General features: G+C 43.2%; 5 protein-coding genes across 8 annotated transcripts; 2 read left to right on the top strand and 3 right to left on the bottom strand.

Moving 5' to 3' along the window:
- The first annotated feature begins 24935 nt into the window (after window positions 1–24935).
- Window positions 24936–27362, top strand: rfc3 (replication factor C (activator 1) 3). The gene is made up of 9 exons (XM_080508394.1): window positions 24936–25064; window positions 25192–25329; window positions 25808–25875; window positions 25979–26076; window positions 26245–26426; window positions 26509–26645; window positions 26729–26827; window positions 26898–26967; window positions 27049–27362. Exons 1-9 carry the CDS (start codon window positions 24978–24980, stop codon window positions 27238–27240), a joined length of 1071 nt encoding a protein of 356 aa, XP_080364520.1. The 5' UTR covers window positions 24936–24977; the 3' UTR covers window positions 27241–27362.
- Window positions 27363–28995: 1633 nt separating this feature from the next.
- Window positions 28996–37554, bottom strand: kl (klotho; the record flags this gene model as incomplete). Its single annotated transcript, XM_080509440.1, has 13 exons — window positions 28996–29330; window positions 30254–30380; window positions 30473–30578; window positions 30734–30841; window positions 31086–31264; window positions 31367–31562; window positions 32071–32306; window positions 33882–34031; window positions 34620–34725; window positions 34920–35082; window positions 35222–35301; window positions 35385–35815; window positions 36838–37554. 13 exons carry the CDS (start codon window positions 37552–37554, stop codon window positions 28996–28998), a joined length of 2934 nt encoding a protein of 977 aa, XP_080365566.1.
- Window positions 37555–40140: 2586 nt separating this feature from the next.
- Window positions 40141–68814, bottom strand: pds5b (PDS5 cohesin associated factor B). 2 transcript variants are annotated; one of them, XM_080509516.1, is made up of 35 exons: window positions 68745–68814; window positions 61019–61146; window positions 60218–60421; window positions 59794–59880; window positions 57255–57352; window positions 55948–56074; window positions 55432–55512; window positions 54848–54988; window positions 53853–53968; window positions 52739–52833; window positions 52372–52517; window positions 50783–50934; window positions 49644–49757; window positions 49464–49545; window positions 49321–49369; window positions 49059–49198; window positions 47284–47399; window positions 47088–47193; window positions 46628–46788; window positions 46382–46505; window positions 46097–46255; window positions 45501–45569; window positions 45245–45381; window positions 44945–45068; window positions 44649–44853; window positions 44107–44221; window positions 43650–43782; window positions 43440–43559; window positions 43300–43362; window positions 43036–43181; window positions 42719–42791; window positions 41107–41537; window positions 40939–41019; window positions 40599–40701; window positions 40141–40519 (listed from the first exon to the last, which is right to left on the bottom strand). In XM_080509516.1, the coding sequence occupies exons 2-35, from the start codon at window positions 61124–61126 to the stop codon at window positions 40487–40489; spliced, it is 4239 nt and encodes a 1412-aa protein (XP_080365642.1). In that variant the 5' UTR covers window positions 61127–61146; window positions 68745–68814; the 3' UTR covers window positions 40141–40486. The 2 variants fall into 2 exon arrangements, with proteins under 2 accessions (XP_080365642.1, XP_080365643.1); XM_080509517.1 differs by lacking the exon at window positions 68745–68814 and adding an exon at window positions 65243–65341.
- Window positions 68815–70608: 1794 nt separating this feature from the next.
- zar1l (zygote arrest 1-like) lies at window positions 70609–72367 on the top strand (the record flags this gene model as incomplete). Its single annotated transcript, XM_080508972.1, has 5 exons — window positions 70609–71067; window positions 71197–71220; window positions 71892–71984; window positions 72076–72150; window positions 72224–72367. 5 exons carry the CDS (start codon window positions 70609–70611, stop codon window positions 72365–72367), a joined length of 795 nt encoding a protein of 264 aa, XP_080365098.1.
- Window positions 72368–72886: 519 nt separating this feature from the next.
- fryb (furry homolog b) lies at window positions 72887–108949 on the bottom strand. 3 transcript variants are annotated; one of them, XM_080508790.1, is made up of 65 exons: window positions 108034–108949; window positions 106564–106757; window positions 106025–106078; window positions 105731–105870; window positions 105095–105185; window positions 104682–104761; window positions 104508–104588; window positions 102756–102924; window positions 102291–102383; window positions 101342–101440; window positions 99226–99327; window positions 98744–98847; window positions 98480–98588; window positions 97943–98029; window positions 97130–97301; window positions 96918–97050; window positions 96622–96729; window positions 96321–96447; window positions 95715–95828; window positions 95346–95510; window positions 95075–95161; window positions 94721–94980; window positions 94412–94601; window positions 93561–93685; window positions 92786–92843; window positions 92325–92416; window positions 91831–92003; window positions 91506–91666; window positions 91203–91313; window positions 90947–91101; window positions 90536–90635; window positions 90280–90451; window positions 89731–89981; window positions 89482–89628; window positions 89133–89301; window positions 88903–88993; window positions 88660–88733; window positions 87766–87916; window positions 86449–86552; window positions 85630–85721; window positions 85385–85478; window positions 84980–85199; window positions 84616–84737; window positions 84299–84486; window positions 84120–84214; window positions 83807–84005; window positions 83492–83713; window positions 83082–83280; window positions 82841–82938; window positions 82486–82656; window positions 82232–82372; window positions 81928–82113; window positions 81493–81657; window positions 81233–81307; window positions 80912–81082; window positions 80134–80328; window positions 79858–79992; window positions 79558–79772; window positions 78589–78793; window positions 78282–78431; window positions 78031–78129; window positions 77808–77891; window positions 77199–77309; window positions 76392–76627; window positions 72887–76203 (listed from the first exon to the last, which is right to left on the bottom strand). In XM_080508790.1, the coding sequence occupies exons 1-65, from the start codon at window positions 108089–108091 to the stop codon at window positions 75945–75947; spliced, it is 9078 nt and encodes a 3025-aa protein (XP_080364916.1). In that variant the 5' UTR covers window positions 108092–108949; the 3' UTR covers window positions 72887–75944. The 3 variants fall into 3 exon arrangements, with proteins under 3 accessions (XP_080364916.1, XP_080364914.1, XP_080364915.1); XM_080508788.1 differs by lacking the exons at window positions 72887–76203; window positions 76392–76627; window positions 77199–77309; ... (4 more) ...; window positions 79558–79772; window positions 79858–79992 and having other exon boundaries at window positions 80195–80704; window positions 84616–84767; XM_080508789.1 differs by lacking the exons at window positions 72887–76203; window positions 76392–76627; window positions 77199–77309; ... (4 more) ...; window positions 79558–79772; window positions 79858–79992 and having other exon boundaries at window positions 80195–80704.
- Between the last annotated feature and the right edge of the window lie 11006 nt (window positions 108950–119955).

The following is a 119955-nucleotide window of genomic DNA, read 5'->3' as shown; positions in this document are numbered from 1 at the left end:
AACTTCACTAATGTTACTGCTGGTTTGTGTCCTTAAAAAGAGAAATGTATCTATTAAAAATCTAAATGAGATATAGCATCAGACGTTGCGATGGATGAATAACGTGTAAGTACAGATGAGGTTGGGAAACAGAATTACTGTGAATGAAAATGAAATATTACTGTGGGATAAGCCTTGGACCTGCAACCACTTTGATTTGCAGTCAGTTTTGTATTTCTCCCTCGTGATGTAAGCTAATGATACATGAATTGCTAAGCTGGCCCTTGATGTCAACCTCTCATTCGGGCAGAGGGAGAGCGCCACAGGAAGACTGTTTCACGGCATCAGCCAATCAAAACATCACGGTAACACATTCCAGCGCTCAAACAGCCAATCAAAGCAGCACAATGGACATGTTCTGGACAGCCCGGGATCTGATTTTTCTGAACAAATACACAGTGGAGCATGGGCGTCTCCACCGAGGGAGCAATCAGATCCTGAAGTGGTTACAGAAATGGACATAGCCGGTTTGGGGAAGGTTGACGTCCCCTAGGAGGAGAATGAGGAGGAGGATGAAAAAGGTGGTTTCTTCTTCTTCTTCTTCTTCTAGTTAGGTCATTGGAGGTCGTAAAAGCCACAGTGAGCCAGTGTCGGAATGTAAAAAAAAAAAAAACAACTGTATGTAATAGTCACAGAGATGCTCAGAGCTTATTTATGGCCAATGGATTAGTGCAGAAATCCTGTTGCATGGTCATCCTCCCAACCCCCAACATGATTGTGAATCAGAAGTGTTTCTACATATATTTCAAGAGAAAAACAGTTCCAGCATGAGGGTGTAGTGGTTAGCACCGTCACCCTCTATAAGCAAGAAGGTGTGAATGTGAGGGATTGTGTCTAGATTTTCCCTGTGATGCACTTTTGCAGGGTTTACAGTACCGTCATCCATACAGTCAACTCAGATCAGCTTAAGACTCCGAGTTGGATAAAGATGCGCCGATGCAAAACATTTAGTTTTTTTTTCTTCAACCTTTCTGCAGAGTCTGTCTTTATTTTCCCCTTTTGAAAAGCTTTGAGTTTCCAGCTCTGTCTGACACTGATTTCCTCTTGCACGGGAGCAATCCTATGATAAGTCAGGAGCTGCACATGCACAGACTGGGTTAGTCAGTTCAGTGTAAATCAATAATTCACCAGATCACATGATCAGACTGTGACAAATCCATCTTGCACTAAGTACTCCCATCGTCGAGTATCCTTAAATTTACATGTCTCCTCAAGCTATCATGTCCCCTTTTCCTTCCTCCCCCCTCTTCTTTGCCACTCTTCCTTGTCTGTCTTCTATTTTCAGGAGCACTCAGTCAGGACTAGTAGCTCAGCTATCTGAACATGGTTTAAGACTGACATCCTACCCACAGGTATGCATGAGCACCTCAACAGCTGTCATGTGTTTACAGTACGTTCACCAACAACAAACAAATAGTGAAAAACGACAGACACTCGGCCTCGAAAGAAACGTCACCGACAGACTAAATGAAACCTATAAAGGGACGCCACCAAATGACCTTGACCTAAATTCCTATCTCCACGCTTTAGTTATCCATCAGCGGGCATGTACACACACGCACACGCACACATCCAATCATCTCGCTGTGAATCCCGCAGTAATTCCACTTGTAGCTCACATCCTCAAAAACCATCTGGAAGAGTATGAAAACCCGTGAGGATTCAGAGAACAACATCTGTTTATGTGCTCAGCTGTGATTGTGTTCTTTACCTTCAGCAGTCTAACATGAGATGTAAACTCTACATTTATGTGTACGGGCGGCTTTGTCAGTAAATTCAGCTGCTTTTTGGACTTCTAAATATTTACCTTGAGGTGAATGAAACCAAATAAATGAGGGAGCAAAAAGTGGATATTTTCAAAGATTTTTTTCATTTTGCTCAGAGCTATTTTTATCGTTATGGATTTAAGCTTCCCACACAGATTTTTTTTTTTTTTTTAAATCACATCACTCAGTATTCAGAGCTCATATTGTTCTGACCTCTGACTTGAATTCAAGAGAGACATGTGATTGGCAGGTGCTCTCAGCAAAAGCAAACGCAGTGAAACCTCAGCACGAGTGCAAATGAGGCAGAGGAACCAGGCAACAGCGAAGAGGAGATCAGAACAGACACAAGCCACATTGAGCCAAAAAGTACAAAACAGCAACAAAAATGTAAAATCAATTGGCTTAAAAGCTTCCAGACATTTTCTTTTCTTTTCTGCAGAAAGAAGTGAAATGCCTGAGTGGGAATGATTTAGACTTTGCTGCCTGACATTTGAGTTTGAACAGCAGTTTTGACTAAGGTACAGTGGGGATAGATATAAAGCATTATTGTTTTTGTTATTTCAGGATCCATATGCTTATCACATGTAATAACAAAATGATCTAAACTTGAACAGCATGGTGAGAGCTAACATTAGACACCATCTGTTCGTTTTGGCTTATATCAACAGTATCAGTGTGTCTCTGTCAATATTTCTGCACCAGTCTTTGAGGAATGCTGCTCTGGTCAGTTCCTCCAGAAAAAAAATGGGCCAGAGGGAAAGTGGGTCAGGAGCTAATTTGGAGTGTCTATCCAGACACTCTCCACTAACAACAACAAACAACTTCACTTGTCTAGCCTGTGACGATGGATCCGCAGATATCGTCAACCTCCCCATCTCAAGGCTGAGTCACCCACAGCAAGAGATGGTTATCGGTGTGGCCCTCCTCAGGCTAGGGACCCATGATGGGGTGATAGAGATGGGAAATTTGAGAAACAGTGACAAATATATAGGAAGTCGACCCAGATGTGAGGTTATGTGGAGGGCTAGAGAATAACTAAATTGCTTTATGACAAACCCATTGGCCCTCTCTGATTTGACAAAACATTTCATTGAGGCCAAACACTGGAGGATTCATCCACAGATCAATCTCAGAGCTGACAAAGCCACTGCTTTGCGTTGGAGGAAGCATTGTTTTGGGGAGAGAAGAGGCTTTTACAGCTGAGTGCCGGAGACCAAATGGTGCAGATTTGTGGTATGGAAGTATCAGGACCCGACGCCGGAACCAGGAGGGGAAACAATAGCTAATGGACACATAGGAAACTCCACCGGGTCATGAAGTGCAGATCACATACTGATAGCAGTGCCTTGTTGCTTAAAGTTTCATTTTGAAGCCACTTGAGGTTCATGCGTGGACGGTGAGGTTCTCAGCTGTCAAAATAAGCTTTTTACCTGAAAAATCCTCAAGGAACTGCTTCCTTCCTCTATCTAGTATCGGATTGCAGGACCACACACAAGCACAAGTGTTGATAGGAAATACACAAGTGTGTATACCTGTTGCCAAACACGCATACCAAAACATACGCAGAGAAATACACAAACGGTGGAGTGTAGTGGTTACATTTGTGATGCCCAAGAGCTGCCAAATACAATAACATTTTCTCTCTAATCAAACCATCAATATTATGCACACCGTCACTGAATAACTAAACACCTCACTCTAACATTGTGAGAATGGGATCACAGCGAGTAGGTCGGCCTCGGTTTATTATGGATCCGATGGTGGAGCCTCACAGCTGTTCAAATCAGTAATTTGCTTGCTACGGGAAGCACCTTGATTTCTGGTTAAAAAAAAAAATAAAATCTACATGTGTGCCTCACATGCATAATCACATAATCACAACGGATGGAGGTATTTGTCCATAGAAAGTGTATGTCAAAGTTGGATGCTTCTTATTAAACCATCAAATGAATATACAACAGGTAAAATAACCATTCATCACAATATTTCTCAGTCAAGGTATTTGTAAAGGTGTTATTGACGTAAAATTTTCACCAGATGTTCAATTCAACCCTTGCAAATCACACATGCAATGAAAGAGTAACAGACGTGTAGTAATGTGAAATGACACAGGGGGAAAAGTGTTAAAGACGTCTTAACTAAAACATGTTCACTACTTTTTGTTGGTAATATCAGACCGCAGACATCTCCTGTATTGAGAAGTTCATGTTTTTCACACCAAATCTTAACTGTAATTCAAGTCAGGTGGTTGTCTGGACCCTCATAGTGGCTTTACAGTCAGCTTGGCTCCTTTTTTGGGATCGTTGTCTTGCTGAAACGTCCACCCTCATTTCATCGTCATCATCCTGACAGATGGCAGCACATGTTTGATCAAGAATGTGTCAGAACATTTTCCCATCCATCCTTCTTTCAACTACATCAGGTTTGACAAAAAACATATGCAAACAAAAGATCCAACCGCATCAGGTTCCCGCCTCTAAGATTTACGTTTAGTATAGTTCCCTTTTTCCTCCAAAAATCTGAGTACTCCACATTCTACCAGCATTTTCATAGGTTTCTACCTGCTTCTTCCTCAGCAGTGGAGTCTTCCTGGTTGTATTCATTTCACAAGTTTTAAAATCTTGCTGTAACCTGTTTTACAACAGTGAGGTTGATGAGACAAGCAAGTAACACTAAATTTCACTTACAAGGTGTGGCATTGCTATCTAATTTGTCATTTTGCCTCTTTCATTATTTCATTATATCATTTTTACTCATGAGTTAATTTATGGACATCTATGGTTTGATTACATTGCATTATGGATTGTACGAGGCGTTACCAACATGAGCTTTATATTTCCTGTCCATAACACATTTACAAATATATTGTTTGTACTGAGAAACATGGTTAACACTAGTGCACAACCTAATGTATAACAGGGGACAGTTGTGCTTCTAAAAAAAAAAAAGGACTTTAAAGTATAAAAATCAGGAAAAGTGAAATGAAGAACAAAGTGACTTCAAGTGACTTGGTAAACTAAGGGAATATTGCCTCATTTGCTGTAATTCAAGTTACCTTTTTGTTCATAAAAGCCAAAAAAAACCCAATAGAAATAGGGGGAACATTTTGGATTATACCAAGAATTGAGTGTTACTTTCATTATGAGTGTGAAGGTCTTCACTTATTTCACTTGGCGGTTTATGGTCTTAGGACTTTTCAGAGACTAAAGGAAAGTAGATGAACATAATTTCAACAGCTCACTTTCCATAAAACTGTATCCAACTTCAGTTCACAGGATGCTGGAGCCAACTCCGGCTCATTATGGGTAAAGGCACAGAGAGAAACAGACAATCACACATATTCACATTTAATGCAATTTTACCAGTTAACGTCAAAAGTTTTGGACTGTGAGTGGAAACCAAGAGAAAACCTGCACACACACGGGGAGAACTTGCAAACTGTTTCTCGATACACTGCTGTATTGAATATAAATGTTTGTGATCATTATAGTATGATTGATCATAAGGTGTGTTGCAGGTGTGCTACAACACAGGACTCACAGTGGGTAAATGACTAGACGGAGGGAAAAGAGCACTGTCCAATAAAGCAGACAGTAAACAAAGCAAAACAAGCTAATGACACAGACAAGAGTAAAAAAAAAAAACACTGTTGGGGCTCAATATATAGTTTGAATGATCAGAGATGACAGCGATCAGATGGAAAAGAGATAGAGAGGAATAATGAAAAGGAAGAAACGGAAAGAGGTACTGGGACTACGGCCAAATCCACTTCCAGACTCGTTAAAGCACCACACACACACACACACACACACACACACACACACACACACACACACACACACACACACACACACACACACACACACACACACACACACACACACACACACACAACTTAATAAGGGACCTCCTACTACTACAAACCCTTTATAATAACCACCACCATTAACTGAGAAAGGTTTACTGCAAATTAATTGCTGAGCTGACTGCTTTCGTGTGTGTGTGTGTGTGTGTGGGGGGGGGGGGGGGGGGGGGGGGGGATAGCACTTTGGGATAGCACATTGTAACATTTTATTTAACTTTTTCTGTCACGTTTTTGAGACAGACCGTAACTTGTTTTATATGAACCGAAAGAGGAAATTTGTGATTTTCCGAGTGACTGAAATAAAAAGAAACATTTGCGTTAAGTATCAGCACAACCGAAGGAAAAAGTGTGTCAGAGATCCTGCTGGAGCTGTAGTTCAGCTGAATCCCTCCAGTCAGACATATTAAAACATACTGAAGCAGCAGACGCACTGAAAAGATTCTCAGGCCATAGCGTGAGATTACTCACAGCCTCCCAGAGCGTGTTCCAATAATACGTGAATTCTGATGGATTATATATTTTTTATAATCCTCGACTGCAGTAAAATTGTGGTGGGAATATGTCATTGTGTGCTTCTCAGGCCAAGGTCATTTGAAACTTAGCAGCGGCTTGAAAGAAGCATAGCTGCATATTTTTTGCTCGTCTTATTTGATTTGAAGCCTGAAGTCAAAAATCAATGAGGAATCTTTGTCAAGAAGTTTAACGTGACCAGATTCACACCTCAAACTTATTTTATAGTGGCTAACAATAAATATGTTTAACACAAACTCAGTCATAAAGTTGTATTATTTGCATATATGTAAGTTTTGGTCCAGCTTACAATAAACACGTTGTGACTGCTCTGTTGCTGTGGTTTAAAGTTGTAGCTGTTAAATCCAAACTATCTCTGGTGAAGTTTGAGTTCAGTTCCAATGCGGTGCTGGCTGAAGACAAACTAAACACAGGAAGTGACTGTCGTCAGAGGCATCTTTGCGTCAGATCTTTGTTGGTTTGGGTGTTTGGAAAAGAGGAATTCCTGTCACTGTTCTGACTCCTTCCAAGAATTTTTTAACTTAATTAAACTCAACTTCATAATTCAACATGTTGGTTCTCAACTGAAATAACCTTTGGTTTCAAAACCATAAAGTTGTAGTCTGTATATGTAGGACTATCAGGATAAAAATAAAATCCTATAACTAGCATGACAAGAGTTATACTTTTAATTGCCTATATTACCCGTTATATCTTATAATGGGAAAGAGATTAGGAAATCTGGGATTCAACAAAGAATTACTCCTTGCAACGAGACAAAACCTGCATCCTCCCACACATTGTGAACCCATGATCTGCCTGGTCTTCACAAACTAATCCTCTTTGACAACATGTTATTATTATTGAGTTATTATTTCTCATAATAATTCAACAACTACTGCTCCCTCGGTAGCTTGAGTTCGGATTAAGCATGAATCCCATAAATTGTGCAACAAATTTCCTTTATAAAATCAATAAAACTGTCACATTAAGTATAAATCTTCAAGATACACACAGTGGATAATTACAATAATCTGCATCCAGCAGTGGTTTAACACCAGTAGTTCTGGTTGAAGCTCCTGGGAGGAATTCCCTGTTTATCTGACAGAGCAGAGTGAATGTCAGCTATGTGAGCTGAGATATGACCATATCATATCCTGCTGCAGACCACACAAGCCGACAAACACTGATTGATTAGACAGGATTTTTTGTCAAAGAGCCAGAGAACAAATAAACACTTTGGAGTGAGAAAATAAACCTCAAGCAGGAGAGTTCAAACAATGAACCCGAATCGACGCTCTTCCCTCGTGCTCTGCCGTGTTCGTATGAGATGTTTCTTGCTCTTGACAAATATACAAACACACGTACACGCTCCCTCCCGCCCACTCCACATGCCACCTAGAGCATCATCGCTCCTCACCTCCCCGCCGCCTCTGGGGCCTCATTACCCACGCAAACCTCTCCTCTGTAGACTATCGGTGACAGTAATGTGACCCCGACTGGTGGCAGCGCCACATCTGAGACACCCCAACTGTTTTACACACACACACACACACACACACACACACACACACACACACACACACACACACACACACACACACACACACACACACACACACACACACACACACACACACACACACACAGACACACAGACAAAACACACAAAAGCAAACAATCCCACAGCGCAGCGAATGTGACCCTGTCGCCAAGACATCTCCCTGGGTTGTACTTAACTGTGACGCCTGTGCACGTCAGTCAAAAGAGACACACTCTGAGGATAAGAGATACGGACGGGGTCAGAGTTAGCCTCGTTCATCATCTTCATCTCGTCTCGTTGTTTCTGGAAACATGAGTCCCGGAGATAAAAGAGGCAGTGGCAAACCCAAATGAAAAGAATAAATTACCGCCACAGACGTTTTTGATTAATAGAACCTGTTTTTTTGTTCAGTGAAACGGTTTCTGTGAATGAAGTCCTGATGCAAACATCTGTACGCGTACGCGCACAAGCAAGAAAGCGTGTGCCTATGCTCGCGTATCGGCAAAGAAGTGATGTATTATTATTACTTTTAAGTGGCTGAGGTTCAACAGTCTTAGGAATTTTGCGGGACACATTCCCAGAAGTCCTTTTATCCCAAAAGCGGGAATACAAACAGTCCAACGGGAAGGACATTGACAGCACACGAGCCTCACACACTCATTAAAACACACAGTCTCATATACACACACACAGACACATGCACACACGCACACACGCACACACTCACACGCGCACACAGACACATACACACCTACCTGCTGAGCCCATGTTCATCTTTGCAGCAGCCTGAAATGTGAAAACAGAAAAGAAATGGAAAATAATTAGCAAAACATTAAAAAAACAAATATTGCATGAACTATGTAATATCTGATTGCAACTCGGCTTTGCTGGGGAAATGACCCAAATTCCAAATCTGGTTCAACCAAAAGACACAGATTTATTTATGCCGTAAGATCATATAAAAACCTTCCAAGTAGCAGCAGCTTATTTGTGAATATTAAAAAGAGATTTAGTGGAATTAAAGGTTGAGGGGGAAAAAATTGCACATGAGGAAAACCCCGTTTAAATGCTGACATCAGTTTTGATAAACGAGGCTGCCGCAAGCCCCTTTTGAGGAAGAGCTCCTTCAATCATATTAAATGATGCAATTAAAGTGGAGGAAATTGGAAAGGATATTGCACATGTGTGTCTGTGTTGACTTTAGAGTTTGGAAAGAAGAAGGGAAGAAAGGACATGACAAAAAAAAAAGGTCATCAAAATAAATGATGCTATGCTATGTAAACAAGGAGAGAAAGAAAAACAAGGGTTCATTGAAAGAAACAGTAACAAACCACAAAGCCTCGACGCTGATTTTTGAGACAAGCATCACACATGTTCACACATGTTTCTGTACCCACGGGGGAACCACAGATCAGAGATTCTATTGACCTGGATTCATTTCCGGTGTGTGGAAACAATATCCCCAAACAGACAGTGAATAATGAATGCTGCCACTGTCACAGGAACTGCCATCAACACTCCATAAAAAGAGGCCGGGAGTCGCCACATAGAGCACCTGCAGTTTCATGATTACACAAGAAATTTTGGGGGGTTTTCCCGGAGATCATACTGTTGACTGGAAATCGCTTCACCCCCAACCACCAGTTCAAGTTTTAAAAATAAAAGCCAAGTCGAAATTAAGACTGACATGAGAACAGAGAGCAAGATTTAGTATCGTGCAAGAAGTGAGTCAATCAGTTTAAAGGGATCTATAAACTCAAATGCTCCTGAAACAATTAGATGGATCAGTGTTGTTTTATTTTCTTCATACTCCTCCTCCTTTTCGTTCAGACAAATGTAGATGAAGTTGTTTTATTCATTTAAACGTTTCTTTCTATCTTTTTTGATTTGTATGTTTGTAATATAGATTCATTCATTCATTCATTCATAGTTTATATTTATCACTCAAAGAAATTTGAGAACAAAATTAACAACAAAAAAAAGAATTGCTTGAATTTGCACAAATGTTTGTTTGGTTTGTTTTTGTTTTTTCTCCAAATACTCAAGTTACCTGGATGGATGGATGGATGGATGGATGGATGGATGGATGGATGGATGGATGGATGGATGGGTCTTTATGCTAGATGTCTTGTAAATATGCATTATTAATCTTTAAATTAGATATGCTGTTTTGAAGTGACCGACAGAAATCCCCCAATGATGTCATTGGATTGTACCGATCTTTGCACTTCATGCTAAAGTGTGACAATCCTTCTAAAAATAACTTTGAAGCAAAGACATGCTCTCTTCCTGTGGAGTGAACGGGAATGTTGCATCCGTGTGTGTGTGTGTGTGTGTGTGTGTGTGTGTGTGTGTGTGTGTGTGTGTGTGTGTGTGTGTGTGTGTGTGTGTGTGTGTGTGTGTGTGTGTGTGTGTGTGTGTGTGTGTGTGTGTGTGTGTGTGTGAGTTTGGACAGCTGTACTTTATCAGTCACGGTTAGGGGAAAATAAACCCACTCCTTACCATCAGTCTGATCCCACGGCCCCTGCTGCTCCCTTTACTTACCGACACACACACACACACACACACACACACACACTCCTAATATTTCTGACACTTCAAGGTGGACGGCACATCGACCAAATGTTGTACACAATCTCTATTGTACACAATGCGCAATATAAGTGTTTTTAACTGAACTAACACAATAGTTCCATGATTATTAAATACAGTAATGATGTCCTTGTGACATAATGATCTCTAACTCTAATGATCTGCAGGGTATTTCTGGTAGTTTGTGTTGCCATCGCAGGACTGACAGAGAAATAAAGGTGACCTTGTGTGCTGCTGGATGGAAGCAGAGCTGTCTGATCCTTTTACTTTCGTCTTGTTTACTCAAACAACAGCAGGGGACTTGCAGATTGGAGGGAATAAGTTGTAACTCTTAAAACAAATACCCAAAATGAGGAATATGATAACTTTCCAAGAAAAACAAAATCTGGATACTGAGTTATCAATGTCAGTATTTTCAGCATAACTAGAAGTCAATCAATCCTTGAGCTACTTAGTTAAGAGGGGGATGAAGCAGATCTGAGCTGACAACGTTTGAAAGGCAGTTTACAACCTGAACAGGTCATCACACACTCACATGCACTTATACAGGCTGTTTCCTGTAGATTGACCATACTAAGTTAAACACAGATCTCTGGATTGCTAGAGGAAACTGGTTCATGTAAAGAAAGAACATGGGAACTCCACAGAGAAAGGTCCAGAGCCCAGAATCTACTGGAACCTGGTCAATCTGAGGCAAGACTTCTATAGCACTATACCAACATATCTCCAACTTTTATTATCTAAGTGTGAATTAGAACGACCCAATGAGGCACTTTCTATTGACGTGTGTTTGAGTCCAAACTGATGAACCTTCGCTTAGAATTAAATGACACAACGCCAAACTTTCAAGATTCCCCAGGACCGGACAGTTTATAGCAGTCAGACATTGTGTTCAGATCGGGTGAGAGAGGAGATAGAGATGCTAACTGCAGGAAAGTCTGCAGGTCTATAATGTGATCGCCATCCCAGCATGTGAGAGGTAATCTGATGTAATAATCAGTAGGAAAAAGTAGGCCTCAGTGGGGCTCTCATCAGTGAAGCAGCAGTCCAGTGCAGCTCAGCCAATTTGAGATTTAATGTAGAAATCTGTGACAAAGACGTTTCCCTTCATCGGCAGCGGAACAAATCACTGCCGTTGAGACGTTGACAAAGAAAAACGCTTGACTGACACTCGCTTCCATGTCACAAACACACAGTCACACTCACCCTGGCCCTCCGAGCCTGAAGATGTGCCGGGGATGAGAGGGATGAGCGGGTCAGTGGTCTGCTGCGGGTCAGAGGTCTGGAGCGGCGTCTGGTCAGCGGCTCAGGTTTGTCTGAGACTCTGGAGGTCTCCTGATCCTGACTGGCTCGGCTCGCCATCCTGCCAGTGACCACAGCGCCCTGTGAAAAGAGCGAGAGGAGATGAGGGAGTCACATGGAGACGTGCTTTAGCACATCAGCACAAAACTACGACTCAAACCAAAACTGAAAGTCTCTCAATCTATGTCAATTCAAGTTCATTGGCTTTTTGAGATGTTTTGATCACATCACAGGATCTTCAGTAGATAAAGATTCCCTGTGGTCCTAAAAATGTTTTTCTAGCTTCTGAAAGACTTTTCATCACTGTTCTCTTAAATATTTAAACTGAATTTTGACTCTTGATCACGGAACTTCTCCCATCATGTGAACTTATTTATTTGGCTTTTATTTTTGCAATCATATCTCAATCCTGCGTGATTTTTGAGGCTCAAATGATCTGATGAGTGGATGATATTAACAACCAGTTTTGTCAAATTTCATTAAACAAATGTTACATTGATATTTCTGAATTTAGACACACCTACAAGACTAGTTTTTATCTATCAGATGAAATATCATTTATAAAGCGAGCACACTATTATTTCATGCAAAAGCTTCATTAAATTCACAATATGTATATTCACTGTATGTATCAGTTCCTTATTTGGTATTTCTTTATTTTCTTTTTTCCACAGTAACAGTCTTCACGTTATCCAATGCTTCAGTTTTCTGTATCTCTGGGTTTATAGGAAACAGATTGAGGATATAAGACCCTGCTGATGATTAATCTGACCTTCCACTATTCAGAAAATTCCCCAGAGTCCTCTTCACCCTCATATTTTACATATCGCTGCTGAGTGACAACACTGGAAAGTTCATCCCTGCTTGACCCGATGACTCAACTACCGTACCCGCTTCAGCACTCCAGCTCTTCCCGCCTGGAAAAGCCCTGAGTTCATCAAATGGATGTGTGTGCGTGGATGCAAGTCTGCGTGTGTAACTGAAATTGAAGGGGGGGATGACATTGGTTTTTCCAAACAGCACGCTTATTTCTTTAACCAGGGGATCCAACGCATGTTCACACGGAGAGACACATTTTCTCCTCGTTACAACACACAATGCTCGTCTGTGTGGAAATTTCCCTTTTTGAGCGTTTCCATCATAGAGCTGCCACAATGCTGTTGCTAATTTTCTGTCGTCGTCGCGGTTACGTAATAACATGAAAGACACTGTGTCCTCAAAACAAAGTACCATCAAACTGCAAGTCATTAACATTTGCATGTACTCTTTAGCTTTGTAACTGTTAGTTCGTGGAGTTTTATTGACGATGTGTTGTTTTATGTTGGTTTGGCATTTTGGAGCAGAGAAACAAAACACAAGTGACACACACACACAAAGACACACACTGTTTTTATTAACAGACGAATCACAGTCATATGTGTTTCAAGACATCAGGCAAAGATTCATTCAGGTATGTGGGAGTCGGGAAAAGAGATAATTGGACAATGAATGATAAAAAAAATGTTTTATGTATTTGAGAAACAGTTCAGTAATTCCCAGAATGCCACGGAATTTTTGAACAGAAATGATAGTAAATACGTTTTCAGCATGTGCGAGATAGCTGCCCTTTTAAAAAGAGCATCAATGTGTTTTCAAGGTTTCATCGCAATTCATTAAACTACTCCTATTACTACTACTGCAGTCATTATTTTCACAAAAAAGCAATAGACCTTATCGCCTTTTACTTCTTTATCAGCATCAACGTGCTTCGTGTAATCCGTCACACTCACACGCTCTCACACGGACGACAGCCATGCAAGGTGTTCGCAGTGGAACCGCCAACCCATGGGGCTGGAAGACGTCCCACTCTAACAACTGAGCCACAGCCACCTCATAAAAGAAAGTCCTAAATGTGAAGGTCGTGACAAACTGGGAAAATAACGTCGGAGTTTATTATCTGGGAGCTTTCAGTGGCAAAACATGACATCAGTGCACTCAGGTTTGTTTGTTTTTTTCTTTCAGTTGTTGAAGTGATTAACAAATTGGGTAATAATGCAATCACACAAAGGTATTCTTTAAAAATATAAGAAATTATGAGTTTGTAGAACTGCTTCATATTTATACTGCTAAACAAAAAGGATGCCTTTACAGTCATGCGCTGAGGTAATCTCCATTGCGACACTGACCATTCCCATTCATTCTTTCATTATGGGCCATTATACAGTGTTGGATTCATGTCTTTTACCCCATGTTGCATCCTTATTGGGAAAAAAAGTGTACTTTATCAGTCCGTACAAAATACTTGACAGAGAATGAGACACAGAAAGCTAAAAATGTCTCATCATAAATGCGTTTAACTGCCTTTTCCAGACGGCTTGAATGAGATTAGTTTGATTAAATGCAGCCATTTTATAGGCATTCCTGACGTTCTGTGCTGTTGGTTTAAGAGCTATTTGAGGTTACCAGATTTACACTTGGTAAGCATAATGAGGCCGCTGGAATGCCCTGAGAGAGGAGAGCAGTCGGGCACTGCACAGGAGCCATCCGCACACTGTGTTCCCCCTCCAAAACCACGTTAAATGCACCTTTAAAATAACAGTCGGTCGTGATGAGCTCAGCTTCTATTATCTGAGGTTTCTGGTTAAAGGATGACGATCTTTCCAGATGGATGTCATACCAGTCAGAAACTGCTTGATTTATAGAAGGAAGAGAACAAGAGGCTTGGAGGTCGGCCAAACAATAATTCCAAAGTATTCTCTTCAAAACCCGCTCACCTGTGTGTGTGCGTGCGGCCATGAATGAGGTAATGTGTGCAAAATATGGCATGAGCTATAAGCTTAGAAATACCAACTTAGGCTTAAATGTAAGGAGCAACTGCTTCAATTAAACGATTAAATAAAAAGAACAATGCCCAAACCTTGGCAGCAATATTTTAATCAAAATATGTTATTTTTAATGTTCTGTGCTTCATCAGTCTACTCATTCGGAGACTCCAGGTTTTGAATATTAAAGTGATAATTAAAACAAGGATGAGTAATGAAAGCACCTAATAGCAAGTCACAAGTTTAAAGAGGTGCAAAATTATATATATATATATATATATATATATATATATATATATTTATATACATATACACTAGATTCTAGTATGATTTAATGATTAAAGAATCATCAAGCCACACTGAAAAATCCCTTCTTTTGCATATCTAAGCGGAACGACGACGTCAAACAACTCGTAATATAAACAACCCATCAATGCCGTTCCGAGTATGAAATATAGAGAAGTTGAGATTCTATTCTGCCAGCTGAACACCAGAGGCTTTTATTTTGACATGACCACACACAATCAGAACTTCATAACAGGATGGCACTCCACACAACACATTTCTCACTCATGGATGCACACCAACATCCAACAAACCAAACCAAACTAGACAAAATAATTAACTACAACTTGTAATATAAACAACCCAACAATGCCTGTCGAGAAAATAAAAACTCTTTTTTTTTTTCCATTCCTGAAAAATTACCAGTTAGCTCAGTTAGTTAGAGCGTTGTGCTAATGAGGTCAAGGTTGCAGGTTCGAGCCCTGTATGGGCCACATAGTTTTTTGCCCCCAATAGAGAAATTCATTTTTTTTTTTAACGCTTTAACCTGCTTTCGTACCACGTTCTTGCGTAATGACGAAGGTGCAAAACCCAATTTTTACTCAAACTAGTCCAGAAGAAGTCAGGTTTTTGATGAAACCTTCCATTGCTAGCGCAACATAGCACGTCTGTTCGATTCTCGCACGTGGCGCTGAATGTTTCCAAGCTCTGTAGTTAAACTGAGTCAATGCGGCTTCAATAAACATGAGTTAAGCGATATGTGCAGCTAAAAAGCGTTGCCTTCTTTAAACATAACCAAAACTTGAATGAAATACATGAATCATCCTCGTGACTAGAAGATGGCTGAATTAATTACTAAGCATTTATTGTAAAAAAAAAATTTTAATTATTATTTGTGAAGCTTTTAAAGCTACATATTTTCAGAATTTTCAGTTTTTTGTTATTGGTGATTGAAAAAACTCGTCCTTTTTTAAATCAGCATGAAATAAGAAATACAGTTTCTTTTTTTCTTGTGTCACTGTACTTGTATTTCAGTTATCATCTCTTGATCCGTGTCAGTTGTTATTATTATTATTATTCACACCAATTTCCTGTCTTTGGTCTTCCTGTAAAGGATTGTCAAATTTCTGACACGACCTGCACCCGTAGTGTCGACGAATTCTGTATCCAGTGGAAAAGCAGAGTCGCTTAACAAATGTCTCCACTGTGGAAACTACAGTGGAGACTGCAGGTTAAAGTTCAATTGACAGGGATGTGTTATACAGTGTGTGTCTATGGAAAATGTCAATTAAATCTGGAACACGCCTCCTGTGCTTTGAGGCATTTTGACCAGAATAATGTATCAGATTCTATTTTATCAAGACCCCCTTAATACATACATATAAATAATAAAGTCTTTTTTGGGGGGTTAATTTATGCACAATTAATCAACATGTAAATGAAAGTGTGTGAAATGAACTGAACGTGACTTACCATGGCGCTCTGCGGCTCCCGGTCAGCAGAAGCAGCACATGAGTCGGAGGAATTGGCGCTTTGGACTTCTTGGATTCCCTCACTGAGGTGATCGAGCCGCTTCATCAGCAGGATCATGGAGTCGCACGCAGCAGCCTGAACATAAAGGTCAGAAAAATACATACGTAAGGGAAGTCTGGCTCAAGGTCAAAGCCAGAAGTTAACCTTGCACCGAGGCCTTTGCATTTGTGCTGGTAATGAGCAAAGGCTCCTCGACTTAACCAGCACCCGCTCCTGTTCCTTCTCCTCCACCCACTCCATCCTTCATTACTTCCCAGCTCCTCAGAGATGAACAGAGGGCTGTTTTCGGTCTGCGACAGGTACACACTGTACCCTTACAAAGTCGAAAAGGTGACACCTTGTCAAAGACATTGGCGATAATAACCAAAGCCTTTCCAGCATACTAAAGCCACAGATAAAGGTAGTTGATGGTGGAGAATGACACGGATATAAGAGAAATAAAAGCCACAATGTCACCAGTGCACATTATGTAATTGTGTGTTGCATCTGTCCATGCAGATAGTTATGCACATATCTGAACTCTTACTTTCCCTCTCCACCCAGTGGTCATAAACTCTGACTGAGACACTTGTTCACTGGCCTTTCAGGAAATGAACAAACTGCTTTGTTTCTGGGCTCGGCTGCCAATCCCAGAGTCCCAGAGGCTGATAGCAGCACATAGGGCCCCTTTGAGGAGCTTGAAGTCCAAAAACAGCCCCCTCACTCACACACATACGCGCATACACACAGGCATGCCCTCACCCACCCACCTACCCTCTCTCACACACACACACACACACACACACACACACACACACACACACACACACACACACACACACACACACACACACACACACACACACACACACACACACACACACACACACACACACACACACACACACACACACACACACACACACACACACACACACACACACACCCTTCTGTCCACTCCCATTCCCAGACTCATCATGTTGACCAGCTTAAAAAATATCTGCAGAAACGGCTTTGGCAGTAAAGCCATTTCCTGTGTGTTGCAGCCCCCACATCTCCAGATTCCTACACACATGAACACAGAGGGCTGTCTATGTGCACCAGGGTGCTATTTTTACCCTCACTGTGGGGGACAGAGCCGGGGCGAGGGGAGAACACAGCCAGCGGACGGTTCTCAGTGCCATGAGCCACTGTAAACACAAGCAGACAGAGGGGCACACAAATGCTGCTAATGTGAACACAAATGCAAAACCACAGCATACGTATAGACACCCGCCCGCACACACTCGCTCTCACAGCAGAGTGCTCTCAAAGATCATGAAATGTTAATATGTTTCTGCTTGAAGGAGTCACAGAGGATAGAGCGTCGAATGCATCATGGTTTCTCTGTTAAAAGGCCCTTTCATTAATGGTCTGCCAGCCTTGGAAAGGTTAAGACATCTATTATCTTGATATATCTGAGCAAGAAGATGTAAAGAAGTGTACCATTGGTATAATAAAACTGCCTGGCTGCTCCCCACTGAAGCTCAATAGTTATGGGGACAACTTGCTCGACACAGGAGAATGGAAGCATGAATTCTTAACAGACACACCGCGTCGTCCTTCCTTCAAGAGTGACCACTGACAAACATCAGCTCATTATCCTCGCCCAAGCTGGAAGTGCCGTTTAACTGGCTCCAATTATACCATGGTATGTTATCTGCTTCCACAATCCTAAACACAGCAGTCCGCTGGACTTCAGCTCGCATCAAACACAGGAAATCTCCGATGGTGATGTCTGGTCTGAAGGAGGCGGCCTTTTTTTTTTTTAGATTCGCTACAGTGAGATTTCCCAAATCACATTTCCATACAGTGGTATTGAGAATGGTTGGATGGATGGATGGATGGATGGATGGGTAGATGTTGAGTGTCTTTCCACACTAAAGTTCCTGAAATATTTAATTTAATAAAGTCGTCAACCACGCCGAGAAGTGTGACAAAACCGCCTGCGCCAAGATATTCCAAGAATGTGGACGCACAACAGGGCCTCTTTGACTAAACAGGTATTCAAATGAGCGCTGGCCCGAAGCCTGTCAATAAGTGACTTTAAAAGCTACATGGTCAAACTCCGAGAACATCCACAAAAGAAACACGGGCTGAAATACTCCTTTCATGTCAGGCCAAGAGGGGAGAGCAGCGGCGTGCAGTGTGCCAGAGGGCCGGCGTGAGGAAGTGCCAGGGGACGGAGGGCCGCTCTGACAGGTGTGAGAACGCAGTGAGGGGTCTGCTCACACTGAAAGGAAACCTGCTGCTTCGGTGCATGCTGGGAGATAAAAGATGCCAGGCCAGGCTTGGAGAAATATGAGAGGAATTTGTAAGAAGAGGTTTACCTGCCAGGAATATTTCTTTTTATGCTGAGTTTCTTTGGTGTGACTTTCAGTTCAAAGGTTTAGTGATTTTGAAAGCGAGGGAGTTGCGGCAGCTGGAAAAGTCTCGGGGTCAGGGGGGGACGCTGTTTCCCACCTGGAATACCCCCCCCCCTTCTTTTTTTTTTTTTTTGCTTTTAAAACCATGATGCAAAGAAATTATTAGAGCGTATCAATTAAAACTATAATAGTGACAACTATTGTAGTTCTGCTATTTATTGCTTATCCAAACAGTGTCATATAAGAGACATGGGGTTTGATATTCAACCAAAAACTGATGTGAGACAAGGCATGATTAGATCTGTGATCCTGCAACACTTTGAGAACCTCTTGCACGAACCAAAACGAATTCAAAAGGAATCCTTTAATTCATAGCCTTAGATTCTTTCTCATCATTTTTGAGAATTAAAAGTATCCTTTAAGTGCATTAATCTATTGTTAAGTTCAAAAGGCATGCACAAATTACGGGTCATTTCTTTGAAAGTCCTGCTTCAATTGAATGTAATAAGAAAAACTGACTCCCGCCCAATTTGTAAGAGTTGGACATTGCTGCTCTCTAGTGGTTCAAATAGGTTTCACAGTTAAAGCTCCTTCATTGCAGACATTTTGACAGGTTGTGTTACGTAACCACAGGTGTGCATGATATGATTAAGTACAGGTTGACACGTCGGTTGTTTTTTCTTTTTTTCCTTGGCTTGGCATGCGCTCAATCTTTTCTTTTTATCTTAAATACAACAGTTAAACCTGCGTGTGTTTCGCACAATGACGAGACAAACGTCTGCTATTAAAGAAACGAGCTTATCGACACAATGTCACAGAAACATGAAGCAACTGCATTATTTGAAGCACTTCTTTGTGCTTGTTTTTTTTTTGTTTTTGTTCTGCCCGTGTTTCCCTCACCTCTCCTCCATTGTTTTGCAGCGCGGCCTCTTCCTCCTGACCACCTGTGAACTCAGGTTGGCCCTTGTTGCTTCTCCTCATCCAATCAGACGCCACACCGCTAGGTTTGGCATCCTGTCTCCTCCTCGTGCACTTCCTGTTCCTGCTCAGCTTTCGCCGCCGACGGCTGACCAGGAACTCCTTGAACTGCGACCTCTCGGGGAAATCGTCGTCATGGTCGCAACTCGTTCCGTCCACGGAGGCGGACGAGGAGTAATCCGTCCCGTCAGAGCTGCCGTTGGCGAGGCTCACCTGGCTGCCACCGACGCCTCCGTGGCCGCTGAACGCGATGGTGCTGGGCTTGTGTTTCACGATCCTCAGCACATCCTGGGAGTTGTCCTCCGAAGCCTTCACGGACAAACGTTCCTCTCGCCGCTGAAGCGAAGGAGCTTCACCGTGTTTCACATCCTCCAGCGGGGAATCAGTGTGAGCATCAGCTCTGCGATCGCGGCCCGACACCTCCATGTCCTGACCTGTTCCTGCAGACATGCCTGAACAGCCACAGTGTCCATTCTGTTCAGAGTCACACTGAGTGTTATCGCAAGGGGAGCTCTTGTCGGGCCTCATCTCTTTCCATCTTTTGGCACGACTGGCCACGTGATCCGGAGCCCAGTGCAGCGGAGGGACGGGTTCAGACACGACTAATGACTGGCTGCTGAGGCTTTCAGTCATGTGACCTTGCGGGTCACCCAAAGGGACAGCTCGGTGGTAATTACGCCTGCTGGACTCCTCCTGAGTCGCAGGCGGAGTAGCTAATGGGTTTTCGTGCATTACAATCATACCAGTCCTCATCTGTGAGCGTCTTCAGTGGACGCTGGCTCATTCAGGTGAAGCTCTTAATTTAAGGAGAGGAGGAAGAGAACAGCTCGGCCCACATGTCCTGAATGTCTTAGATACCTGAGGAGATTAGACGGGGAAACAGAAGAAATAAACAATGTAAAATTTGGCAAATTCATCTTCAAACTTGTGTACACACAGACAGACAGACAGACAGACAGACAGACAGACAGACAGACGAAAATATGGATTTACTTTAAAGACTGAGGACTTTAAATACTAAATAGATGCTCAGATCATATCAGTCTCGTCAATCAATTAGGTGTCTGACATTTTTTATATGATTTGTGTCGTTCACCTTCCTGAAATATGTTTAGTTTTATTTACATAACAGTATTTCAGTTAAATAGAGAAAATAATTTCGCAAAATGAGTTACATTTCATTCATTGTCGTAAAGCAACAGCCAATATAATTGTGTCAAGCCGGCAATCATTGTTTTTACAGCAGAAAACTGGAGCACTCAAACATTTTTGTTCTTCTTTTCAGACAAATGCATTGTTTGTTCCTGGTAGTTTGCTATTTTTGGCCACGGCCAACACGCCCTTCCCTTGCCTCGTGTGTTTTTCTTTGTCTTTCTGACACACAGTGGGAAACTGAGAAATCTTGAATATTATTTCACTGAACAACACCAACAGTGTGCATCTTTAAAACTTAAAACTTGTCACCAAGCAAACTGTTTTATATCAAACAAAGACAATTATCTTCCTATGTGTCCACTGAAATTGAAGAAAGATATGTAGTATGTCAATAATGTTATCAATGGGAGCATTTAAAAAAAAAAAGTATTACACAATAAAACCAAGGCTGCATTACATAGAATAACAAACTTTTACTTTACCAGACATTTTTGACCACGAGCTGCATCATCCAAACAGCAGTCTGAGGAAACAGGACAGCAGATGCAGCCAAGGAAACTCCAATGCTGCATGACAGCGGTCATAGAGAGAGAGAGTGAGTTCATGTCTTTAAAGATGTGAAGCTCTGTGAGGGGAGGAGGGGAAACCAGAAGGGCTGAGGAATGCTCTGCCCTCCTCCATTACCTCAGCAAGGAGACTGGGAGCTCCACCGGCAGGTGTGTGTGTGTGTGTGTGTGTGTGTGTGTGTGTGTGTGTGTGTGTGTGTGTGTGTGTGTGTGTGTGTGTGTGTGTGTGTGTGTGTGTGTGTGTGTGTGTGTGTGTGTGTGTGTGTGTGTGTGTGTGTAAGAGGAAAGAGGAAACACGTTGAATTATACACTGAACTCGTATAAAAAAAAAATATATATATTTTATTTAGGTAGAAATGATCGACCAGATAAACGGCAGCACTTATATTTGTCAAAGACAAACCAGCTTGGGGCCTTCTCCCTCTCCACGCTCCTCCTTTTCACTCGGTGCTGTACGATGTTGCTCAGGGCGAAGGATTTTTCACCTTTGAAGCACATTCCTCGACAACACATGAGGTAATGCTTCAAACTGTTTTTTGCTCTCGCCCCATGCACATGTTGTACCTGCCCGTGTCCACGGAATCACCTATGATCTCTGCAGGCCCGTCGATGGACCGTGGAATTCCTCGCGTTTGCTAGAAAACAATAAATTTCACTTTTCACATGTATTCAGGAATGAAATCCTGCTCAATAATCTTGGACTTGAGAGTCTCCTCATCGAGGCCGGTTCCTTCAAAAAATGTAAAAATAAATGTGGCCATGGCCATCATGATTTAAAAAAAAGTCTCTCAACATCCACAACATATGACTATAAACAAATGTTAACTGTCCACATCCAATCACCATAGTGTGTATATGAAACTAAATTAATGATTTTGAATGAATTAGTCATTTTGCCTGAAGGAAATTGAAAAACATGCTCTCGATGTTGCAATGTCCTAGCACTGGTGTGATGATTTATCTACAGTACATTAATATAACCCAGGTATGTGTTTCATTACACGCTCATGTAACTTGCTGGGACTTGCTTCACATATAACATTCCTGTCATGGAGAGGTATAGTTACCTGTATCAAGCTTTATAAACTAAAAAAGGTGGGCAGACAATGAAAGACATATGATGTAAAGGTGGTGCAGCGTTATTATGAATGTTGTGTCTATATCACATCAGACCCGTGTGAGCAGTGTTGTCTTGTGTAAAGTCGCTACGGCTTGAAGAATGAGGGACATCAAGTACTAGTTTAGACTACAAATATTCACACGTTCATCAGATAAGCACAGAAGGATGTTCCTAACATCGCACTCACTGCGGGCCACAAGGCATTCGGTTTAAATCATTTCTGTTTTTGTGGAAGCATGAGCCATTATAGTCAAACTCGTATTTATTAGTGACTCTGCTGTATGTGCACCTGTATAGAAGTTTGACGACGAACCATGGAAGGTGATCATTATCATGGACATGTTATTTGACACTGAAAGAACGGCCGCACAAGCATCACCTCTCCCTGAGCTACAAGCTCACACGTTTGTCTGCGTGACATGACATAACCGCATGGCTTACATGAAACACTTCTGTTTATTTTGAATGAGATTACACCGTCTGGCATTCCTGTGTGGTATCTTTCATGGTAAAGACGCTTCGCTTCGTCCCTCACCGGAGCTGTCGGTCAACAAAACAGGGGTCTTTTCCAGACACACGGATGTCTATGACATGATATAATCAAACTCGTACAGAAGCGACACAAACAGCTTGCAGGAGACATATTTCTACATATAAGATATTGACACAGCTGGCGTCCAAGACACCCGTTTGTTTTTTTCTTTTTGTTTGTTCTCTCACTGAAATGACAACTGAAACACACAATGCTGCCATCCAGCAAACAGGAAGAGCAACAGCATAAATATTGTACCTGCGTAAAATAGACATTAATCCATGTAAATTCATGCTTCCGTCACTTCCATCCTCTTCTCTTTACAGAAGCCTTTACTTGAGCATTTATGTGAATCATAGTGGATTTTATTGATCATAAGTCTTAAAAATCATCATCAAGAAGCTCTGGAGGAAAAAAAATATTCATGCTTAAGATATAACAGAGACGGTAAGTAGTCTGGGATTACACTGACAAACAAAAAATATGGTAAGATTTGATGACTGAAAACACATAAACAGAATATGTGGAAGGAGTGAAGTCCTTCAAAATGTTTAGTATTCATCTTTGGGAGAATTTCCCAGGTTTCTCAGGTTACTATGCAGGCTTTGAAAATCCCTGCAGACTGCAGATGGTGGTTTAAAAAAAAAAAAAAAAAAAAAACTGTCTGCCTGCTGCTGTCACTGGAGGATATTGCAGCAACACACAACTTCCCAAGAGCCATACAAGACCGCTCCCACCCCGGCCACCACCTGATACAGATCAGTCGGCTGATACAGATCAATGAAAACACACACATCCTGGTTTAGAGAGTTGTCATCCAATGGCCGTCTGTGCTCTGGGCAGAAAGTGTTAATGCTGCCATAATCTGGTCAGAATTGTATATATTTTATATTTTAGCCATGTGCTTTCAGTTTAGCCCAGGAATGCCAAATTTAGATTACTTATTTGTCACTAATGTAAGACTTGGTTCAATTAAATACAGTATTTGTATTGTGCAGTGTGTTTTTCTTTTCTTTTCTTTTCTTTTTTGTAGTTAACACCAGCTATGGAATCATTTTCAGTATTTGGACAACTTACATTGGCAACAAAGCCATTAAATTGAATTGAATGGAACTGAACTGAATTTAATTTAATTGATCTGATCATATTGATTTTGTCTGCTAATCTACCTTCATATTTGTTTTGTCACTGAGCTAAAGATATATATCCGATCAGTTGCATTTGCCTTTGAATGTAAATGAAAAACATACAGACAGAATTTAATTTGTTTCAGTTTAATTATTTTAAACATACTGGAAATAACTAAATGTTTCCAATTATAAGCACGTATCACTTAAAAATCACTCGTTTTAAAGGTGGCAGCCAAATCAAATGTATGTTTTTTTTTTCTTCTTGCAGATCATTTATGGAAAATAGTCCTATTTCTAAATTAATTTACAGTTTTGAGTGATATTTTAACTCGTTCATAAACGTTTTAAAGTGTTTCATCCTTGAATTCTCATTTGCGTTGTTAAAAAAGGAAGTTGATTTGCCATAATTATTTTTTCCTGGCTTAAACTTAGAAGATCAAATGAGAGTAGAATAAATGAATCAGATTTGAAATGAGCCATTGATGAGTTTTTGTGTAGTTCGAGATTTATGCCTGTAGGGGGCAGAGTTGTGCTACTGAAACACAGCGAAAAACAAAGGCATTACATCATTCCGTCCCCATATTTAGAAACGGATTGAAATTGACAGATAAAAGACGGCAAGTTATGTTGCTACCTAAACTTACAAAGCACACTTTTACTCGACAATTCCGAAGTTTCTTGATTTACAGATTTGCTTTTAAAAACGTTTGATTTACCAATCGCGTGTGTCGCATTTTTAGGACCCTCTTGGTCTTCCGTAGCAGCGGCGGAAATACGTCACAGCGCGGGTTGTTGTTATTTGGCGGGAGAGCAGCGAGTAGAGGCTGGCTGTGTGCTGTCAACACACACTTTAACGTTCAATAAACTTATAACGTAATGAGTCTGTGGGTGGACAAATACCGGCCGACATTGCTCGGGAAGCTGGACTACCATAAAGAGCAAGCGGCGCAGCTGAAAAACCTGGTAAGAGCAGCTTCCTGCATGCTAGCAGGTTAGCATCAGACACGTCTGTTTGTTTACAGTCTGTTACAAATGTCACGCTTTATTGTCTCAACTGTCAGAAGGTGAGCGTTTCGATGTGTGTGTTCAGGTTCAAGGTGGAGACTTCCCACACTTGTTGGTGTACGGACCTTCCGGTGCGGGGAAGAAGACCCGCATCATGTGTCTGCTGAGGGAACTGTACGGAGCCGGAGTGGAGAAGCTTCGCATTGAGCATCAAACCATCGTGGTAAGAAAGAAAGAAAAAAGGTCATATGTTCGCTCCAGTGACAAGCGTCGACCAGGAGAGAACTGATGTCACTTACTTAGTAACCTGAAGGTGAATCCAGACACAGCCAAAAATAACTTTCACCAAAACTTATGAGTCAAACGTTTATTTGTATGAAAATGCATGCTTTGTGTAGTTAGCAGACACGGTGAAAGAGGATCTTATGAGATCACAAAGACTCTTATTTTTTTGAAGATATCGTGAGCCTGTGTAAGGTTCGGTAAGGGTGTTGTAATATTTTCTCTTATGAGTTTTAGAACTTGAATTAGTGCGTGAAACCATCAACACTGTCAGAAATTCTGCAAGCAATAATTGATGATAAAACTGGGACGCTAGATATCATATCAATGCAGTGTTTGATGTCCAGAGTGAATACCATTAGACCCTCACAGGCTATGCGTTTAGAGGTAAAGTATTTGTTTCTGCTGTTTTCAACCAGGCTCCGTCAAAGAAGAAAATTGAAATCAACACAATAGCCAGCAATTACCACTTGGAAGTGAACCCAAGGTATGCTTAAAGAGAAGTACATTGACTCATCAGTTACACTCGTTACATGAATGCTGTTATAGTTATGTCAAGATTGGAACAACTTCTGTTGTGTGTTGTACAGCGATGCAGGAAACCAGGACCGTGTGGTGGTACAGGAGCTGATCAAAACTGTTGCTCAGTCCCAGCAAATCCAGTCGAGCACTCAAAGAGAGTTTAAAGGTAGTTTGACAGTCTGAATAGTAGCTCATCAAGGTTTTTGAGTAGTAATTAAAGATCTCAATCACAGTAGAACAATCATACAATCAGAAATATTCCCTGATTCTGATAGAGCAAAGAAATAACTTTAGATTTTTACTCCCAAGTGTTCACTTATGCTTTTCTTTGCAGTGGTGTTGCTTACAGATGTGGACAGACTCACGAAGGATGCCCAGCATGCTCTGCGTCGCACAATGGAAAAGTACATGTCCACCTGCCGTCTCATCCTCTGCTCGACCTCCACCTCCAAGGTCATCGGACCGATTCGGAGCCGTTGTCTGGCCATCAGAGTTCCTCTGCCGAGCACAGAGGAGGTGAGAGAGGAGACACTGCAATGAGGAATCAAATGACTTCTCAATAACGGGCAGATAACTTCACCTCCCGTCTGTCGTGCAGGTCTGCAGCGTCCTCACGTCGGTCTGTAAGAAGGAGGGTCTTCTCCTCCCGTCGGAGCTCGCCAAGCATATCAGCGAGAAATCCGGTCGCAACCTGCGAAAAGCTCTTCTAATGTGCGAAGCCTGCAGAGTGCAACAGTGAGTTGTGATCCGTTATCGTGGTTTCACAGCACGGTCTGGAGAATCACGTTGACTATAAGCCCGTCGTCTGACTTCTTCAGGTATCCTTTCTCGGTGGACCAGGACATTCCCGAGACAGACTGGGAGGTTTATCTCAGAGAAACGGCGAATGCCATCGTCAGCCAGCAGACCCCGCAGAGGTACAGTGACGGATCAAATCATCTCGCTGGTGGTTGTGGTCCGACGACTAATTCTCCCTCGTCTCTGCAGGCTGCTGGAGGTGCGAGCCCGACTCTACGAGCTGCTGACTCACTGCATCCCCCCCGACATCATCATGAAGGTGCGACTCACCACAGCCCGTCCATCAAAGCGGTGAAACATCTGCTCTTTTTGAAGCTGTTCTTATTTGATCATCAAACAGGGTCTGGTCAAAGAATTGTTGAACAACTGCGACGGCCAGCTAAAGACCGAGGTGGCCCACATGGCCGCTTACTACGAACACAGGCTGCAGCTGGGAAACAAAGCCATCTACCACCTGGAGGCCTTCACCGCCAAGTTCATGGCCATCTTCAAGAAGTTCATGGAAGACGGCCTGGATGCCATGATGTTTTGAGAAATGGCAACGTCCTCGTCGTCTTTTCACCCCCGACATCACTTCAGACTGTTCTATACAAACCATTGTTTTGTTTTGCGTTTAAACTCTTGGCAATGCACACAAGTTGGAACTCTAATGAAGTCAAACATGATCTAAATATCAAACAGAACAGTTTGTATTGGAAATATTTCCAAGTTTGGAGATACTTTCCAGATGGATATTAGTGTATGAATAAATAATTTTGTTTACATATGCGTTTCTGACCACAATCAGACTTAACATTGGTTATCCAGCCGACATCAGACTGACATGTTAGGGATGTACATTTCTGAAGAATGAAAGAATCAGGTTTGATGTGGTTAAAGCCGACTGGTGTGTTTGCTGCGGTTTGATTCCTTTCATGTATTTGAACAGGATAGTGCATATTAATGTACTCCATGAGGTTTTTTGTAAATGCTGGATTTAGCACAAGGATCATTTCTATCCATTTGAAGTCTAAATGCAGATCAAAGACCATCCGAGCAAGTTATTGAAACCTGTGCACCACAGAGGAATTCCTGCATGCAATTAGTGCAGCACACGGCTCTTATGGCTTTAGTGTAGAACATAACTCATTGTCTGACGTGATGAATGTCACTGTGAAGCAAACTTAAGAATTTACTGATCAGGTTGTCATTTTCCTGAAATATTTCACTTAAAAGTGATTTTACTGGTCTTATCACATCAAATCTTAATTTAAAAAACGTTAATCCTGGTGTGCACTGTTAATATTCATTATTTACTATATTTTTCCAGTGATTATTGCTGGTTGCCATCTTAGTACTATCCATCATAAAGACGGATGGGGTGTCAAACTTTAGGCCCAACATGATCCAGTTCAGCTGGCAGAAAGACTGCAAAGTGTAAACGTTATAAAGAAGACAAAGGCAAGAAAAGTAACTGCTGTTTCTAATGTATTAATTTAGGTTTGGACTATTTTTCTAGAATTAACAGACATTACAGATCTGAACCATTAGATGGATCGGTGAGGTGGCATTAGCGTCAAGTTAATTCTGTGTATAACACACGTGTTCGTTTTTTAGCATTTGACATGTCTCAGTTCTCGACACCGTTATGTTCCATCCATTTCTTTCCACTTCAATCTGGAAGCCTTCGTTAATAAATCAAAGTCTGCAACCGGACGTGTGCCAGAGCAAATCGGATTTGGCACCACGAGGCAATTCAGACGCGTCTCACTGAAGAGCTGAGCCCACCAGACACGACACATTAGATTAGGATAAACAATGTGGGAGAGACGCTTTCAGATCTTTCAACAGATTTTCAAATGAAGACTTCAAAGTCAAAGCATATGTCGTATTACTGGAACACAATTCAAAGAAACAAATATGGAATTAAAAAGTTGGATGTGGTTTTTGGAAAATTCACTATTTAATTCCAGGTGGCTTCATTCCAAATGACACAACATTGAAATTAACTTAACTTGTTCAGGTTTTGTACAAATATATATTAATATTTAGATTTAATAATACACCTCTCTGCACCAAGACAGAGAGGAAACATTTTAAGGTAGTTTTGCTGGTCAAGATCAATTTGGACATTTTCTTGTTTTTAAACACTAGTTTTTACACAGGATGTAATAACGGTTACAACAACTAAAGTGCGAGGATGACCCAGTCAGACACGGTTCAACATAAAATCCACAAAATAACTAAAACAACAACTGAGTGCAGCTCCTGCTGAGAGTCATTGATTTAAAAAAAAAAAAAAGACACATCAGTAACACTCTTTGTGTCTTTTGGCTGTATAGTAAATAATGAGGCCCAGGGTGATCACCACCCCGGAACCCACCAGGGTGAGGAAGCCCACGACGGGCCTCTTCACCAGGATGTGGCAGCCGGGGCAGGGCTGCAGCAGGACGGGGCACTGCTGCGCCGCGGCTCCCTGGATGGGGAAGCCGTTGTGCTGGATGATGTTTCGGTAGTTGGACAGCGAGGCCTTGACGATGACCTCCTCGTGGACCTGGCCGTACATGCCGAACTCCGGGTCCCTTTGGTCGCTCAGCGCGTAGGCAAAGTAGCCTTTCAGGTTCACGCCGTCCAGGGTGTATGCTTCGCAGGGAGGACAGGAAACGCGTTAGGGAGGAGCACATTGGATTTAGAGCGTTACCTGATGGATTAAACAATATGCTGATCAATAACCGTCAGTTTCTACAGGTGGTGTTCTCACTGTGAAAAAGCATCCTGATAAATCTTGCCCACTTGTTCATGGTAGTAAACAACAAATCAACCCAAATAAAGAATAATCATTACTTTAAGTAGTGTATAAAATTTGAATAATGACCTGAGGTGAGATAAGAGGTGCACAGAAAGAAAAAGAAAAAAAAACACCAGGCAAAAATAGAGGTCAATCGTATAATTTCATTTAAGAAGAGCTGACAATGTTTAATGATTGAGGCGACACCGAGAGAATAGAAACAACAAAATCAACAGAAACAGTGGGAAAGTTGATTCCCACAATTAAACCGGTTTATTCCGTATTATTTTAGCTCATAAGAAAACAAAAAAACTAATCTATTTGAACTTTTCATGAATCAAATGTTCTCTTTAGCAGAGTTCACAGTTTTCACAATAGAACAGAATTTTTTTTTTTTAAAGTTCAGTATTTGAAGTGTTTGCACTGAGTAACACGGAAAAAAAAAATGAAATAAACACAACTGGTGCCACTGAGGACACGCCATATAGTACGACACTGCAACACGGCAGGTCTCTAACCCACTAAACTTTACAATCACAGGGACGTAGTGGCAAGTAACCTTGACTCAGTCATTTGTTGTTGATCTCAGCAGATATGTGGGCTCTCAGTCAGCTGTCCATTCGGAGGTCAGGGACCAAAATACTTGTCTAATAATTAAGCTGTGAAGAGGCCGTGGCGGGGGAGAACTCTAATCCCCACGTGAAGGGCTGAGCACTCAAACTCACCGATGACGGTATCTATCTGTATTCATTTCCTGTATGTACGTGTGTGCGTTCACCTTTAAATGCCTCGTTGATGTAGTTGTACAGGTAGTAAACCCTCAGGCTGTCTTTAAAGCGGGCGGGGTCCTCCTGCACGCCGTTCGCCATCACGTATACGGGCACATCGGAATAATGTTCCTTTACCTTTCACGCGCAAGAATAACTTCAGTTCCCATCCATCACGTTTTTATAGCAAAAAAAATAAATCCCTCTGACTTGGATCTCTCTGTTCTTACCCAGTTGAGGGCTTTCCTCAGACCCCAGGGCACCACAGGCCTCGGGGACAGGATCCACGTCGTGTCCACCATGTGCTGGACCTCCAGCAGGGCCGTGTAGGTGTACCTGCAGACACGGAAGAGGATGAATAGTGATGCGTGTCAATATGGCGACTTTGAGCAAAAAACCCCTGGAACATTGTGAAATCTGTGGGTATTTTTGAGGAATTGAATTTTTGGTTCCCCGTCTCCGTGTCGCCACAAAAATGAGTTTGATCTTACGAGTCCTCTTTGGCGTGGGTCACCAGCTTGGTGCTGAAGTGGCTGATGGCGAAGAAGTCGTACGTCCCTTTAACCAGCTGCTTGTCCTCCTCGTTGAAAACTGGCAGTCTGCAGAAACGCATGTTTTTTGGTTGGGTTTTTTTGCCATAATAAATAAATATGTAAATATAGTGGAGCTGGCTATATTTTGTGCTGCGCTGTAAAAATTAAATGATGCCAATTCAGAATGAACACAGTCTATGTAGACTGTTGCCAGTTGATCAGGGCTTTAAAAGAGAAGGGATTTTATTGTCCAACACAGAGACAGTACCGATGTGTGTGAATTCGTGGGAAAAGAAAAGAGAATTTGTACTCAAGCGAGTTGAGCTGCCGCAGCCAGCTCCTCATCCCCAGAGGATAATCCCCGCTGCCAAAGATGGGCTCGGCAAACCAGCCAACACTGAAGTCCAAAACCCTCTTCGCCGGCTCCACGTCCTCGCGGCTGAATGAGAACGCCGGCTCCACCCAGTCCATGTGTAGCCCCAGAGACACCTGAGGCGACACTCTCACCGTTTTACCGAGTCCATTTGTGCAGAAAGAAGCTTTAAATTTGGGGGGGAAAAAAATGACTTCTTCATGGCCACATGCACTAACCTGTCCGCCCTGTAAGCGTCTGAACTCGCGGTCGTAAGCCCGCCAGGCCAGGGCGTGCGCCCGCAACATCTGGTGGCCCTCCTGGTAGCTCACCATCTCGTCGTTGGGCTCGTTCAGGGTGATCCACATCTTCACGTGAGCGCCGAGTTCTCTGTAGCAGAGTCTGGCGTAGTCCGCAAAGGCCTCTGGAGTTCCCCTGAGAAACAGACGCTCACGTTTATGAAGATTTGCACCACTGCAGTTCAGTGTAATGGTTTATTACAGGTCAAGCCTGGGCAAGGGGGACTTCCTGTTCTGAGGTTTGTGTGTTTTTCCTGTGTGTGTGTGTGTGTGTGGCAGTTTTATTTCCCACGGTCCAAACACGTCTGTAAAGATCACCCTGAATTTGATGGACAGGCGACCCTCTATTTCACACGGTGAGCTGGCCGGATGAAGCCGTACAGTAGGTCGGACGTGGTCACTGGGTTTAGAATGAACCTCTAATCTAGCAACATGGCTGCGAGTGACAACGACTCGCTCCCGGCACATAAGAAGGACGAACCGTTCCTCGAACATGTTTGCTGCTACATCAGACCGATCTGTCAGCCATCATAAATTATGATAACCCGGACTGCTTTTAGATGAATATTTATTTGTTCTGTGCCCAGGGTTGACTTCCAAACCTGGGATGTCATTAAGCCCGACGGCATCCCCGGGTCGCTGACCTGTTCAGCCACTTGTTGTCGGTGTCCAGCGGCGGCGGCAGGCTGCTGTGCTGCCGCATGCGATGCCACAGCGTGACCACGGGTTTGACGTTGGCGCGCTGCAGCTGGCGGGTGAAGCAGCGGTAGTAACCCAGCAGGGTGGTGTTCGGGTGAGCCACGTCACCGGTGGGCACCAGGGCCGACCAGTTGAGGGAGAAGTGGAAGTGGTTCACGCCCACATGCCGGATCTCGTTCACCTTGGAAGGAGAAACAGAAAGTTGAGATTTTGTGGCGTGGGGAACCTCTTGTGAGGAGTTTGTGTGTTCTCCTTGCGGGTCAGTATTCTGAACAGGTAGTCCTGATCAATAACTGTGTTTTACCTCTTATTATATAATCAATAAAACAAGAAGGCCGTTGCTCGGCTAATCCCCCGCCGGAGGGCTTTATATTTTCTCACAAAGCAGCTCCAAGGCAGCACACTTGGTACACTAGAGGGTGTTCCATGGGTCCTAGTAGATAATTATGTAGAATCTGAAAGGTCTTCTTCATAAGCTATGTCAAAATACGTCTCCAGAGCCCAAAAGGTGTTTTTATGCACTTAGTGACCCTGTGACCTGATATGCAAATTAGGTCATGGTCACCATGGTGCCCCTTCTCCCCAGGTGGAGTGTCCATGTGTGAAGTTTGGTGACTGTGGGCCCAGGAACTGCTGAGAAATGAGGAGAAATGTTTATATGAAAATACATGTATTGTGCAACCATGACGAGCAAACTTCAGACCCTACCAATCTTCAAGGTCAAGGTCAGGTCACTTGGTGTATTGGAGGTTATCCCTGGAGTGTGTATCATGTGTGTATAAAATTTCAGAGCCCTAGCTCAAAAACCTAGGCCTCCAGAGCCCAAAATGTGTTTTTAAGCACTTCGTGACCCTGTGACCTACTGAATATGCAAATTAGGTCAAGGTCACCATAGTATCCCTTCCCCCTCTGAGATGTATCCACATGTGAAGTTTGGTCACTGTGAGCCCAGGGGTTGCCGAGATATAGGTAGAAACATTCGAACGGACGGACGTACGGATGTACGGACATACGGAGACTGTTTCAAGATCCCCCTTCGGGGCCTATCAGCCAGGGCGGGGGATAAATAAAATATACATTAAAAAAAAAAAGCCAGTTGATATCTCTTCTTAGCTCTATGTCTGATATGTTGTGCATGAAGAAACATTTGTGTGTGTGACACTTTAAAGCAGGGGTGTCAAACTCATTTCAGTTGAGGGGCCACATCAACCTAATCTGACCTCTGGAGGGCCGAACAAGTCAAACGTAACATGTTAAACTGCAGAGATGGACAAATGTCAAAGTCTTTCCTTCTTTTGATTCTTTTGTAACTGCAAGAATTTGCCAGTCTAATCTGAAATATACATGTTAAAGGAAATTAGATGATATTATATTTGCAAAAAAAAACCTCAGTCACCTGTGTCTGGATATCGTATTCGGGATTAAAACAAGTTGTCATCATCTGGAAATTGTTTTGAGTTTACGTGTCTAAAGTATCATTTCACATAAATTGGACTCATTGTTTTATTGTGAAAGGTGTTGCGTCATGTGACCTCCACAGATGCATCAATTGTCGGGGGTCAAATTCTGACCAATGTCATTTTTGCCAATCTAGTGTTTTTAGACCAGCCTCTGTCGGTTTTCATATTTAAACCTTAAAATTATTATTATTTTTTTTAAATCACATGGCGGGCCAGATTAGATCCTCTGGCGAGCCGGTTCTGGCCCCCGGGCCGCATGTTTGACACCCCTGCTTTAAAGCATCAGAAGAACAGACCTGCTGTTGGATGGTGGCGTAGTCAGCGCAGTGGGGGCTTCGGCGTAGAGGAGGAGCACTGAAGCCCTCCAGCCTCGTCAGCTCTCCGTTGTGGGAGATGTTCCACAGGTAAACACTGGGGTCTGCAAACTGGCTGGGAGTGGTCTCCACCTGTGACACGAGCGGTGGCGGCGGCGGCAAACCGAGAGGAAAAATAAATGAAAACACACACGCGTAAACATGCACTTGTGCACCCGGGAGGTACTACGCTTACAACTGCAGGTATAAAGGCCAAATGGGGCAAATCGATCCCAGCGGTCGACCCTGCGCTTGTTTAGCTAGAAGCACGTCGACTGTGAGTTTATTTGGTTTATGATTAAAAGAAGAGCCAGTGCGGAGCCTGGTTCTTAGCTGGACTTTCACCATTAAAACTGCACGTGTTAAATAATGGGACAATCATCTGAGAAGATATGAAGGATTTGACCTCAAAATAGCAACAAATGGAATTAACTTTGTTTTTTTTTAAGTGTTGTTGATAGAAAACATCGATTAAATAGAGAAAATGTCACACTACAATAAATATTAGGAGGTTTTCTATGGAATCTCCACCAAAAAATAATTAGATTAATATTTACTTGAGATTCTGAGAAAGCATTGTGTAACTTATATATTCCATCTATATTCAACCTACGCTCCCCTCGCACCATAAATAAACATGAATTCTATTTACCAGAATTATCCACCCCAACGTGGACAAACCTGTATGGAGTTGGCCGACACCCCCCAAGCAAAATCGCAGGGGAAGACCCCCTGTGCCGGTCTGTTCTCCGGAAGCTCAGGGAAGCCGTTCTTATGGATGACATTTCTGTGTGTAATGATGAGAAAAGAGAAAGGGAAAGAGAGAGAGAGAGAGAGAGAGAGAGAGAGAGAGAGAGAGAGAGAGAGAGAGAGAGAGAGAAAGGCCTCCAGTCAGGAGAAGCTGTGAAGTAGTTATTGGCCAATTTTAACCCGGGGTAAAGGGTTCAGCAGTTTGTGTGACTTGAACTCAATCCGATGTACTTGTAAAAGGTGGCGGACGTCTTTGGCTCCCTCTTCATGTCCGGAGTGTTGAAGTCGATGTAATAAAGCCCTCGCCGTATCCCATACTCCCGGTGCCACTCGAAGCCGTCTATCAGCGACCAGGCTGTGTACCCGATCACATTCACCCCATCTATGACGATTGCTGGTTCACACACATGGGACGACAGAGGAGTCAGCCGAGAAACGCACAAGTAACATGGAGGGAATAAACGATCCCCATATTGCCACTGAGAACCCGTGAGGATGGAGCCGGTAGGAAGGGGGTCTGTGGTGGACTTTACATTTCAGTGCTCCTGCGATGAACCTCTTGAGGTAGTACATGTGCTTTGGATCTTCTGTTTTGGTGGTTCCCAGGACATACCTGAACAGATTAAAGAATGGAACGTTAAAACACGGTAAGGCCGTGATCGAGCATCGCAGACGTGCGCGCCAACCGAAACATACCAGCCGCTCTGCACCACAAAGATGGGCGGCCTGTCGTACTCCGCGTTGACCCAGTAGAGCAGCATCCTCAGGTCCAGCTCCTCCTGCTGCCCAAACTTCAGGCTGTCGTTGACGAACTGAAAGCTCAGCGTCGCTCCGTGGGAAAGGGCGAAGAAGTCGGCCGTCCCCCTCACCTGCTCCCTTTCCTCCTCGGTGAAGGAGGGCAGCCGCGAGCCCAGCCTGGCCTTCATGCACGGAGGGTAGTCTCCGTCCGTGAACAGCGGCCGAGCGAACCAGCCCAGGACGTGGTCCAGGGAGCACTGGCACTCCCTCAGGCTCTCCGGGCGAGTGCGGCTGGGCTTGATCCAGTGAGAGGCCAGCGCCATGGACAGCTTGCCCTGCTGCCGGGGCCGGTAGCGTCGGTCGTAGAGGTGCCAGGCAGCAGCGTGAGCCTGCAGGGGACGAGAGACTCAGGCAGCTGATGTATAAAGTAAGCATTGAAAAGTTAGTTAACAATAACATCAGTACTCTGTGTAGAGAGTTTCACAAATGACTTAATCTTTATAATGGTGTAGCTTATTAAGAGATAAAACAATTCGAAGTTTTGAAAAGGCTTAAAAAGGGTTAAAAAAAATGAACAGATAATAACAGTAGAAGTCATGGATTTACTTTATTGTTGTGTGTGTTGATTTGTGCTTGTGTTGTGTTTTTGTTCCTCGGTTCAGATGGTTAATTATTTCGTCCAGTTTGGTTTGGTTTGTTGGACGTTGGTGTGCAACCATTAGTGAGAAATGTGTTGTGTGAAGTCTCATCCTGTTATGAAGTTCCAGTTGCGTATGTTCATGTCAAAATAAAAGCCTCTGGTGTTCAGCTGGTAGAACAGAATTTCGACTCAGAGCAATTGTTACGTGGTGCTCGCCACAGTATTTATACACGCTTGCTCTCAAGGCTGAAAGCGGCTGTGGGAGTAAATGTTTTCTTAGAGAAAATGTGAAATTGGATCATTTCCCACGGCACATCTGACTATATCTCGCGGAACACCAGTGTGCCGCGGCACAGTGGTTGAAAAACACTGGTCCAGATGTTAGAGAAGCAGACTTGTGAACGGGTTTTGAGTCCCACAGCTGATGTGGCTCCCTGATCCCTTCTCCCCCCCATTGGCACCCTGGAGGGCCTCAATGTGCTGCACCTCCACATTCTAGAAACAGGGTGAGTCAATGTGGGGGAAAGGAATTTCTCCAAGAGGATAAAGTATAATTGATTAGTAATAATATCATATTCTACTATTTGGTAAAGCAGGTTTTGAATCACTTTGTAACTTTGATCAATGAAATTACAGATAATAATTCAACTTTAACAAGATGAATTCATTTCAGAATTAAACCGTAAAAGTAGAACAAATCAATTTATATCAAATCTAAACTCCTACAACGGGACGAATGAAAAGGGAGACGGTGCGTAACATTCCACGCACCTTGATCAAGTTGTGTCCCACCCTTAACGGGAGGTCAGGGTCACTCTTGATTCCCGGGGCCACCAAACCGGTGCCGTAGCCGTGGCGCGCCACCACGAACGGATTGTCGATGGTGATCCAGAACTTCACGTCATCCCCGAACGTCTGGAAGCAGAAATCCGCGTAATCCCTGAAGATGGCCACCAGCTCGGGGTTGCTCCAGCCGCCCAGGGTCTGCTGCAGGTGGTCGGGCAGGTCCCAGTGGTACAGGGTGACCACTGGCTGGACGCCGACCTCCTTCAGCCGCCTGATGAGCGTCCGGTAGTAGTTGGTGCCGATCTCGTTGCAGCTGCCGCGGGTCCCGTTGGGAAAGATCCTGGACCAGGACAGGGAGAACCGGTAGTGAGTGACCTTAAGTTGCTGGATGGCTCGGATGTCGGCGCGGAAGTTGTGGTAGCTGTCGCTGCCCACGTCCCCTTTGGCCATCCGGTTCCCGCCGCGCGTAAAAGTGTCCCAAATGGAGAGCCCCTTGCCGTCCTTCTCAAACGCGCCCTCCACCTGGTACGCCGCCGTGCCCACGGCCCAGATGAAGTCCTTGGGGAAGGTATCGTAGAGGAAAGCCTCGTCTCCGGGGTAGGGAAGCTTGCTGAAGCGCCTCCACGTCTTCAGACCCGCGTTGGGCTTCGCTGCAGCGGAGCTGAGGGCGAGGAAGGTCAGGAGGGCGCGCACGCCGATCATGATGCCGGTTTGTCTAGTTTTCTTTAAGCTTGACCATGCTTGTTGGTTTCCAGTGTCTGAATAAGAGGACCGAGGAGTGCAGCCAGCCAGCCAGCCAGCCAGCCAGCTGTGAAGCCACCACCTCTCCAAACCTGTCAATTATTACCAAAGCACCTGACGCACGAGGGCACAGCAGGATGGCGAGAGCCCCAATGACCCACCTATTGCTCAGCGAGGGCGCATTAATGACTAATTACACCAAGTCGAATCAAGACAGTTTCGTTTTTAAAATGTGTGTTGTTCTTCAACCTAAACAAATTATGTAAAAATGAAAAGGACACAGGTGCAAACAATCTTAATCTGATCTCAGTACCAGCACCATTACCATACATCCTCAGCTGTCAGATAATCTCATAACAGACAACTCATGGACATTTCTCTTTGGATTCAGAATCAGGTGCAGGCAGGGGGTGGTGGTGTTGGGGGGGGGGGGGGGGGGGGGGGGGGGGGGGGGGGGGTTGCAGATGCAAACAGAAGGCTCAGTCCATCCTGCTTAAAGCCAAATCACACCGCTTCCATATCTTCCTGCTCGGTTGCTAGGAAACTCATTGCTGGTTATCACCATAAGTGCAGAATCTGAACGAGTATCAGGGGAAGTGTGTGTGTGTGTGTGTGTGCATCATCAGCCGTGTCATTTGAGCTTTTTACTTCACAATACTTCAGTTATGTGGCCTGTTGTGTTGGCCTATCACTTTAAAATCCCAATAATACACTTTTACATTTGTTTCAATGTGACAAAATGTGAAAAAGTTCAAGAGTAAGGAACAGGCTACTTTTGCAAGCCACCGTAAAGACAAAACCTCTGAGCACAAAGGGAGAACATGCAAACTCCACACATCGCAGAAACACTGACTCAAATCAGATATAGTCAAGTGCCGACAGCATTAACAGCTTTTGAAAAATAGTTTGAAGTCGAGCAGTTTAGAAACAGATAAAGTTCTCATCTTTGAAAGAGGAAATGTCAGACCATCATACAGCTCATTAAAATAAGCTTTTTTTAATTTTTTATTATTTATTCTGATCTAATGTGTGCAGATCTTTTAAAGAGAGCTGCACACTTAGTTCAGAAATCACAACTAAATAAATGCGCCCGTTTAGGGAGTCTCAGTGGAAAAGGCATTGACTTGCATCTTAACAGCAATCGGGTTGTGGTCACGGTTCAGCAGAGCTGGAAAGTTCAAACCTGAAGTGAATGTGTGCGTGAGCAGTGTAGAGTCCAGCGAGAGTCACCCACAGCAGGAAGAACTCCATCTATTGATGCGTGGCAAGCCTGGGAGCACAAACAGTGACCAGACTGTATGTGTGTGTGTGTGTGTGTGTGTGTGTGTGAATGTGCACAATGCGACACACAACATGGTATCCTCCTGACAAATACTGGACAAGCTGTTGATAGCCAGTGTGTATTAGCAGGGTTCTGGACTCTCTGTGGTCTGCTGCAGAGTAACGAGACAAATCGAAGTAGATAATGGATCATAATGATTCATCTGTCTTCTATACGACAAGTCCTGAACACATTATAGAACTAACAAAGACACACACAATGCACACAAAAAAAACCCTTAGCTATTCAGCCTTTCAGGTGAAACGTCAAAATTCACAGCAGGTGTTTGAATCGACCAATAAATGGTCGATGGCCTCAGACAGAAGTGACCAGTGGTTTTAGAGAGTCATCAGAAGGTTGAACAGAAACAGAGAACAGACGCCCCCCCCCCCCCCCGCCCTTCATTTGACTCCACCACAATTATTCAATTATTTTAATTAAAACGTTTAAGATTTCTTATTATAATGCAACATAGCTCTGCAGTGAAAACCTGCACCCTTACCAGTGAGGAGGCGTGTTGCATTAACATAAGAAACATGTCAGTTTTCTTTCACCAAGACGACTTTTTGGTGTTAGCTTTTGCACATTTTCTGTTTAATTCGAACAGTGACTCCTTTATTTGCATAAATACGATTTCATTTAAGCATCACAGCTTCGCATGTTGGAAGCAAAAAAAATTCCCCCCAAAAAACTCCCAACGAACCACTTCTTCCCAGACTTTGGAGCAAAATGAAGAGGAATCGAGTATTTCAGGTTTTATAGAGAATTATATTGATACAACGGAGGATCTGAGTGGGTGGATGTGAAGCGACACCACTTCCTTCTACCAGTACGTACAAACCCCCAAAAAACTGAAGAAACACCAACTACAATCACTTCCTGCAGTAACTCTACATTTGAACAGGTTTCTGACATCGTGTGGGTTTTTTTTTTTTCTTTTTAAAGGTTTTTCAATACATGGTGTAAAAAAAAAAAAAAAAAAAAGAAAAAGAAAAATATACAGAACTGTAAACATAAAACATGGTTTCTTTAATGTAAAAACAACACGTCGTCACAAAAAGTCGTGGTTAATCTCTTTCTTTAAAAGTAGGACACAGAGTGAGATTTGATAAGCAATATTGCTTTATGGGAGCACTTTAATAATATCAGTGGGTAAAGGCTTCACAGCACCACCCCCCCCCTCCTCCCCCCCCCCCCCCAATCAAACACAACAACAGAACATGGAACAGACGGGAGAGACTATTTACAAGAGGAACCGTTTTTTTTTTCTTCTCTTCTTCTCATTTTCTTTTAAAATCCTTTTCTACTTAATGTGGCAAACATCATCACAATGCAACACAAAGCAACAAGCCACAGTGGAGGATGTACTGACGTAGTGCGCACCTGGTCAATGTGTGTGTGGAGGTTGATGTAACAGTAGGAGCGTCGGCATATGAAAAATTTAAAAAGTTCAATGTCCACGTTTCATATTTTCTTTCCTGCGTCATTCCTCCATCGCTTCAGAGGAGACGTGCGTCTTTTTATTTTATTTTTTTTAAATCCTCCTCTTTTTAAAAATTCTTTTCATTTAGCTCATCTTCTTCGCCCTCCAGCCTTCTTGCGACCCTACGAGCGGGGAAAAAGAAACTTAAAAGGAAAGCTTCGATTTATTCAAAGTCGTTAGGATTGGCACTGGGCTTTTTACCTTCGGTGTGGGCTCCTCTTCCTGCTCCTCCTCCTCCTCCTCCTCTTCACCCTCGTCCTCGGAGTCCTCTTTGGCGGCGGCCGCCTTTGTTCGCCCGCCGCGCCTGGAAAACGGAGCCGAGACACACTGGATGTCACGACGTCAAAACACAAGAGGGAGCGGATCCACTCCTCCGGAGGCCGAACGCCACATCCTGGTTTCACACGCTTTTATTTTTTTTAAATTAGGTTCATTTCCTTCGCGATGTGCTGGAGCGAGTCGTGAACAAAGTGTGTGATCGCACATTCACTTTAGAAAGATAATCGGCCATTGATAGCCTGGAAATGTTTGAGGATCTTACGCTGGTTTCTTGGCGGCCGGCTGAGCTGATTTGGGTGGACGTCCTCTCCTCTTCTGCGGCGTGGATTCCGCTGACTCGGCGCTGTGGAGCAAAGCACAAACGGTTTCGGGCTCGATCCTCGCTGACAGAAACCATGGCCGACTCCGTGCTGGGTATCGTTTCTCTCACCCCTGTGATCGCCGTGGCGCCCTGGCTTGCCGCCCTCCTTTGGGCTTCACCTCCAGGTTTTCACTGCTCCTGTCGTCCTCCTCCTCTTCGTCCTCCGCTGCTTCCTCCTCGGCCCGCTCCTCTTCCTCCTCCTCCTCCTCCTCCTCGTCCTCCGGCGGGGGAGCCGCCTTCTTGCGCCCTCTCCTGCCCTTGGCGGGGGTTTCCTGGCTGGCGGCGGTGGCGGCGGCGGCCTTGGGGGGCCTGCCTCGGCGTCCTTTCTTGGGAGGGCTGTTCTGCTCGTCCTCCGGCCGGGTGTCCTCGTCCCATTGGTCCTCCGGCTCGGCCGCGGCGGTCGCGTTGGCCGCCGCCTTCTTGCGGCCGCGCTTCGGCTTGCTCTCCTGGTCGTCGGTGGAGGCCACGCCTCGTTTGCGCCCGCGCGGCTTTTCAATCTCCTGTACGGCGGGAAATGCAGATGAAAACGAGAAGCGGACGTTCGGCAGTGTCAAATATCTGGAGATCAACCAAACTTCAGCCATTTTTATAAAATTGCTTAAATCAGCCCCACTATGAACACGACTGTCAAAACTTTACAAATCTTATGCACAAAAGATGTGATGTGACTTTTTTTTTCTTTTAAAGATACCCACCGATGAAAAACCAAGCCTGAAACCCAAAGTAGTTTAAATACTTTATATCCCCAAAATCCAAAACAAACACAAACGTCATCCGCAGTTTCAGAAATTGTAACGCAAGTTAGAAGCTGTTATTCACGTTTCATTCATGCATTTTTACCTTCTGAGTATAAGGTGCATTTCTAATTGATTTCTGAAAGGAGCCAAGTTTAAACCACTTTGTGGCATTTATTTTATTTTGAAAAAAAATTCTTATTTGTTAATCTTTTGATATTTTCCTTAAGGTTTGAGCTGTTTTGTGGACTAACTTTGAGCTGCATGACGGACCCCAGAATATTAATGTAGAGCATCATTGAAGCCTCAATCCTCAAATATTGAATATAAAATAACTCTCCTATTTCAAAGACGTCCGACAGACAAACCCTGACTGTGACTAAAAGCAGCCGTTGACGTTGTTACCTGTGTAATTCCCATTCAACAAAACAGACTTTCCTATATGTGCCCCAAGCCGCCATTTATTGTAGTTTACACAGCTTGTGCTTGCACACAGTGTCTTGACTGAAATCCAGCAGGTTGTTTGCACAGTCGAATCCAAACACAGAGACTCTGATATTTATTACAGGCGGCACTCGACTGGATCGCAGCAACGCGGCGTTTTCGACGTGTTCGCGGCTTCTGTGTCATCTCAGGTATTGTCGCAGTTTATTTGCGCAACGATGCTTCAGAAGAGATGAAAGCAAGTTCTCCAAACTATGAAGCCATTATAAATTGCAACGTTCGGTGTATATATCCACGCTGAGGAATGACATTACTTTCAAATACTACTGAAGTTTAGACTACATTGATTCACAAAGGAGACAAGAGGAAATTTCCAGTGAAAAACGGATACGATGAAGACTTTATTGCCCACAAGGGGGCCGCTTTACGAGGGTCGGGACGCTGCAGAGAAGCTCCAACAGTCACAGATATCAGTTTGATCAGCCCGGAGGACGATTTGTTACCTTGTCGACGCTGTCCGCGATCTTGAAGCTGATGTCCTCGTTCTCGCTGTGATCCATTTCCGTGCTGTCGAGCCTGATATTGTGAATATTTTAGACACGAACAGAATAAACATTCAAGGTGCAGCAGGTGACGAGAAAATAGAAGAAAAAAAAACAACAACAAAAAAACATTCATTCTGGATGAGTAAATATCAATAAACATCTTAGTTTAATGTGCTTTGAGGCTCTGTGGGTTCACTGATAAGAGAACAGCAGCGTCTGGGGCTGGAGGAAGTGGACTCGCCGTACAAAAAGGCGTTTTCTTTATTCTCCAATACCTGGTCTTGCTGCGTTGCGGAGAGCCTGGGTTGGAGTTGGAGTCGTCGTTACTGGCCGTCTCCATCCGAGAAGCTTTACTCTGGAGCTGTTTGCCCGCCGTCGACAGCGGCTTGTTCACTGCACCCAGCACGTTGGCGGATTTCGGCTGGCGGAGGAGGAGGAGGAGGAGGACGGAGTGACCAGGTCAGTTTTGTGTTTCTCCAGTCAGAGCATAAGACACTTAAGACGGCCCATGCAACTTGGGAGTTTTAAGTTAAATTCACCTTTCCTGGCGTGAAGAAAACCTTCATCTCTGGAGGGAGGTAATTTTTCGTGTTGCTGAAATTCTGAAAACAGACGGTGATCCATCGTCAGAGAGCTTCGTCGCGCCGAATACAATGCCCTCAACGATTCACACACTGACCTTGTCTGGTTTGGTGAAGAAGCGTGACGGCACTACGGGGTCTTTCGGGGACTCCAGGCTGTAGGTGGTGCTCTTCGACATGATAATGTTCATGGCTACGTCACACACCGTGTAGAGTTTCTGCACGGGACCAAAACAAAACACGCGGGAAAACTGTCAATGTCAGTTAAGAGGTGGTGAATTAATTCCGCCTGGTCGCGTGTCGGGCACCTCGTTAGTTTTGGAGTCACTGGGAGCCTGGGCGTCTTTTGTCTGTTTGATGTTTTCCACCATTTTTCTAATGAAGGCGTGGCTGTTGTTCTCGTTCTTGGCCATGATGATCTCAAGGACGAACCACAGAGCCCTGGCGAAGACAAACAGGCTCGGTATCAACACAGGACCTTCCATTAGAGACATTTTCTAACGGCTTCTTTTTATGTTCCTGGAGATTGTCCCTTAAATTCTTTGGAGGGTGCAGATGTCGTTTAGGAGTAACGGGACTAATAAAACTGTACAAACACTGAGCGCTCTCAAACCAAAAAAAAAAAAGGCCAATATTATTCTAGGTTTAGTTTTTATAGCCAACAAAACCAACTGACCCTTCTTGAAAGTCAGAAAACACATCAGGGTGTACTTTCCCAACATAGACTGAATTTTAAGCATGATTTGCCACCCCCCCATTACTTACTCTTTAATTTCTTTGAGCTGCTCAATATCCTGAACTTTCACATAGTCTGGGTCATGAGCCAGAAGGTGGATGGCGTAGGGCACCACGTACTCCGGCAGCAGAGAGAAGAGCTTGTCTGTTGGCATTGACAGAAGGATAGAAGGATGCAGAGGTCGGTCACAAAAACAGAAAAGCTTTTGATTTCAGTGTTGCGTCAAACAATTCAACTTAACTCATGTGGCACATTTTACAGGCTGATTAGTGTCTGTGATAAATAACAATCGTCCATCAATAGTAACGGCAGCCATGCGAGATGTTTGGGGCGAGACGAGGCCCTAATCAGAAAACCCTGGGATTTTAACTCTCCTAACGACACACCAAGCCTTCACACTGGCCTTGTGGCTTTAAATTAATATTGCTGAACGGTCTTGAGTAATCCCAATAGGCTTTACATGGTCTGTCATTCAGCATTTTGCCAAAAACCACATTGGCAGTTGTTCAGGAAGCCCTTCTGAATTATAACAGAGAAAAAAACCAAACAGAAAAACTATCAGGCTCTTTACCGCTGATGGCTGCATGCTGTTTGAGGTACTCTCTGCGTATGTTGACGTTTTTCACCAGACACTGGCGAGCGTGAGCCCTCCTCTCCTTCACGGGGTCCTTGGCACACAAAGCAAACACGGCCATGTATTCCAGCGGCAGGCGGAGGCGGCACAGGCCTCGGTGGAGCTTCTGGGAAAAGCACTGGCGCACCTGATAGCACTCGTCCTACATGGAGCAGCAGAGAGGCAGAAACGATGACGACGGGAGGAAAACAGTGAGAGCAGGAGACCGGACGAAGACTTGTCGTGCTTCCTACATTGATGACGAGCGCACACAGCTGATATTGCTCCAATGTGATGATTTCGTGGTAGCAGGGCTCCTGAGCCAGCTTCAGCAGAGCGCACGCTGCCGCCAGCCGCAGCCTCGACATGTCAGGTTTACTGGAAGACGGGAGTAAACAAACAGACTCGTTAATTATCGAGAAATACGCTCATTGTTGGAGCTCGACCTCCCCCCCCCCCCCCCCCCGAGATGCCCATTAAAATTCAGCGCTTCAGTGAAAATCGCAAGACGAGAGTCTGAAAACAGGACTTTTCTCGGGTGTTTTTGAACTTACCCCATCCTGCCCTGTTCCGTTAAGTCGCCGTCGCTGTGTAGGATCGCCGTCAGCATCCTCAAGGTGGAGTTACCCGACTTGCTCTGGTTGTTCTTCACTCCTAACAACCACCGCACCATCAGCTTAATTCCCTGGATCTGAAGGGAGAAGAAAGCAAGCGTGAAAAAGTCTGATCTTACTTTGATGTGCGCAGAATGTACCTGAACACTTTGTATATTAAAAAAAATGCTACTACTACTATGAGTAATAATAATACCTTGGCTTGAGTCTCTGGGGACACTTCCTCATCGGGAACCCAGAGTTTAGTCGTCTTCTTGCCGGGAATCTGAAAAGATCAATGACTCAATGAGGCAACTTCATTTCAAACATACCTTCATACTATACCAATTATTACATTTCACATTGTTGCCATTTCAAAAACAAAAATGTCGGAGCAGAACTGTTGCAGACATCAGTGTCCGCACCCCCTTTATCACTTGAATGATGAAGCTTCTGTGGCTGGAATCGACAAAGTCAAGTGTGTATCGTAGCAGCTGCATAATAGACAGAGTACGGCAGGGCAAATGTAGTGTTCTACTACACAATTACCACACAAAGCATTGGTTACAATGTTTTTATAGTTAGTGACCTGATGGACATTTGATTCTGCTGTAGAATGATATATAAGTTTCTGCTGGCTGAGCTTCATTTCCTTCCTTTTTTGATATTTGGCATTATGTACACTCATAATCTGACGCTGCATGAACAAAGAGTCCAGCCGCTCTTTGTCTCTCATCTCATTAGAGAAGGTAAACATGTTCTGAACATGAACCCCCCCCCCCCCAACGCTCCATTCACTGTGTGCATGCGCACCCTGTCGTTCATGAGCAGGTCCTTCACGATAAAGTTGGCGACGAGAGATTTGAGCGGCGCTGCGAACTGTTCTGGGGCCAGCTGGGCGAGATGACCCAGGGTGGTCAAAGGAGTGATGAGCTGCTCCAGGTTTGCAGGGTCCAGGCCTTTGTGCAGGGGCTTGGGAACAAACAAAAACAAAACATTTCAATGCTTTTAATCCAGAAATCTGACAAATTGACTGGGAACTGCTGTTTGGAGAATGGTTTCCGCCCGTAGGAGTTCAGAAAGACTGGACTGACTGACCTCAAAGATCTGGGCAAAGTGTGTGTCCCTGTTGCTGAACATGGCGTTGATGCAGTGGATGGCGTACTTCGCCTGGCGAGGAGGGCCTCTCTTGGCTTTGGCCTGCAGGACCGGCAGTAAAACACTGGCGAGGGAAACCAAGAGGAGAAAAATCATCAACCGGCGGCAGAAAGCCTCATGTTTTTAATCCCGGTACGTGTTCCAGACAATACAATGATCCACACGGGACCGAGAAGGGAGACGTACGATTTGATGTGTGGGAAACTCTCCTCCAACTTGCTGCCGGTGTTCTTGAAGATCTGCAGCGCCGCCTCGGCCACCTTCTCGTCGTCCATCTTCAGACAGCCCAGCAGAGACTCGAATGTCTCTGCGGAGTGGAACGACACCGGGTGTGTGAACGACAGCACCTGGTGGGGGGGAGGGGGACAAACAAAACAAAAAACCCAACTTAAAATAATCACCGAAGCACAAAATCAGTGAAGATTTGAGAGATCTGTCAAACGTATTTACAGAAGCTGCGATAACAGCAGCGTACTGGGACAAAACAGCAGGAGAGACATTGTCGGCAACCAAATATTAATATCTGCCATTCTTAAAATTCACTCCGCCAGAACAAAAACATAGTTAATCAACTGATTACAGCAGTGTTTAGAAGCTGTCACATGTCATTTCCTGCTGCTGTTCACTCTGAATTTTTATTTTTTACCTTCAGTAATTCCAGTCCGGCTCTGATGGCCTCTTCAGTGGGAACGCCCTCCTCCTCATCGTCAGCGGTTCCATCGATAGATTTGTTCACCTGCTTTATCAAAGCACTGATTGAGAGTGGAAAAAGAAGTGTTAAATCATGGCAGAATTGTGTGTTTGTAAAACATTACTGGCGCTTGTATTTTAAACGCACGGACCTGATGGACTCGGTGTCGATGTGCACCGGAGCGATCCGCTCCAGCAGGAACTTCACCATCTCCAGGAAGGGATTGCTGGGCTGTTTGGGGCTGCCCAGTTTCTTAGTGATGTCTCGCTGAGAAGGTGATGAGCACAGAACGTACACCGACATAAATAACAGAATAAAAGCGCCATCATCTCGCAGGATTAATTACGAGTTAACAATACAGAGCGTATCTATTAAGACACTTTTAGTGATCCTTAGACTCCACTGTGGAGATTATTTATTCAGCGGCTTTATAATGGATTGAGTGTAATTTACTACAACCTTAGTATATGATGCATGAAGAAGCAGGTCATTGGGAAGATAAATTAATCTATAGATTTGCATGCGTAGAGAAGTTTTTTTTAAATTTTATTTTATAACTCAGCGTTTCACGCATCACAGGGCAAATTACAGCTTATTCTGAGGCTATGTTGCATAGCACACATTTCAGGTTTTTTTTTAACTTCTATTTTAACGTCGAGTTGCACTCTTTTTCTTGCTCATATATTCTCAATTTTCTTATTTTTAACCTATTTTAAGAAATATATTTGAGCTACTATTTCCTATATTTCATTTGCGGTGCCGTATGGGCAAGCGAGACAGAAATTGGATTCCACTGTCTTGCATGTACAGCAGAATTGACATTAAAGCACTTTGACATTCGTTAAGTCTGCTGCTGTTCATCAAAGCATTCCACATTTCACTGTTGTCACTGCTGCTGTTGTTTTTGTCCTTTATACGCTTCTTGTCCCTTTCTTTCCGCAGCAGTCCGGTGGCCTGGCCAATAAATCAATAGGAAAAAAAATCAATTAGGTCCACAACAGGAAGCGTCTGTCTGACCCTTCCTTTGAAAAATGCAAAGTGTTTTGGTACTCTGATCCGTCTCACTGAAGACTTTAAGCCTGCCGGACAGGACACACAAAAAAAAAAAACCCTGAAGCTTTCCACGTGGCTGTTTGTTGTGTGATCAGGATGTGGAGAATCGAAAGGAACGTTCCCAGAGACTCTAAGACTCTAAGTCCGATGTTGGAGTGTAAGAGTAAAGCACAGTTAAATACACCGACTTTTGGAAACAGCTATTAAAAGTTACATCCCAAGTTTAGACACTGTCACTTGGTGAAATTTTATATTGAGTTTTATGCAGCGAGGTGAGCAGCAGGACCCTGAAATAAAATGAACTGCATAATAGTTGTGAATAAATATGATTTTGAGTTGAACCACATTTTGTTTTGAGATAAAAATGTGTCAATCTTGTGACAGCTTACTCAAAGAGAAAATACAAACTGCCTGATGACTGTGATGTGAAATCTTACACATAAGATTTTAAATCTTTGATTTATTTGCTCAGTGTTAATTGAAGCCACAATAAGCCTAATTTTTTATTTTTTAAGTATGAAGGCCTTTTTTCTTTGACTCAGAAGCAGCTCAACTGCAGTCTTTTTTAAATGTTCACATAAATGGTTCATAGCCCCTCGGAGCTGCTTTGAATACACTGATCTGGTCCACTAATATTACATCAGTAAATCTCGCTGCTACAACTAAACACGACTGGTTCTAAACAGCTCCAGACAACAATAAATAAAAAGCCACGATTTGTAAACAAACCAACGTTGTACCAATTTGTTTCCCTGCGACTAATATAAAGATAAGCCCAGTTTTTCCTCGAGTTGAACTCGACATATCGGTCCAGCTCTGACTGAGACAACACGACGGCACCGATTAGAGGACACTCCACGTCTCGGCACTCACCACGCAGACTTCCGCCTGCTTGCAGGAACATGACGGGCTGACCAACGTTTCCAGCTGATCTCTGATCCGCTCGTCGTCGTCGAGGACCTGAGACAGCTTCTTCACAAAGTCCTGAGCCTTGCCCGGGTCTGGCAGGTTCTCTACACAAGCACACATCAATATTAGATAGCACTGGCATGCGGATATGGCGTATGTCTTAATTCTATTTACTAATATTAAATTCCACCAACTGCTTCTTTAAGAGAGGGGGGGGGGGTCTTACTTGTGATCACCATAACTTTGGCAAACACAGCCTTGGTTGATGCTTCAGACTGTGAGAAACACAAAGCAGATGAGTGGGATTAAAAAAAAGAAGAAGCAATTTTTCAGTAATTCATCCATCTGCTGGAAGCTTTCATGGCCAACCTTGGGTTTCTTGACCAGGTCCAGCAGATCTTTTACGTGATGCCTCAACAGATTCTGGCACTTCCACATCTCGTTTAAAGCCCTGTGAGAAAGAGACGTCGCGATTAAAGGACATCTTAGCGGTAAAATAAGAGAGACAAGCTGCAACTTACTGCTAAAGACCACATGAAAAACACTTACTTGACAGCATTTGTGTCCAGGGTGGCGTACAGGTAGTAAAGACACTTCATCCTCTCGGTGGTCTCCAGGTTGTGAGGAACCATGTACTGAGCAAAAACACGCTCGACCAGCAACCTGAAAGTATAGTGTAAACATTTAAATTGTGTTTGCTTTTCATTTAATTGGCGATTTGAAATTGATGTGACTGTCTGCAGGCCAAAGAATGAACACTACTTTTATAACAGGATGATTTGCGTTCAGTGCGGACATGACATCAAATGTCATTCAAATCAAAACACGACATTTGTGCATGTAACAGGAGTGGAAATGTCAAGAGATTTGAGTTTGTTGTGCAAGCAGAATTTACAGTCTGGCCATGTTTAACATACACGCAAATAACACACATTCACAGTTTGCTATAATAGAGATTTTCCAGTTGGCAACAAGCAGCTCCACTGCAGCAGAGTGATTTAAAGACGAGGTGCTCCCACAGACACTGCGTGTCACATTTTGATCCTTCAATGTTTTTGCCCAATGATACGCAACATTTCCCCGACAACAGTTAGAAAGATGACTTTACAACAACCTCCCAGAGAGCCAGTGGCGGCTCCTCGTGTTGACAAACAGTAACAAACCACATTTTTGGGGCTCCGAGCGACGCAATGCTGCAGCGGGCCGCCTGGCTGCTCAACCAACAAGTCCCAAGTACACCTTTCGTCTGAAACGGTTGCAACTGCTCTACATTCTGATGCCCCGAGGCGACTGCAGGCAATCAGGCTGGCATCTATTCGTCCATTACTCTGGAGAAACGTCTCTGCACTTTGGATTCTGACTCAGAAAACTGATTTGACTGCTGGTGTGTGAGGCAGGTGACGCGGCTGGCTGCCTGGCTGCCTGCGAAATAAATCTGCGTTTAGCCGCTCGTCCAACAGCGCAAGACAAATCCATCAAACAAAATGAAGTGCTCAAATCTCCGTTCCATTACCGGCAGCAGTGTTTTGCTCGATGCTTGCAGACACGCTGCAGGCAAAGCTCATCAGTATCTTTGTGGATTCAGGTTGAAATACTTTACACCGACACCCCGGTTTTAAAAGCTTCATTCAAATTCATCAGGGTCTTTTGAGTTTCCCCCCCAAAAGAAACATCCCATGTACACAAACCTGTCATCAATGCTGTTCTGGTAGTAGATATGGAGCAGCTTGTCTTTGATCCAGGAAATCTGTTTAGAGGCCTCCCTCCCTCCTTCGCCCTGCAGCGAGTACTTCCTGTAGATCGATGCCAGACCCATCATAGCCTCCTTACGTACACGCCACTGACAAGAAAGGGAAAAATTTGTTTCAAAGGAAAAGAAAGCGGATATTTTCAGACACAACAACAATGCACAGGAATATATATATATATATATATATATATATATACATGTTTAAATTATGCTTATATGTCAATTTACATTTGTTAACGTCAGGATTTCTTCCCTCCTTTCATTATTTACGTAGGCCATGGTTGTCAGTGTTATTACAAATATAATAGGAAAACTATAGTTTCAACAACTTGTCTAAAACTGAACTGATAGCATATCATATAATAAAGCACAATATAATTAAGCATAATATAATAAAGTCTTTCAAAGGGACACACATTTTACACTTTAACATGGCACCAAACAAAGTGTCGTAAAATTGTGTCATCTAAACCGTTCATCACATGGTTTCAGCATTAAAACAAAAACAACGATCATTTTGTTGTGAAGATAAACTGTCGCTTGTTCAGATCAGTTTTCAAAGTTCAATCCTTTGAAAAGACCTTTCATTTCGATTTGCACAAACCTTTTGCCAAGCCAAGACAGGAAATACTGTTGAATAACTATTTCAACTGCTTTACTTTTTAGGCTTCTTATACTAAAGTCACAACACTGTCAAATAACGTCAAATCACACATTATTCATTGTGCTTATATTCAGTGCAAAGCAAGCGCGCTCCATAACATATTGGCAGTCGACCCTCCAAATGATTAAACACGACGATTACGGTCTTCATTTAGGTTTTTGTTTACCATCGTCCACCTTTATAATGAGCTTTGTGCAATGTTGTGAAGAACTTTAGTGAAAAACAGACATTTATCTGTCAAGAAGAGTAGCGGAAACCCAGCAACTGGAAATCAGCCTTTTTTTTTGGGGGGGGGGGGGGGGGGGGTGTTAAAAAGTACATAAACTGTAAAGAACAATAATAAAAACCAGCAATACAAACAAAGCTACAAATTCAGTCAAGTGCTTCAGTTTTAGATCGTCTTGCATTGAATAATACAAATATGGTTTCATTAGTAAAGAGACTACATGTTTTGGTTAAAAAAAACTAAACGAACAAAAAAAAAAACCCATCCCAGACAAATAAAAGAATCATCCATCAGCTATAATAATATTAATAATGATGATGATGCAACTCCTCAGTGGAGTTTCAATAGTTTGGATGTGTGGCCATATTACTTGCAGTCTAAAATTAAAACAGGTGTATCCAATTTTGTCGTGAAGGCAAACTGCGCTCGCCTGCTTCCCTGAAGAGAGCCGTGATCTGTGTTATCAAATTAAGACCATCAGCATTATTTTACGTGTGTAAAATTCAAAACGCACTGAAATTAGACCTATATTGACGCAGGAAAAATGTTTTTTTTTTCTTCTTCACACATTAGTACAGCACATTGCGACAGTGTCTGGGCGGGCGCATGTTGACACGCAATACATTAGCCCACTTACTCTCTTGTCCAGAGTCCTTTCCTTTACGAAGTTCAGCAGTGCATCATTGACTAGAGACAAGTCTTTCTTGGCAGCAGTTACAATGGAGACAATGACATCATGGCGAATGGCCTCCTCGGGGTCATGTGATCTGACCCTCAAGTACTCTGGGAAAGAAAAGAGTGAATGTGGGGGGGGTTTGTGACAGGATGAGTCCACCGACTTGTACTACAGACAACTGCTTCCCAGTTCAAGAAGTTCTCCATATTGTTGTGGTGTCATCTCTGCATGGAGGCAAATCATCTCCACACTACCAACAATGGCCGACATGCAGATACATTTATCAGTATGAACACATTCCCCCAGTAAATCAGTGCAGCCTGTTTACCTGTGAGGTCTTTGGCCAGGTCTGGGTGGTTCATGAGACAATGACTGGCAAACTTAACACACTCGAGTCGAATAGGCACGTGGATGTCATTAAACCTGTGTGTAAAAAAAAAAAAAAAGAAGAAGTGAGGAAAACAAACAAGCCCCATGGCACAAAGAATCCACATTTTACATGCAAAGTCACAAATAACAGGTCCCTTCAGACAAAATCCACTATTATTTCAGTGAGCGAGACTGTTCAGCTGAAGCTTTGTTAAACCAAGTGGAGTTTCTGAAATGACACACTAAACGGGAGAGTTTTGGATCTTTCTGTGATATCCTTGCTTAATCCCTCTCTTGGCCAAAGGTTCAAAAGAGTAGAAATTGTAAGCAATTGTACCGAACAGATATTCACATTTTACACTTTGGAAAAAAATGCAAAAGCAGTAAGAATATAATGTAGTTTTATTTAGGAAATATATAACTTCAGGGTGTCCTAATGGTTTTAGGAGCACATTTCAGTTCCCTAGACTTTAAAAACACCACCAAATGCTAATTTAGCCCTGTAAATCTAAAAAAGTGGGCTTACAGCATATGATGTCAATTATTAAATTGATATCATATGTAAACTCCTAAATAAATAGTGAAATGTTTATCCTGTTGATCATCTGATGGAATCATTTCTTCAATTCCACACAATCTCATTAAGAAAAAGCATAAACCTTTAATTAGATACACGTTTCTCAACCCTCAACAGATGTGAAAGAGAAACAAGGCAATTTAACATGTAACTTTAAGGTCACTTGATGCAAAATAGTGTAATTGACCAAAGATACATCTTCCATTTCGATGCATCTTTTTACAGTAAAGCTTTGATGTTAATGTTTCCTGAATCCCTGACCTCTCCCATCATGGAATCAGTTGTTTTTTGGCCACTAACCTATTTAAGATTAAAAAAAAAAAAAAAATGTATGACCTCTAGTAAACAAATCATCCCTTTTATTGAAAGAAATGGTTGTGTCGGACGCAGTTGTATATTTGACATTCCCGTCTTAGCCCCCATGAAAGTATCACACTGAGTAAAAAGCTAATTTTTCAAAGTTTGCAGATGCCAGGGCTCCGACACAAACACCCACCTGCCCAGGTAACACTGCCAGAGCGGTTTGTTCTGCGCGGCCAACTCCGAGTCCTTGGCTCCGAACATCTTCGCCAGAAGCTTCACCACCTGCAGCCTCTCATCATTATCATTACTCTGCAGACGGAAAGGAGAGTAGAAGAAGAAGAAGAAGAAGAAGAAGAAGAAGAAGAAGAAGAGAGAAATGACACACTGAAACTGGCCGAGTCGAACTGACGGAGGAGCCAAAGTCATTTCCATTAACTACACTGGAAACATTACCATCTTCATAACACTCTATGGTAGCAGTTTTCTTTTAGCATTAATCTTGTTTCAGACCGAGGCAACGAGAAGCGAGGGACAAAAGGAGCCGGAGTAAGAAGAAAGAGGGCGTGGGGATGAAAGGAGAAAAGCGGGGTTAGGGAAGAAACAAGGAAAAGGAACAGATGAAAGTGTGAGATGGAGAAAGAGCGTGTGTGTATGCGTGCGTTTGGAGTCTGTGGTGGGGAGATTTTATCGGCGCTATTATTTTGAGGAGACAGCAGTGATCTACACTCCCTAGGAACAGTTAATGAGCGTTATCCATCAGCGGGATGCCTTTATGAGACACTGCAGAGGCAACATTATGCTGACTGGCTCACTGCTTTATCATTCTAATATGAATCAACAAACCTGCAGAGAGAGTAAAAATGTGGGTAATGGGTCAGACAATTCAGGGTTTTTTTTTCCCCCCGTGTATGTAGGAAATGTATCGCATCATTATTAACATTGCAGCTGCATCCTTAACTACAACTGCTCCCAATTACACAATAAATAAAAGAAAAGATCTGATTGCCATTGTGTCAAATGTCCTGATGAAATGCAGTAAAGGGAGCGCTGCAAAACCGCCACACAAACGACGTGGCAGTTGTAAGACACTTAACGGCTCATTTACTTGCGCTCGGTAAACATCTCATCTGAAAAACACACAGAAGTCGATTGAACGTTTTAATTAAAGCAGACGCCGCTTTCCGATACCTTGAGCTTAAACTCCAGCTGTGGCAACACGGAGAGCAGCAGGTGGCTGTCGATGTTATAAAGCTCCAGGATGAGATCAAAAACGTGTTCAGACAGATCGCTGACAGACGTCTTTCCCAACATCAGCACCTGGTTGAAAAACTGTCGAAGACGGTGGAAAAGGAGAAAGGTTACAGATACATTTATAGAAACAACTACATTTCTCCTTTTTGTTTTCTCAGGAAAAAAAAAAATTGGTGCTGCAGCCTTTGTGAAGTACTTATATTCAACACCCTCTCTGAGGTGAAAGGTGAAGGCATAGGGTGACTTCAGTGGAGCCGAGAGGAATTTATTTTCATTCAAGGATGCCTCTGCTCAGTATGGAACCCTCTGGCAGAACAGTCTATGCATGTTTTTCAGCCATACAGTATCTTCACAATCGCATAAGGTCGGCTGCAATCCGCCTCCGAGAGCCTCGCCATAAAACCAATATTCAGTGCGCAACGCCAGGGTTTGCTTCAGTCGATAAAATGTGAATATTACACTGCAGATCATAAACGCGAAGACAAACTTCTATTCAAGTGGGATCAAAGATTCCGCCTTACGTTGGTGATATAAGGTTCAATAGCCTGCGCTGTCCTCTTCAGCAGGGCTTTGGCCAGGTCGTACGCTTGCTTGTTCAAATTCTAAACAGAAAGAGAGAGTACGCTTTATTAAAAAGAGCAGATTCAACTAAACGAGACACAAGTTGAGGTGACAAAAGCAGCACAGATTGCAAAAACCCCCCCCCCCCAAAAAAAACCAAGGGTGTTGTTCATCATTTCTTCTTCTTTACCCTGGAGGTCCATTAGCAGACACAGATGTTCACACATTCTTTTTGCACCAAGCTTTTACTTGCTTTCTCCCGTGCCGCCTGCAGGGGTCTCACTGAATTACAGGATATGGATCTCAACTCTCCCGAATGACCCACTCAGTTCAAGTTGTCCCTTAACTATGCAGACTATTGTTCATCCCCCCTCATGCTTGACCTTGTGTGTAAAACGCTTTCTTCTCACTAAACCGACACAGACATTTTGCTTGGTTCCGTCCTTCATGAGAATGGACTCGTGCGCCGTACAGACCTTGTGTGCGGGCACCAGGTTGACGAGAACCGTGTCCAACAGCTCCTGCGACACAGTGTCTCCCTCGCAGATAATGGAGCTCATCAGGTCCACCATATGCATGTGCACTTTCTGGTTGTGGCCGTTGCTAGGGAAACAAGGCACAAAAGAGAAAAGATGCAACTACACATACAAGATCAAGCACCCAATTGACAGTGGAGCAGTCACAGGCCATGAGTGATCGGTCGGATTAAAATTGCATGTAAACACAATAAAACAAGAGTTTGTAAGAATCCCAAATCAAAAGGTTTCAGACTGTCAAGAGATTATTTGCATGTCTTTTATGCAACATCACATCACGTAGTTATGATGCTTCACACTTTTTATTGTATTAGAATTTTTAGTGCATATTGAGCTTTAATTGAATCCATAAATTAGATTGATAAACAGAATAAATGATTGTGTTAATACCAATTGCTTTAACATCTATTCCCATTCCCGTGTGCACAAATCAAACAGAAAACATCACAGTGAAAAGCCTGAGCAGATAGTTTTTTGCACATATGAATCCACAAATCAAACTTATTAGAGTTCATGTCAACAAGACAACAAATCAGTAGCTGCATTTTTATACGGAAAAACAAAGAACTTTGTAGTCTATACAGTTTGTAGTGCACGCCTTCACCACAAAAAACAGCTTTACTGCATTAATGCAGTTTGACTGGATGACGGAATGTTTAGAACTTGCTGTATCTCTCAAAAACCGTGCGACTTTGAAAATGCACGAGAGGTGGGTGTATTCATTCAAAATGTTCTGCATTACAGCAAGATGTAAAGCTTATTACCTAGATTTGTATCTCAGGCATTACCAGTCTCATTGTCTCCCATTCACTGAAAGAGTCGCTTAGAAAAATTTAAAAAAACACAACTCACCCACACATAAACATTACAGCTGCATTCACCTACACCTCCACAAACTGAGTCCTTTAGATTCTCTCCATGCAATAAAAAGCACTGCGTTGGCACAATCTTGACACACACACACACACACAACCAGTGGCAAAGAGCCAAATTCTGTACTGCAGAATTCAGCCCTCAAGGTTGTGTTCAGCTGAGTGAAATTGAGAGGACGGTTTGTAGTTAAAGTGAGAGAGAGAGGGGGGGGGGGAGAAACCCTGACTGCTACCGTGCCATTTCCCGATGTAGCAGCAAAGAGATAGAGACAGCTCTGTCGCTCAAGACTGCTGCAGCCCCATACAAGATGAGGAGGAACCTGAGTGTAGTGTGGACGGGCATTTTAATGGAAAAAAAAAAAAAACATGACTTACTTGATGACCTGGAAGAGCGTTCTGTAAAGCTGGGTGAAGATCTCATTGCTGTCTTCGAGCTCAAAGCAAATATTGTAGGACTTCACCCAGGCGATGTTCTAATCAAACAGAGAAGAGGGATGTCAGAGAAACATATGATAAACCTAACAGATTTGTTTTGCAGCAAAGTGTATCGATTTCAGTGTCCAGCCACTTTGCTCATGTTGAAGTTGAAGCATTTCCATGCAGCACAGGGAAACCTGGTCATTCATGATCAATGGGAGCGTCTTAGTTCCTGGTGTATGTCGCCTGTTTGCGTCGGTGGCAGGACACCAACAACCACCTTCAAATCTTTCCAACTCATTTATTGAAAAATGTGACTTCTTCTGGTGCTCAATAATGCTAAACTAGTTATAAATAAACAGGATGTTGTAGATACTGTTTGCCATCCTATTGGGATAAATAGGCCTGCTTCACTTTGACTTTGACAGGATCGGAGGATGAAGAGTTATGGCGGAGTTACAAAAGAACAAAACAACAAAAAAAACACCCAGAAGAAGAACAACGTTCACCGCTGGTTTGTCACATCTCACACGGAAACCAAAGTGTTACAAACTGGGCTGCAGTGGAGATCGTCACCTGGTCCAAAGGTTTTTTCGAAAAGTTAAACTCTCATTGCCATTACCCTTTGTGTTTGTGTGCATTTTGAACTACTGCACTCCCGTGTCATCGTTTCTCAAATACAGTCTGCACTATGATCCAGATTGCTCACAAGTTTAATTCTTACCTGCGCACACCTAAAAACTCCTGACAAGGACACTCAATCTTGAGGGCAACAGGGAGAACCTGTTCTTAATGGTTCCCTGCGAGTCGGACTGTCACAGACAAAAGGAGTAAATAGGCGCAGATGGAAGCTTCTCATTATTCTGACATTTGTCGCAATTGTACAACGAGCCACATCTCATTCATCTGGGACAATCTGCTGAATATTCATGCTGGTTTTATGCCCCACAAAGCCCGAAACTGAATTTCCACGTCCTTATCTGTAGAAATGTTTCATATTTTCACCCTGGAGTTGTGACACATGTCCATCTACATTGTGTGGTGTGGATAGAGTAAGCTACTGAAATCTGCCGACACCAAAAAGCATGCCATGAGAACTGAAAGGGAGTCAAAACAGTGTTGTCAAAGATCACGACATGGTGAAACTCACAACAAATGATCCACACGGCAGAGCCAGCCCATGATTCTTCATAAGTTTATCAATACGGACAGTGCTTCTCTCACGTCATTTAATAGACTCGCATTGTGAAACTGTGTTCTAATCTGCGATGAACAAACTAAATTAAGCAGTTTTAATTCGGTTGTGTCTGTTCTTTAAATGGCACAAAACAGCCTTGATTTGTTTAAGCTCACTTTAAATAAAAAACACAATGTATATCTCGTTCTTATATGGCTTCAGGAGATAAGAATGTGAATGTAACTGCAGGCATGTGGAGTGCGGCGCCATATCGTGAGATATCACACTGTCTATTAACCACACATCACTATCTTAGTCAAAGTAAACCGGCGAACAAAAGAAGCTTCCTTCCAACAAGGGTTAATTCTGTTCCCTTCATATCATGAGGAAAAAGCTTCTTGCTGCAAACTGGCATAAATTAATCACAAGCACTTTGAAAAGCAAATTGGAACACACAAACTGAACCACTGATGAATAACAGAGTGAAATGCTTCGAAATGCTTTCTAAAAATACAGCAACTACCTAATTATTCACTTTGAATTGCTTTCTAAACACCGTTCGGAGGCTGCTGGAGCCTGAAGATGAAAAATTGCCAGATTGCGACAGATGTAAACAAGTTTCTTATGAGCTCGGCTCTCCGTCACCGCCGCCACTTATCGAACACGACACAGTTACATGAGCATAGGTTCGGGAATTAATAAATGCTGAAAGGAGGAGAGGTCAAATGCGATTGAATATTCAGCAACACACAACAATGCTAATAAGCTCCGCATGAGCCCTGGTCATGAATACGTAGGTATTCTACACAAGGCTGAGCCACTCACGTCGACCTTGTGAGTGTGTATCCCCGTTTCTGCTCACAAACTATTCAAACTAATCATACAAAGAAAAAGAGCAGAAAAAAAAAACAAACAAACAAACACCACCACAGGTCAAGTTTTACAGAGATGTATTTAAAGTGGGTAAGTATTAGTGGAGTGAAGGCTGCAACAAATCATCAATATTGGTTTAAAAACGCCTCCAAACATCTGTATATCATTGGAAAGTGAATTGATTTGTTATTTCTCCATGCAAAATGTTTAAACTTTAAAATATCTTCAACTTATTTGTTTTAAACATGGGATTGTTCACTATGTCTCTATTGATTGCTGCATGAATTAAACAATATACAGTTAATGACAAAAAAAACAACAACAGGTTAATTGATACACATACAAATATTTAGATGGAGCCAAGAAAAAGACATTGGTTACTAATGTGCATCTTAAGGGAAGATCTGTGGCAATTTAATAGTAATACCCCCCCAGAGTCACACACACCTCCAGCAGGTAGAAGTATCTGTTGAACTGCGCACTTTTAGTGTCCTCCAGTCCTTTGAGCTGCCTTGTGATGAACATGAAGATGTCCTAGAGACAGGAAACAAAGACACAAGAGCACAGATCTGATAAAAAAAAAAAAATACAGCGAGGGTTCAGAATGACAAATGAGATAAACCTCCTCTCGCATCTCAAACACACTAAAATGTCTTGCTGCTGAATCCTGGCTCTGCGACTGCATGCAGGTGTGAGTAGAGCTTCCAGTCTCAAGCTCAAGCACACTTGGCAAGAGAAATACTCAATTTATGAGGTTTATTTAAGCGAATACTCCACAGTCGTCGCAGCGGGAGTTGTCCCGGGATTAAAACAGTCATTGTGACGGAGCACAGAGATACAGCATCGAGTAAAGAAATGCTCCTGGTGCTACCTTCAGCTTGTCGGGGGAGGTGTAGGGCGCCTCGGGAGCGTATATCCTGAATATGTCTGCCAAGCAGCAGGCCACCAGCAGACGGACGTCCTTGTCTGGGTGTTTGAGGAAGAAGTCCGAGGCCAGGTGGAGGGCCAGGTTCAGGTAGAGCTCCTTCTCTTCTTCGGAGTCCTGGTCCATGTCCATGAAGGTCTTCACAACCATCTGGAGAGAGAAGACGGAGCGGGCGTCAGGGAATGACAGATACTCAGAGTTTGGCTTGTCACAGTAAGGTTTAATGATTTGTTTCGCTTGTGTTTGGAAGGTTAACTGGAGATTTGATGTGTTCGGGCAGGAGATGGCGGCTGCTGTTATTGAGGTGAACTGAACCATTTCGCAGCCAAAGTGAGTGTTTGACGCCAGCTCCACTCCTCAGGTGTTTATCCCCAAGAGGAAAAGTAAAGTCTGTGTGTCATCTGCACCGCAGTTAAAAAAAAAAAAAAAAAAAAGATGAAATGAGGGGAAAACACACTTACTATAAAACTCTGTGATGAATCACATAAAAAAAATGTTGGCAGCAACATTAAACCGAGCCCTGCACGTAACATTTTATCATCTTTATAGAATTTTACTCTTCAAACATGTACAGTTATACGAGTATTCAGACCAATACAGTATCAAACAATACTCTTGTTTGAAGCAAGTGACGACCACTGGAGGCCTTCAGGAACCCCCCTCCCCCCCAAATACAATTGCCGTCCGACTTAAATGGCCGCTGTGTAAACAGGAGATGCGGCTGCAGCAGAAATGTTTGACACCGACCTTGAGCCTGCGGACCATTTCTTCTTTGGAGATTTTGTCAGAAATCTCCTTGACCCCCGGGGGGTAGGTCACCTTCCCGTCTGCGGCTCGAGCTTTAGAGTGAGCCATCCTCTTTAGCTCTTCACTGCCTGTGGAGAGAGAGAAAGAGAGAGCGAGAGAGAGAGAATAACAGTTAAGCGATATTAAACCAGACGAGGACAGATGTGACAGAGAGCAGAGAGAGAAAGAGACTGAACACCCGAAGCCTTGAAAACCTGCTGAATCTCAACCCGGGGAAGGACATTGTTAACTTTCTGATGCCCGTGGAAAATCTTTTTCACATTCGAAAGCTTCCACAGTTGTCTGCCATAGAGCAACCTCTGAAATATTCAGTGAGGCGCTCACAGCGCGGTAATGGCCTTCAAAAAGCTGAATCCACAGTGAAATTGCCGCATTGAGCGAGAATTGGCTGACTTTTCACTGAGACTCGCTGCGATCATTGTACTCCACATTTCATTACCGAGATGACACCCAATTTGTACTTAAGGTTTTCACATGATACAAAACGTCCTGTTGGCTTTTAAAGTGGTGTGCGGCTCGCGTCCCGATCAGGCAACCTCCGCTCTGGCAGCCGCTGCTGAGCAAACCTTTTCCCACCTTGCCATTGCTTTTGGGCCATTAATGATGGTGAAAGAGCAGAAATGTGTCCACCCTGGACTGTGACTTCATTTTCCCTCCTACATCTTACCTTCGCCCCCGTTTGGGACACAAACTGCAGCTTGACTCACGGTTTATAAATACACAAGCGTCTGCATTATGAGCCGTGAGTGTAATACCTCACTAAATTCGGACTACTTCACAGTTAAGTATCATACAAGAGAGCAGTCGCTTGCTGAAGCGGATGTGATGTTTTACAATCAATGCTTGCAATGTAAGAATATATTTCATGTTTAGCTATAGAAATGACACCATGAACAGGGATCGCCAAATGCTAAAACATTTTCTTAGTGGACAATGGTCCAGTAATCATGCAGTTTTTACTGGATCGAAGCAAAAGTTTGATGAAAATATAGAACTACTCCCCAAGTTATTTGCAACACTATGAAGAATAAGACAGGTTTATGGTAAGCTAAAGTTTATTAGCATCACAAACGGTCAGAACAGATGTGAAACATAATGTGGATCCGTTAGGGATGTACCGATCCAGGTTTTTTGACTTCTTATCCGATCCAGACACCCAAATTTGAATATCTGCCGATACTGATATTATTCCGATACCAGAGCTGTTTGCTTTAATAATATTATCATTATTCTTGATTTTACGAGGCTGTAATACGCTGGATGGCCGCAACGCTACTTCCGTAGCCTCCTTGCTGGCTGCAAACTGTGGAATGGATTTCCCGAATCATTGAGACCCGCCTCCGTTCAGGAAATCCATACCACATTTTGCAGAGCAGCGGCAGGAAAACACTTGAGGAGTCATTTAACCAGACGGTGAAGCAGAGAAGATGCTTCATGGATCTGAAATCTCCGCAGGTTGGGTCGGAAAAAAACTAAATAACGCAAAAAAACCCCACTGGCCCATTAGGGCAAGGTGGGTAGACAATTCACTTGTCCAAGCAAAGCTTTTACTAGCCAGGATGTTGGAAAAAGCCTTAACCTTTTTATCAGTAATGAGCGACTGTCCGACGTATTTCTCGACCACTGCATTAACCAAAAATAACGCTTTGCTCCTCCAGAATGTCTCATTTCAGGATGCTAGTCAAGACCCCCCTTATCTTGATATTGTAATTAAAACTGCTCCATGTAAGCAAACAATACATAGACCAACATTAGTCCATTATACACCATCATTATAATGTCAGCTGTATGAAATCTAAATGAACTGGCTGAGCCTGAAGTTGTGTGTCGGCTGGTTAGTGTGCTCTACAAGCTGGTGTCTGTTCTTCCCCACCGACTGTGGGCGAGTGAGATAAAACTCTCGGTGAAACCCCCTCCAGTAACATTAAAAAACAACAACAAAAAAAACAAATTAAACAATGCTGTGAGCACCTCCTCACTTTGTCTGGAGAAGGGCGTGTTTAAGTATTTGCATTTCGAGATTGTCAAGATGAAAAATGACACCCACCGCCATATTTTCTGAGTGGTATCATAAATTATAATCACATATGTCAAATAGCTGTTAGGTCTGTATAATTATAGGACTCCAGTAATATGAGAGACTCCGCATTACTAGGGTGCAATTGCAATACATTGTGACACTGTAGAACAGGTAGTGTCACTTTTTTTTTTTAAAGTAGCGCCAACAGAATTGTATTATAAAGAAATATATCAACAAAGATAATCAGCTTTATGATGCACAAAGAACACCTTAAGATAATCATAACTTGAAGAAAATACATGTGTTTTTGGGTGATCTGCTTTGAAAAACTCCTGTGAATGGAGTGGACATGAAGCAATGACAGAAACGCAAAAACAGAACCTGCGGATATTAATCTATTAGTATCAATACTTTGATTTGGAGGAGCTCGGAAAGTTAGAATGATGTGCAACCTCACATCTCAACCTGTAAGGAAATGAGAGGAAGCTGACATGAGAGTCAGAGCCCAGACGATATTGTAAAAAAAAAAAAAAAAGTAATCTACATAGTGTAACCGACAAACAAAGTAAGACAAAAGCTAAATTCTAACACATGATTACACCAAAACTACCATCCTCTTTCACGCATCTCTCACAAAGCTCGAACCAAATAATGACTATAATAAGGGACTCCGATTAGTTTAATATCCTTCAGCATGTTGAACAGAGAAGAAGCCTGGATATACTCGGTACCAAGACACAAACTGATAAAAGATAGAATTTGCAATAAGTACAAACACTTAAGAACTATGAGTCTTGGTGCGTTGAGATTTGTTCTTCCAAATAACAGTGCTCTTTCTCTTGCCTGTGATTGTAGTTTTCCAGATTTTTTGTTTTCCCACCTTCACCGTTTCAGAAGCAAAGCAGTTATCTTTGTTTTTTCCTCTTTTGCTTCTTTTCCATTCAATTTCTTAATCCCTGAATAACAATTATCTCTTATCTACAGGCCTCTGAATACACAATGACTTAAATCATCAGTGTCAAACATGAGGCCCGTGGGCAAAAGCGGCAAGGAGGCGGCTCCAATCCAGCCCAGGAAGTGACCAAGCCTATTGTAAAAATTCCAAAGAAGTCATTGACTATTTAACAGCTTTCTTAAGAGGAGCAGACACAACATGACACTGAGACCTGAGCTGAGATATCAGTGAACATGAAAGCTAGCTACCAAATTCAACAATTGTAGGAGAAGCTTTTTAGACATTTCACTGTAGTTTGAACCAGAGGGGATCATTAAAATGGACTTTAGGTAATTTGTTTGGTGAGGCAAAAACAGACTTTGAAAAAAAACAACAAAGAAACTTTACAGTTTAAATTTAAAGATTATTAATGTGCCATTTTACCAGTCCAGCCCACTCATGGTGAAATTGAGTTTTACGTGACCCTGAACTAAAATGCAGTGGTTTAAAAACTTTAATAGCTGTGGTAAAGTTCAACAGTCTTCTGAGGATTTTTCCCATTCCACACGAGTCAACGAAACACCAGGAACAAAATACCGTGATAAATACACACTGTATAACATCAGTATGAGAATGAAACGGCTGCACTTGTTTACAAAACAAGCTTACTTTGATGGAACAGGTCATTTACCTCTGGGTTGTGCATTGTAACGGCAACATAACAATATAAAAATTGATTCTTCAATAAAGCGGCAGATGGCAGCAGCAACTCCTACATAGTGGAGATAACGCGAGTGTTGTTTAAATCATGATCTAGAAAAAGGCAGCTAGGAATTTCAATGCGTGTGGGGGGGAGGAGAAAAAAAATCCCAATAATGCATCTTAAACCAACATTTGTGGCTCAAGAAAATACAAAAAAAGACCAGTTAGGAAGAATCTAAACAATAACCAGCAGAACTTGGGGAACTTCTGGTCTGTGACTTCAATTTGTGCTGACATTTTTGTATCAGAGGAGAACGACTGATTGTTGTGAAGCAGTGTGGGTCAGTAGGTCTGCCGACCGGGCTTTATTTAGAGGCCGGGCCACAGAACCCGGCTATGAATCACAACCAAATCATTTTTCTGGAGCCGCAGTCGAGCTTTTACAACAAGCGCAGCAAAACACATACACACAGGATGCTGGCGGGCTGCCAAATTGCTTGATTCTGACCTTCTTTTCCACCCCACAGCTGCTGCCAAATTTCAGTCCATCCCTCTCTTGTTCCACCACTTCGACACACAGAGAGACCTGGCGACCAATCAGAGCGGATTATTCTTCAACCTGGGGCGTCTGTGTGGGTACCATCAACTGGGGAACGTTTCACAAGAAGCAGCAGTAAATAATCACAAAGAGGCGAGCTTGAGCCTCACGCTCAACCTCCCGAGCACGGGCTACTTTCAACTCATTACTGCTTTATCACCGTCAAACACATTTATTCCCCCACCGAGGCTTTTCTATCTGCCCGTCGCTCCTGCTCTGCCCACTTTAGCCCTTTAAACACAGCTGCCAGCAGACACGTGAAGACTCGGAGCACTTCTTCTAACCTAATCTGAACCTCACTGGTGACACGCTCAGATTTAACCCCGCGGGCGATCGGTGGAGAGACGGGGAAACATCAGCAAACAGAGCGAGGAGCGGACAGCAGCTGGCCGTCGGGGTGAACTCGACGACCCCCGTGCGGGCGCGCCACAGAGACACGGAGCAAAGGGGACCCTGGGCTGGACAGGAAGGCACTGACTAAGAATCCAGTTTCCCCTCCCCAAGATCACATGAAATAGATGTTTGTGTAAAGGATCCGTTTGAATCAGTGGTGATGCAGAGGACAAAGGTTGAAATGAGGTTGTGGTAAACCACCAGCAGAGCAACACCGCAAGAGAAAGCAGACCATCTCCAGGCACACATGAAGACACGATGACTGTGTGCGGGCATCGGTACAATCAAAGTAACAATGTCCACCAATTTCTGCTGTTTTCATATAGTTGGAATGAATATGACAACCACAACCTGCAACACCAAAGGCCTGTTTATGCCTGGCGTTAACATGTGCTTTGGGTGATCTGATCACATGTGGTTAGTGTTTTTCACTATGTTAAAAACATGTGTGAACAGACAAGAAAGCGCTTCCTCAAGTAGTCAGAGACACATCTGACCACATCCACTTTTGTAGTGTGAAAAGCACGTGTCTGGAATGCGTCCTGGGACGGCGGCGTTGCAGGAAATTATGTCCTATGTAATACGTAAACATCAGCATGTACCTTGTCTTTGCTGAAGAGAAAGTGCTTATCTGGGTTGCAGTCTACAGAAACAATGGGGAGAAAAAAAACATGGACGTCCATGCCTGAGGGTCTGCAGAGGCACGGTGCCTTATAGTGGCCTGAGCAGACGATACCGTCCAGCACAAGCTGGACGACTCCCATCGCAAACGGACTATTCATCAGAAGTGACGCAAAGTCAGATAGCAATACAAACCAAACTCAAGTGGCTAGCCTGAAACGCGTCATACGCACAAATGTATATATTCTGCGCCGGGGCTCACCACGTGATCGGGTCATCCAAAACGCACGTTAATGCCAAGTGTGAATGGGCTGAAGACAAATAAGTATTTCCTTACGCAGCAGATTATCAGCAAGTCATCAAGAGACATTTCTGCCAATAAAAATGCCGATAAATTACCTTTTATTTCAATCGGGTTAAACAATAGTGACACAGTGAAGTAAAAGATTAAAATGTGCGCACACTAAGAAGCTTGACCTCGAGCCAGCATCCATCAACAGTCATCATAATAACAACAGACATTGTGAATTCCTTCAAAAGAAGAACAAGTCGATGCAAGCATTTCTGCCCACATATCAGCAACCGACAGAGACGAAGCCCATCGGCAGGCTTGGAAGTGTGTCTTTATATCTAATATTTATCTGTGGATCAACTGCCATTGTAAAGTGCAATTAAAATCGGAATATTACTTGACAATGCAGAGGGCACTCATTGAAAGATTTCTAAATTGCAAGGTTTAACATTCAGAGGCTATTTCAATACTTTTTTTTTTTTTTTAGCTTTATAACACTGTGAAGCCAGCATAAATTAGCACCAATAAATGCTATTTATACAAGATTAACTCACTGGAAAGTGCCAAAACATCACATTGACAACTTATTTAAAAATGTCTAAATGGGATCAAATATCACTGAAATTTTAAGGTCTTACTACAGGGAAGTACAGACAATACAAGATTGACTGATAACCGATTAATTGGATATTTAAAAAGTCAGTCAAGAAAAAAACGCATGTGATCATTTGTCCCATAACAGATTACTCTTTTTAATTACCACGTAGTAAACATTTTAGAATATCTTAATAGTCTCCACATCGCAATACATTATTCGGAATCAGCAATTAAATAAATATGTGCATCACTTATAAAAGCTTACACAATAATCAGACCATGTTTGCATCAACTGCAGCTTAAGATCAGTTCAAATGCCACTAAACCCAACACAACACCCTGCAGTTAAGTCTTTGTGCGAACTGTACGAGTTAGATGAGCAGATCACACAATTGAAAAGGTGGTTTTATGAGAGTGAATGCTCATTTCTGAACTATGAAATGAAACGTATCGGAGCAGTCCGCAGTGTGGTGGATGGCACCATCCAAAAGAGCTACAGGCTTGAGAAGCTGTCAAAAGAAATGCACTGCAGCACACAGGGTGTGTGTGTGTGCGTGTGTGCCCAAAACGACTCACCAACACAACATTCACTAATCATCCCGAATCTGATAATAATCCCTCCAGATTACCGCTTCTGCAGCATCTACACCTCCTTTCACATCAGTCTCATGGTGGCTTTATTTAATATCAACACTGGGGAGTATAACTCACGGCCGTGCAGTGAAGAAATATGCAGTGCACACAGTATTATTATTATCTTTTCTTAAAGTTATCCATTATTCAGCCATCAAATTCAGAGAAATCAGGTCGCTGCTATATAAAAAAAAAAACAATGCGCTTTAGTGGCTAAAATAATCCTGAATTAAAATACGCGCGGTTTCCGAATTAAAGTTAATTATTATGACAATGAGACGGTAGTTGGACATAGAAGGCTTTATGAAGATGTATTGCTATTCTGTATAGATTTAGATTAGAATAGCTTGTTGCTGTAATGCTGAGCGCGGCTAATCGAGCCAGCTAGCCGGCTAACGGCTACTAGCTTCGCGGCTAGCTGTGATTAGCATTCCGGGGCTAACGCGAGCAGCAGCAATCAGTGACAGAGGACTGAACAAAACAGCCCGGCTAACTACCGTTATCCCGCAAATCAACACCGGGACCCCGCTGCTCCGAGCCGGGGTCGAGTCCCTGCGAACAAACGCAGCACGGTCATTTTCACGAACTGACTGTGTGTGTATGTGGTTTCTGGGTTTTTTTTGTGTTGTTTTTGTTATTTATTTTTTTTTACGCCGCACGAGCGGGTCACTCAGCGCTGTGAAGTCGGACGAGGCTGCCGAGAACAGGCGAGCGAGGCGGGCTCGCGCTCCACCTTTCAAGAGCTGGATCCCGGGGCTCGCTCCGCGCGGACGCAGTCCCAGATTCAAACCCGCTTCCACGCGGCGACGCGCGAAACTAAAATTAACCACCGCTTTCCGATTCGAAAACCACGAGCCCGTTCGTGCATTTTCTTACCTGTTACGGTGAATTGTGATAAATCGTGTCCTCCTCTGCAGCTCTCTTCCCCCTCCTAGCTCCAAAATGGCGCCAATATGTATAGATTGAGTGCCCATGGGTCCGAACCAGGCGTGAGCGCGCAGCGCCACCTATAGGGCATGGGGCTCAGGACGCACGGAGCTTTCACGGGCAGCTCGGAAAACACACAACTCACCACAAACTCATAAAATATACATCAAATCATGCATTTAAGAATCACAGCGCAATGATCACGTTTCCTAAAGCTCCATTCTAAAAAGTGGTTTAGAAATAAAGAAACTGAGTACATGATAGATTGACTGCCTGTGTTGTCATTAATTTATATTCGAGAGATGCGCGCGCGCGCGCACACACACACCTCACATGCATGTTGTTAGACTGTGGAAGGAAACCCACACACACTCTTCTCCAATACAAATATTCTAATAAAAAGTCGCGAACAAGGATAAAGAACATCAACCAAGGAGAGCAAGCAGAAAGTCAATTCCCACCACTAATAAGCCTGCAGGAGAGACATACTGAGGGGTGGCAGCCATCTGTAATCAGTGTTAGTGGATAATGAAGAAAGAGAAAAACACTATGCCGACAAAATAATCAATGCAGGGCAGGCCGATACGACCAGGAGCCACAAACGAGAGATGTGAATGTGCCAGGAATTGCTGACTCTTGTAAAAGCGCTGCAGCACTCCCACTCACATACAAATACCTTGCAGATTTGTTCAAGTTTATAAATATGGATAAACTCACAAAAACTGTAAGTCTTCATGTTCCAGATAAATGTGAACGCACCATGGACCCGCCGTTTAAAAGGCGGGTTTTGTGTGAAAATGAGACACAGTCACAATAAACCTTATGTTCTAATCAGGATCACATTTATGTTTCCTCGACTATAAACTATATTTACAATCTACTCTGCTGATTTTCAGCATAACAGCACTATTCACATTTTTAAAGGCATATATAAAAATGATAATTTAATGAGGCAGTGACGCTATCAAAGCTTTACTGAAACACATTTTAGTTCGACATAAAGCTGTTTTTATTTCACTCTTTGCTTTCAAAACCAATTCATTTATCCATTGACACACCCGTCCTTCTTAAACTACATCTTGTGGAAATTGATTTTCCATGTCCATGCGGTTGTTTTTTTAAAATTCTAAATTACTGCAAATGTCCACAAAACATAAAACTAATCAAATTATATCAAATAATTTAATAATTGACTCGTGAGTCTGTTTGCTTTGTCTTCCTCATTATGATGGGTCCCTGGCAAACATGAGCTATAGGGGGAGCTCCAATATAATATTTCAGATTTACAGTGTTAAACTGTCGACAGCATTGAGAATGACTTCATTACAGTGAATTCAACGCTTTTTCACTTTGTTTTAAAAAATTAAGTCAGATTAATTGGAATAACAGTAATAAATGGAAATTATGGAAGTACAGATTATTCAAGATAACCGAAAAAGATTTATTACATTAGTCTTAACTTACTGTCGGCCCTGGAGTTTCTGATCAAACTCACCAAGAACAAGAAACAGCATGTGTTTTTTGGGTTTGTTTTTTTTATTAAGTTTTGAGAAACGCAGAATTATTAAAACTATCATGGAAATGCGAGGACAGACAGGTATTTGTACAGGCTTGAGCGTTTTCCCGGACCAAATCTGTCCCATACTTTTTATTTATTTATTTATTTTTCCCGGGGTGTCTCAGTACATGTTTGTTATTGTCAGACGCTGCAGCGGGACTCTGCTCACCCCTGATGTCAATGAAGCAATCAGCCGCAGCTCGGGCTATAAATCCCGGGGGGGGAACCGAGGAGGACCGGTTTCATGGCTGCAGGATGGAGGGGTTCTTGTTCCCACCCTACAAGCCCCGCTACCCGCCCCCGGCCCACGGCGGCAGCTGGGAGAAGAGGGAGGGTCGCTTCATGATCCCCCATGGCTTCAACTACCTGGAGCTCTGCAAGGCCATCCTGTCCCAGGTCACGCCCATCCTGCCGCCCCCGACCCAGAAGGTGAGCACCAGGGAGTGCGGCGTGCAGGTCAACGCCCGGGTGGATAAGATCGTCCAGTGCTCTCTGGGACCCAAGACGCTCTTCTTTGACGACCACCACCCGGCCTCCTCCTCCTCCTCCCCCTCCTCCTCCTCGTCGCCCCCCTGCAGCCCGGGTCCGAAGGAGCAGTGCGCCACGCCGCTGCGCTTCCGGAGGCCCGTGTCCATCTACTCCCAGGTGTTTGACCGCAGGGTGTGCGTGAAGCCCGTGGAGGACGGCGCGAGCGAGGGGGCGGCTAAAGCCGAGGTGGAGCCCTGCTCCCCGCAGGGTGGAGAAGAGGAGGAGGAGGCGGCGGTGGCGGTGGTGGTGGATGATGATGCTGATGAGGATGAGGAGGAGGAGGAGGAGGAGGAGATGAAGACCTCCACCCAGCAGCCTCCAAAAGGCTCCAACTTCCAGGTTCAACTCCTGCAGTTATCAGATTCACAACACTAATTGGAAAGTTCTTTAACTTTCAGTAGCAGAAAGTTAAAGAACTAATTGGAAAGTTCTTTAACTTTCAGTAGCCCCCACCCCCTGCACACAAACATGGAAAATAAACTTGAGGCAGATTATTTGGTAAACGTTTTCAAACCCCTTATACACCACATTGTTTCCCTCAACTTGTAATTTAAGACTGAATACTGGATTTCTTTCTTTCAACTTTATATTTATACATGCTCTGCAATGTCACAACTGTTTTGCAGCAATGCTTATTTTTTTTTACCATATCCAAATTGGTAACCTAAATGCATTTCTGATGGCTTTATTCTGAATTAAGGTGTGTTTGGGGGAAACTTGTGTAATGACCCACACACTGATTATCACTGCATGTAGTAGTTTTCAGCAAAATCTGGGCTTCAGATTCTGAAGATCCCCCCCCCCCCCCAACAAGATAATATTTGGATCTTTAGGTAATAGAAGGCAGACATTTTCTCTTATTGGTCATGGTCTACAACTGCATTAACATTTTCCAACAAATGAAATTCCAAATGTTTCAATGGAAAAGATCTATGAACAAATAATACAATCTGTCAAATATGGGATGGGCTTTTGATGCATTGCATCTGGAAAGTTCCCTTTGCTTTCAGTTCCTGGAGCAGAGGTATGGCTTTTTCCACTGCAAGAAGTGCAACATCCGATGGGAGAGTGCCTACGTGTGGTGCATCTCTGGAACCAATAAGGTACGCGTCTGTTCACGTGAATACCACACATCTGACTTGTCCACATCCGTTTAACAATTAGTTGTTTTTTTTCTTTCTTTAATTCTGCCAGGTGTACTATAAGCAGCTCTGCAGGAAATGTCAGGGGGGCTTTAACCCGTACAGGGTGGAGTCTATTCTCTGCAAGGTAAGGGCATCACCATCATTCGGTCAGGTTGAGGAAATGTCCCAGCAGCTAATGATCTGGTTTCTGGTCTCAGGGTTGCTCTCAGACCTCTTGCGACTGTGACAAGAAGCAGAGGCACATCAACATGAAGCGGCCTCACCGCCAGGACCTGTGCTGCCGCTGCAGAGGGATGAGGCTGTCCTGCGACACCACCTACAGCTTCAAATACATCGTCTGAGCCGTCCTTTGCAAACGCATGATGTGCATTTGTCATGAAGGTCACTGCTGGCAAAACGTGTACTGCCCATCAAAGAACGATCACTGATTCCATGACAGGTTACCCCCTTTCCTCAAACTAATCCTGAAGCCCACCATGAAAATAAAGTTTATGAAATGTATGTTGCACTTCCAACAGTTGTGATTATTGAAGATTTGTATGAATTTGCCATTGCTGAAAACATTGATCGGGCGTGTTGCAGACTTCAGACCTAATGTCTTGTCGACCATTATGCTGCCATGTTGAGACGAATGAAAGCTTCAGGAAATGTTACACTAGGCCTAAAATTGAAATGCTTTGAACGACCAATCCAGCAGCAAGAAAGTGTGGAAACAGGAGATTGGTTCAGCCAAGGTCTTAACTGCTATATAGGACCCGGTGCTCCTCAGCTGACCTTGGGCATTATGTAAGGAAAGAACTCCAACACTCAAATCCAACTGGTTTGAAGAACATGTATTATCTGGAGAAACCCTATGACTACATACAGAGCCCAGACTTGATCCAGGGTATTGCTGTGAGCCTGGAGGAGTACATACAATTTTCACAGCAATTCTGGAACTAATGGACGCTCCCATTCAGCTTGTTTTGATGGGGATTCATCACAAGTATTCAGGTAGAGGAACTCTATGCAGCATTACCTTATTGACATGAAAGCATATTTTTACTGCTTGAGCAGTCTAAATGTGCTTTACTTGATTAGTCTTTAATTTATCACACTTGAATATTGGGTGCAGTGTGCTGCACGAGGATATAAAAGACAAGACGCCTGATGAATTCCTGACTTTTGCCCAAATTAAAGTCAAGGACAAGTCGGTTTAAATGTGTCCAACAAACAGGAAGAAATTACCCTCTTCATACTCTGATAGAAATAAAAATGTAAATGACTCAAACACGAGATGGGAGTTGGAAGAGTCCTTGGTTTGATATCCAGATGTGAAGAGAGCAGCACAAGTAATAATTTTGATATGTCTTTACTTTTGACACCAACTTGTACAGAGCTTCAACTCAAAACAACTTCACAAAGGCTGTAAAAGTATTTACACGGTGGAAAAAAAAACCTACTGTCTTCATCTAAAAAGCTTTAAAAATGTGCAACTTCTCGTTTGGCATGCAAACACGCGTTCCCCCACATACACACACAGAAAAATCACGCACACCCACCCAATGAGCTTGAAGCTCCCTTTTGTACCTCATACAAACAAACATATCTTTCAGATAAAATATGATTTTTGTTAATAAATATTTCAAACACTCCCTACAGTACACAAAAGATGCATGCATGGCAGTTTGACTCGAAGGAACAAACATCAATATAAAACCTACATCAAATGAGTGTGGATTTGTGGCGGATCACATATAAATAGGAAAAAAAAAGACATTTGTACAGCAAAGGGCTATAATGGCAGCTCGAGGGAGAACCGATGACGGGAGGCGCTTAGCTTCAGTAGTCGCGCAGGTTTTGTTTTGAACGTCGGCGGCGAGTGCTGAATGTCAGCATTTCCCTTAAGTGTAGCGTTACTACAGACCACACACACAAAGGCCCGCTGCTCGGGTTTGTGTGACGACAACTATCAACAGCATACAGACAGACAAGTTTTGAGTGTATACATGCGCCATCCTAATAAGGCATGTGAACACAACAGTGTAGGACAGTGAGGATTACAGTGTGTACGCTCACTAACGATGCTACAACGAGCCACGGGGGAGTTTACGCCACGCGCAGATAACGGCATGATCGGCCCACCAATGTTTACAACAGCAGTCAGAGGACGAGCCGCTTCGCTGGCACGGAGTACAAACGGGGCGAAAGCAGGAATCACGCTCGGGTATCTTGCGTCCACTCTGTCGGTCAGTGATTCTTAGTCAGTGTGCAGACGTCTGGGAGGCGGAGGGGGGGGGGGCTTGTGTACAGTAGAAAGCATTCATCTGGGTCATGCATTGCACAGTTTCTTCAGAACAGTAGACAAAAACGCGAGAGAAAAGGTTACTCCAGCATTTGGCATTTCCATGTCAGTGAAAGTGACAGCCTTTTTTTCTCTCACAGTAAGAAAACAGTCGCTTAATCCCCCTTTTTTTCTGTAACATTACAAAAAGAACTAATACTAAAACTCCATTTAGTGCAATAGAGGAAACTCTTCCAGTGATGCTACATAATGTCACAGGTCGATTCCTCACTGTTTCTGTTGATACTACTGACAAATAACATCCTTCTTGAAGGAGGCAGCGCAAGTCAATCCGGTTCCTCTGGTAAGCAAGTTGGATGTGTTAGGCTTCGAAACCTTCCCGGGTCCTCTGGTGCAGAGCGGATCCCTTGCTGAATGATGACCATCAAGCAGGACTTTAACGAGGAGCGCGTCGTTTTTACAACAGGTCGCTGTGAAGCAAAGGTGGCGTTCGATACGATCACATCAGGTCTTCTCTATCAGCAGACGACGATCTGTGGAATCCAGTGGATTGAGAGAGTTCCCAGTATACGTGGGATAGGTTTCCTTATCGTACATGTCGACGTGCTTCAGGCTCGTTGACTCTCTTCCCCCCCCCCCCCCCCCAGACACAACGATCTGAGGGTCAGTCAGGAACAGCTGGTTTCAGGCGTTTTGGATCCACGCAAGGTTGAAGCTCTTTAGGTCCTCTGGTGTGGAAACTTTAATGTCTCAAGTCTGAACATCCGACGGTTCAGCATTCAGGAGCCCCCCTACTTTCAATAGGGGCAAGGCAGCATGCCCCACCTTCCCCAGGTAGCGGGACAGGGGCGTCGCGGCACTGCCGAGGGAACAGCAGCAACCCCACGCCGCAGCCTCTCCGGGGCCGGTGGGACACGGAGGGGGAGGCGGGGGAGGAGATGAAGACCGAGAGGGACCGCGGGTTAAGACCGCACCCCGACTCGTGTCTGAAGCTGAGGACACGCTGGAGTGTTTGTACGGGGAGTGGGGGAAATGAGGGAGATGTGAGCCATGAGCGGAAACCGGCGACGCGTTGGCGCGGGAGTGTGTGAGCAAGGTGGGCTCGGAGGCCACCGTGGGGAGAGAGTGGGACGTACGCCGTCTGTCCCGGTGTGTGTGTGACGGTGGTGAAATGTGTGACGCGTGTCCTTTGAAAGGATGATAGACACTCCTGTACTCGTTTAGACAACTTCTTTTTGGTTCTTGGGTGTGCGGCGCCGTAAAATCTGCTCGGCCTGAAGCACTGGAGCAATTCGGTAACGACAATAGGTCCGGAGGTTTAGGAAAATCGAGCCAGGAGGCGTCAGAGTTTACCGTGGATGAGAATGAGGAGTGCAAAGAGTAGTTCCAGTCATAGTCTTCATGTGGTTCTGGTTCTAGCGTTGGGCGGGGCGAGGTGCAGGCGCGTGTCTGGAGCCGTGCAGCCGGGGCAGCAGACACACCGGAGGAGGCAGCGGCCAGGTGTGCGGGTGCTGGGCCTCCTCCGCATGAGCAGCCCGGGGCAGATGCGGCTGCGCTTTCGGGAGGGTCAGCGGCTGCAGCGACGTGGGCGGTGAAGGCGGGGAGGGAGGGGGTGGGGGGCTCCTGAAGTCCTGTCAGAGGCTGGTCCCGGAGGCGCTGGAGTCGGGGAGGTAGGTTGTGACGACCCGGTACCCCTGGGCGCGGCGGATCATGTCGCGGATCTCCCCGTTGAGCTCCAGCAGCTTGGAGCAGATCAGGCTGAGGTCCTGTCGCGAGCCCACCAGGGCGATGGTGCCCGTCTGCCCCAGGGTTTGGTGGCGGAAGTAGATGTTGAGCAGCGTCTGGACCTCGCTTTCCGAGCTGCCCCCAAACACACCGTGGGGCCACTGCCGCCTGAGTGGCAAACAAAAAGAAGTGGGGCAGATCAGCTTGTGAATGTGCAATGGCTTGTTTGGTTTAGTCATCAGGCAGTGTCCTTTGGAGATTCACTCACATGCAGCAGCTTCATTCAAGCAAGAATTCTTAAAGTCATTGCGGTTCAACGGACGACTGTAACACTCGTGGACAGTTGTGAGACTCACCTGCACTCTTGGATGTAGCGCACGGCTTTGGTGAACTCGTGATTCTTAAGGCACTCCAGGATTGCCTGCACGGCGGCCTCAGAGGAGGAGAAGTTGGGCACAACCATGGCTGCCACCTGGGTCGCGTGGGCGTGCGTGTGGGCAAAGTGTTTGTGCTCCAAGTCGCTGGCGACGGCCGCCTCTGCCGCCTGCAGGCTGGTCCTCAGACCCGTGAGCTCCCGAGACATGTTCAGCAGCTAAAGAGGACGGAGGAGTGGGATCAGTCTGCGTGAGGTTTGTGTCAACAAGTGGGTTTGAACATTCAAGTGTGGCAAAACAACGAAAGATTTTTTTTACAGAATATCATAAGAGCATTTTTAAAAGTCAACTCCACTTGAAATGTTTGCACAAGGAATTGTTTCATTCATTGGGAAAGAGGTATAGAAACTCGTTATCATTTGTTGGTAGCATCTAAAATAATATAAATATACTGTGTCACAGATATTTTCTTGCTGATTCAGCTGCTGTACAATCTCCTGGTTTTGACCAAAGCAGAAAACTTTAAAGAAAGTTTTGGCTCTAGTCAAGGTCATGTGTCTGATCCATCCAGATGTCTGTGCCATGTTCAAGCTTAAATCCAACAATGTCGTGTTCAGAAATACTCCAGCAAAAACACAGCAGGATGCTCCTTGGTGGGATTTGTAACTGATGTCATGCTTAAATGAAAACAGTGGACCATGTGGCCTGCATTGTGTTCTTGGCGCAAAAAAGAAAAACAGCTTGTGTTAAACACTCCATAATGTCCTCATGAAGAATGATGTGTCTCACCTCAGGCACGGAGCTGATGGCATGAACTTGACCAATGAGCGAGCAGTAGGACTGGAACAGTAGGAGGAGCTGAAAGTGCAGCTTGTAGAGCCTCTGACAAAGCTCCAGTTGCTGGAGGACGGTAAAGGATCAAAGAAGGGTCAGATTCATCCGTGGAGGAGGGAACACAAGAGGATTACAATCTCACACTATTATAACTATCTGATTCAACTATATTGAGCAGTTTTAGAGAAATGTACGGCAGCGACGTAGAGAAACTTGGAAGAGAACTTACTGCAAGAGACTCCATTTGCTAGACAGCGAGAGAGCATGTTAGGGCGTCAGAGTGAGGCGAGAGGAAGACAAAGCGTCAATCAAACACATGCGCAGCATTTAGAGAGAGGCTCAGAAGAATTAGACAACAGTGTACGCAAGTTTCGCTTTTCACTGCCTGGGAAAATTAGCAGGGAAGAACAGGAACACACTGCAGACATGCCAAGGCAGTGAGTATTTCAGTTCGCACATGAGCCCACAGACCAAAATATGAAGTCAAGATTCAGTTACTGAGCAAGTTCGTCGGTGAATCTCTGATATCTGAAGGTTAAAACTCATATAAATGAGTGTCTGTACCTTCTCCTCTGAGTCTCCAGGCTGGCAGGTAACCACACTGTCACCGGGGCACCTGGGAAACGTGTCTTTACAGTTTCTCAGCCACTGAAAGAGGAAAGTAAACAATTTTGGGAAAAAAAAAAAAAAATAGAAAGGTTTTGAATACTTTTTTACTCGGGGAAAAAAAACCCATCACACACATGAACCAAAGAAAGAAAAAAATTGTGTGCATAGGTTGAGTTACCGAGACAGCAGCTTCCTCTTTAGTGTTGTAGGTATCCAGGTACTCCTGCAACTCCAGTGCGCTAAACTTCATCTTCTCCAGAAGACCATAAGACATAATCTGAAATTACCAATGCAAAGAATAAAAACCAGAAGAAAAAGGCCTGGGTACCATATGTCTGATGGAATAATTCCATTCGATCTTATTTTACTGTGTTTCACAAACATACTGTGATCAGCACTGAGCCAGTTGAGTATAAAACCAGTACTCACAGTGTCCGCATCAATGTAGATTGTCGGACAGTCAGAGCATGTGGTGAGCATCTGTGAGGACCTGAGAAACTTGGATCCAATGCCTCTTAATCCCTCACCGAGGTACGTGGCAACATCAGTTGTCAAGGTGCAGAATTTCCCCTGAATGTTCTGGAAAAGAAAGGTCATTTTGATCCGTTATTAAGTTGTAATGGCTGTGTATCCTTCAGAATAGGAGACATTGCTTCGAGAGAGAAAAGAAGACCGAGATGAACAGAGTGACACTAAAACACAATCGGAAAAGTGAGAACGGCCTCGTGTTATTTACCTTAAAGAGAGATGAGAAGACTTGAAACGTGTAGACGGCACATGATCCATCGGAGTCCATCACAAGCTGGTTGATGTGACATCTCCACGCCTCCTCAGCATCGTCACACACGGTTGGCTGGAAAGCCGCCAAGATGGCGGAGAAAAAAGGGGAAGGGGGAGGAGGAAATCCAAGATCTTCCAAATCATCTACATCATCACGTAAGCTGCAGCAATGGAAATGAAAAAACAAACAAACAAACAAACAAAAAGGTTAAAAAAATAACTATACTTAGCTGATTAAAGAAAAAAAAAGTATTCATGTAAACAAAATCAAACAAAAACAACTGACTCGTGACAAAAGCACTGAGTTATGAAATTATATGAGTGGAACAATATTGTAGCCTCTGTTCCAGGTAAACGTTTCAACAAAGTTGGTTCAATGCGTATATAAAAAAAAATGTTTTAATGACTTCGAAAAAACATTTCAGGCTCAAAACATTTGGCTTAAGAATGTGTAATACTTGATTTATATAAAAAGGTTAAAACTCTCCATGTGTGTCAAGCCTACAAACTAATGTGTTGGGCCATCACAGAAACAGCAGATATAAACAGATATTTGATTTCCGCCAAAACCCATAGGTGGTAGAGCTTTTTTTTTTGACAGAAGGCATTTTGCTTTGACAATTAGTTGAAAATGTAATATGACAATCAGCCTGAGTTTACTAGGCAAAGTATTTACCACACTAAAAAAAGTTAATTGGTTAAATTATGCAATTGGAAATACTTGCAACTGTACATTATTCCATAGCTATTAAATTTTTTTATAGTTTTCTAAACAGAATAATAAATCTGTAAATTTTTAATAAATGTCCAAATTTCTTTCACTGGGCCTATACACACGCAAAATCACAGTCTCACTGTTCAGTTTTGTTGTGAGCGAATCTGCAGGATGAAAAACATTTCTCTGTTTTCTGAACATCATGCTCACCTGGGCAGACAGTTGGGGTCTAGAAAGTCCAGTGGTGGTTGGCAGTAGTCCGGGTTGAGTCTGCGGTCCAGATTGAGCAGCTGGTCTTGTGGCTGACCCGGCAGCTCGAGCGTGAAACTCTCGCCGCAGTCTGAGCCGGGAGGAAGCTCGTTGGCGCTCAGCGACAGTTCGTCATCGTGAGCCTGAGTGTCCTCGTCCTCTCCACACACCCTCCCCTTGTGAAAACGGAGGCAAAGCAATGGAGCTCATGACAACAAGTGCATCCAGTCAAACACGTGGGAATATGGATCATTTCCTCACATGGAGGATGTTGTGTTCATGGAGCGCTCCCTGCCCCGGGGTGGTGGCATTGAAGGACTGGGGGTCAGCAGATGTGTCATAAGAAGTGGACAGTGAATCAGTATGATTGGTTTCCTCCGATGGAGAAGGGTTGGTCTGAAACAGAATGGCAAACCAGGAACATCAATGACTTTGATCGAGTGACAAATTCCAACTGTGTCACTGCAAAATGCAACAAGTGTTCAGGCTTCAGCGCATGTTTAACGCTGTATTGATCCAGCAGTGACGGCTACGCACGAGTTGGGAATGAGACAGGCTCTGGCTGGTTGAGGACTCCTCCTCTTCTGAGGACTCGTCTGAATCGTGAGGGTCCTCGTGTCCCAGACTGGGAGTGCTGCCCGAGTGTTGGCTCTCCTCCAACAGATCGCCCAGCTCTGTGCTGTCCAGGGATCGCCGGCGCACACCCCAGTTAAAGTTATCGACCGTCTCGCCCTAGATACAGAACACACGCATATGCATGGGAAGAAAAGGGCAGAGGCCAGCGATTTGTGGGCAGCTTAAAAGACAACGGAAAGCTGCTTTAGTAACGAGCACAAGATGCAAAAAAAATGAACCGTTATTTCATGGCATGGGAATACGCTGGCAGGACTGGTTGCATCCAATATGATCACCTTTATCACCAAAAGACTTCTATATACCACTTCATTACATAAAAACAGCAATTTTATCAGAAATACAGTTCTGCAACCAAGCTGGGAGAGCAAAACAAAGCACATTTCTTCTTTTTCAGTGTGAAACACAGGAGCCGCGAAAAACCACAGCGCTGATGAAAGCAGATGTAGCGTGTGAGAGACCTTACCTGGAGCTCCTGGGCAGCGAGGGGGAGAGAGAGAGACACAGAGTTAGACAGAGAGAGGGACGAGGAAAGGACAGAGTAATACATCGCAAGTAAACTGCTGTTGAAGACAGACGGCAGATTCCGGGAACACTTAAATTCCGTAGAAAGAAAAGGTTGGATATTTGACTCCGCAACATATCCGGGCGGTGAAAATGCAGTGTGAAGGTAACGTTTCACCTCTCCGTCTTCCAGCTCCACGTCCAGGAAGTCAAAGTCTCGGAAAACCCTGAACTGCTGCTCGCTGGCGGTGTCATCAAGCGTGTCCTCTCTGGTGCCGCCCTCCTCAGACGACACGCCGCTCTCACGCACCTCCATCATGTCCAAGTCGCCACACGATGAGAAGATCACCTGCAGAGAGGGAAGGATGTGAGGATGAGATCTTATCTGGTCCAAAAAGCATTTTTCTGTGATAAAAAAAAAAAAAAAATCTAACAAAAATAGTGACCTCCTTTTTTGTAGATGTCAAAAACAGATTACAAGGTATTACAAAATGCTTACCGATGGGTTCTTTGTGAGCCCGACTTCTTGTCCACAAAGAGATAAAACATTGACCAGTTTCTCTCTGGTTCTTTTCTTCATGCGATTAAAAGAAGAAAGGGAAAAAAGTGTTACGAAGGGGTAATCACAGGTCAACTACTTCCTACAATACCGAACAGGATCGTGACGGACTGAACGAGTGACAGCTGCATAAATAAAAACAAACCACTTCTGCTGGATGGCTATAAATCAAATCGGGGGGGGGGGGGGTCAAACACTACCTGAGATGATTGTGGTCGTCTCCAGCTGACAGGCACCAGGATGGTGTTTGAATTGGACCCAGAAGAAGTGGAGGAAGTGCTGCGGGTTACTGCCATAGCTCTGGCCTTCCCCTCTCGACCTCCAGAGCCCTGAAGCTCATCAAACCGACGTCCAATCACAGGAGTCTTGAAAAAAAAACAAAAAACAAAAGGTGGGGTCATATGAAAATCATTTGAGTGTCAAAAACATTTAGGACACTGTGAAAGTTGAAAGGAAGAGACAAGCAGAAATATGTATGGAAAACAAAAAAATAGCAAAACTTCCTGCTGCACATTAGCTTATAATCTAAAATAAAATCTCATTTTCTGTTGTAAATTGTAAAAAAGGCTGTCAAATCCACCTGCGAGAGAACAGTGCCCACATTTACAAGAGATCCCAAACAGCTTCTTTGTTACCTCCGAGATGTCAAAAGTGAAATCCAGTGTTTTCCCAGGCAGGGCCTTGGAGGAGCCGTCCCACACTCTGCTGACCTCAAGATTAGAGAGGTCGCCCTGCGAGTGGCCGTAGACTGGATGGACGAGGCTGGCAGAGCGAGAAACCACCAGCTTTAGGATGTTCAAAGCGTCCTTCCAGTGGATTGTCTATAAAATCAGATGTCAAAATATAACAACAGAACACACAAGATAAGGATTCATGCCACACAATCACACAATAAATGTCAGAAATTAAGAAAATCATGTTGTATTGCAGGGCGCCGACCTGAACAAACTTCTCGATGGTCTTCATGACGTCTGCGTTGAATTGTTTGACGTGAACAGCAGTCAGGTCCATGTGGCTGAGCAGGCAGTAGATGATCTGGAGAAGAGATTGTTGCATACTGGGCAGGCCCTTATCCAGCAGCTGAGAGGAGAACAAACATGAACTGTGTTATTAAGCAATGGAGTGTCATTTAACCATTGACTATATATATATATATATATATATAAAAAGATAAGTCATTTATCGGAGCTCACCTCAGCCATGTAGGTGACCATGTTGAGTGTAATGTCAGAGAAAGCCTCATGGAGGTAGCGGCAAACCACGCTGACCCAGGAGAACGGGTCCCGCGTATAAGAGCGCGTCTTGTAGAGCGTCATCACGTGAGCCAAATGGGACAGCTTTGTGTTCTTCTCCATCAAACATACCTGGAAGTGGGACGGATGGCGTGGTGGGGGGGGGGGGGGACATGAAAGAAACTTCAGGGCTGCCATGATTCTGCTTGATTTACACTTTCATAAGTTGCTTTTACTAGACAGAGAAGAGTTGAAGAAAAGCAAAAGGACATCAACGACCACTTGAATCATGACTGCTGAAGAGATTTAAAAGTACCTGTGCAATCCTCTCTGCACTCTCTTTGCAAAACTGCGTCGGGTGACCAAAGTGCTGCACAAGGTGGGGCAGCAGACACAGCACATTCAGAGGGAAACCTGCACAGCAAAGAAAAGCTCAGACTTTAGTTTGAAGTGGAAAAAATAAGGATACAGGCTTTATCAGAAGCAAAAAAAAAAAAACTGTCTTAACAAATCTGGAATGCAACACAATAGAATTAACAGTGATCCCCGGGACATACCTATGGACTGTGAGCTGTCAACGACAGGCACTCGGGAGACGGGCGTGAGTTGGCAGAACAGTTGTAAGGTGAGGTCAGATGTGGCCTGCGAGGTAAACCCCTTCAACAAGAGCTGCTGTATCCCAGAGAACCCGCTCCACCTCAGCTGAGCCTGCAGCTTTTCCAGACGTTCACGGTTCTCTGCCCTGTCCAAGGGGACCTTGGAAATAAGAGGGTTTTTCAAGTTAACTGAAGTTGAATGATCAGTGGTGTCTCTTCCAAGATACATTGTGAATACCTGATACAGAAGAACAGTATTTACTTTGAGAGCAGCAACTGTTTACCACGTATTCAATAGCTTGTTGCTAACCCTGCAGAGCTTTTCATAAGAAAATGTGCTTCACTTCTAAAATAAGAATACTGATGGATACCTTTGACAGCAGCTTGTGTACAAGGCGAAGTGACATTTGATATTCAAACTCAAAGTCTGACTCCATGAGTGACACCGCCACCCAGAAGACAGTGGCCAGTATCGACGAGGGGTGGGAGACGTGAGCAGGATCGGACAGAGCGCTGGGGTCAATACGGTTGGTTGAGGATGAGCAGGACCCCGGGGTTCTCCCAGTACGGGAAAGACCATGACTGTTGCAGGCCTGTTGGTTGAAAATAAACATCCAAATGATTAACAGGTCCTGTTCTTCACAGAGATGGGAAAAAAAAAAAAAAAAAAAGAATTAATTTCTTGCCTGAATGCGATCCAGGGTTGCACTGCGAGGAGGATCACTCAGCTGGTTGCCACACTCCCCAAACTTCTTGGGGACCGAGTAGGAGCGCTGATGGCGTTGTGATGACAGACCAACAAATCCCGGGCCCGGGAAGTTCAGTTGACCTGTGCTCTTCCTGTTCATCAATTTGTCGCTTGTCACAAAGTCTGGTGAGGACGTCCTGTTGGTCAAAAAGGTACATTTGGTGTGGGTTTTATGCTTCGTTTGTTTGTTTGTTTTAAATCCGTTACTTGTTGACTCAAAAAAGTAAAAAAAAAAAAATGCAAAGGCTTACCTGGTAAGTGCTGCCATGAGGTCACTGTTTTTCAGACATTCAGCAAGATTCACCACCACTGACTCAAGCGTCAACAGCACCTCCATCACATAGCCCTGAAATGCACATTTGTTTAGCATTAAATAATCAAAACCACAAGAATAACATAAATTCATGGTATCGGCTGATACCGTGCTCACCTGCACTTCATCCCCGTGTTCTCCCACAACCTCGACGAGGCGGGAGACGAGGTCCGAGACAGCGTGGTTGTTGATTGGCTGCTTGAGGGCTCGAAAGATCTGAAAGGAGCGCCCGGCATAGTGGCGTGAAGAGCTGCACAGCGCCGTCTGCAGGGCCACATCGCTCACCTGCTGCTCCAGGTGGAAGTCTGTGAAGCGCAAAACCAAAAAAGGATGTATGCAAACATGCGTACATATTGAATGTGATTAACTAAGTTTTGAAGATGAGTGGTTCTTACATTTATTTATTAAAAAAAAAAAAAAAAGCTTTTCCTCACCTGATTTCGACTCCTTAAAGACAGAGATGACATGGCGCAGGAAATTGCTGAGCTGCTCCGTGCTCTTGGAGGTGGGGTTCTTAGGTGTGATGTCCTCGTGCACCCAAAGTGGTCCAAACGCTCTGAGCAACAACAACACAGTACTCCAGGCACTGTATACCCACCACCAGTAGCACCACATTACAGGTTACAGAGGGGCTTAAATACGTCCGCGGTGTACACAGCGGCACCACAGTGGAATTTGCACGCACATGAAGACATGGACACACTCGTGTCACGTTGCATGAACATGCCGAAATAGCTAAATACGGTGATCAGGCCTGCAGAACTGAACAGATGGGGGTCACTGGAGTTGTGTGTCTACCTGGTCGAGAGGAACTCGATGAGTTTGTTTGTCTTCTCGTCCGTCTCATTTTGTGTATCTTCAAGATCCTCCAGGTCGTCGGGTGTGACAAGGGGCAGATTTCCAACACTGCCTGCAGTGCTGCCACCACCCAGACTGGCAGAGGACGAGTTGGAGGTGGAGCTGAGCCCAGAGTCCACCACAGGGGAGGCCTGCCACTCGCGCAGAAAATCAGGTGCATCTAATGGAACATGATGGCAGAGTACATATTGCTGTACTATAAATACATTGTCCTTGATGCTTTGTCATGCAAGTTTGTTCTGTCTATTGGTTTTCCATTGCGAAAGCTGATCCAACACTTACTTAAGGTCAATGTACATTGGAAAATGTCACAGGAGTAACAAATGCTGGCGAGTTTTTGCTTACGTGACTGCTGGTACTCTGTGTGGTAGCTGGACTTAATGGTGAGGGTCTTGTTGTCGCTGATCTCTCGCGTCAGCATCAGAACTGAAGCGATTACCTGAAACCACAACAATGAACATTCAACGATGCCTGAGGAGATTTGCCAGGGACTAAACACACCTGTATGTTCTTAAAACGGATAACTTTCTATGGCTCCTGTACATTATGAACAGTTGATGTAATAATAAGTGATAGAATTTCATTCTGACCTGGAAGTTGTTGTTGCAGGAGAGGGCAATAAGGAGGTGCAGGAGGAGGCGTTTGCTGTGCTCATACACTTCTGGTCTGTAGTGATCCAGACCTGCCAAATCAAAAAGACAAAAGTTAAATGATGTGTAGTGAAGGACAGTCCACGCAAAGCAAAGTGCACCCAGATATCAAAAAGAGAACCACAGCATAATTAAGTGCTTCTTTTGAGCACTTATCAACATGCACTTCCAGCAGTAGATACATTTCAGAAAGAAGGAATTAATCGTTGAGTTGAGTGAATTGAATCATTTGAGTTGTCACGTTCTGCAACTTCAGTGTGTTGCCATCAGCTACTCTGATCCTTCCGTCATAACTCTGAATCGTCTCCATTACGACTTCTGTCATGGATAATTTGACTTCACCGGCTGCAATAAACACCCAAGGAGTAACTAAAGTTTTTCTTTCTTTTTCCATGTTTACTTATACGCCACTGTGTATAAAACATTTCTTCCAATATCGAAGCCAGTAAAATCAGCAGGGAACAACACTTTTCACACAGTGACAAAGATCGGATGATAATCGGTAGTCTGAACTGGGGTCAGTATGCTGAATATGCAGAGTGCATAACTTTTTTTTTTCCCCCAACACAGCTGACAAAGCAGGAATGTGTCTGCGGTGACACAAGAAAACGGTCTGTTCTGAGATGCACGCATAGAGCTCAATGGGCATCACAGAAAATACCTCACTCCGTTCATTTGTGACTTTCACAAGGTTTTGAACACCAGGTTTTTGGTGGAACTTTCGGAGCTCTTCTTACTCAGTGTATTGAGCACACCTACCTAAGAAGAGAGCGTGGAGGAGCAGCGGCAGGTGTAAGGCCCAGTCCTCCCTCACGCTGTGGTCCACCACCATTTCAGTCATGAAAATCACAGCAATGTTGCACCTGAGGAACCAGAACACACACAAGGTTCATGAGAGGACAGTTCAAATCACCAGGGTTTGAACTCTTCAGGAGATGTGGTGTGGTGTACTAACGTCATAGGTATTTTGCATGTATCTTGTCTCGGGATCTGGCCAGCGCTCGTCTGTTGTTGGTGGTGTTGAATGAGCTTGATATATGTCACTTTTTTTCCCTCACTTCTCACTATCCTGCTCAGTGAGACCTTTTGTTCTAAATGTTATGCAACTAAACACTTTGTTTACTGATGAGTGAATGCCTTGTTTTTACTGTTCCTGGTTTTTTTATTTAAAAAAAATGTTTTTTTTTAAAGCCTAGTTTTCAGCCTTGTGTGAAAATATTTTGTTCTTGTATGCACCTACGGGCGTATGCATTGAATAACAATAATGCATAATCTATCTTGGCCCTCCTAAAAGCAACATGAAAGATATTCTACTGCAAGTGACATAACATTAACCTGTGCCGCAGTATATGTTCTGCATCAGCAGCTTTATAGACTTTGTGCACGTTTGTTTTTTTTTATCTCAACAGTTTTGTTGTTTCCACTCATTGTCAGGAATTCATAAATTGGTATCTTTGATGAACCAGCATCTAGATTATTATGCACATAACTGATCTAATTCAAGCGTGTCACATTATAAGGAGAATCAGTTATTAGACAATTTAGTATAATTTCCATAATGCAGCTGTGTGCATGATATTAAGACACCGCACGAATCAGAAAGGTATTTAAAAATAAAACAAGTATTGCTCCACGAGCTTATATGCCAAGAACCAATTTTCAGCAACTTGTAAAATATTACTTGTGACCTATGAATTTACCTCAATAGTGCTCCATCATTACAACAGTGTGTTCTGTAATGAGTCTGTACTGCCTATAAATCTACCATGACAGACCGACATGCCTCTTCATCTTAACTTATGGTTTTCTGAGGCGCAGAGAGACACAGTAGATAAAGAGGTAAACCCCTTCTAATATTCATTCTCTACATAGCAGAAACAGAGCGAGCTGGCTGGGTTTCATTCTGCAGCGCTGTTCATGAGACCATCTGCGAGTCGGTGTGACAAGTCTGTGTGAAAGTCACTTTGCTGACTCTGCTGATGGGAGCATCTCTGTTCTGCTCTCTGTGCGGAGTTTCTGCGATTGTCTGTGCCCGGCCAGTAATGTGTGTATCCGTGTAGACTTGTTAATATTTACCGATGCAGCGGCCCTCTTGGAGTGATGGTTTCTGGTAGGTAGTCAACCAGCGGCGCCCAGCAGCCTCCGTTAACAGGCATGGGTAACGGCTGAGGACGATTCGTCTCCAAAACCCCCAATAGCCACCCAGCATAAGGTGGGAGAGGATCACCTTATGAAAAAATATAATAATCCAACTATTTACATGTGCACAAACTAACAGTTTTGATCAGTTTCTTCAAAAAGTGAAAACTGGATTCCTGCCTCAATACACACTGAATCACATTTGTGATTAAATGTTCTTGATTTTCATTCATAATTTTACCCTAAAGCCATAAAATGTTATCTCAAACATAAAAATAAAACACTTTCTGTGCATTATAAAGTCTTTGATGTGGGTTCACTTCATATCACTGTGATCACGAGGGAGACTGATGACACACTGTCATTAGAACACACTGATGAAACCACACCTTTGAATAGTAAATTACATTTCAGCTGCAAAATTACTCAAAATGTATACAAATAAACCTTCAAAGACAAGACCCCAATGAGTTTAAATGTGTGCTTGAAAAATGAATTTTTATTTCTAAGCAGTTTTCTGGAGGGAGGACAATAGCAGGGGACTCGCATTCCCTTCAGTAAAATGCAAAGTAATGAAAGATACAGATTTACCAAAAAAAAAAAATGTTTGGATAGTCTTAAGTGATGGTGGTGAACTGTTCAGGCAGACGTGGAAAATCTGTGTCTTTGAGGCTTTTTCAAATAACACATGGCTGTGAAAACCAATCAGTTGTGTGTGTGTGTGTGTGTGTGTGTGTGTGTGTGTGTGTGTTTATGAGTACACATTGTACAAGACCAGCCAGTTTCTACATTTACCCTCATGATGTCAGTAAAAAAAAAAAAAACACTTACTTTTTTCATCCTCGTAGGAGCCTCCGGAACTGTTGCTGTATCGAGACTCCAGTCTGTTGTGCGCCCTGGCCCGGCTGCGCCAAGTGAATTATAAAGTGAAATCACTTTTCTTGATGCCCGACTGATATTTTATGAGCGCAGACTAATGTCTGACATATATAACCAGCCTGGACATTCCTTTCGAGAGGCAGCTCACTTATGAAATAACCACAGTGGAGCATGTGAAAATGCCTGGATGCTTACCGCTCGTCACTCTCTCTGACCAGCTTGTTCTCGTCTGTGTCTGGCAGGTTGTCCTGACCGGCCACCACGGTGTTACTGCTGGATGTGGTGCCTACACGAGACATTTCAGAGACATTGTTCAGTGATAACCGCACTGTTAGCCATCTGTCATGTAAACGACACACACCTTTAAAATGAAGACAAAAGTATTTCTTTAGTACACATACTGTGATAGGCACATAACCACTCACCTGTCTGGGAAGTGGAGGCTTTGTTGCTGGCAGCAAAGCGATAGAAAGGAGGATTATCACAGTGCAAAACCACAGGATTGACTGGGTCAGTCTGCTGCAGCTCAAAAATGAGCTCCTCCATAGTCTGGATGGTGTTGTTACGACACAAGTAGATCACCACCTTCTTTATCTAAAAGAGAAATCATTTGTCATTACTAAGCATTTTTGGAAAAATTATATTTCAAACAAAACTTTCAAAATCAAAAACGGTCCCAATTCAACTCCCTACATTTAATTGGACTCATTCGTTACATATTTATACATTATTCTCGAGTGATTTTATCTGCCAGTATATAGAAATGAGCCTTACATAAGGCAGCAGCGTGGTATCACTGCTCACTCCGCACAGGCTGATGAGGAACTGCAGGGTGATCCGCAGGTTGTTGCTCCACCTCTCGTTGGACACTAAAGCATTCCAGGCATTCTCGATCTCTGGTCCGGGAACTTCATCTCCATACTGATAACATCAGGAAAAACAGGCGGTTATAAGACAGAGCATGTCTGTGAAAGAAATGCAGTAGCATTCCAGATTTAAAAAGAAACAAGTACGGCCTCCCACCTTGGCAGTCATGAACATGAGGTTGTTCAGCACCAGCGAGGTTGCCTGGAGCGAGCCCCAGCCGCTGCCTCTCAGACTGGGAGACATGCCCTGCGCCTGACCGCGAGACTCTTCCTCCGGCGTGCAGGGGCTGGAAGCAGGGGGGAGAAGCCCCGTGTCCACCAGCTCAATGTTGCTAAGCCAAGGCAGCAGGTAGGACAGCATGATCTGTCTGCCATTAGGATGGGTGGTTGGAAAACGTTGGCTCACCTCTGGGTATAGGAAAAAAAAAAAAAAAAAAAAAATGACAAGGGAATTGATTTTTAAAGTGCTATAAACTAAAGCTGATTATTCTTTAAAGACATTCAATGACACATTTTACATCTGCCTCAGGGAGGATAATGGCCTATTAGTGATTCTGAATGTGAGAGATGAGTATCTTCAGAGTGCATCTATCCAAATTTAGCATTTATAATGTAAACCAAAACTCAACGCTGGAGTAGCTTTAAGTTAGTTTCAATGACTTCTGTTGTTCTAATTCAGCAATAAATGCTGCACAAAATATGTTACCTGAGAAAAGAGGCAGCGTGAGCTCTGGGTACATGCTGGCGAGCTGGATGGACAGCTGAGAAAGGTTGACGCTGTACAAAGGAGGCAGCGGCCCGTGCGTCCCGTACAAAATGTTGCTGGGCTTCTGCTCCACCATCCGCTTTGAGTACGCACACAGCTTCGACTCCAGCACCTGCACACATACAATACTTCATGATGATGTTTGTTTCGTGCAACGTGATGACTATGTGATCCTGGAGATGTGTGTGCTACGTACCTGCATGAGCTGCATGGAGATTTCATATATCTCCCTGCTGGTGTCTGACGCTTTGAACAGCACCAAATTGAGCAAAGTCACAAGATCACAAGGGTAATTCCTGGCAAGGAAGAGACAAATATGTTATCGTTACCCATTATGAACAAAGAAAATCTTGAAATGCAATGACAAAAACACATCAACCGCACTATTTCATTGCAAACACAATGCGCCTTTCTCTAGTCTGTGACATAATTCTGAATCTAAAATCAGTCTGAACAAAGAAACAGTTACTCTTTCAAACATCTGCATGTCTGCATTATCATGTTTAATTACAATTATGCGATCTCGGTCAACCAACAAAGTGTATTTGTACATTTGTGTTTTGAGAGAGGAAATGTCAGCGGATAAAGACCAACACGTGACTCCTACCTGTTACCGCACACCGTGGCGATGGCCTTGAAGCATCCAGATGCCAGCTGGTAAGATCCAGTGAAGCAGCGGTCTACGGCCCAGTTGAAAAGATTGCTTTGGTCTGGGTTCAGCTCCAAGAGGAGGATGACTACTTCACACCCCAGACGATGGACCTGATGGAAAACATGGTATCAATGCAGAGGCTTCAATGAAAACGGCACGGAAAGTGCAAACGAAAGAAAGTGAGATTTGCTTGAAAAATACGTCGACCTACCCGTAGGTCATGGCAGACCAAGATATTGTCCAGCCATTTGTAGAGATAGCCGTCAGTAGAAAGGCCGACGTTATCAAAAACTGGACCACAACACAGAACTGCCGACATAGCCTGCGAGATAAAAGTTGAGGTAATGATGGGAAAAAAAAGAAAAAAAAAAGACATTTTCTCTTAGTTCACTACTGTTGGTCCTTGACCCCAACTGCCCATGCTTGGTCAACAAGAGCAACTGGATTAAATGATCTAATTAAAGGGAAGGGAGGAACTGAAAAGCACTCTTCTGAGTGAGTGAGGTCAGCTCACCTTGAGAGCACAGTACTGGTAGCGGGTGATCTGGTGGTTGCGATCGCTGTAACGATCAAGAGGAGTGAACATAACGCTGAAAGGTCCCGCCCACTGGCTGAAGAGGATGAAGAGGTGGTGCCTCAGAGACTGTTGAGGGAAGAGGAAGCGTCTGTGGTGGACTATGAAAACAAAGCGTGTGGGCGAGAAAGAGAAACCAGACAATGTTCGTATGAGAGAAAGTGCAAGTCAAAACGAGGCTGAAATCATGATAACTATTACATTTAAATGTATTACGCGATAGTGGAATATCACATAGAAGTAATAACATAATTGTGTAACATACCAGGAACACACTGGATGAGATTCGCTACCATCCCACTGAAATGTGCTCTGATGTCTTTCAGGATGTCCAGCTCCTTCTCGTTCTCAGCCTCCAGAAGCATCCGCGTGAGGTCTACATACTCAAGGAACAAGGCGCCCAGAGCCAGAGAGTCACGCTCCAGAGCTCCGTTGGTGCTGCAGAGAGAAGGGAGGAATCAAGATGATCATAAAAAGGATGCATACAAATGGACGCCAATGGGACAAGAAGGTATATCCACCATTCAATTATTCATCATTTCTTTAAAGACCATTAGCCTCGGTGCAAAAAGAAATAGCAAAACATCTAGTCTACAACTTTCCACACTGTTCCTCTTGAGTTTTACACTGACACTAATGTCATCATGTTAATTTATTTCCCTGTGAAGTGAAACTGCCTGGCAGTCCCCACTCCACAGGTTGTTTTTTTTTTTTTACAAAAGTACAGGTTATCCTGTCGATGATGTGCGTGAACACTACCTGTCACTGATAACTCCTGCATTAGCCAGAAGTTCGAAGATCCTGAGGAGCTGCAGCCTGAGAAGGTCACGTCTCTCTCGACGCTTCTTGTTCTGAAAGCACAAAAAGGACGACACTCAAAAACTCAGATAACTGTGCGAGGGATGCAACGAAAGTATGTTAATGAATACATATCTAGATTGTTCATGAGTAAAAAATGTTTCCTATAGAACAGTACAAATAATGCATGACCTCTTTTTCATTAATAATAAATTCCTGACCGATGGAAAACATCTCTAATGGCTATGATGCAGCGTTCAACTTTAAATACACTTCTACACTTGCATCATCCATCATCCATGAAAACATTTCACCGCAATATATCATCATCTTCTTTCATGTTTCCCATCAGGGATGAATAGTTTATCTAATCCTGTTTGTGAGCATTCCGTTTTTATGTATGCCTATGGTGTGTTTGTTACCTCAGGCCTGCGCTCCAGAGCTTCCTTCATCAGTGGATGAAGTTCTTCCACCAGCTCCCTGTGAACAAAGATGATTAACAAGCGGGGGGTGGGGTTAATTTATTACCTCACTGTTATGTTGATAAATGAGACTGAACACAGAACTGTTTATAAACCATCTATCTTTTACAACTCAATTGCCACATGCCCTGGAACCACTAATCCCCAAACACAGTCATGACGGACAAATTTGTCTGAGAAGACCGTAATCTCTCTAATAACAATGAGCTGCTTTTTCAGAAAACATTCAAGGTTAAAAATAGATTATCTTCCTTCAAATGAAATACCTCTCTTTCACAAAAGAGCCTCTGTCCTTGGAAAAATGCGATACATCTAAGTCCCTCTAAGAATTCCTCTTCTGCATTGGTGACACATATTTTTTTTCTTCGCTGAATGTCAGAATGGCATGCAGCTCACCACAGTAATGACGACAATGTCCAGACAGACGGGAATGAGGAGCTACGAAGTCAACATAAAGAAACTACAGAAACACAACTTTCTTATGAACCAGATGAAGTCAGAGATCTAAAAAGGGGACTTTTCCCTCCATTCAAAGCATAACTTAACACCAGAGATAGGCACAAGGCACAATGAAATAACATGACGCAATAAAGTCACCAACAATCCTCTGCAGTAAATCAGAAATATGTTTTTGTTCTAAATAATTTTGCATCTTAGTAGAAAAGACATGCCCAATAAGTTATGTGTTTGATTGTGTGTCTTTGTGTTCCAGTACCTGAATACCAGAGCATTTGTGCAGCCAAATCCAAGCACGAGAGACTCTGTGATCTCCAGACTCTCGGCTCTCATCAACGGGACGAGCTGCTTCAAAAGCCAGGCCACAGATGGAGTGCCTATCACCTACAAAACACACACAAATAGATGATTAAACCACATCAATACCATTAGAGTGCCTCAAAAACTTTCCAAGTTTTTACTCATTCAAATCTTGAAAAGTTAAATAGTTTGGATGCACAATTGTATCACTACTGTGACAGAGCCATAAAGAAAATTGTATCTGCAACTATTTTCCACAACACAGCAATGTTTAAATGAGAGCAACAACCAGTAAATGCATTATTCTGTAAAAAAATATAATGAACTTACAAATTATTTAGCAAATGCCAAAATACACAAAGTACAGTTTCATCAATCCACTTGTCACCTTTAAAATGCTAATAAATAGGGCTGGTTTAAAAGAGCTAAATTTGTTTTCCAGGCAAAACAATCATTCTAAAGTGGTGAAAGAGTCTGCAATGAAAAGATTTGTGGCTTTTATTGGTTTTACAGAAAAAAAAACAAGTTGGGGAGAGCTGACTCAACACACAAGATGTGGAAACATTAACCTTGGTTGAAATAAATTATGTGGACTACTAATGTTTTGCAACTTTATGAGAAAAATAATTGAATCAATTAAAACAGTTGACCTTCTGGGTTTGCCTTTTTGTGCTATTTTCAGTCTTCAATATGAATACGCTTATACAGATATATATAATTTAGAAGCTGAAACTGTGATATACCTTTGGAGTAGCTTTATAGTATTATAACCTGTGGGGCATCACTTAGAGCAGACACACAAACACACACCTTGTTGTCGTAGGTGACACTTCCGTCCGGTGTGGTGGCAGTGATCTCAGGCGTAGAAGCCCGGAGGTGCCCTGGTGACATGATGCTTGGCTTAGCTACTCCCAAACATAGGATCAAGTAATTACGCCACAGCGAGATGTAGTTGTCGCTGGAACCTGCCGTGCTGGTCTTTTTTGCATTCACTGGACTGCTGCAGAGACACAGGAGAAAAAAAATAAGCCCAGCGTTTTATTGAATTAAACCCAGATATCATGTTTCTTTTAAGCAGTTTTGGGGTTATTGATGGTAATATATACGATTCTCTCTTACTTGGGGTCAACCAGTGGCAGCAGCAGCTGCAGTCGGGTGAAAACGTAGGGCCAGGCGTATCCCAGAGCAGTGGGGCAGTGTTTGGGCAGATGCTCTTGGCGTAAGAAGATGTGCAGACAGAGCACCCATGGATCCCTCATACACTGGGCAAAGATCCAGACATGACTGGGGCTCTTCACGTCGTACGAACTGCTCACCAGTCGAGCTGTCCACTCCACAAGCCACTGAAGATCAACATGGTGGTTGAGGGGCAATGTGGACTTGCAGAGGAGAGAAGGAGTGAAAACACAGTCCAGTAAGCACAAGAAAGCTATTTCTGTTACAAGTATGTTATATAGCCACAAGAATACTTACAGAGTCAGAGACAGCCACATGAACAAAACTGTCCATTACAGCTGGGCTCAGCTGGTCCATGACCTCTATCATGGGTTTGTCATCATCCTGTAGGGCGAGACATTTATAGAATGAGCTATTTTAACACCAGCGTTGTACAACGCGAAGAAATTCAGTCTGCATGTGCTGCATCCATAATCACAGCTACAGTCATGACTCTAACTCCATCTTGCAAACTGAATGTGCTTTCTTCCTTGTAGCCATTTTTGGTCGGTTTCAATGCATGCTGTACCTCTGCATGTCCTAGAGCTGTGAAGAGGCAGCGTATTTCTCTTAACACGCCGACTGCCAACTTCCTGGTGCTGATCTGACACGAGCAGAGGAGCAGAAGAGCGAGGCCCTCGACAGCGTGGAGCACTGAGCAATGCGGGCTTCGCTCAGGCAGTCTGGGGCTGGCCTGATGGCGAAGGGAGAAAATAAGGAAGAAAGATTAGGAACCAAAGTCATCTTGGAAAACAAGTCTCAATAATAATACACAATAGCAATGTGTTTTAGAACAGCAATAATTTACCAAAAGCGTAATTATTGACTCCAAAAGTGTAACCTCATCAGAGATGTATGACGAATACGGAGCGAAAAGATTAAATTGCGCTGTACAAACCTCCACTCCGCCACGCATCTTCCCCTGGAGCTGCAGAGCCAACCTCCACTGTGTGAGCAGCTGGAGAAGCAGCTTTACAGATGCATCTTGCAAACCCTGATGGGTGTCTTGGATCTGTAACAATTAAGCGAGATGTGTTTTTAGGTGGATAAAAATATACCGGCACATGCAGTTATTTGTGAAACAAAATGTGTTTAATCCTTCCAGTGGTCCATTTTCTGTGTATCTTGCAGCTCAAGTGACAATTTTGCAGCCATAGCCTGAAGTAGACGACCTAAAAACTGTTTTAATATTAAAGTATTTTTAATTAATTATCACAGAGAATATGAACTGGTAGTAAAGACCTACTTTAGAAACTAGCATTGATGAAGACTTTTAGCCATTGCTCTTCTGATGCATCTCAGTTCAATCTCTCAATATAGGAATATTGACAGTTTTGGAATGTGTTCATGCAGGTGATATTTTAGTCACAAAGTGGTGAAATATGCAGATATATATTCACATATATTCAAAATAATGGCGGGCCCAAAGTAAACCTAATCCCACACCAAATGCAAAGCTCTATTGTTGTTCGTACTTAGAGGATTTTGTCATGTTGATGTTTACCTCACGTAAAAGGAAATGTGTGTAACCAAACAAGACATCTTCTCTCCAGTCTGAAAAATCGAGCAGCAGGCTCTGCAGGGAGTTCTGGGAAATAAGACGGAGCTCGTCGTCCATGTGCACCGTTAGTCTGAGGAAGCGATTAGAAAAAAATGAACAAATATAAATGAACAACATTTTACAGAGGAATACAAACAAGAAAAGCAATACTATTTTGTCATTGGACCACAAACACTCCAGTCCAGCTGACTTAAAAAAAATAGATGCAATTTATGAAGATTAACAAGACTGGACTGAAACTCACCGTGACAGCAGATCGATGAGCTCAGGTTTGGACATGCCATCTGGAAGGATTCGAGGAATCGCAGCAACACACGTCCTGAACAGGTCGATTTTGGGTTTCCTTTCACCTCTATGAAAGATGGAGGGTCACATTAGAATATCTTACACTCGGTTTTCAACTTCAGCTTCCTCAAACCAAAAAATAAAAAGGCCATGCCTCCAAAAGTGAACAGTATGTTTTGAGATCCAAGTAACTCAACATAAATAATGAATGCAGAAAAAAAATGTGCTGAAGTGATGCATCTTATAGTTACGTACGTGATCATGTCCTCTGGTTCTTTGTTCAGCATCTGAGCACTGGTGAGCATCATGCAACGCCCCACCTCTTTATCCAAGTGTCTCAGGATGCTGTCCAAAGCTTTACGCACTTGAGAGTAATACAAGGACATGCCTGTGGAGAGCAGATACATGAGGTCTGAGACAATATTCAAATTGCAGCCACCCGAGGGCCTGTACAAACACACACGGACCAATGAGCTTAGCTTCCTCCTCAGTCAGAGTCTTGCTGAGATAGGTTTTCTTCTTCTTCAGAGAGTTTCCGGATGGCAGGGTGGCTCCGGTGTTCGGCATAGGAGGCTCTCCGTCCTTCTGCTGCAGAGCATCCGCTATCACCAGGAATGCCCGCAGACCGATGTTCATACGCTGCAAGACGAACAAAATTAAAAATTCTTACTACATGCCCGCAAGTAAGCGAATCGGGAGAAAGTCATAGAAAATCTCTGGAAATTGGTAGTGTTTAAAGTCATTTCTTAATATACTAAAAGCAGTGTACACCTGGAATGAATTAAGTGTCACCAGCAAACCGAAAACACAGGGGCTTCAATCAAAGCAGTATCTTCTCACTGTGAGGTAGAAGGGTTAACCACTACATTAATTCACTATTATTTATTTACTGTAGCGAAACATAAAAGTATTATGGGATTTCACTAAAGTTGCTTCTTGATCCTATATAGATAGATCCAAGTATTACATCCCAACATATTATTGTAATATCTAATACCTTATATATGTTCACAATATCAATGCCTTAGCTTGAGTAATTGTATGCAATCAGACTAACGTACAGCATTGCACATTTCAAAGTGCATCTCTTTCCTCCTGCAGATAAAGTGAATCCTTCTGCTGGTAGGTGTCCAGAAGAGAGCAAGCTGTTCTTTACCTTCTTCGCTGACTACAAATAACAGTTGGAATGCTTATTCCTGTAACATGGCCAGAGGAGGTACACTGTGAATTTGTGTGCAACTGAGTGCACATGACTGGATGCCTGTGTCTGCTCACTTTACCTCTGGGTTGAGACTGAAGGCCTTGGCAGGCTTCCCAACACTCAACAGGTCAAATATGATCTCCTTCATGGCGAAATCCAGTCTCTCCTGAACAGAGGACAGACATGCTGGTATTACAGGGTTTCAGAGTCAATGTGGTCTGAGGCAGCAGGGAGGTCTGCAGCCACCAGGGGAACATTTCAATTGTAGAAGTTACAACTAAACAAGAGATCTTGATGTCATCAACACACAACCTAATACTACAGCATGACAGAGAGGTTCAAAACCGAAGGCTGTAACACAGCCACCAAATAAAATCCAATCAATTCCCCATAATGGATTCTGGTGAATGTCAAAAATATCTCACGGCCTACATTCAGAACCAGCCTCTATTTGTCATTACTGTTTACCTTTTGGTGAGTTGTGTGCAACTGTGTCAACGAGGGCTTAACACAGAATAAGTCATAATACAGAACAAACAGCGCTTTATTTATGTCATCCTGTGGCCAAAATGGATTACCAGCCTACATGTTAGAATTATGAGTTTGTTTTACATACCTGAGCAATGAACTGGATAATCTTGACAAATATATTGAGGGGCATGTCTCTGGGCACGACACTGCGACTCCCTTTGGGGAACAGTGTGGAGGTGATGGATGTTAGGCGGCTGAGGGACAAAGAGATGAAAGTTAAAGGTCTCAGTTTAGGATAATCAAGAAACATCTTAAGACTATATTCCTGCTAAACCAAGTAAACAAAGCAGAGAGAGAATAGTCCCTTGTCCTCGACTTGCATCTATGAGTATGAGAGAGTGACTATTACCTTTGCGTGCCAGTGTTGCTCTCGCACTTTATCCGGATCATGTAGACCCACAGCAGGCGGTAGAGTGACTCCAGAGCCACGCGTGCCATTTTGGGGTCCTTATTCTGCATTTACACATATCAACAAATACACACAATTCACACAAATCTTCCACATACATTACTAAAAATATTCGTCTCAGCCTGAATGCATTTGTTGTATGAACAGTATACACCGGAGGAGTTCCTGGACTGACAGTAGGTTCATACACTCAGGTGCCCCCAATCAATCACAGCTTTCAAAGTGCAGTATTTTCCTTCGAGCAACACATAGTGATGGCTAATTTATAATAGCTGAAGCAGATCTATGTGGTGCTGAAGCTTGTTGTTGATTGAATGTTGTGAAATTTTCTTTGAAATTCGAAGAAATTGACACTGAAACATTGAATTGTGATAACGATAACTGCCACGGCGTTAATTTGTGATTGTGTGACAAAAGCTGACCTTGAGATTTGAGAGGCAGTTGTTGAGGAAAATGTGCCAGCGGCTGAGGAAGAACTGCTTCTGACTGACGCACAGCAGGCAGGTCACCAGAGGATACAGAGCCTGGTGTGAGGAGAGAGGTCACAAGGGAAACAAAAGCATCACAAACAGGACAATTCACAACACTCACAGCACTTACAAAGGGATAATTGGTCGCCCCTCGTTCTCACTACTTCCATTCATTAATGATGCAACGCATGACTGTGCGGACACAAAGTTTATTCACAAAATCAAAGTCAATTGAATTTCGAGTTGGATATCAAATCTTCAAATTCAAACTAAAATAAAAGGTCGTTGCGAACAGTTCCAAAGACAGCAGAAATATATTAGTGGTGAAAAGTAAAACTCATGAACATTTTTCTATGCCCCCCCCCCCCTTTTTTCTTCCTTTTTCATTCTGAGAATTCCAATCAATAAAAATAAAAGAACAAATAATAAAAGTAATACAGGACAATGATGATTGGAGCTCGTTTTCTCACTGTTCAAACACCGTACACACAATGTAAATGTGCATGCAGATCATTCTTCCACAACAATCAGTGTGACTCCAGGTACACCCTTGTCATGAATAGTTAAGAAAACGCCACCTTTGAGAAGTGCGTCATTTAACTGTCAATACCTTGTTACCTGCCACTTACTCAGAATGTAAAAGAATAACAATTATGGAAATGCTCCACATTACAGTCATTCCCATCATATCTGACCATTGTGCTCGTTCTGACATTGCAGGTGATTGTTTGTCGTTGCGCATGCCTGCGTGCTGTGCTTTTGGGGAAAAGTGAACATGAACTTTTGTGTCTGAAGGGGTGTGTTGAGTCACAGCGACATGGGTGGCTTCGGAGTATTTGGGGAATCCATCAGGGGAGGCATGCATACCGGCAGGGTGGCATGTCTGCAGCCCTGAGGACAAGAGTGTCTGCCACAGCGGCGAGAAGCCGAGCAGCATGTATCACAAATAGCACATCTACAGTGAGCAGCAGTAATGTAGCACAGCAGCCACATGACATGTTTTCTTATCAAATCTGCCCATCAAGTATGGAATACCTCCCTTAGGTGGAGGAACATGTTGGAAGAAACAAGTACAAAAAAAAATGTTTTTTGTCTTCTATATTGTTTGGTCAAAATGTTTGGACGCTGTCCAAGGTTAACAGCCTTTACTCATTATGAGCATCGGCATCGGCTCCAGCACCCTGCAACCACACACTGGATAAAACAAGAAGGAAGATTGATTTTAAATTTTATTGGACATAAAAGTGTTTGTTTTTCATCAACATTATATTGTATACATCTGGTTTGATTTTTCCTTGTGCATTTGCTGCCATTCATGTTTGTTGTCACTGAAATTAGTCGTACAAAAATATTTGCCTCGCTTTGTTTTTAAACTCTCAATATTCAGAACAACACAGCTCTCACTTGCTCCATTGACAAGTAGTTTTCCGACTCTGGTACAAGCATTTGCCTCTCGTATAACTCTCTGTTATCTTACTTTTTCTGGTGACTTTCATGTGTTAAGTGTGACATGACACTCTCTGGAAATGTCACAAGTATACCTGCTAAGATTTTCGTAAAGGTGTTAAGAAAAACAACTACAGATTAAATGACAAGTACAGTGATTGAGCAGTTTTTTGTGTTAAAACACTACCATATGACAAATAACTATCACAGGAAGGATGAGTAAACAACCCCTTTAAAATCAAATAACCGACTGAATGTTGGAAGTTATACAAGAACCTTTCTGGCAGTGGCAAAGAGGAAATTCTTACCAATCCTGAAAATGAGGTGGAAGTAGTTTTATTGCAACCTTGTTCGCATGAGACCACTATTTTAATAAAGAAGATGTATTGCAGCTGATGTGCCGATTCCCCTGGCCTGCTGCCACGCTGTGGGCAAACGTTAGCCATCTGGCACCTCTTCAAAATCCACCCTGTTTACTGCTCTTCTGTCTGCCTCCCATTGCTAAGCTAAAAGCCCACGTGCTCCAGAGTTACAGTAAGTGCTCTCGCCGAAAAGCAGGTAATGGAGAGGAAATGAAGACGGATGACCAGTAATGAAAACGGAACGGAGGGAGAAAACTCACCAGAGAGTGTTTCTTTCTCGAGGACAGGTCCAGTGTGGTGTCGTACAAACTCTCCACAAAGTTTCGTAGACATGGCACGTTCACCTCGTTCTTCACGGTCTGAGGAGGGATGAACCAGTCAAGCTTCGTCAATACTTATTTCTGTATATATAACAATTAAAAGGTAAACTAAGAAAATATGTGATAATCCATGATAAAGTGCTGATTCGTCGTATTCTCCTTCTTCTCTCATGTTTACACTGAACTGTCCAACAATATTGTCTCTCTAATGTACATTTTCCTGTCCCCTCTGCTCACTCCCAGTGAAAACATGAACATTCTCAGCTTTGCCAACTCCAGTTCAGCCTCCTGACTCCAAGTAAATCACAATAAACTATAAAGGGGTAATTGAAATGTTTTCATCAAAATATAAAATGCTGGTAGTAAAAGGCTCCGGGACATACAATTATAAATGATCAAATTTACAAGGCACATAATTGTTTGAAAAAATTAACTTTACGTCTAGATTCAGAACTTTCAGTGATTTTTTAATCCTGTTTGATTCTGTTTGAGAGGCTCAGAAGATAAAGGCAGAGAGCTACATCAATAAATGTATCTGTTTTACAACCAACATGTGAAATGTAGGCATTATTTCTGCTTAATAAACCAGAAAGGTGAATGTTAAAATAATTTGGCCTGCTACTGGTAAACGCAAATGGAAATAAATCATTCCTGTGAATATCCTTTATTGAAGATAATTTAACCCAAAACCCAGTGTACTTGTATTTACCGTATTAAAAAAAACAACTGATATGGATGAAACTTATATTCACATTGTTCTTACAAGTTCACCACTGGGTATTCTGTGGCCATGACACAAACTTTTGAAAGGGCCAATAGTTCTCTTAGTCTCACTCTGGCTTTAATATGGATTTGTACTCCTTCAAGAAGTAAAAATAAATGCACTTACAGCAGCTACAGGAACAAGTATTTCCACAAAGAGTCCGGCTAATGAGTGCTTAATGTCTTTATCCTTCACTTCCAGAAAATACTGTGCACACTCCTGCAAACACAAAGAAAGAGAATGAGTCATAATATTTTCATTATCGCCAGTTCTTCTGCAAATAGCAGTTCTCCTCTCTACATGTATGATCGAATAGAAAACAAACATGATACCTAAATCACAGGAAAACATAAGTGGATATACTGTATAATGAGATACTGTATGATGTGACATGAAGAAACAATGAAACTGCGCAGATAATCTCTCATCATCCAAATGGCACCAGATCGGGCTTATAAAGCTAAGCGATCATGTAATATGTTTACGGCAGATAATGAAAGATCAAACTTAAATTTCCTAAACTCAGCCACCTCTCTTGCTTCGACGGCAAATAAATAACACCGGGTATCAAATGGTTTCAACTCCGTTTACCTGCATGAACTGAAAGGAGGCTTCGAAGTCTTCCACTGGGTACATTTTAATGCGGAAAAACTTGAGTCCCATGATGAGGCTGATGGTGGACTGGATGACGTAGGGGTTCTGCTCCTTCTGCCTCAGCTCCTTGAGTTCAGAGATGAACTTCTTCCTCACTGCTGGGAACCTGCCGGAGAGGTAGTAGCCAGATGTGAAACCACGTTTTTTTTTCTCTCCTTTTGACATTAAGCTGTGAGATTCCAGTCGGTGAAATGCAATAAAAAAAAAAAAGCGTCAATATTTTCTGATTTGCTGTAACTCTAACTTTGTTTTTTTCCCCCTAACAAGTACACAGGGGTGTATGTTTCTCTGAATGTGGCCACCATCCAGATAGACTTTACCAACAGTACTCAGCAGGCCTAAATTTAGAATGGCATCTGGAGGGGTGATGTGGAGGGAATATGCAAGTCTGTGTGCGTGTGTTGCGCATACTTTCACTTGTTTTGCTGGGGTTACCGCAGCAGTCAAGTAAGTAGAAGAGTTATCAGCTTTGTGCTTCGTGTTGAGTGTTAAAATTAGACACACATAAACACTGCGATCCATAAAGCGAGCTGGAAGCGCATGGTGGTGATGCCGGGAATCAACTAAACTTTTTCATGCGTTTGTGTAGGAATATTACACCACAAAACAAATAACACAGAAAGTGGTCTTCGAAATCACCTGAGAAACTTAATCAAGGGGAAAACCCATCACACACACAGAAGAAAGTCCATATCTGCTAAACGAGGTTCCCAAGTAGTGAATTCTATCCATCAGGAGATTAATGATTGTGTCGAAAAGTGTGTGTCCATGCGGTGTGTGTCCGTGTGTGGGATGACGGTGTCTGAGGTTTCCTGTACATCCTGACCTCACACAGTAATGTGCTTCTTGAAAATGGGAACAGCTTTCACCTCTCATCGCACACGACATTACACAGTTGAAGGACCACCATCTCGAGTCATTATCATTGCAAACACACAGTGATTGCACATGCACACACACACACACACACACCTTTTCACGAACACACCTGTAATGACAGTCATTACCACCTAGATTTTGTCACTTGCGCTGTAGTCAAAGAGAAGCATTTGTAATTGACATTTCTACGAAGAACGGGGTCAAGAGGAGGACAGGCGGCCACACATTTCATTTTTACCACAGACAAAAAGGCAGCAGCTGCAACATGACCTGGATAATAATTCACACTAAAAGCAAGAGGAACCTTATCCTACGAGTGTAAATAAGACTGAGTTTTCTGTCTGTTATTGGTAGCTAATAGAGTGAGCACAATCGAGTGAGCCCACTCAGAAAAAAAACTGAGACAACATGGCCTTCCTCTCCGTTAAATAGAAAGTACTGTCATAATGAGAAAATCAAGACAATTTGATTGACTTTTTTTTTTTTTTTTAAGTAAACTACTCTGAAAAATCCATGAAAAAACAAAACAAAACTGAATCAACAAAATTCTCAATAAGAGTGAGGATATTGAATGAACTTGATCGTCTCTGTCCATCCATCCATCCATCCATCCATCCATCCATCCATCCATCCATCCACATTTAGGTTCACGTAAGGATAAAGCAGCTAACCACTGACCACTACATCACCTTACAGCTAAGTCTCAGAATCTTAAATGTAAATAACATAAACTCAACTATTAATTAATTGGCGGGATACACACATACTGCAAAATGATTTATTTTCTGGACTTAAGGAAGTCGAATGTACCTTGACTGAGCAACAACTCCCACTACTTCAGCATAGAGGTCAGCCACTATGTGCATGTTGCCTGTGTTGGGTCCCAGATACCTAAAAAGTAAACACAAGGACCACAGTCAACATCAATCCCATTCAACGATCCCTGAAAACAGAAAATTGCATTATTGTGATTATTCTTCTTACCCTTCCTTGTATTTGAAGTGCTTAAAAGCCAAGTTTATAACTTCCTGAATGAGTCCATCCAAAAGAGGATGGAGGGGGATCTGAATGAAGGGAAATAAAAAACAGGTTCAGCTTGTAGTCTAAAAAAAACTAGTGTGCAGTACAGTTACAAGAGACAATGAAAAGAACTGAAATATGCAAATGACTCTCGGTATTTGTTGAGCTTAGTTCCACTTCCACATCTGCTCACCTGATGTCAGGCAAGATGTTAATTAAGGAAGAGCATGATACATGGTAATGAGTTTGTTTGCAGCCTTTTTATAGAATGATGTATCCATCCGTGTGTATTGTTGGATATGCTTCTTCCTCTTCTAAAATTTCAAACCAGGACATCATGAAAAATTAATTCAAAATGCTAAAAAAACAAAACTCACCTGCTTCAAAACCTCTATCAGCACCAAGGAAAACATGAAGTCTATGGCCAGATCCCTGCGCTCCAATAGGTAGTCCTTCTGTTGCTCATCACTGGAAAAGACAGACATCGTTTGTCACGTTAAATCTGATGGCGTTAATCCTTCACAGTTACCCTAGTGCACACTAATGTTCACCCAGCTTCCAAATTGTCAACACTGGGAGCTATTGTTTTGCCATCACACAGGTTTCTTTGGAAGCATCTTTTTTTTTAATCTGTCAATTGTGAGGCAGGTTTTTCAGGATGTGTGATGAAGTCACTCAAGTTCTACTGTTTAACTTTAGTCATGGCCAAAATCCAACTATTATTATTATTAGTAGAAGTAGTAGTAGTAGTTTAATGATGAATGTAAATGCTTCAAATGATTGTGTTTAGCATTGTCTCGATGAAAAAAATATATTATATCGTTGAAATATTTGAATCTAGTGTTAGTTTTGTAGATGTTTATTAGCTATTCCTCGGATCTTTAGCAAGACCTCCCACGTGAAGTTTCTCATCTGTTTCACATATGAAGGTTTATTTGCTCTCCATGATTGAAGACCTGTCAATAAGACACTCCTGTGTATGTGGACATTGAGACCTGGTTTTCTCCGCTTACTTTTTTGACTTTGTGTTGGCTCTGGGTCGATATTCATGGGACTCGTCCTCCAGGCCGTTCTGTCGCTTGTACCAGTCAAACAATGTCTTGAGGATGGACGGCAGGCAGTACTCCGCGAGGGAGCTCATTGTGCTCATCAGCTGCTTGGGAGAGAGGAGCAGGAGGAGATGGAAAGATTGAAAAATTTCACGAATTCAGAAATATAAGCCAATATGACAGCGAGTTTTCTATGACAGGGGAAACGGGGGACAGAAGCATGTACTGTATCGGTAGCGATGCACTTGTCACACGCACCTGGTCGAACTGCGGGTCTTCTCCTCTCTGCAGAGATTTGTTAAGTGGCTTCTCCTGAGAGACAAGTACAAAGGAATAAACAAACTTTCATATTAAAGAAGACAAAGTTTTCCTTACTAATGTGTGACACACATAAAAAAAAAAAATCCAAACAACAATTCCTTCAAAGTGCAGCGCAGCATTGCTATGATCTTCAGGTGACCGACTTTTAATGCCATAGTCTTTCAGAATTATTTTATTGTTTCACATCTGAATGGTGCTGCAAAATAAACTTGTCATTTTGAAATTCTACATATGTTGTCACACAGCGACTTGCACAAAATTATTTCATTACTTCCTGGTCGTGAATGTTATTATGGCAGAAAATCCCTGTGGCTCAAGACTGTTTTGAAGGTCAGACACTCAGGATTATACATTGTCGACAACATTTCCTCTGAATGAAAACGATGAGTTGGCACAAACTGTCATTAAGCGCTTCTCTGAATACCAAAGTCAGAAGAAATGTCCAGAAAGGGAAATGGAAAAACGAAGCTTCTCACCAGTGGCTCGGCCATGATGATCCGAATCTTGCGCTCTGAGAGCAAGGTGAAGTTGGCAAACAAGCTTTTGAGGACAAACTCGCCCGGCTTGCTCTCGGGGTCCACGTTGACGGGCGCCATGATGACAGGACCCTTCCTCTCTCCCAGGGTTCCACTGACTGGCGGAAGAGGCGGCTTCAGTCCCACGGGAGAAGCTGGAGAGAGTTAAGACAGGTCAGTCAGGATAAAGTCTGACACTTTGGCCCAACTTCAGTTAAAACCACGAAGATGAATTACCTAATTGTTTTCATAAATTCATGTAATTATTGAATATGAACACACAGACCACTGTGCCAAGCTGCAACAGTGGCAAGCTCTGTTCTTGATATTTGTGTGCTGCTCGGCAAATGAGAACTCGTAAATCAATGGTGAATTATAGATTATTGCAATTGTTTCCACAGATTCTTGACTGCTCTGTCTTCAAAGACGGGTACCAAAGATGATCTTCTGAGAAATTGTCTCAGTCACACTAAAGCAGGTGTTGCTATCATGTCGGTTTGTTGAGGGTTTTACTGATGTCTGACTCAGGAAGTGAATACAATGTTTGATGAGCTCATTCCTCACAGAGAATGAACAGCTGAGTCACAGGCCCTCTCGCACTCTCTCTCTCCTTGTTAACGTCGTCATAAACTTAATGAGAACAAACGAAGAAACAGAATCTGTTCATGCAAGAATCGTGGCATTTTAATAGTTAGCAACAGTCACGACAAATTAATGTTGTTCAGGTTTCGCAGGGAACAAACTCCATGCTCATAGATTCTCTCTCGTGGCGCCATTAAAAACACTTGGTAGTTTGTACGTCTTGTGAGATGTAATATTAAATGGGGGAGAAAAATAGTTTGGAGAGGGTATGAGTGAAAGACGGACAACAGACAGGGACATAAATATCTGGGGTTGAGAGCATTTCCGGCCATGCATCTCCAAGAATATTGACATGCACTTAAAATAGAACAAAGTCACTGCAATGAGACGTCACGTATTCAAACATTAGTGATTATGCACCGAGAGCTTCAGCGAGAAGAAATGTGCACGTGATTCAGCAGAGACTATTCACGCTCAGGGTGACTCATGAATCAACCAATGCAGTCACCTAAAAAAAACCCAACCACAACACACATTTCAGGATGACGGAAGCTTGTGTGACTGCAGCTAATTGGCAGGTTGAGACACTGACAGAAACGACATCTGTGAAATGCGCCACATTTTTTTCCCAGAGCTTTTTCTCTGATAAGTATAAAGTTGACAACATCAGGTCTTACTGACCTTTTATGATCACGTTACCTGACCTCACAAGACAGTTGAGATGTAAATTCTAAGTCCCGGACAAGACGGATCTCTTAGCCTCGTACACAGAAACCCATTTGTCTGAAACCCGAGAGCTCCCACGATGCAAACATATGTGCATGTGAAAGCACACTCCTGTAAGCTTACCAAGGCCCTTGATGAAGCTGATGACACTATGCCTGCTCCACTTAGTTGGCACTTCCATGGTGAGGACAGCACGACAGAGACACGGTGTGTAAAATGGGAAGAAACAGTAGGATGGAAGAGGAATGGAACTTTACATAGTATAAGACACAGCTGGCATTATCTACAATTTAAAGTAATTTCTTGCAAGAGATGAGCGCCACAGAGGACGTTTGTCTTTATTATCCCGCTTTTCCCACTATTCCACCATGTCAGACACTTCAGACGTCACAGTGATGTTCGGTTTTGGCACGAGGCCGCATTAACCGAAGCTGAAAACGTGAAGCTCCATCCTTCAGAAAGTGACAGACAGGTAGAGTGGATGACAGGTGCCGGAGGCCAGAAAGAAAGTGGTCATGACAGCAGGATCACAAGCGTATTCCACATTAAATCCAAATGAAAGCAGGCGATATACTGCATCCAAGTACCACAAAGGCCGTAGCCAAAGTAAGACTGCTTCAGCATGGACAACCGTAGGACGACTCTCAGAACTGAGAGCTGCAATCACAAAAGAAGGGATGATGCAAGCACTTCTCCTCAGAATAACAGAGAATCAGAGCTGGGTCTTTCTGTAGAGTCAACGCTTCCAACAGGGGGCAAGAAATATTCCATGGTTCTTCTCTTGAAGAAGTTTGTTCTGAACAGAGGCAGCGCAGGACCTCATGCTTGAGTGCTATATGAGCCTCCAGGCCGACAATCAGTTTCTACTTTGGTTTCTGCGCCGCCTCAAGCCTGCCATCATTTCTCCGTACAGCAGCTCCCGTGACCTTGGAATCCGGCAGGCCCATTGGAAAGAAGAATAGCAATGAAGCGCTTCTTTTGAGTGCATCTGTGGCTGTTCTTAAGTTGTCAGTAGCAGTTAACTAAAGTCTGTTCTTGGTGGAGCTCTGACCAGAAGAGTTGGGCTGGAATTTCAACACTGCTCCGAGAGAGAGCCGAGGGGCGGAGAGAGGCGCTATATATAAACCGCTGGCGGTCACTCTCTTACATACCCACCACTCCCACTGACCCCTACTCATTGCACATGCACACACAAACACTAATGCACAAGTACACACTGGTGCACGAGACCGGAGAACAGGAAAACGCAATAATCTGATTTAACTACAAAGCGAACGGTTGTCATCTCATTCAATACCAAGTTGACTGCTAACTGAGATAATCCACTACTGTTCCTTAATTGTGTGTGTGTGTGTGTGTGTGTGTGTGTGTGTGTGTGTGTGTGTGTGTGTGTGTGTGTGTGTGTGTGTGTGTGTGTGTGTGTCCACATTGTCAGTACAGTGGAGACGTAAGAGCAGGAAGATGTAACAAATAAATGCTGTTAATGCACCGATATGCTTCCTGCCACCCTTCTTGCAGACTGCATGACTCTGCATTTTAAGCGATGAGTCAGCAGCAGAAATCGATCATATCCAGTCAACACAGGCCTTTCTCAGTTCAATCACCTTTTATATGGTGACATGTTAAACTTTTAGTAAAGAAAGAAGGCAATTTTTTTTTTTGTAGCGTTAGTTGGACAGTTTTTTTTTGTTTCAAAATCGTCAACTATTTTGCACAGACTGGTGAGAATCAAAAAGCAAGTAGTAAGACAGGTCGACAAAATTTACATCGACGCATCTAATTGACCTTCATCACGCCACCAGAGAGGAACACTGACGTGATGAACCGACCCGTGGTGCATCAGGAATGCACCTTTCAAACACAAGTCAGTACTCTAAGGTTGAAACTGAGGTCGAGATCTGAACTGTTTGTTCGTACACATCAACCTAAATTTGAGAAAACATAAATCAATCCCGCACTTGCTTAAACAAACTGTTGCCAGTGGGTGAGTGCTGCGGATTGCGATTACTCACTTTTAAAAAGCAGATGACAATTCCCACAATGAGACAATGAGCTGGCAGGTGGAAACCTGTATGACAACCTCTCGATGCGCGTGACGTGTATTAAGTTGTTTTTTTTTTAGGTGTTTCCCATAGCTATATTATCTGAACAAAATGTGACCGTTTATAAACGTCATGTTTGTCCCACTGGGAAGTAGTGTCATTTAATCATCTGGAGAGATCAGAGGAAGAAAGTTATAAGTAATCTAGATTAAAATTGTTATATTTAATATCTTTTGAAGATGAAATATCCTTTTTGTTATTGTATAGACACTTACAAAATGAATTTGGTTGTGCTAAAACTGAAATGGAGCTGTTCTGTGTGCAGTTTGCATGTTCTCCATGTGTATGTTTGTTTTGTTTTTTTGTAGAACAGTATAAAAATATATATTTTCCCCATAGATTTGAGCATATTTGGTTGATTTATTTTTCCTTTTTTCTGTGTTTCCTCTGTGAACTTTTGAGCTTAGTCAGCTGGCACTGGTTCCAGTGCCCCTTTAACCCTGAGTTGGATAAAGCTGTTTCGTAGATGGATGGAGGCAAGTGAATTAAGAGCGTCGCTGTGATGAGCTCAGCTGTTTATCTACCGATTTCACACATTGAGGAGCATGCACAGAGAAACGAACCCACCCTGGCCTAAAAATGCTTTTTCTCAGCTTTCAAACGTGCAGACATCATTATCGCGACCTTGGAGCAGCAGTCTTTGGTTGAATTGTTTCCTTACGAGTGAACGAAAAGCACAAGTTAAACAGGTCATCCCAGTGATTGTTTTTAATCGCTTTGTTTGATTGCATAACCATACTGATTGAGAGAGGACCAATAATGGATCTCATTAAATTACATTGTATCACAGCGTACCTCCTACCGACAGTAACCTTCAGAACAAGGTCTCCACACACATCTGTTTTCGAAACCACACGCATACAACAAAATCAGTATGCTAAAATCAGTTCCTAACCACAACATTGAAACCTTTTTTTTTTTTTTTTTTTTTTATTATTATCATTATTGGATTTTGTACGCCAATAGAAAAACAACCAAAATTGCATGGAATAAACTACAGGGTGCACTGTAATGACTCCAGGTGAGGCAATAAGACGGCACTGTTTTCTCTTTACTGTAACGTCTCAGATTGATGAACCTCCTGCTCAAACTGCAGCTCAGTACAACGTGTCCAGTTTGGGAAAATACTGCTGGGGATTCATCTTAGGCTGCCTCACACTGTTTGGTAAACAGTGATCGAGGGACTGACCGAGGGATCCCGGTGTTTCAAAATGTAAACAGCACACGCATAGTGAGATCAGAAGGACGACAACACACGGGCTTGTTTTAAGTCGAATGGCAAATTTTTGGCCAAGCGTGGAGCTGCGTTTTAAGACCACACTGCTCCTTCCTCGCCACAAAGATGACAACAAAGTCAAAGAGAAACCTCTTCTGCTGACTAATGCACTGTATAATTGAAAAAGAAAACTGCTGAGGAGTCAGATTTTACCCTCTCCCCCTGGAGCAGTTATCTCTTGCCCAACCACGTCCCTTCTCGAGTCCGTTATGTAATATTACCAAATATTGACAGTGTGCATCATGCCATAGACTCTTTTTCAGCCACTCGCATGCAGATGCACGCAACTCACAGGAACAAAATAAGCGTAGTGTGCGCTCTGCAGGATCGATTGACGATAACTAAATCAGTGATGGGAGCACACTCAAGCTTGCATTTGTTTGGCGTAACGGCAACAACAACTGCGATCTGTACTCACTGCCTCCTAAGGACTTGAGCAGAGACTTGATGCTGATGTCAAAGAAGCCTGAATCTTGCTGGCTGGTCGCCATGGCTGCAGAGGCTATGTCGCCACGGTGACAGACAGCAGAGTGGGGACAGGACGGCAGGATGAGGCGATGCAGCCAGAGCAATTGACAAGAAGAGAGCGGTCCGAGTCGGAGAGGCTGGGAGAGACGGGGGGGGGGGGGGGGAGATGGATGCGGGTGGACAGCGGGCGATGCGGATGTTGCGGCTGTCTTCCGCCGAGCGTGTTTGTGTGTGTGCACAAGAGTGTGCGCACGCTTGCTTGTGTGTGTGTGTGTCAGAGAGAATGAAAAGGAGAGCGGTACTCAGCCTTGCCTTAGCTTTGTGTTGCTATCTTGCTGGCTAACGCGCCCCATCCCCTCTCTGTTTTGCTCTCTCAGGACAGTGATACACAGATGTTGGTGGGCGCAAGCAGCCAATCCTCTTAGAGGAAATACAGAGAGAGAGAGAGAGCGAGAGAGAGAGAGAGAGAGAGAGACAGAGAGAGAGAGAGAGAGAGAGAGCGAGAGCGAGAGAGAAGCATCCGAGCAGCTGCACAGGGGGTCGCAGATAATGGATGCGCATGAGATAGAAGCAGGAGCAAACTGCCACGTGAGTGACAATGGGAAAGCCGGCAAAAGAATTAACACAGAGCAGAATAATTACAGTAATGCAATGGCTCCTGATTACGGTTGTCCAGTCCAGTTTTGCGTTGTGCTGAGTGAGCGTGCTGTAAAGCAAACCCCCGACCAACGAGAGCCAACAGAAGCAAGGCCAGAGGCAGACTGCACCAATAAATGCCCCCTGCTGTCTTATAATCCGTCAGGAACAACTGGTTAGTGGCGGCACTGCCTCACATGAATTAACGCTACTTACAAATTCAAACTGGATTTTTCTCACATGTGTGATGAGAAACAAGTAATGGCAAAAACACACATGCAAAACAAACAACCGGCAACAACACAGAAGCCTTTTTTCTCACCAAGAGCAAACAAATAAATGCAAATATTCTAACAAAGAAAATGTAAAAAAAAAAAAAAAACAACTTTCAATTGTATTTTCTTCCCTATTGGCGTTTTGCTTCCGTGAACTCAAATGTGGGAGTTTTCACACTCAGCTGTCTTATAATCCGTCCATGACTCAGAATGGGAGGAATATTGTTCAAGCTTGCGACAAATACACAGAAGATTACAAAAAATAATGTTTTGCTTCATTTTTCGAGTTGAATGTAAATCTTTAAAGAATGTCATCGGGACACAGAAAAATGAAGATGGGAATGCCAAGATAAAAGAAATTACACACTTTAGAAAATATGAAAGAATTTGGAATAAATAAAGAATGATGAGTCCAGATTACCATAGAAACCCTACTAATTACACTAAAACCAAACAGCTTGCAAGTGACAAATCCAGTCTCATATTTCCTACTTTCTCCACACCAACATTAACCAGGAGTTCCCAATTTGCAGCTGTAACTTCACAGATGAAAACTAGTGGAATCAGTTTTACATTCTAACGCAAATTAAAATTCCCCCCTCGGCTGCATTCACAAATATCTGTTTGGGTGCACAGTATGGCAACGATGTTGGGTGAAGAAGAGTGGAAGCACAAGTGGATAATTAGGGTCAGCGTGTGACTCCCAGAATGAACAGCGGAAGTGCCACAGGACATGTCGAGGTTGAGGGAGGAAGGACGGAGGGAATAGGAGTGAGGGGGTGTCGTGTAGAAAGTGCACAGTATACAGTGTCATGCAAAGCTGCAGTTCACGAGAGAGCTGGCGAGCACAAGATGGCCTGGTTCACATTAACAGACAATTACAGCCGAATCTCAAAGGAGAATTATAACAGAGTGCCACTGCCGGCCTATTTCTGGCTACAACTTCTGCTTACTCTATTACAGTCCTGGGCCAAATAGCATCAGCAATTCAAGCTCTGCCCTCGTGTTAAGCTGCATAATCAACAGGGACGATCAGTCGTGAAGAAAATAACTCTGGTCAGGATCACGAGTTCGATGCTAAAAGGCTACACATGTCTACTATCACGGTATAGGAATAACTGCTATGAAAGAAAACAACTTTTTGAGATGTATCCTGTGGATCGGCAGATGTTGCAGACATTCATTGAAAGTGGAGAAAAAAAAGAGCAAGATTAAGATGTAATTTGTCTCCCTGGTGAATGATACGCCTCGCTGTATAGATCTGAGATGCTCTCCCGACAAAGGCTGAGCAGCTGTTCTGGTGCACGGAGAAAAGTATGAGAGTAATGTGTTTGTTTCCCTGTGGCGCAGGTCCAAGAAATGATCATCTCTTCAAATTCATGGCCTACAAAGAGAATGAATGCACTGCGAAGTGATAGTTTCCTTCTTAAAAGTAAAAATCATGCACTAAAAGGCAGGCGCGCACACACACACACACACACACACACACACATACACACACACACACACCCCTCTGGTGCTGCTGAGATTCCACACATTCTGAGCAGGGGCCTGGGCATGCCAGCTGTTGGAATGCGACTCCTCCACACACGCACACACAACTAAAAAACCCCCCCCAAAAAATCACGTTCATCTCGGCACAAATGTTTCTCAACTTTTTTTTTTATTCAAACAAACCTTAGTATTAGTAAAGATGTACGTGTGTATTCTTTGCTACAGTTAGCATGTGTATAAAGCAACATGGCTTCTATATACGAGAAGTAATTATCTTTTAATAAATCGACCTTGTAATGTAGTACCCTATAAATATCAATACTTTTTCAAATGTATTCTTGATTTTAGGATTAAAGGAATAAAGTGGCACATCTTGTGTTGCTTCCTTTAATTGTAGTCTTCTTTTTTTATTTATCTTTGCTGCTGTGCTGCTTCAATGTGAGCACTTTTCAATCTCTTCACAATGCATTCAAAGAAGTATGTATCTCCTCGACTGCTACAATTCAGAAAGATCTGGGAACCTCCTTGTTGGAGCCCGATATGCCACAACACCCCAAAACGTAACACTGACCCAAATTGTTCTAAAATATGATGTAATAAAACTCGAAATGTAATAATTGGTTGATAATGTAACAAATGTACTAAGTCTGAAATATATTTTAAAAGATGTAATGAAACCCAAAATGTAACAAGTGGTCAATAATGTAACAAGACACTGAGCCCAATACTTAAAAATTTTAAATATTACATTATGGGGAAGGCGTAACATTTTCCTTACAATATTGTAATGATTTTATGACATAATAAAGTCAGTCAATCATTTACGGTTTGGACTTGTACTTGCTTCAATTTAAATAACGAAAGGATCCGTTCTAAAAGTCTGGACTATTAGTTTATTTGTATATCTAGATACGGTTATGGTATTTACGTATGATTGCTGTTGCCCAAGTCATTTATAGTCTTTTGTTTTCTCTAATCTGTAATCGATTTCGCCATCATCAGTACAAAATAATGTATAACATTAAACATATTCAGGTGACATTTAAAAGCTTTTTAAATCTTTTTACAATATTGACCAGTTATTACATTTTGGGTCTAATTAAATTTTTTTAATTACATTGCGGGTTCAGCACTTTTGATACATTAGCTAAGAGTTATTAAATTTCAGGGATTATTACATTATATTTTATAGCAATTCAGGTCAGTTTAAAATTTTTGGTCATTGTTACATATCGGGCTCGAACACTCCTTTCACACAAAGATTGCCTTGGTTGACCGATGCTCAAGCATCATAAACAACACTGACAATGGACATGTTTCCTGAAAGTAAATCTTTAAATTGTATACACAAAAGCTATGCAGATAACTTAAGAAGGATTAAAACGGCACTACAAAAGTCCGCCAGTCAAAAGGAGGGAAGCATCTGTCTGACTTATACACGTTTATGAGGCTTTTGTTGTTTGATTATACCTCAGCATTACCTGCACTTAACGAGATTAAAATTGCAGGTCAGTGAATCGCAGAGTTGACGTCATCAAACAAGCCATTTGAAAAAAAAAAACAATAAATCAACCCAGTCAACAATCACACATGACAAAGAAAGACACGCGCTCATAAAACTGCTGATATTGATTTATACCACCAGTTAATCAGGACAGCTGTTAAACGGGACAGCACATCAACACACGTCCCTGATCTGTTTGGCTGACATGAGCTTGTGGGTGTTAACAGCTCCATCATAACACACTCGCACATGAAAACAACTAAACTACTGCAAACATGCTCAGAGGGGCTATTTGAGGGCCGCGGTTCACACAGCAGTGTCTCCTTGACACAGCTGGTTTCATCGAATACATAAAACCTATGGACTGTGTGTGTGTGTGTGTGTGTGTGTGTGTGTGGGGGGGGGGGGGGGGGGGTGGCAACAGTTTGACCATTGATCACTTTGGTCTCTGTTAATTTTACCTGCAAGATTTGTTTGTGCAGGTGGAACTTTAGAGCCATTACCTCACTCCGGATTTCCCCTTTCACTCGCCACACTACGCCCACTTCTCCCTCGGTTTTTGATGTTTAGCCTAATCCCATCAAAAAAATGTATAGCTATATATAAATGACTCTACCAGACCTATCTGCTCTACTTGACCTCATATTTCATCATCTATCAGGCTTTCCTTACACATCTCACACACTATGGCTTCCTTTCTGACATTACCTGTTGTAAATTACTCTCATTCATCTCGCTGTGGCTTTCTAGAAATTAACTGAAAAACTGAATCTGTTTGTACCTTTAGAGATCAACTGATATGTTGTATTTCTTTTATTAAATATATATAAACAAGTACAGAGGGCAGGGCAAGTCTCAGATAAACGCGCCACTCTGAAGCTAAAAAGATACATGTTCAGGCACAGACTGCATTTACATTGTAATGCAATTCCGTAGTGCAATGACTGAAAACTTGCACAAGGATCATACAGATATTTCACTGTGGTAATCCTGCTTTGTGCATCTAGCAGTCTCATGCCATTTACTTGACGTTGCTTACATGCAAGGTTAATAAAAAAAGGGACATGTATGTACATGTGAACGAATTGACTACTTAACAATTACTTCATTTGCCCATAATCCTAGTAGCTTGCATGTGTAATTAAAGGGCTCTAAGAGACATTGACTGACTATCTAAAGTCTTGGCATTCTCCCACTGTTGGAAGTGTTCAGACTTGATATTCTCAGGCCTTTGGTTGAACTTAGAAAGAAGTGGCCTGGGAAAAACCACAATAGAGAGCTAGCATCTGAGGCCAGAACCACACGGGCACATGTTTTTTCCCCAATCCGTAAAATAGGCTGGTAGCACCATTTTCTCAGGACACAGAAGGTAACACTTTTCACAGGATCCACAAAAGCCAAAACAAAGACACTTGTCAAGTCAAGTTCTCAAACCACAGCAAAGACCAGCTTTGTTATGGCAAACATGGAGAGGCAGATGGGGTCATAACAGGTAGTAAGAGATCTGAAAGTCAGTGAAATCCCAAGCTGGATGAAACAGGAGCACACCCACATTCCAGCTTTGGAGCCAAGGATCATTATTACAGCTGGATGTTCGACCAGCCTATCTACTATTTCCAGCCACACAAACCCCTCAGGCCATGGCAAATTACTGTTGTTGTTCACTCTGATGCCGTCTTAAAAACAAAAGCGTCAGGGCTCGTCTCCACCTACCTCCAAAGATCCTTGTCCTCTTTCTGTACCGGGACTGGATCTTTGAAAATCTCCCAATAAAGTCACTGGGCTCAAACATGTCCACCGACAGAGAGGCGATACGATCCAGAACAACTTCATCCTGGCCATGGCTGTGGTTCTCCAGATCTCTGTCCTGACTCTGGTTCCGCACATGACCGTTGCAGCGGTCTGATGCTAAACTTTCAGCGCCATAGCAGGCGGTGCTTCTCACATCGTCCAGAGACATGTTTGCACTATCGGCTAGTGGAGCTGCAGGAGCTCGACCCACTACTAGTGAGGTACAGCCAAAATGTGGCCTTCTGTGGAGCAAGCAAAAAGACTACATGATGGTTCAACAGTCAAGTTAGCAGTAAAAAAAACAAAAAAAAAACCCTGACAAAAACAAGGTAAAAATATAGACATATATTTGTGAAGCTTTGAAACAGATTTAACTAGACTATCCAGGTGGTTCTAAAATCCTTGTCTTTGTTTCTTCATCTCCTTTCTGTCCATGTCTTGGAATCAAGTTTCCTCTCCAGGTTTCTTCTCTTTATGTTGAGTTCATTCAATCCTCAGACAGTGAGCTCATTGCTTTGTTGTTACAGGTACACAAGTCCCCTGAGAGTTCAGGTTTTCCTCCTGCGAGTTTCTTCCTCACTTTTTTGCTGCAAAAGAAATATTTTCGTTCAGGAGGCACTTTTGTATAAGTTTGATCTCTTCTTTCCGCCTGCTCCTGCTTTCGCTCAAATCTCTTCGTTGCGTCTTTTCTGTCTCTGTCTTTCTCAGTCCTGTGAGTCTCTGAGGCACAGCTGTGTTTCTTCGCTCTCAGGTGGTGAACAAGGGAGGGATCCAATTCCAAAAACGCAGCTTGATTGGGTGGTTTGGGAGGTTTGGGTGGTTCTTTTAACCCTGCTGCCTCTCAATGTCTTTTTTTTCTCTCTCTCTCTCTCTTGCTTTCAGACCAGCCCCTCCCTCACTACAGACAGTTTACCACTGAGAAAATTGTTTCTTTTTTTGCGTTTTCTCTCAGCACACCTGTTTCCTCCCTCTTGTTTCTTCTTTTCCGTCTCGCACAGCGAGAAAACATGACTGAAAGGCATGAATCTGCTTGAATCAAACAGTCACTACTTGGCTTGTTGTGGGTGTGAGCAAGAGTCGGCCCTTGTGCTCACTGGTCGAGGCTGTTTAGCCAGTTACAGTAACCTCAACATGTTAATGGTGTAGAATTACTGAGGGTAGACACACCCATTTGCGAAAAGGCAAACGGAAAAACAAAGCCAAACACAAACAGGAAGACTCTTGAATGTGAAGACAGACAGAAAAGTGTAATGGGCAACGTCAGCTAATCTTGATGAGCAAATGGATCCTAATGAAAGTTGTGAGACAGCATTGTCAAGCTATTGACACGTGGACCCGCAGTTAGACAAATACACCTTTGAATACTCTTGTTAGCAGAGGATCTGGTTTAAATCTGACTCAAAGAATTGTTACCATCACAAAGTGTGCATAGTTCCAAAACACTCCTGCCGCTGCAGTGTCTCAGGAGATCCCCACCCACCCACTGTTTATGTCACTATTGTCATGACATTAGCTCCACCGAGTACCTTGCTGTGGGTATGAAAACAACACGGCTTTTGCATCCTCGATGAATAGCCTGCAGTGCAGGTTAACTTGCAACGCGACAATTCGCTCCTGCTATGATCTGCGACTACGATTTGTATTGTGTATATAAAAGCGAACCCTGATTTTTGGAAAACGTTTATTTACAAATCAAAGTCCGTTAACACATTTTGTGATTGAGCAGAAAGACTTCTTCATCCTTCAGAAGAGACTGATTTATTTTAAGCATAAATATTATGATTAAAGTCTTATGATGTCACAGCAGATTATGTTTTAAGCCTTATGAAGCCTTCACGGTGGAGCCGTTTGGTCCATTTCAAGCAGACCAGAGTTCACTCCCTCTGTAAGTCTGCTTCCTTTGCAGATTATCCCACGGAGGAAATACAGGAAGTCAACCAGCGAGAGTGATCTAGTGCATGGTGCGTTATAAGTAGAAAGAAACAAGGCCGATTCTGGTGCCTATCCTTTTTTGTGTTTCAGCTGCTCACTTCAGGGGTCACCACAGCAGAACATCTGTCTCCCTCCCACCCAATCCCCTGCCTCCTCCACTGTCTACTATAACTATCCTGATGCCCTTCACTACCTCCATGAATATTCTCTGAGGTCTTCCTCTTCTCCTCTTGTCAAGTAGCTCCATCTCCAATATCCTTTGTCCATTATATCCGTTATCTCTCGTCAGCACATGTCCACACCACCTCAATGTGACCTTTCTACCTTTATATTAGAACAGTTGAACGTAGCATAGAACTAGCATAATACACTTTTTTTCCCCCCCTCTGGAAATCCAGGTCGCTAATAATTATATCCCATAATGTGAAAAAAAAACTGTTGAAAGGGTGAGAAAATTACTGCTTAAGGTAAAACAAAGCATGTGGGGCATGAGAGATGGGGTGGGTAGGTGGAATATCTGACCACCACTGTTCCACACGAACAGTGAAAAACAATCAGTCATGAAGT

This window comes from Blennius ocellaris (assembly GCF_963422515.1).
Source record: "Blennius ocellaris genome assembly, chromosome: 14".
In the NCBI taxonomy this organism is placed as follows: domain Eukaryota; kingdom Metazoa; phylum Chordata; class Actinopteri; order Blenniiformes; family Blenniidae; genus Blennius; species Blennius ocellaris.
The sequence above is the reverse complement of the archived record's forward strand: the minus strand, read 5'-3'. Positions and strand labels throughout refer to the sequence as shown.

Bases quoted from the DNA above. Each gene is read 5' to 3' on its own strand.
- pds5b (XM_080509516.1), bottom strand. From the start codon at position 61,126: ATGGCTCACTCTAAAGCTCGAGCCGCAGACGGGAAGGTGACCTACCCC. The intron at 52,834-53,852 runs GTGGGTGTTTGT...TTTTACACACAG, and splicing joins TGGCAGTGTTACCTGGGCAG to GTTTAATGACATCCACGTGC. The intron at 43,783-44,106 runs GTAAGTAATGGG...TGTCTTCGCCAG, and splicing joins CAGCTCAAAGAAATTAAAGA to GGCTCTGTGGTTCGTCCTTG.
- rfc3 (XM_080508394.1), top strand. From the start codon at position 24,978: ATGAGTCTGTGGGTGGACAAATACCGGCCGACATTGCTCGGGAAGCTG. The intron at 26,077-26,244 runs GTAGTTTGACAG...TTTTCTTTGCAG, and splicing joins CACTCAAAGAGAGTTTAAAG to TGGTGTTGCTTACAGATGTG. The intron at 26,968-27,048 runs GTGCGACTCACC...ATCATCAAACAG, and splicing joins CCCCCGACATCATCATGAAG to GGTCTGGTCAAAGAATTGTT.
- fryb (XM_080508790.1), bottom strand. From the start codon at position 108,091: ATGGAAGTGCCAACTAAGTGGAGCAGGCATAGTGTCATCAGCTTCATC. The intron at 97,302-97,942 runs GTAAAGTGAGCA...TTCGTCTTGCAG, and splicing joins CCTTCAGTCTCAACCCAGAG to CGTATGAACATCGGTCTGCG. The intron at 82,114-82,231 runs GTCGGCGCCCTG...CTGATTTTATAG, and splicing joins CCATCGAGAAGTTTGTTCAG to ACAATCCACTGGAAGGACGC.